This window comes from Talpa occidentalis, unplaced genomic scaffold (genome assembly GCF_014898055.3).
Source record: "Talpa occidentalis isolate TD23 unplaced genomic scaffold, MPIMG_talOcc4v2.1 talOcc4.7, whole genome shotgun sequence".
Lineage (NCBI taxonomy): Eukaryota > Metazoa > Chordata > Mammalia > Eulipotyphla > Talpidae > Talpa > Talpa occidentalis.
In genome coordinates this window covers 85955775-86060824 of record NW_023605083.1, presented here as the reverse complement: position 1 = coordinate 86060824, position 105050 = coordinate 85955775, and the positions used below count along the sequence as shown (strand labels likewise).

The window sequence follows — 105050 nt, the reverse complement described above, 5'->3', positions numbered from 1 at the left end:
ACCTCTTCCCCCCCAATGCAAAGCTCCAGTGGCTCCTCAGTCCCCACAGTTTATGCTGCAGACCTGCCTCTCCATTGCTGACATGCACATGCATGCCTTTTGCCTCCAGCTTTAGCTTTTGCTCTGCTCCTCCCAGCCCCTGTATATCTAAGTTTGGAACCTCTTCTTCCCGGATGCCTTCTCTGACTACACACCTTCCAGTGAGAGCCCATCAAACCTGTAATTTCACCCCTCAGAGCCCTTTTCATTCTATTGGCCTAGTTCGACCCCCTCCACCCTCCCACCCATCCACCCAATGGTCCCAGAGTTCCTTAATGGCTAGACCTTACCTGTTCATCCTCTCAACAAAGCACTGGTTTAGGGACACAGCAGCCACTTAGCAAATAGTTATTAAATGACTGAGTTTATGCTGAGTGCAGGGTGAAAATACGGGCACTACCACAGGCTAGTTTGGGACTTGAACAAGACTCAACCTCTGCCTCCTTCCCTCCCTGTGAACGGGACAATAATAGCACCTTTCTGAGAGAGCTGTCACGAGGAGTCAAGCACTTAGAAGAGCATTTGCACGTACATTTGGCTATTATTAATATTTTTTTAGACACAATCTTATTCTAGATGCTAAGAGAATCAGTACATCTGGGGAGGCCCAAGAGTGTCAGTACATCTGTTCCGGGGCACAAAAGAAGTCCCGAGGGCCCTTGACGATCGACAGCTGGACGACGTGGGCTCCAATTCCAGCCACAGCGCTCGGCGCGCGGGGGGGGCCCACCTTGACGCCGACGCCCGGGTCGCGGCCCATTTAAGAAGAGGAGGGGGCGGGCCCGAAAAGACTCCTCCCCCGCGCTGAGGTCAGCGCGCATCGCTGCGTGTGACGCTCTGGTTGCCGCAGAGACGCCCCGCCCCCGCGCGGCGCTGCGGAACCGGAGCTCCGGGCGGCGTCGGCAGCGGGAGGGAGGCGGCGAGGCCGGGCGGCTGGAGCCGGTGGGGCGACCGCAGCGAGAGCGGCGGGGACGGAGCAGATCACGACGAAGGCGCACAGGCCGCCGGGCCGGGCCGGGCCACGGGAAGAGCGGCCGCCGGGAAGCGGGCGGGAGGCCGGGCGGGCAGCGGGCAGCCGCCGAGCCGCGAAGCGACATGGTGCTGCTCAAGGAGTAGTGAGTGCCCACCGTGCGTGCGGAAGCGAGGAGGAAGGGAGAGTCGGGGATGACGACCTCGGAGGCTGACGGCCTGGCGGAGGGGCTGCAGCGGCAGGACGGGACCCGAGGGGACGGGGAGCCCTGGACGAGCTGTTGGCGGCCCAGTAGAGGCTGAGGGGACAGTGAGGCCGGACAGGGCCTGAGGAGGGTGGGCAAAGTGGATGGAGAGCCAGACAGCAGCCGCGGTGGGGCCCAAGGACCGAATGTTCCGGAAGAGAGGCCGAGGGGACAATGAGGGCCGAACAGGGCCTGAGGTGGGGTCAAGGGGACAGTGAGAGCGGACAGGGTATGAAGAGGGACTGAGGGGCCCGAGGGCACTGGATGAGACGTGGGGTGGTCCTCCAGGGTGGCTGAGAGTCGAGGGAGCCAGCCAGAACTGCAGGAGCCGCCGACAGCACCGGCGGGAGAGGGAGGAGTTGTCGGAGGGGCTGAAGAGCAGTTAGACAAGGGCATGCAGGGCCCGCGGAGCTGTCAGTGATGCTGGGAGGGGTTTGGGGGCTGAACTGTACTAAGGAGATCAGATAAAAACGACTTCAAAAAAGGAGTTGAGGTGATGGGGAGGAGTGCTGAAGGGAACCTGGGGTGTGAGGAGTGGCTGTCTTGAGCATCAGGGGAATCCTAATCAATGGACACAGGGAAAGGCCTAGGCAGTCACTGCCAGGTTTGGGTGACAGAGGTCTAAGGAGATAGTAGAGGGGACTGGTGGTATGACTTGGTGCCCAAATGATAGGTGTAGGGGAGGAGGTATTTGAAAAAGCTTAGGATGTTTGCTTTGGACTTCAACGAGGGGTCCAGAAAATTTTGGGTAGGGGTCTAGTGATACAAGGGAGTTTTGGTGAAGGAGAGAATTAGTTTGTTACCAGAGTAGAGGACAGATTGAAAAGAGTATGTTTGTGAATGAACATACTTATTATTGTAGTGGAAGTGGGGGGCAGGAACAACCTCTTTCTAGGGGATTCTCAGTGTTGGTGAAAAGAGATAGGGAAATTGCTTTAAGGAGGGTTCCATAAAGCTATTAATTGAGGGGTGTTATTTAGTAGTGAGTGGGGGCTGGGAAACTAGTGACTTCTGGCAGGAGTGACAGGGAGATGGGCTTGCTGCTGAAATCCAGGGGGCAGGGTGACAGGTGGGAATGTTTACCTTGCTAAAATTTCAAATATGAGATGACCCATCTCTGAAACTTTTGGTACCAAGTCAACATCTCGTGACTTTTTTTTTTTTTTTCTTCAAACTGGGTTGAGTGGATGGGTGTGTAAAATTTACAGTGAATCTGTGCTTCCTTTGAGAAGGCAGGTGGTCAGTAGTGGGCCAGGAGCCCAGGAAGTCCAGAAGAGGGAGGCATCTAAGTAGAAAGCAACTGGTAGAATTCACTTGATTGGTAGACAAGAGCTGGCTGTGGAGGGCTGTCTCCATTTTTCAGTGACTCCTCTTCATCTTGCTCCCTGGAGGGGTCTAGGACATTTAGGACATAGTGTGGCGCTTTGGCTGGCAAAGGGAGCAGAGTATCATCTCAGCTTGACACCTCATCTGAAAAGCGAGATTCTAAGACCCTTCCACCTTTCTTTCTGGACATCCAGTCTGGTGATCCAATCAGAATCAGAACTTTTTGTGGTGGGGAGGAAGGTTTCTTGGGATGCCTGCAGGAAGAGAGCCTGATGCACTTGGCTTTTAATCTTGAATGTCCAGACAACAGACTTTCCCCATTCTGCTGATTCTTTTTTCTTTTGATTTTATTCTCTTTCATTGGAACTTAAATATACTTAATTGCAAATTTCAGATGTTATACTTATATGCTCCTGATAAATTTTTCGATTCCCACATAGGTCTGTAGATACCTGTAGTTTTATGAGAAGGTCAGGTAGGGAAGGAAAGCGACTTTGAGAAAAAATCTGAGTGAGTTTTGAAGAAAGCTCCTCTCCTCCTATTCCTTTTTCTCCCCTTAAAGCCTGCCAGGGAAAGGTCTAAGGTGCTAGGGATGCAGAACCTGCCTGGCATCTGTTTCCTTCCTTCCTAGTGCCCTGTGTGTGATGGGGCACATGTGTCTATCCCTGGATGGGGAGTGAAGAAGGGGCATCTGAGGCCCTTGGCTGTGGCTGCAGCGCTGCAGCTCTGGGAAGGGTGCAAGTGAAGGTCACACTGAAGTGAGCATAGCTCCAGTCTCAGCCCAGCACTGCCTCTGTGGCCCTAGCCTTTGGAATTGCACCTTATTGCTGTTGAAGTGATGTTGCTCCCAAGGAGCCAGAGAGAAAGGACCCGGTATATGGCTATAATGCAAGTAGTTTCAGAGCATCCTGTCAGGAACTGACTGATGCCAGTCTCTTCTGGAGGGAGACTTGGTGCCCACCCAGGATCTGAAGGTTGTCTCTGTTGATTTTTCTAACGCTTCCTCTAACAGGATTCCCCTTGATTGGATTTCTGAAAATTCTTGGATGTAATTGTTACTGCTGCTATTGAAGATAAAAGGCTTATTGTTTTCTAGGAAGTTTCCTCTGAGGGTGCAGAAATTCTGGCCTCCAAGTTGGAAGTATTTTTCTGCACCGTCGGCTTTCTCTAATGGAAGGAGAGCGTTAGTGGCGGCGTCCAGTAACCTGCAGGATTTACGTTATTTGAGTCCTTCTGGAGGAGGGGAGTTAGCAGGCTGTAAAGACTTGGAGCCCATTTTGTTTTCTCTGCTACTTTCTTCCTTGAATCCGTGTCTTTAGTGTGATGTTTGTCTCAGACCCCTCTCTGTGCTGCTTGCTACCTAGGGGACTTTTGTGGAACTAAGAAAATACTGAGCAGACTATTTACCAGCCTGGAGCTAGGATAACAATTGGTGGACGTGATGCATAGGAAGGAGAGTGTAGCAGCTCATGCTCTCCCAAGCACACAAGATGCTGGAGGTTCCCGCGGGGTCCCGCCTGGAGTCTGGGAATGGAGACTCTAAACCTGGAAGCTGCCTTGATTTGTATGAATATAAGCAAGCCTTTTTGTCTCAGCTCTCTGACCTCACATCCTTGAACTGGGGTTGCCGTTGCTCTTTGTGACACATGAAAGCCACCAGCCCGATACCTCCATGGAGTTCTGGCCAGTGTGCTGACCAGGGCCTCTCTGTCAGGTTATTGGTGGTATCTCCCACAATCACTGGTCATTGAAATGGAGGAGGAAAGGAAATTGATCAGTTGTGCCTTCGGACAGCTTCTGGGTGTCAGGACCCAAACTGGGTGTTCTTTCATTGTGACTTTGTGGTAGTAGCTAGCATTGCAATGTCCTATACCTCCGCATATATGGTCGGTGTGTAATCAGGGTGATTAAGCCTTCAAGTCTTTTACCTTGAAGGTTATTGTTGGGAGATTGGGAGATACTCCAGGGCCTGATGGTTTGGATTTGAATTCTCATCTTGGTTTTGGAGTAGGTAGGGGTGGGTTTTACTAGACTCATTGATAAGTTTTGTTGAGGATATTAGTGGGGGAGAAGAAAATGGCTCCAGTGTGAAGCCCGGGAAATAGCTGGTGGTGGGGCAGGTTTGCACAGAATCACCCAATTCTAAATGGGTTTCCAGAAGGGCACAGGGGGTCCTAGCCTCAAAGCACTCAAGGGCCCTTCTCTGCTGGTTTTGACAGTGAGTGTAATGTCATATGCAACAAAATGTTTACCACCTTTCTGAGATGATGCTTTCAGAGTGTTGGGCAGATTTCAGAACCTGAAGTTGAAACTGTTTTCCTTTTCTCCTAGTCGAGTTATCCTGCCTGTGTCTGTAGATGAGGTAAGTGCTTTTTCTTCCTTTTTATCCATAGTTGTATATAGTTTGTGATCATTAGCTAAATGGGGCTCTGAGAACCCACTACTCTTTCTATAGTTTTCATATTTGCTCTGGCGTAGATAATTAGCACTCCAGGTGAATTTTCCCAGTGCCACTTTCTGCTGATGAAAGGCATTTATTTTGTAGATCTGGGCATCTGTGTGCAATTTGCCTCAAGCTGTTGGCATGCTCCATGGCCGAATAGGGAATTAACCAGCCACTTTTACCTGTTGGGACTGTGCCTGTTTTGGGACATGCTATTGGAGAATCAAGTGTGTGCATTTCTGGAACCTCTATGACTTGGCTGGGAAGTGTGTGTACTTCTCTCTGATTGTGCAACAAACCAGCAGGGCAGGAAATCTCTAAGGCCCTCCCTAGCCACACTCTGGGAAGACCAAGACCCAGAACCTCCTTTTACGGAGGGCAGGGAATAACAAATGGGCTTGACTTGCCCTTTGTCCTTTTATGGTTCCTGAGCCTGGTGTCCCTATGTATGGGGATCTGGCAGGATTTGCCACAAGGTTCATAGGCCACGCTGACTCAGAATTGGTCTCTTGGACAGCAGAAAACTTTCCTTGTTGCAGAGCTTCCCTTGTCCCACCCTTTCTCTGAACTTCCTTCACTCTCCTCTCCTGGCACAGCCTTGTTCTTTGCTTCCTTCTGAATCCACAGGGCTCCCAGCTTCCAGTTAAGCTCAAGGTGGTATGATGTTTGTCAGCCAGCATAGTGCCCTCAGTCACTCTTTCCTGCAGTGTCAGCATGAAGCTCCTGTGATAACTTCTACTCTGTTCCAAATATGAAATGGACCTTCGAAAAATGAAATCAGGCCAACAGAGCCTGCAGCACACTTCAGATGAGACAAATATCCAGGCTTTTTTGCCCCCAGAAGGGGTAGGCTGGCATTAGCCCCAGAGGATTGTCTCCCATAGGTTGCACATTTGATAAGTGGAGACCTGGGGGAAGGAGCCAGAGGTCGGCCTCAAACATGATGTTGGAGTTCTGAGAAAAAAGGTTGAGGAAGCTGAAGAGAGAGGGATGACTGGATTGATGCTCTGATCCCTGGATGCACCTGAGATATACCTTAGGCCCAGAAACCATGTGCTGGGGCTGGTACTTGTCACGCTGGCTTGGAGCACCCTGTTAACCCCTAGGGGCCTTGCTTTCTGTTTTTTTTTTTTTTAAGATTTATTTATTTATGCATACAAGAACTGGGGTACAGGCTAGAGGTGCCGGGGGTGAGAGGATTCACTGGAGACAGAGTGGGGAACAGAACAGGCAGACTGACTGAAATACACTGCTGAGGGGAGCAGCGGGTGAGACAGGAGAGGTCCGCTGCGCCACATGGGCAGCTTCCCGGCTGCAGAGGTCCCAGACAGCCTCACAATGCTGTGCTCAACCCCTTGCACCACCAGGGAGGCCCTGAAATTCAGCTCTTGCAGGTCTGATGATGCTCTGTACAGCACACTCTGCTATACATGATGATCCCACCTGTCCAGTTAGGAAGATTAGGAAGATGTGCCCCAGGAACAAGCGGTCCCTCCCTGTGGTGTTTAGGGATGAAATGAATCTTTTTTTTTTTTTAAAGATTTATTTATACAAGCACTGGGTATAGTCAGAAGCACGGGAGGGCAAGAGAATTCACCAGAGCAGCCAGAGCCGGAACAGAACAGGCAGACTGATGAAATACACTGCTGAGGGGAGCAGTGGGCACGGCAGGAGAGGTCTGCATGCCATGTGGGACCCTCATCGGTGGCTGGCCGGCGATCGAACTGGTGCTGCAGAGGCTGCGGGCAGCTTCGCATCCCAGCGCTCAAACACTGAGCCACCAGGGGAGGCCCTGAAATGAATCATTTTACAGGGAGTTTCTTTATGCACTGAAGGCTGTCTTCAAAAAAAAGTGCTACAGACCAAGGAGGGCCAGTACTGTCTGGGAGCAACTCTTGGCTGCTTTGCAGTAAGGCTGGAGGGGCCCAAACACTGACTGCTTATGGCGTGGCCCCAGAATGGAGAAAGGGAAACTTAACCTTGAGAGTATCTGCAACTGGTACTTTTTAATTTGTGACCTCTTTTTTTTTTTTTTTTTTTAAGCATTGAGGAAGTGGTGGGGCAGGGTCAACAGAGCCTAAAGTCTAAGCAAAAACTTGGGAAATAAGCACTGGTTAGGATTCTTCTGTCTTCCTGTCTCCCTGGTGGTGGTTAACCTATTCTCAACAGAAACCACTGATGAGAAAGCAGTACTTGACCTGGTTGGGGTTGAAATAGGATCTGCTCTTTCGATGACTTGGTCTTAGTTCTAGAAGATCAGAAAATCTTGAATGGGGAGCCCAGAAGAAGCAAGTGATGGTCAACCTCTGTAGAGATTTTATCTATAACCCCATCCTGACTCTTCCCGTGGGAACAGCCTAGCATCGTATGACTATGGGATTCACTTCCTAATTGGAGGCCATGATATCAGACCCTCAGAATTTTCTGATTTGTAGGGAAGGGAGAAGGAATAGAAAAAGAGAAGTCCGTGTCTTATAACACTCCTGAAGGCCTGAATCAGTGTTTTGGCGTCAGAATTCACTTCTGTCTGACCAGCCTCCACAGGATTTCTGGGGATTCTGCAGCACAGCAAGAAAACCCTGGCTGCTTGACGTGGGTGTGTCCATCATTGGTTCCTGGGGCAGGTCAGCCCACCCTTTTCCCGCATCCTCTCCTGTCAGCAGGTCTGTGTTACTTGTCATTTGCAGGGATGATATCCCTGTTCCCTGAAGGTACCCAACCTGGCAAGGCCTTGTATGTAGGACTAACAGCTGTGCTGCTTTTCGTAATCTGTTTTCATGTCAGTGTTTCAGGCTATGTCTTCCTGGATTATGTCTTCCTGGACTCCCACTCCCAGTTTGCCAAAATGTTGGGCTCTCTGTTTTTCATAGCTGAGTGTTTTAGTTCTTCGGGACAAGAGGACAGATCTCAAAAGCAGGGAACATTGTCCTGGCCTAAGGCGGCTGGAACCCCGACCTGCTTGGAGCTCTTTGCCTGATGACATGTTCTAGCTCCCACCCCAGCCATCCCGTCTGAGTCTGGCTGCTTTTTACTTTCCTAGGTGCAGAGCCTCTAAGCCAAAGGGAACCCTCTGACAGGAAGTGTCCCTCACTTGTAGCTCATGGAGACAGTCGTATTTACCCCTTTGGATTAACAAAATTGCCTTCACTTGTCTCATTGGGATTAAAGGATCAGAATATCAAGCAAGATTAGAGGGAAGATGCCAGCCCAACAGCCTGATCCTCTTAGAGCCTGCCCTCTGATTCCTGTAGCTGAGAAGGAAGCAAATGAAGGGAATTAGTCTCTGCCTGGGGGCCCCTCCCCAAGCAGTACCACCAGCCAGCAGCCCAGTCCCTCCACCAGGCTCTTTTCTCTGCCTGCCCTTTAGGATTGCTGAGTCAGTGGTTAGATGTTCCTGTGACTCTTCTCTGAAACAGATTACTGCTCCTCCTTAGGAACCCCCCGTTCAGCCAAATCCTGACCCACTTGAGAGAGGTTTTCATGTGTGCTTTAGTTAGGGGATGTACAGGGACAGCTTGGGGTTCTGTGGGGGCAGTGGGGTAGCATTGATGTTCCTCAGGATTAGCTAGGTCAAGGTGCCTGGCTCTCACCCAGATGTTCCTCTTTATGAGATTAACTCAATCCTTTTCTTGGCATTTTGTGTTGGGATTTTGCTTTGAGTGTTAGGGCTCTTTCTGATTTGTGGTAAACATTGACTTGTCCTGGTCTGCTACTTCACTTTCCAGACTTCGCCCAGAAATATCCCAGTAGTGCTTAGGAACCTGCCCAGTAGAGCAGACTCCCAGATTTGAGGTGAAGCAGCCGTAGAAGCTGCTTCTCTCCTTCCTCTTACAGGTGGTGGTTTAAGTGGCAGCTACCCAGAAACATAGCCTTTGTATTTTAATCTCAAAGGGAGAAAAACCCGTATCTTACATTCTTGGTAAGTATCAGGAGTTTGAGGAGGGGTCATAGAAGTTGAGGAAAACCTGTATTTACATCCCCCTGCCCCCAACATGTAACTTGGGCAATCAAGTACCTTTCTCTCATATGCCCTAAATTATGCCTGGTTAGCAGTGATAGGGAAGATAACATCCTTTTGTTTAGATGTAACTTCCTGCACTAACTGTTGCTTCTTATTCTTTTTTCATCTTATCTTTCTTCCTTTGGACAGCTTCCCTCAGAGAGAAGAAGGCAAAAGAGCCAGACCTGAGCACTGCCCCGGTCATTGGCCCTTATACTGAGTTGTCCTGAGGGGGTCAGAGAAGGCCAGTGATCTTGACTGGTGACTTGATAGGGTGGCATGTGACCCAAATAAAGGAAAACCAGACTTTTGCCATCTAGTCATTGCCAAAACAGAGGGTGCTCCCAGCCAGCCCAGACTGTAGGGTAGGAATCTGTGCTCTCTAACACAGGAAACAGGGCACTTGCTTCAGTCCCACCAGAATTCTGGAAAGCATGGGGAGGTTTGTTTGCCCGCAGGACTGTTCTCTGAGCTGCTGGCAAGGTGAGGAGGGGCCCAACACTGGAGAAAAAAGCTAGAACATGAGCCAGTTTTACAGCAGAGGTCGTGGATTTCATCGAGCACTGGGAATGTCATGTCCTACAATCGGTTTAAATGAATGAAATAAGATATCTAGCAACCAACCCAGACCTTGTTTTGGGGTCTTAATACCAGAGGCAGATCCAGGGCAAAAGCTACTGTGGACTCTAGAATCCATTTTCTGGATATTGACGAGAGGCTCGGTATGTTCGCCGGCCTCGTGTGCCTTGATCGATGATGTGAAAGTGAGAAGGACGAAATTAAACGCGCTGGTGACTAAAGAGGGGCTGTGGAGCAGCATACTCATTTGCTTTGGGTGAATTTGGCTGAGGCCCCATGGGAGACTTCAGAATGAACTCCCAGATGAGGGCATCCCAAAGGGTTGTAATTGGACAATTATTGACATGTGTAACTGTTAAAAAGAGTCTGCATTGACAATAACTTCCTCTTCTCTGTTCCTTTAGTATCAGGTAGGACAGTTGTATTCTGTGGCTGAGGCCAGCAAAAATGAAACGGGTGGTGGTGAAGGCGTGGAGGTCCTGGTGAACGAACCTTACGAGAAGGACGGTGAGAAAGGCCAGTACACTCACAAGATCTACCACTTACAGAGGTACGTGACTGCACGGTAGAGCTGGGAGGCGGCCTGGTTTTGAAGTGGAGATAATGGATAATTGGGGGTGTTTCCAGGTTGCTAGCTGGTTGTTCAGGTTGCTTCACTGTGAGAGTGGGTGTGGTACTTCTTTACTCATTTAAAGGTCTATTATATATATTTATATAAATGGAAGTAATACTTGCCATACCAGGCTCCTAGTCCCCAGAGGTAATAGTGTTTAGTTTCTTGTGGGCCCTTTCATTGTCTGTGAGTATGGAAGTACAGAGTGTGTGTAAATGGGTGTTTATTTCCTTTACTGTTATCTTACATAGATGGGATCATTCTTCCATACTTTTCTCATCTTTGTTCTTTTGTTACTTATCGTATCATAGCTGTCTTTCATTGTCAGCATATTTGGCCTCATTCTTTTCAAGTACAACATAATATTATGTTGTATAGATGTCCTGTAAGTTGTTTTACCAGTCCTCTCTTGATGTATGTGTACTGTCATTTCCAGATGTTTCCATACTGTACTCCAGTAAAATGCCTTCTGTCCAAATATTTTGAAATACCTCTGTAAATCTATAATATTTGTTCATGTTCATAAATGTGGAATTGCTGAGTCAGTTAGCATTTTAAATTCTAATATTGTAAAGTCAGCCACCCAAGAAATTTTGGGACATTTCTTTGAGTCAAATGCAAAAATATTTTAAAAAGAAGTTTGAACTTATTTGTGTACCAAAATCCACAATAAGCCACACAAATTGGCTGAATTCTTAACCGAAACAATAATATTTTTGTAAGCTATGAGTGGACCCAAAGGCATTAAAAGCTGTAGTAGGGGCCTCCCTGGTGGCGCAAGGGGTTAAGCACCGCACTATGAAGCAATCCACAGCCTCTGCAGCAGGAGTTCAATCCCTGGCTGGCCAGGGAGCAACCCACATGGCGCAGCAGACCTCTTCTGTCTTGCCTGCTGCTCCCTTTAGCAGTGTACTTCGGTCAATCTGCCTGTTCTGTTCCCCACTCTGTCTCTGGTGAATCCTCTCACCCCCCTGTATCTCTGGCCTGTACCCCAGCACTTTTATGCAGAAATAAATAAAATCTTTAAAAAAAAAAAAAGCTGTAGTAAACATACCATAGCTTGGATGGAAGTTGAACCCAGGTAGTTTAGAAACCAAGATAGTTATTGAATCTATCCAGAACTAGAAAAAAATCAGTGTATTTTTTAAATCATGGTAAAATATACATTACACAAAATACACCATTTTTACCATTCAGTATTAAGTTCATCCACATTGCTATGAAAATTGAACCTGAATTTTTATTTTCAAAGTTTTATTTATTTATGCATAGAAGAACTGGGGTGTAGGCCAGAGGTGCAGGCCAGGGAGGTGAGAGGATAAAGAGAGAGATAAAGTGGGTAGCAGAACAGGATGATCTGCTGAAATACACTGCTAAGGGGAGCAGCAGGCAAGACAGGAGAGGTCTGCTGTTCCATATGTGGATTAACTCACTGGCCAAAGATCAAACTCAGGCCATAGTGGTAATAAGACTGAGACTTAACTCTGATGCCACTAGGGAGGCCCTTGAACGTGAATCATAATTTCTAGTCACTGAAAATGAAGTGAGACCAGTTTCATTTTCATTTGGTAAAATCCCACTGTTGAGATGTTAAAGTGCTACCCCAGAGGGGTCCAGGATTTTGTGAGGGCTGGGGCCAGGAGGAAACAGCACTGGGTGTCAGGGGGAAGTCTCACCATTGTCCCATCTCCTTGCCAGTGTGCTCTTTTTTCTCTATCCTTCCCCTTTGGCCGCCTCCATCTCTACTATGAGTTGAATGGCTCACTAACTTAGCCATTCACAGTTGATCTAGGGCTCAAGATATACCTTCCTCATGGTATGTTTGTATTTTTTTTTTAAAGATTTATTTATTTATGCATACAAGAGCTGGGGTACAGGCCAGAGGTGGGGGGCAGTGAGAGGATTCACCAGAGACAGAGTGAGGAACAGAACAGACAGACTGACTGAAAAACACCACTGAGGGGAGCAGTGGGCAAGTCAGAAGAGGTCTGCTGCACCACGTGGGTTGCTCTCTGGCTGGCCGGGGATCGAACTCATGCTGCAGTGGCTGCAGACAGCTTCACAGGTTGCGTCTTAACCCCTTGCACCACCAGGGAGGCCTCTGTTTGTATATTTAGAAAGGACTTTGAAAAGAGATAGTGAGGTTAGTAGAAGCGGCCAGTTGTTTCCTCAAGACTCAGCTGGTCCAACCAAAGTGGCAGGGAGACCTGTGTAGATGGAAGGTGGGACCTGTCTTACCCTTTTCCTCACAAGAGAGGGTGTCAACTTTGAGCTACTGTCACCCCTACTCTTCCTTTATTTTTTTTTAAAGATTTATTTATTTATGCATACAGGAGCTGGGGTACAGGCCAGAGATGCGGGGGGTGAGAGGATTCACCAGAGACAGAGTGGGAAACAGAACAGGTAGACTGACTGAAATACACTGCTGAGGGGAGCTGCGGGTTGAGTCAGGAGAGGTCTGCTTTGCCATGTGGGTTGCTCTCTGGCTGATCGGGGATCAAACTCGTGCTGCAGAGGCTGTGGATTGCTTCATAGTGTGGCGCTTAACCCCTTGCACCACCAGGGAGGCCCCCCTATTCTTCCTTTAATACTAAAAGACCCAACTACAAAAAAGCCCAAAAACAAAACACCACAGAGCTGAATGCCACCACCATCTCTCCTCAGGAAGACCAGAGCCTTCCTGTTAGTCATCTAGTTGTTCCAGTTGGAAACATGGGGTCCCCACCATCCTCTTCCTCGTTCTTCATATCAAATCAGGTTTTCTTTTGACTCCATTTCCTCAGTATCTCCTTTTCCATTTACTTCTGTCATCTCTTGCCTGGGTCACTGCTGCATTTCAGTTCTCTGCACAACTTCAGAATGTTTTATCCTGAAGGCAGATCTGTTGCTCCCTGCTTAAAAGCTATGGGCAACTTCTCTATGGCTTCAGGATAATGTCCTTACTCTTTTTTTTTTTTTTTTTTTTAAGATTTATTTATTTATACAAGCACTGGGTACAGTCAGAAGCGCGGGAGGGTGAGAGAATTCACCAGAGCCAGAGCGGGGAGCAGAGCAGGCAGAAGGACCAAAGGACACTGCTGAGGGGAGCAGCGGGCAGCAGGAGAGGTCTGCGCGCCATGCGGGACCCTCCTCCAGTGGCCGGGGAGCAGCCGGGGATCAAACCGGCGCTGCAGAGGGTGCGGGCAGCTTCGCAACCCAGCGCTCAACCGCTGCGCCACCAGGGGAGGCCCTAATGTCCTTACTCTTTACCACTCCCTTAGTTTTCTTGTATTTTCTACCTTATACCTATACCAGTTACTTTGCACTTCTCTCTCCGTCCCCTGCCCCTCATCTTTTCCCACCTCTCTCCCATCTTTTTGTCCAGTTCACAATCTGCTCTGTTTGTTTAGTTCTCACTTTCCCCGAGGAGCCTCTCCTAGGCACTGTGCTTTCTGCACTGTGTACCCAGGGTGCTCTGCCCTCCCTCACAGAGACCTGTGCTCACTCATATGAAATATGCTGACAGTGTCATCTTCTGCCTAGTTAAATTCCTCTTATTAGAATGTGAACTCCTTGCCTGCAGGAGCCACATCTGTGTGGTTTCTACTGTATTCCTGTGCCTAGCATATGGAAGTACTTAAACTTGACTGTGGCAATGACTGAGTTACAGATAATTTCTCTGAGTACTCTTGCTTTTTATTTTTAGGCCTCAGGCACTAAAGCTGATGAGATTATTGGAGCCAGCTAGTGTGCATCGATTATTAGCTTAAAAACTAAGGAAGAGGGCCTCCCCGGTGGCGCAGCGGTTGAGCGCTGGGTTGCGAAGCTGCCCGCGGCCTCTGCGGCGCCGGTTCGATCCCCGGCTGCTCCCCGGCCACTGGAGGAGGGTCCCACATGGCGTGCAGACTTCTCCTGCCGCCCGCTGCTCCCCTCAGCAGTGTACTTCGGTCCTTCTGCCTGCTCTGCTCCCCGCTCTGGCTCTGGTGAATTCTCTCACCCTCCCGCGCTTCTGACTGTACCCAGTGCATGTATAAACAAAACAAACAAACCAGCAAACAAATAAATAAAGCATGCCTCTATTAAAAAAAAAAAAAAAAAAAACTAAGGAAGAGGGTTATATACACCTTTTTTAAAAAAAAAGATTTATTTTATTTATGCATACAAGACCTGGGGTAGAGGCCAGAGGTGCAGGGGATGAGAGGGTTCACCAGAGACAGAGTGGGGAGCAGAACAGGCGGATCTTCTGAAATACACTGCTGAGGGGAGCAGCGGGCGAGACAGGAGAGATCTGCTGTGCCATGTGCGTCAGCTCCCTGGTGGGGGCTGAACTCATGCTGCAATGGTTGCCGATAGCTTGATAGCACTGAAACTTTAACTCCTGCACCACCAGGATGGCCCTATATGTACCTTTAAAAAAAAAAAACAAAACAGAATGGGCACATACTGTACATGCTGTTCCATAATCTGAGATAAGAATTAAAGTATTTTGTTTTGGAAGGTGGATACCCTGAGGGCCTCCTGGGCCCTCAGAACCAATCATCTTGGAGCCCAAACTCCAAATTAGTCAGCCCACACTGGTTCGCAAACCCAGGTTGTACCCCCTTGGAGGTATTTCATCTCTGTAGTGTGTAGTATCATACCCTGGCCCAGTGAGCTCTGGAAAGATGTGTAATTACAATGTAATGATTGACCTGCTGACCTGTACCTGGTGGGAAGTGGGGGTCAGTTGTGGGGGTGGATGTTATCAGCCAGCCAAGCTGCCTTGTCAGGCTCTGATGGGTGACTTCTCATACATAGAAGTAACCTGCTTATCTCATGGAAATTTGCTTGTCACCTCCTCACTGAAGAAGCTGTAAAATGCATTGTCCTCTAACTTTTCCCTTTCTCTTCATTAGCAAAGTACCCACATTTGTTCGAATGCTGGCCCCAGAGGGAGCCCTGAATATCCATGAAAAAGCATGGAATGCCTATCCTTATTGCAGAACTGGTGAGTACACACCCACTAGAAACTGGAGTTTGGTCCCCACCCCACCTCCCATTGATGAGTAAGCCCAGGGGTGTTGCTGAATAGGGGTTTTATGATCACCTTCAGTTTCCAAATTAGCCGCTAGAAGGATAAGCCTGGGGACTCCCTGGGCCGGTATATCAGTCTTGTCTAGTACCATCTGACAGCACTTGGGAGGCAGCCCCCAAGTAGTCATGGCCCAGCACAGCATAGAACCAACTGCTCTCTCTTGGGGATGGTATGATCATTTTGATTGTTTTTACTAATTACAAAAGTAATGTTTTCTGTGTAAACGTGAGGAAATACATACTGACAAAGGATAGATTCTTCCATCCCTTGATGGTCACTGTTAACATCTGAGTGTCTTTTCTTCTAGTCCTTTATTAAAAAGCATACATCTACACATATATTTAAAGTTTCCAGACATATTTTCTAGACAAATTTTGGATCATATCATACTAATTGTTCAGTAAATGGAGAACCTTTTCCCTGTTACTATGTGATTGACTTTTTTTTTTTTTTTTTGACCATTTTTAAAAAATTTGTGGGCCTCCCCAGGGGCGCAGCGGTTGAGCGCCACGCTGCGAAGCTGTCTGCAGCCTCTGCAGCGCCAGTTTGATTCACCGCCTGCTGGGGAGAACCCCACATGGCGCAGCAGACCTCTCCTGCCTCGCCTGCTACTCCCCTCAGCAGTGTTTTCGGTCCTTCTGCCTGTTCTGCTCCCCGCTCTGGCTCTGGTGAATTCTCTCACCCTCCTGCACTTCTGACCTGTACCCTAGTTCTTGTATAAATAACTAAATAAATCTTCAGGGGGAAAAAAATTTGTAATGACTGCTTAATATCCTACTGTATGAATGTACTGTGATCTTTTAAAGTAACTTCCTTATTGTTAAATACTGAAATTTTTTCTTTTCTTTTCTTTTTTTTTTTTGCATAGAATAACTTGGGTGCAGGCCAGGGGTGAGGGGTGGGTAAGAGGATTCACCAGAGACAAAGTGGGGGGCAGAACAGGCGGATCTACTAAAATACACTGCTGAGGGGAGCAGCGGACAAGACAGGAGAGGTCTGCTGCACTATATATGGGTTAGCTCCCTGGCTGGGGATCGAACTCAGGCCCTAGCAGTGTCAGCACTGAGACCTAACCCCTAGGCCACAAGGGAGGCCTACCTTTTTTTTTTAAATTTCTTTAGTTTTAATGCGATATATTTATGTTTGGCTTGAAAACTATAGTTGCGACCTAGGGACTCTTGAGAAACTCAGTTGTGGGAAGGGCCCAGAGGGTGACCTTCCTGCCCTGGGGAAGGGCCAGACCAAGCACCAAAAGAAGGTAGCAAAGGAAACATGGGTATTATTGGAGGAAAGTAAAAATAAGCCCAAGTTTTGATGATAAAGGATTTGGAAACAGCTGTCCCCTTGAATTTTGATAGCTTATGGAAGTGTGAGTGCATGCCAGATTCAGGGGGTGAGGATAAGATGGCAGAACTAATAAGAGCTCCAGATTAATTTATGGCTTATGCTAAAACTCCATGTTCCAAACGTGGGAGTCAGGTAGAGTTATTTTCTTGATCTTGGCCAACCTTTTATTCAGAGTTTCTAGAAGGTCTCCCTGGTGGCTCAGGGGTTAAAGTCTCACCGCTATCAGGCTATCACCAGCCACTGAAGCATGAGTTCAATCCATGGCCAGGGAGCTAAACCACATGGCACAACAGACCTCTCCTGTCTCACTCGCTGCTCCCCTCAGCAGTGTATTTCAGTAGATCTGCCTTTTCTGCTCCCCACTCTGTCTCTGGTGAATCCTCTCATACCCCGCACCTCTGGCCTACACCCCAGTTCTTATATGCATAAATAAATAAAATACATCTTTAAAAAGGAAAAAATAATTTTTTAAAAAAAGATTTATTTATTTATGCATACAAGAGCTGGGGTACAGGCCAGAGGTGTTGGGGGGTGAGAGGATTCACCAGAGACTAGACTGGAGAGCAGAACAGGCAAATTGACTGAAGTACACTGCTGAGGGGAGCAGTGGGCGAGTCAGGAGAGGTCTGCTGCACCATGTGGGTAGCTCCCTGGCCAGGGATCGAACTTGCGCTGCAGTGGCTGTGGACAGCTTCATAGGTTGCATCTTAACCCCTGTGCCACCAGGGAGGCCCCCCAAAAGAAATGAATCTCCACAGAGGATTTTCTATTCTAGATATTCTGGGATACCCTTTGAGTAGTTCAGACTCTTAGTTTTCTAGAATTCCTAGGTCTTGAGGGCCATATAAGAATAGACTTCTTGGGGCCCTCCCTGGTGGCGCAAGGGGTTAAGGCAGAACCTATGAAGCTATCTGCAGCTGCTACAGCATGAGTTCAATCCCCAGCCAGGGAGCAACCCACATGGCACAGCAGACCTCTCCTGACTTGCCTGCTGCTCTCCTCAGCAGTGTATTTCAGTGTATCTGCCTGTCCTGTTCCCCACTCTCTCTGGTGAATCCTCTCACCCCCACCCTTCTGGCCTGTACCCCAGTTCTTGTATACATAAAAAAATAAATCTTTAAAAAAAAAAAAAAGAATAGACTTCTTGAAGGGCCCATGCTAGTACTGGACATATCCTAGGGGGTCCCTAGAGGCCTCCTGGCTCTTGTCTGTGAGGTGAGGGGCCATTTCCCCAGCCATCCTATATCTGTTCACACAGACTATCTGGTGACAGGCTCCTTCTGCCAGCCTCTGCTTGCGTGGACTGCTCCAGTCGCCTTATTTATTGGGTCCTGGTGCTCCCTGCATTGTATCTGATGAAGATGCTCCACCCATGTGGTCCTTATCCTGTGGACTTTGGGAATGATTAAAGTCTAGAGCACAGAGTTATTGCTCTTCCATCCTCCACAGCCTACTTGAGTTCAAGAACCTTGTATCAGGATGTGAGCAGTCATTGGTGGGACTTGGGATGTGCAACACTTAAAAATTTTATTGCTATAACTGAAAATACAAACATCACTACTCTCTAAGAATCAGGCAGGAAGCTGTTGACTTCTTGAAAAGGAGGCACGCTCACATTTTCTTAAAAGAACATGTCACTGTGGCAGGGTGAATCTGGTCTTGGGCCAAAGGTGAATTTTCTTGATGTCTGAGAGAGTTGCACTAAATGTGCATCATGAGAACCTTAGCCAACTTGGCATAAAGGAGGCAGGCAGATAGTGTGGACTTCCCAATACCTGGGGCAGGGTTCTGGGCACACAGTTTGTGCCCACTGAGAGTTGTCTCTGTCCTCTGTGTAATTCTGAGGAGAATGTGCTGCCAATGACAGGAGCATTTATCTGGACACCAAATATTAGTTCACATGTTGTCCTGATGTCCTGATCCTTGGCCAAAAGAAAAATGTTATTTCTGAAAACTCCATGAAGAAGAGAGGTGGGAAATAGGCTGACAGCAGATCGATTTCTTTAGTGGGTGCTGACCTCACAGTCGGAATCCACCCTTGTACAGAATGTAGATAGTGAGCCTTAGGTTTGTTTAGCTAGACATTTGCTCCTTTAAAACAAGATCTAAACAAGGAAGACTACTTTCTAGTTCCCTCTGGGATTAATGGGAGAGAGGATTATTAGTTCAAACTTTTTAGCTTGGCATAAGCAGATCAAAGTTTGAGGTGAGATGGATGTAGGAGTGTAGAATAAAACTCCCCATGCCCTTTGGAAGGCTCTAACCTTTTTCTGAGTGGAATAAAAAATGGATTTGGAATACTTAACGAATTTTTTACTCTTTCTGTCCTCTTACCTTATTTCTCTTTGTCTCCTTCCCTGATGCTGATGGGTTGAGACATTAAGGGGTAAGTCTGTGAAATGAAAGGTGGAAGAAGAAAATAAATATTTCTCCATCTAACCTTACCTCTTGACTGAATGCAATCTGGCTAAGCCACAGCTTTAAAGTATGTTATTGGTCTTATTTGGAGACCCTATTTTATAACCTCAAAGGATTTCCTGAGATTTTTCCAGTGTACCTGTGGTTATAGTTTGAAGGAAAGGGAATGTTGTGAATACAAAGTTGTTGAGAGGATCAGGACTGAGAATGATTGTTTGCCATCAAAGTTGGTATTAAAGGCCAGTGAAGGTCATCAGTTTGTTGGAACTCACTGGATCCATTTCTCAGGGTCTCCCAAAGAATATTGTATAAAAACCCAAATGCCAATGTACCAAGTCATGTTGAAATACAGCATTACTAATGCAACCAGCTATTCCTGTTTGCTGATCAGAGCTTTCTTTCCTTGTGAACTCTTCTGCATGGAAAATCAAATTATAATCAGAAAGCAAACATGTAGCGAAAGGTGTCCATTTCCTTAAGAGATCAGACTCCAGATTAGCACTTTCTGCTCTTTAGAGGCCATACTAGCAGGATAAGATTGCTTGGACGACATGGATTCAGAATCATTGTGAACCCTTTTTTTTTTTTAAAGATTTATTTATTTATACATACAAGAACTGGGGTATAAGTCAGGGGTGTGGGGGATGAGAGGATTCACCAGAGACGGAGTGGGAAACAGAACAAGCAGAATGACCGAAATACTGCTGAAGGAAGCAGTGGGAAAGGCAGGAGAGGTTCCTGGCTTGCTGGGGAATTGAACTCGTGCTACAGGGGCTGGCTATAGCTTGATAGTGCTGTCTTTAACCCCTGCGCCACCAGGGAGGTCCCTTGTTGCGAACCTGAACACCTGGTGTCCTCAACCAGATCAGCCCGACGCGGCCATCTCCACTCTAGGCTGGGGCTGCTCGATGTGCCACGTGGGCCGTCCGGGGCTGCTGCTCTCAGGATAGTGCTTAGGGATTTCTTCCCAGCTGGCCTCCCAGGACTTGCCCTTGATGAATATTATACCCATCATTTCCTATTTTATTAACATGATTTTCTTCAGGCTGGTAACAGGGCAGTTATTTCATTATGGACCTTTCAGTTATAACCTTAAATCTGGTGCTTTCTTCCAAGTACATTTCATTAGATTCCGAGAAATTACTAATAACCTCTTGCATTGTTTCTGTACCTGGTGGATTTAGTCCTTATATTTCAACCTTTCTCATCTCCACCCCACAGGTAACCTTAGTTTCAGTTGTAGAGTTACAGAGTTTGACTACTGGCCCCATGACTGTCTGAACATGGCAGTGTGGCATCTATCAGAAATTGAGATAACTGGGCCTCCCTCGTGGTGCAAGGGGTTAAGACGCAACCTATGAAGCTATCCGCAGCCACTACAGCACAAGTTCGATCCCTGGCCAGGGAGCTACACACATGGCTCAGCAGACCTCTCCTGACTCTCCCGCTGCTCCCCTCAGCAGTGTATTTCAGTCAGTCTGCCTGTTCTGTTCCCCACTCTGTCTCTGGTGAATCCTCTCACCCCTCGCACCTCTGGCTTGTACCCCAGCTCTTGTATACATAAATAAATCTTAAAAAAAAAAAAAAAGGAAATTGAGATAACTCCTAAATTCAAAGGGTGCAGCATGAACTGGGCTGTTGTCAGGATGAGAGCTAGTCTGGTCTGTTGTGCAGTAACATTAGAGCCACAGACATTTTCTCTGATAAATAATTGATCTGTGCTTTCCGAGGGGGTCTCATTACAATGAGCAGGAGTATAGAGGTGAGAGGTTTGGTTACAGTGAGACGAAAGATGCAGAATGTAGATAGACAGGACCTGGCCTGAAGTGTTCCTGCTTTGTGCCCCAAGAAGTGGGGGGCCACCAAGTGATGGTCTGATGTAGAGCGATGGGTCTCAATGCCTTAGCTCCTCATAGCCAGTCCCTTTCCTTGCTGAGCTGGAAAGAATCCCAAGGGGCTGATAGTCATATCGCTTTAATTAAATACCAGATTTGGTCTTTTGGGACTTTTATATGAGTGAAACTGGAGGGTTGGCAAATCTGAAGAACCAAATGCACTCACTGGGGCTTAGAGGGCGACTGTGAAATAAGCTTAAGAGAGTGGAGGACTCTGCTACCGTGGTCCCAGCGGGGGAGAGGCAGGTATTGATTTCTCTTCATTAATCTTTTTCTCTCTTCTTTCCATGTCCTTGCCTTGGAGCAGTTATTACAGTAAGTATTTTCAGGGTGGGAGTCGGGGTTGGAAACTGTGGATGACTTATAAGAAGAAATTAAAATGCAACTGCACTTGAGGTTCCTGGTTGTTCCTCTTTTCTCTTGAGTGATTTTGGGAGCTATTGAGGTTTAATCCTTCAGTCCTAATGAGGAACTTGTTAATTGGCCAAGTCTCCTCTTACTGAAGCTGCATTGGCATGGGACTTTGTCAGGTACAGCAGTCATGACTGGGGCATCCTGGCGCTGGTTCTCACATGCACAGAATTACCCAAGGCTCTCCCCTACTCTCTCCAGGTCACCCCTTCTGGGGTTGTACAGAAACCTCAGTTCAGCTGCCCTGGTTGTGCCGTTCCCACTAACTTTTGGCAAAACTGTGAAATCAATTAAGGTTTCTTTTCCTGCTGCCATTGCCCCTTCTCTCTGCCCTTCAGCATCCTTCAGTAGGCAATTTCTGGGAATCCAGTTTCTGGTGAGAGTTCATCCTTTCAGTACTTACAATTTTTAAAAAGTAAGGGAGGAAAACAATAATAACATGCAGGGTTAAATTGCTGAGAAGAGACCATCAGGGGCCTCCCCGGTGGCGCAGCGGTTGAGCGCTGGGTTGCAAAGCTGCCAGCGACCTCTGCGGCACCGGTTCGATCCCCGGCTGCTCCCCGGCCACCAGAGGAGGGTCCCACATGGTGCGCAGACCTCTCCTGCCTCCCGCTGCTCCCCTCAGCAGTGTACTTCGGTCCTTCTGCCTGCTCTACTCCCTGCTCTGGCTCTGGTGAATTCTCTCACCCTCCCGCGCTTCTGACTGTACCCAGTGCATGTATAAACATGCCTCTATAAAAAAAAAAAAAAAGAGACCATCAGGCCTCCTAAAGGCTGGTTGGAGGCAAGGGGTGGTGATGAATATTGGCGGTCAGTTAGGCAGCTTTCCTATGCACTCCTCACACAACTAATGAACCACTAGTGGTTAGCATAAGGTCGTGTAGTAAAGTGGTTATGTACATGGATTCTGAATCAGACAAGCTCTTTCTGAGGCTTATTTCTATGGTCTTAGACAAGTCACCTCGCCCCTTTGAACTTTACTTTCCTCTTTTTTAAAGCATGGCTGGAGTGAGGACTAAATGAGGTGATATGTGCCTAGCATATCATGGGCTCCCAGTAAAAGTATCTGTTATTGTAAGGTAGAGGCTGAAATCTCTCAGCTGCCCATGATCTAGTAATGGGGCATGGTACTCTTCACCTTTGAGCCTGGTGACTGTAAGGTATTTTGTTTTCTCCTTTCAGAATGAGTACATGAAAGAAGATTTTCTGATTAAAATTGAAACCTGGCACAAACCAGATCTTGGCACCCAGGAGAATGTAAGTACCACTTCCCAAGATCCCTCAGAGCTTTCAGGCCCCCAAGTCCCAAGTCACAGGGTAGGATGTTGAGGCTCTGATTTTCCTTTCCTAGCTTCTCCATTCCTAGTATGGGGGCTTCTCCAGGGCCCCCTTTTTCCTAGCTAGGAAGGCAACAGCCTATGCTGGAGCTGTCCTACAAACATGGGATTGCTATCTTTAATTTACCAAATATGATCTCTAAAACTCCTTCTAGGATATTCTTGTCATGCTGGGATTGGTCTGAAGTGCAACTCTAAGCACAACGACCTGTATGTTTAAGACATCAAAATTGCAGTCTCTGTACACAATTTGCCAAGAATTCCTCAAATTAAAAATACAACTATGCTGTACCCCAGCAGTTCTACACTTAAGAAAATATCACACAGTTATGTTTTCACATGTATGAAATAACTTGTATACAAGGAGATTCACTACAGCATTCTTTGTGTAGCTAAAGGTTAAAAATAACATGAGAATCCATCATTAGGACACTATTGAATAAATTGTGGTAGAGCCATATAGTGGTATATTATACAGCCATTAAAATGAACCAGTAGGAAACAACCTTAAAGATGTTGTTCACTGAAAAAAAATCAAACCATTGCATATGTGTATGAGATTTACATGAAAAGAAGACTCTCTGTACGTGGATGTTTGTGCAGAGAATCTGGTAGCAGTTGTATTACTCTGGATGGGACTGGAGGCCAAGTTAAAAAAAGAATACATAGTCTTTGTATATTTTGAATTTATATCATAACTTCATACCATGTACATGTACAACCTCTTTGAGTTAAGTAACTTTTAAAATGCTTCAAAATAAACAGGATATGACTAAACAGGCAATATTTCATGAATAATGAGTCTTTCAGTCTTTACAAAGGGGGAACACAGGGAAAGAATATAGGTACTCTAGATAGCCCTAAGCGTATTTTGACCTGCCAGCATGGTACATCCTCCCTTTCCTTTGGATAATTTTATATGTAATTCTTTACCAATAGGAATCTCACAGATGTGGCTATGGGAATAACCGTTCCTGGGTGTCCATTTTGGGTAAAGGACGCTTTGCAGATGACAAAAACTACCAGTGACCTCCCTCCTTCTTGTAGGTGCATAAGCTGGAGCCTGAGACATGGAAACATGTGGAAGCCATATATATAGACATTGCAGATCGAAGCCAAGTACTTAGCAAGGTAGGAACTGTTTAGAGACTTGTGTGGCCTTTGAAATGCAGAAATGATTTTTTAGTGTCAAAGAAACAAGGAAACCTTACTCATCTTGGCTCAAAAGGAAGTTCTCTTTTGAGTATTGTTTGTTATAGTTTTAAAATTAATATTTAGAACAATAGTTCTTAAATTTATTTTTCCAAATCCGTAATTGCAAAACATTTGTTGCATGCCTGTGTTAGGGCTACTCTAGGTCCGAAGATTCCAGGTGAGGGGTGCAGACAGGTCTCCTGACCTCAAGAAGTTGGTGATAGTTTCTCAGAGTAACAGACATTGCAGCAGGCTCCTGGGTGAACAATCCCCTGCTGTGTCATAACCTTGAAGAATGTAGGGGCCAGATCTGTCCTGCTTACTGCTGTGTTGCCAGGAACTATTTCTTTAGGGAAAGAAAGGGGCAGGTTCCTCCTGAGCAGTGTTCTTCCTATCAGGCAGAGGCCTTTGGGATCAGGGCACAGGAGTTTGGCTTTCTGCCCCTTGATAGGGAATGAGTGTTAGCTCTTCAAATCCCAGAGCTGTGATACCTCTTTTCTGGAGTCACTGTAGTGACGGAGATATTTTGATTTGTGGATTTTAAAAAAAAAACATTAGAATCAGCTCATGTTTCCTTACCTAATAACCCCACCCGCACTCTCAAACGGTTGGATTTTTCAAATACTTTTTTTTTTTTTAAAAAAGATCTATTTATTTATGCATATAAGAACCAGGGATATAGGCCAGAGGTATAGGGGTGGGGGGTTTGAGAGGATTCACCAGATTGGGGAATAGAACAGGCAGATTGACTGAAATATACTGCTGAGGGGAGCAGCAGGCGAGACAGGAGAGGTCTGCTGTGCCATGTGGGTCACCTCCCTGGCTAGATTGAACTCCTGCTGCAGTGGCCTTGGATAGCTTCATAGTGCTGTGATTTAACTCCTTGCACCACCAGGGAGGCCCAGTTTTGGGAAATGTGTGTGTGTATATATATATATATATATATATATATATATATATATGTGATTTGTTATTTTTTGTTAAGTAGATGGTGAGATGACTTTGCTTTTCCTGAACCCACATTATTCAATGTATAGAAACTGCCAAAGATTAAACTTCTATTACAGTCAAATAACACACAGCCTTGACTACATTATAAGTCAGTGAAGCGAGACTGACAGTAGTACACAAGAGGGAGGAGTCTATATGTTAAACATTTTCAATAATGATTTTATTAAAACAAGCCAGTTCTTAAAAAAAAAAAATAAGCCAGAGGGAGCTGAGGATAGAAGATTTTAGGAAAGATGGCAACTCTGATTGCATTTGAGAGCCATTGGCAGAGGTTTCAAAAAGTATCTATGCTGCCCTCACTGCAGACATTGTTTTTCACTGGATTTTAGGTAGGAATGACCCAGAAATCTAGTTTGAAAAAACCTCCCCTGGTGATTTGGAAGCTCACCCCAGCTTGAAAATCCCTGTCTTAAAATAGTGGACATATGTGCCTGCCCAGACAGCCTGGTGATACTTTCATACTTGTAATATTGAAAACAAACCCCAGCAGAGAAAATCACAGAGCTCTCCTCTGAGGCCAATGTAAATGGCTCTATATCTTGTTTATAACATTTTCCTGTAATTTCTGTGTGCCAGCAGCTTGTGTGCCAGTAGCTTTAAGAACTGGTATAAGGGCCTCCCCGGTGGCGCAGCGGTTGAGCGCTGGGTTGCGAAGCTGCCCGCAGCCTCTGCAGCGCCGGTTCGATTCCCGGCTGCTCCCCGGCCACCAGAGGAGGGTCCCACATGGCGCGCAGACCTCTCCTGCCGCCCGCTGCTCCCCTCAGCAGTGTACTTCGGTCCTTCTGCCTGCTCTGCTCCCTGCTCTGGCTCTGGTGAATTCTCTCACCCTCCCGCGCTTCTGACTGTACCCAGTGCATGTATAAACGAAACAAACGAACAAATAAATAAATAAAAACATGCCTCTATAAAAAAAAAAAAAAGAAAGTTTAAAAAAAAAAGAACTGGTATAAAGTAAGCTCTGATGGAAAATCTGATCTCTCTCTCCCCTCCCCGCCTCATTCTCTCTTCCCCTTTCCCTCCCTCCTCCAACTCAAATTCTCCAACTTCTTTTAGGATTACAAGGCAGAGGAAGACCCAGCAAAATTTAAATCTATCAAAACAGGCCGAGGACCCTTGGGCCCCAATTGGAAGGTGCAGTTCACACCCTCACCGCCAGGGGGGTGGGCTCTGAGGGTGGGCCCCTGAGGGTGATGGCTGGGGCTGGGCTAACAGAGCCAGGGCGGCCTCTTAGTTACCTGTCTGTGGATGTTTTTCTAATACAGCAAGAACTTGTAAACCAGAAAGACTGCCCATACATGTGTGCATACAAACTGGTTACTGTCAAGTTCAAGTGGTGGGGTCTGCAGAACAAAGTGGAAAACTTTATACATAAGGTAAGTGACCAGGGTAAGGCCTATACAAAAGGTAAATGACCAGGATAAGGCTCTCCCCATGTCTGTGTAGGGTGGTGGGAGGTCCTTGCCCAACAAAAATAGTTTTGCAACCCATGTGACTTCTATCCTAGGGAGACCAAATCAGAATATTTTAGTTTGGCTTTCCAGACCTTTCCTTACCCTTGCACCTGTCTTAGAGTGCAGCCAATGGCACCATGTGACAGGGACAGAGTCTGGGCAAAAGAAGGAAACAGAAAGGAGCTTGCTATGATTGAGTGGCAAATAAAACTCAGTCTTTCTTCTTTCTTGAAGCCAAAAGGCAAGAGGCACTGTGAGCCAAAATCTCCGGCATGCTGAATTACCTAACAAGGCAGACCTATGGAGTTTTTTATATTTTATAGCCTTTTCTCTAGTGTGTGAGAGCCTCACTCTTAGGGCCCATGTCATAGCTGCTGGCCAGTTGTTTTTTTTTTTTTTAATATTTTATTTATGCATTCAAGAACTGGGGTATAGGTGAGAGGTGTGGGGGGTGAGAGGATTCTCCAGAGACACAGTGGGGAGCAGAGCAGGCAGATCTACTGAAATACACTGCTGAGGGGAACAGTGGGCAAGACAAGAGAGGTCTGCTGCGCCATGTGGATTAGCTCCATGGCCAGGATTGAACTCATGTTGTAGTGGCTGGCAATAGCTTGATAGCGCTGAGACTTTAACCCCTGCACCACTGGGGAGGCACCTGCTCACCAGTTTTAACCTGGATTTATGCTCCAGACATAAGGCAAGGTAAACTTGATATAGTTGTTTTGGAACCTTGGCTTACCTGTGCACTCATGGGTTATCTGTCTTGGTAGCATTTTGAGCACAGGACCTACCTGTGTACCATCCTCCTACGGAAGCCATACCTGTTAGGTATGTGAAGGCAAAAGTCACTGTGGGATTTAAGGGCTGAACCACATAAGCCAGGCATCACTCCTCCCCCACTGCCCCAGTAAAGTACGGGTATTGGTGTGGGGATCCTGGGAAGCTGCAGCTGCAGTGGTGACTTCACCTTCTGGGTTCTAACTTGGGTCTATCCTTTTTATAGCAAGAGAGGCGTCTGTTTACAAACTTCCACAGGCAGCTGTTCTGTTGGCTCGATAAGTGGGTTGACCTGACTATGGACGACATTCGAAGGATGGAAGAGGAGACGAAGAGACAGCTGGATGAGGTAAGTGGGACCTCAGATGAGACTCTAGTGCTCTCAACTAAATAAATACATGGACAACAGGGAGACAGTCACATTGGGGCAGTTCATCTTCTAGGAATATGTCGGTATCTACTGTGGGTATGGTATAATGCCAGGCAGTTTGGGAACTATAGGAAGAAAACAGTCTGTGCTTTTGGATTTGCTAACTAGTTGAGATCTTGGCATACCTGTGAGACAACAGTGCTAATGTGTACTGAATGCCAAGTGAGTGAGATCGTTGCTGCAGCTGTTCTTCAGTGCCCAGTAGAGGAACTGTGCTGGACTGAAGAGTTGGAGGTAACCCTGGGAAGAGGCAGACCAGCAGACCCCTGAATCTCTCAAACATTAGCCACAGGGGACAGCGACAGCACATATAGAATACTACTCTGGGTGGTTGTCTGGAGCCACTTTTTTTGAGTTTGGGGCTTTTGAGGGTAGGATGAGATTAGTTGGCATGGATCCCAGAAGGAAAGCTGTTTACTCCATGGGATCCTGAAGAACCAGCACTCGTGATTCATTTGGGGGTGCCTTCCTGCAATGCTAATTCTGAGGAGATTGTCAGTAAATAATATTCAAGCACTCACTATGCACCAGGCCTTTCCACACTCTCCTGTGATCCTGATAAGACTTGTGAGGCCCACACTCAGAGGAAGTGAAGGTGCTGAGAGTTCAGAGCCATGCCTGGGGGCATACTTCCTGCAGGTGACATAGGGTAGGAGCCAAAGCTCCTCATCACTTGGCCTCTTCTCTCCTTAGGGCTGAAAAATAAGAGAGGAAGCTCTGTTTCTAAGAACTGTTCCCCCCCTCCCTGAGTGTCCAGCAGGCATTGCTTTGCACGGCCTTGCCCCATTCTCCTGTAGGACCTTGGGTGAGACGCAGGCCTGGGTGTCCCTGGTGCCTCATGTCATAAAGTTGCTCCCCACTTCTCTGTGTTCCTGTTGCTTGGAAATGTGTTCCAGGAGCTCTTCCCTCATCTGGAACCACATGGGGAATAGATTTTAACATACACACGTGTGCATGCGGGCACACACACACACACACACACACACCCCACCCCCAATATACTTCCTGAGCTGACTCACTGGTTAAGTAGTGTGCTGACTTATTTCCTGTGGAAGGCAGATGTTTGGTTATTCATTCAGCAACATTTGGCAGGGAAGTGGCAGGATTTTGGACACAATTCCTGATTCTTCTGCTAAGGATCCTCAGGAAGCAGTAGAAAGAAAAAAAAAAGTTACCACACAGAGTAGCCTTGAAGATTTAGGCTGGAGCTTCAACCACCTACTACCTGACAGAGACCAACCTAAAGCACATGGGTTCATGGAAACATTTGCTGACAACCTTTTGTTCTTTGGGTAGAATTTGAATTCTTGGAGCTGGGAAAACTCTGGAGGATCTACTAGGTCTGCCTCCCTCAAACCCAAAGTTTGAGAGCCCTCATCATTAGGGGATTCTTTTTTAATTCCCCACCCCTTGCTTTTGCATGTTTCTTCATTCTCTGGAGAATTGTGCCAAAAGCTCCTCCAGTATGACTACAAATACAGGAATCTTCTTTGAAATTGGAATTTGTAAATAGTTTGCAGAAGAGAAAACTCATCAAATCCATATTATCGTGGGACTTGTTTGAAACCCTTTAGCAGCTGTACTAGACCTTTGTGTGCTATCTATACCTCAGGCTTAGATGTTTTTTTCTCCTCGTTTTAAAAATATTTTTACCAGAGTTTTGTTTTCGTGGTTTTATTGTTTTTTTTTTTTTGGTTTTTTTTTTTCCGTCTTTCTGCCTCTAGTCTTTTGATTTCGATTTATTAAACCGAGTCACTTTTCTGGATTTCGGTGTAGGCCGCTCTGTCCTGCTTAGTACTGTCTATCGCTCAAAATTAATGATGATGAGCCCTAATGCTTTGGGACATTATTAGTAAGTTACCTATGAGAGCATGGACCCCCATCAGTGGTTCTTAAACTTCAGTGTACATAAAAACTGCCTAGGAAGTTTTTTTTTTTTTTTTTTTTAATAATAAATTTTATTGTTATATTCCCCATACAATTGCAGCCCCCCCATTCTGACCCCAATCCCTCCCCTCCCGCCCCCGCCCCCAAAAAAGTGTCTCTGGTTCATAGATTTTTGTTGATTTTGATTTTCACTTTCTTATAGTTATTCATTTTCCTGGTCCCTTATTTAAGTTTTCTAGATTCCTGCTATGAGTGAGACCATCCGGTATTTTTCTTTTTCTTTTTGGCTTATTTCGCTGAGCATGATCCCTTCCAGCGCCATCCATGTTGCTGCAAATTGCATGTGTTTATCTTTTTTGAATGCTGAGTAATATTCCATGGTATATATGTACCACATCTTCTTGATCCAGTCATCTATTTTTGGGCATTTGGGTTGTTTCCAAAGCTTAGCTATTGTAAACAGTGCTGCTATAAACATAGGGGTGCAGGTGTTCTTTGGAATTGATGTTTCTGTGTCCTTTGGGTAAATACCTAGGAGTGGAATTGCTGGATCATATGGAAGCTCTATGTTTAGTAGGTCCAGAAATCTCCACACAGCTCTCCACAGTGGTTGGACCAGTTTGCACTCCCACCAACAGTGCAGAAGAGTTCCTTTTTCTCCACACCCTCGCCAGCATTTGTTGTTGCTAGTTTTTTTAATATGTGCCATTCTCACTGGTATAAGATGGTATCTCATGGTAGTTTTGATTTGCATTTCCCTGATGGCAAGTGATGTTGAACATTTTTTCATATGCCTGTTGGCCATTTGCATTTCCTCTTCAGAGAAGTTTCTTTTTAGCTCTTCTGCCCATTTTTTGACTGGATTATTTTCTTTGTTGTTGTTGAGTCTCATCAGCTCTTTGCAGATTTTTGTGATCAGTCCTTTATCATTAGTGTTGGGTGCAAAATGTTCTCCCAGTTGGTGGGGTTTCTCTTTGTTTTTGTTATTGTCTCTTTGCTGTGCAGAAGCTCTTTAATTTGATGTAGTCCCAGCTGTTTATCTTTGCCTTCACTATCACTGCTTTGGGTGATGTGTCTGTAAAGATGTCTTTGATGTGCAAATCACGTAGTGTTTCGCCTATATTTCCTTCTATATATTTTATGGTTTCAGGTCTTATGTCTAGTTCTTTAATCCATTTTGAGTTGATTTTTGTGTATGGTGTGAGGTAGTGGTCAAGCTTCATTCTTTTGCATGTAGCGACCCAGTTTTCCCAGCACCATTTATTGAACAAACTTTCTTTGCTCCAATGCATAGTCTTTGCTCCTTTGTCAAAGATTAGTTGACCATAAATCTGTGGGTTTATTTCTGGATTTTCTATTCGATTCCATTGGTCTGTATGTCTGTTCTTGTTCCAATACCATGCAGTTTTGATGATTATGGCTTTGTAGTATAGTTTGAAGTCTGGGAGTGTAATGCCTCCATTCCTTCTTTTTTTTTCAGGAGAGCTTTGGCTATTCGGGGTTTTTTGTGATTCCATATGAATTTCATCAATAATTGTTCTATTTCTTTGAAGAATGACATTGAAATTTTGATTGGAATAGCATTGAATCTGTATATTGCTTTTGGAAGAATGGCCATTTTAATAATGTTTATTCTTCCAATCCACGAGCAGGGGATGTCTCTCCATTTCTTTGTGTCTTCTTCTATTTCTTTTAACAGTGTTTTATAGTTTTCTTTGTATAGGTCCTTTACCTCTTTTGTTAGATTTATTCCCAAATATTTGATTTTTTTTGTTTCAATAACAAAAGGGATGGTTTTTTTGATTTCTTCTTCTTCAGATTTATTGTTTGTGTATAGGAAGGCTACTGACTTTTGCGTGTTGATTTTGTATCCTGCCACTTTACTGAACTGATTGATGAGTTGAATTAGCTTTTCTGTGGAGTTTTTGGGGTTCTCTATGTATAATATCATATCGTCTGCAAATAGTGATAGTTTGACTTCTTCTTTTCCTATTTGGATTCCTTGGATGTCTTTCTCTTGTCTTATTGCCCTGGCTAGGACTTCCAGTATTATATTGAAAAGCAGTGGTGAGAGTGGACATCCTTGTCTTGTTCCAGATCTTAATGGAATTGCTTTCAGCTTTTCACCATTGAGAATGATACTGGCTGTTGGCTTGTCATAGATGGCCTTTATGATGTTGAGGTATGTTCCTTGTATCCCAAGAATTTCAAGGGCTTTTATCATGAATGGGTGTTGCACTTTGTCGAAAGCTTTCTCAGCATCTATTGATATTATCATATGGTTTTTATATTTCTTTTTGTTGATGTGTTGGATAACGTTGATTGATTTTCGGATGTTAAACCATCCTTGTGCCCCTGGAATGAATCCTACTTGGTCGTGGTGAATTATCTTATGGATACATTGTTGGATTCTGATGGCTAAAATTTTATTGAGGATTTTTGCATCAGTGTTCATTAGGGAGATTGGCCTGTAGTTTTCCTTTTTTGTGTTGTCCTTGTTCGGTTTTGGTATTAGTGTAATGTTGGCTTCATAGAACGTGTTTGGTATTGTCCCTTCCTTCTCAATTTTTTGGAAGAGTTTGTGAAGGATAGGCACTAATTCGTCTCTGAATGTTTGGTAGAATTCATTTGTAAATCCATCAGGTCCTGGGCTTTTGTTTTTGGGGAGGTTTTTGATTACCATTTCAATTTCGCTAATTGTAATTGGTCTGTTTAGGTGTTCTATTTCTTCTTTATCTAGCTTTGGGTGATTGTAGAGTTGTAGGAATTTGTCCATCTCCTCTAGATTGTTAAACTTGTTTCCATATAACTGTTCATAGTAGTTACTGATTATTCTTTTGATTTCTGCTGTGTCCGTTGTGATTTCTCCTCTTTCATTGATGATCCTGTTTATTTGTGCTTTCTCCCTTTTTTCCTTTGTGAGCCTGGCTAGGGGTTTGTCTATTTTATTGATTTTTTTCAAAGAACCAGCTTTTGGTTTCATTGATCTTTTGGATTGTTTTTTTAGTTTCAATTTCATTTATTTCTGCTTTGGTTTTTATTATTTCTTTTCTTCTACTGGTTTTGGGTTTTTTTGTTGTTCTTTTTCTAGATCTTTGAGCTTCGAGATTAGGTTGTTTCTTTGAGTTCTTTCTTGTTTCTTGATGTGAGCTTCTATTGCTATATATTTTCCTCTTATTACTGCTTTTGCTGCATCCCATACATTTAGGATATTGGTGTCCTCCTTGTCGTTCAATTCAAAAAATTTTTTAATTTCTTCTTTGATCTCCTCATTAGTCCAGTGGTCTTCCAGTAGTGTGGTTTTTAATCTCCATGAGGTAGGAAAGTTCCTTGCCTTCTTTTTATGGTTTATTTCTAGTTTGATGCCTTCATGGTCAGAAAAGATGGTTGGTATGATTTCAATCTTGGTGTATCTGTTGATGTTGTCTTGTGCCCCAGTATGTGATCGATCCTGGAGAATGATCCGTGTGCGCTTGAGAAAAATGTGTACTCCGTTTTTTTGGGGTTTAGTGTTCTATAGATGTCTGTTAAGCCCAATTGCTCTAGGTCCTTATTTAGAGCTTTGATTTCTTTACTTATTTTTGTCTTGTTGATCTATCCATTGTTGATAGTGGTGTGTTGAAGTCTCCCACTACGTATGTGTTTTCTCTGATGTCTGTTTTCAGAGAGGACAACAGTTGTCTGATATATTTTGGTGCTCCTTCGTTTGGTGAGTATATGTTAATGAGTGTTATTTCTTCTTGAAGTATTGTCCCCTTGATCATAATGTAGTGACCATTGGGGTCTCTTTTTATCTTTTTGAGTTTGAAATCTGTTTTATCTGATATAAGTATAGCTGTTCCTGCTTTCTTTTTTGGTCCATTTGCTTGTAGGATTGTTTTCCATCCTTTAACTTTGAGCCTATTTTTATCTTTTGTAGCTAAATGTGTTTCCTGGAGACAGCAAAAGGTTGGGTTTTGTTTCTTAATCCAGGCTGCAACTCTGTGTCTTTTTATTGAAGAGTTTAGTCCATTTACATTTAGAGTTAATATTGATATGTTAACATCTGTATTTGCCATTGTGTTTGTCTTTCCTTTGATTTTATTTATTTATTCTTTTAATAATTTTTTTTTTTTTTTGGCCTTCTTTCATTGTTATTCGTCCCTCTGAGGTTCTGGCTTTAGGACTCCTTGTAGTATTTTTTGGAGTGGGGGTTTAGTTGCAATGAAATTCCGGAGTTTCTGTTTGTCTGGGAAGGTCCGTATTCTTTCTTCAAAGAGGAAGGAGAGCTTTGCGGGATAGAGTATTCTTGGTTGGCATCTGTTTTCTTGGAGTCTGTTGACTATGTCCCTCCACTCTCTCCTTGCCCGTAGTGTTTCTTCGGAGAAGTCTGATGTCAGCCTGATTGGCTTTCCTTTGAATGTTATCTGTTTTTTCCCTCTTGCCAGCTTCATTATTTTTTCCTTGTCCTGGATTCTAGGGAGCTTTACTATTATGTGTCTTGCTGTATTTTTCCTTTCGTCGTGGAAGTTTGGTGTTCTTCTTGCTTCTTGTATATCAATTTTCAGCTCCTTCTTCACATTTGGGAAGTTCTCTTCAATTATCTCTTTGAATATTTTCTCTGTTCCTACTTCTCTCTCCTCTCCTTCTGGTATTCCTATAACTCTTATATTTCCTTTCCTCATGGAGTCAGATAGTTCCCGAAGTCTTTCTTCATTCTTTTTCCTTCGTACTTCTCTTTCCTTTTCTGTTTTGGTTCTTTTTATTTCTGTGTCTTCAAGAGCACTTATTCGTTCTTCCATTTCATCAATTCTGCTTTCATTGCTTTTCCCAGAATTCTTTAGTTCTTCCACTAATTCTTTGATCTCCTGCATTTCTTTTACTTCCCTCTTTAGGGACTCAATTTCATTCTTCTGATTGTTGATTATTTTTCCCTTATCATTGTTTTCCTTTATGACTTCTGTCAGTTTTTTAATCACAGCAATTTTAAATTCTCTTTCTGGAAGGCTCAGAAGTTCTTCCAAGTTACTGTCGTTGCAATCTGGGGGCTGGTTTTCTTTTTGTGGTGTGCTTTTTCTCTGGAGAGTTGCTAGGTTGCGTGTGGTTCTTCTCCTCCCTACTGTCTGTTTTCTAATTTGCCGTATGCGTTGGGACACTGTGTTGATGGGACTGGCCGGCATCTTGGGTGGGCTTCTCTGCTCCCCTCTGGTTCCTCCAGGAGTCATCTGTCAGTTTCAAGCAGTCTTTATTGGAGAAAGGTCCCTGTCCTAAAATGCCGATGTGGGGACACACTCCCCTGTGCGCCTGGTCTGTCCCAGCGGTGGGTTCCTGTTCCCCCTCTGGGCTTGGACTGCAGGCCAGAGGGGGTCTGGTGTGGGCGAACTTCCCCTGCTCACCTCTGGCTCCTGAGGAAGCCTTGTGCAGGTAGTCTTTACTGAAGAAATGTCCCTGTTCTAAAATGGTGATGTGGGACACACTCCCTGTGCGTCCAGTCTCAGGCACACTCTTCTGCGCGCCTGGTCTGCCCCGGCTGTGGGTGCTTGCTCTCCCTATGGGCTCAGACTACTTGTTCGGAAGGGGCCCGGTGTGGGCTAACTCCCCAGCTGGCCACTAGCTCCTTCAGGAGCCTGTGCTGGCTTCAAGTCGCTAGGTGGCGCCAGAGATCTCTCCTAGAGCCCTTGGGGAGCTGATTTTCCACCCCGTGGGACAGGGAGCAGAGCGGGGATGGTAGGGTACACCTCAACGGCTTTGGGGTGCTGTGTCTGCCTTGTGCCCCACCGTCGTGGGGAACCCATGCCCCTAATTTCGTGCCCCGGGTCTCAGTTCCAAAGCCCTCAGTTCCAGGACGCGGGCTGTAGCCCAGTTCAGTGGCGCGGGAATGGCGCCTTTTGCACCGCTCCCGTGCCTGGACGCCTGGTTCCTGCTCACTCAGGGAGGGACCTTCACCTCAGTGAGGACCTCCGCGCGTCTCCCCGCAAGCCTAGGTCGTCTCCCAAGCCTAGGTCGCAGGCGCGGGGACCTGGGCAGCCGTGATCCCGGTCTGCACTTGCTTTTCAAGAGCGCCAAGCGCGCCACTTTCCCGCGCCAGCTTACCGGCAGCCCGGGCTGTGTGCGTGTCTCCCGGGGTCTTTGTTCTTCTCTAATGGTGCCCGGAGCTGGTCGCTCACCGCCGCGGTGAATCCTGCAGGGTTCGCCTCAGCTCCCGTTCACGGGGTGTGGTGGCTGCAATAGTTCCTTTCCGCTCACAGTCCCGCTTGCTGCGTCGTTTGTTCTTGTGGGCCGTTTTGGTTTGTTGTTTTCCTCCTCTCTGCCGGGTCGGAGAGTGCCGCCTCTGTGGGCGGGGGAGGGGAGCAGGGTTCTGCGCTTCCCTCCCTTCTAGTCCTCTTTTATGGCCACTTTCTTCTTCGGGCAGTTTGCTGGCGTCACCCGTTTATCTTCCGTGTCCCACTTCTCACTGGGACCTGCCGCTTTTCCTCCCTATTAACTTTTTTTAATGGGAGATCTTACTCGCAGTGTCTCCTCGCCACCATGTTGCTCCGCCCCTCGTTTCCTGCCTAGGAAGTTCGGTTTTATTGTTTTAATTAAAAAACACTTTATTGAGGTATGATTCAGATAGAAAAGCTGCACTTACTGAATGTATGTACCTTGATAAATTTGCAGATAGCTAGACACCTGTGCAATCATCATCACAATCAGTGCCACAAATACCCATCACTTCCAAAAGTATTTGTATAGTTTTTAAACTCATGCAGTACCCCAGACTTTTAAGGAAGAAGCTTCTAAGATTCTTCCTTTGCCCAGCCCCTGTGAACTGCACCCAGAGGCAGCCCCTTACAATTCTTTTTTTTTTTTAAACTACTTTTTTTCCCCCAAAGATTTATTTCTTTATGCATACAAGAACTGGGGTACAGGCCAGAGAGAGGTATAGGGGGTGAGAGGACTCACCAGAGACAGAGTGGGGAGCAGAACAGGCAGATCTATCGAAACACACTGCTGAGGGGAGCAGCGGGCGAGACAGGAGAGGTCCACTGCGCCATGTGGGCGGCTCCCTAGCTGGCCGGGGATCAAACTCATGCTGCAGAGGCTGTGGACAGCTTCACAGTGCTGTGCTTATTAACCCCTTGCGCCACCAGGGAGGCCCCAGCCTCTTAGAATTCTTACGGTAGTTCTTACTCTGGACACTCCATGTTTCCTGATAATGTACTTGTGCTTCTCCACTCTGAATATTAAGAGTTGACTTTTTCCTGTGCACTTTGGCTCCATCCACCGCGCACATTCTCCTCCTGCCCCCTCCTTCAGTGTCATAATCTTGGGTTCATTCATTTTTTGGTGCATATATTATTGCAACTTTGTCTTTCTTTTTACCCAAATGAACCCTGTCTTTTTAAAAAAGAATTTGGTGGCTTCTTTTTGTGAGCTTAGTTTTATATGTTTATGTCATTAAATTTTGGTTTTGAGTCATTCACAGACAGTTTGTTGGTTGGTATGTATATGCATTGTAGGATGTGGCTGATAGCATTGCATTGTCACACATTTTGTTCCCACTCAGTAAACACTTTGATCTAAAGATCTTTTTGGTTCTGGAAAATGTTTTTGTATATCTATTTCATAATTTTCTCCCCTCTATTTTCTTTCTTTTTTTTTTTTTTTAAAGAGGCACGTATTTTATTTATTTGTTTGTTTGTTTGTTTGTTTGTTTATACATGCACTGGGTACAGTCAGAAACACGGGAGGGTGAGAGAATTCACCAGAGCCAGAGCGGGGAGCAGAGCAGGCAGAAGGACCGAAGTACACTGCTGAGGGGAGCAGCGGGCGGCAGGAGAGGTCTGCGCGCCATGTGGGACCCTCCTCCGGTGGCTGGGGAGCAGCCGGGGATCGAACCGGCGCCTCAGAGGCCGCGGGCAGCTTCGCAACCCAGAGCTCAACCGCTGCGCCATGTGGGACCCTCCTCCGGTGGCCGGGGAGCAGCCGGGGATCGAACCGGTGCTGCAGAGGCTGCGGGCAGCTTCACAACCCAGCGCTCAACCGCTGCGCCACCGGGAAGGCCCTATTTGGACTTTTAAACAAGTAGCCTATTATCAGCTCTACCTGAACTCCCACCTTCAGATCAGACCTGGTGCTTCTAATTTCAGAGTGTTTTAGAGCCCGCAGTGTAGACTGGTCTGCTCCTTGCCTCCCCCTTTCCCAGGCACTTACATGTCAGCTCATATTGCTCTGCACAGTAGTCCTCTTTCCAGCTTTCAAAATGTTATTCTTATCTGCTATTGTCTGCTCTGTATCTTTCTGGTTTTAACTATTTTTATTCCCTCGCTGTCATCATAGAAGGGATTAGGGGAGTAATAGCAATAAATGCATGTCATGACTTATCTGCAAGTTTGCGATAGGAGGTGTGACTTATTTTTTAAACACTGCCTAGTAGTCTAGTGTGGGTGGATTTTTTGGTGAGTTATGAGGGGTCACTATAAGGCCATGGCTATTGCTGCTAGTCCCTATGGGGGTGGATCCACCATTCTTGAATGAGGCTCAAGGATTTGAGAAACAAGGGATCAAGAGATTAGTCCTAGGGCCTAAAAAAGAAGTGTCAGAAAAATAGGTGCCTGTAGGAGACCAGTCTTTCTTGACCTCTCTCCTCTCCCCATCCTCCACCTCTTTCTTTCTCTCCCTTCCCCTTTTTTTAAAAGATTTATTTATTTATGCATATAAGAACTGGGATACAGGCCAGAGGTGTAGGGGGGCAGAGGGAGGGGAGATGAGAGGATTCACTAGAGACAGAGCAGGGAGCAGAACAGGCAGACTGACTGAAATACACTGCTGAGGGGAGCAGCAGGCAAGACAGGAGAGGTCTACTGTGCCACGTGGGTAGCTCCCTGGCCCGTCGGCCACATGGCTGCAGAGGCTGTGGACAGCTTCACAGTGCTGTGCTTAACCCCTTGCGCCATCAGGGAGGCCCTCCCTCCCTTTTTTCTTCCTGTCCCTCATTCTCTTGACAGAGTCATAATCTCAAAAGTGAAAGTAAGCATCTTAAAGGTCATTTAGAATGATTGTATGTCTCTGCAGCTTCCCCACCAGCATATGCTTAATCACTTCCTATAATGGGGAGCTCACTATTTTACAAACATGGTGATAATGCAAATATTTTTCTTATTAGTAGACACAATATTTATTGAGGTCTTAATGTGAGCCTGTCATGTGTGATAAAGCATTTTATATGTATTATGTCATCAGATCCTTATAGTAACTTGCAACAAAGTTATTATTGTAATTTTGTGGGTAGAGAACTGAGGCTCAGTGAAGCTGAGGATACCTTCTGCCTCACTTAACAAGTGCCTTCTAGGGCCTCCCCGGTGGCGCAGCGGTTGAGCGCTGGGTTGCGAAGCTGCCAGCGCCGGTTCGATCCCCCGGCTGCTCCCCGGCCACTGGAGGAGGGTCCCACATGGCGCGCAGACCTCTCCTGCCGCCCGCTGCTCCCCTCAGCAGTGTACTTCGGTCCTTCTGCCTGCTCTGCTCCCCGCTCTGGCTCTGGTGAATTCTCTCACCCTCCTGTGCTTCTGACTGTACCCAGTGCTTGTATAAATAATAAATAAATAAATCTTTTTAAAAAAAAAAAAAAAAAAAAAAAAAAAACAAGTGCCTTCTAGTCCTTCGGCTTTTTTTTTTTTTTAAAGATTTATTTATTTATTTATACAAGCACTGGGTACAGTCAGAAGCACAGGAAGGTGAGAGAATTCGCCAGAGCGGGGAACAGAACAGACAGACCGATGAACTACACTGCTGAGGGGAGCAGCGGGCACGGCAGGAGAGGTCTGCGCGCCATGTGGGACCCTTGCCGGTGGCCGGGGATCAAACCGGCGCTGCAGAGGCTGTGGCAGTCTCGCAGCCCAGCGCTCAACCGCTGCGCCACCAGGAGAGGCCCTAGTCCTTTGGCTTTTTACTATAGATAATGAGAAGAGAAGAAATTCATTTGACAAGTTTCAAGAAAACCTGTCTCCCTATTAACTGGACTATATAGCACATTTGCTGGAAATAGGAAAGATCCGTGGGTGTTAAAAGCATGTAATTAAGACTCTACAGCGTTTTCTTTCCCTGCCTTCCCTTGTGGGTCTTCATGGTTCCTCTGACCCCATGCTAGCCCATCCCTTTTAGACTTGGTTTCAGATCAGAGAGGCTATGTGGCTCTCTTGCTCAGCGGCCCACCTTGGGAACTATCTCTCGGCCACCTTGCCTGTAAAAGTGCCTATCCCTTTCTCATCAACTGAGTCTTGATGTAGAGGGCCCTTGTTCTATCCTGTGGCCTTTGGTTGATGGATCACTGTCAGTTTTAGATTTTAAGTCTTAAACTCTAGACTGGTTTCCCAAAGACTGTGCAAGTGCCCCTGTGCAATGAAGTGCCTGACAGGAAACTAATCCCCAAGTTTCCAGTTTGGAATTATGGTAGCTGTAAGTTCTGGTGGTTAGACTGATAAAGGGAAGCAAATCACTTTCTACATACTTTTGCTTAGTTATGATGTATTGTATGTGCAAGAGCCTGCTTGGTCTTAAAATACCATTGCTGAATTTGGATAAAAGGGAATATCTTGGGGCCTCCCTGGTGGCGCAGCGGGTTGAGCGCCGCCCTATGAAGCTGTCCGCAGCCTCTGCAGCGCGCAGGTTCAATTTTTAGCCAGCCAGGGAGAAACCCACATGGCACAGCAGACCTCTCCTGCCTTGCCTGCTGCTCCCCTCAGCAGTGTCTTTGGTCTGTCTGCCTGTTCTGCTCCCTGTTCTGTCTCTGGTGAATTCTCTCACCCTCCCACATATCTGACCTGTACCCCAGATCTTATATAAATAAATGAATCTTTTTTAAAAAAAATGAATAATGATGTAAAAAAAAATTAAAAAAAAAAAAAGGAAATATCTTGGCCTCCTCAGTGGTGCAGCGGTTGAGCGCCGCGCTGCAAAGCTGTGCACAGCCTCTGCAGTGCCTGTTTGATTCCCCGCTGGCCAGGGAGAACCCCTTATGGCACAGCAGACCTCTCCTGCCTCGCCTGCTGCTCCCCTCAGCAGTGTCTTCGGTCTGTCTGCCTGTTCTGCACCGGGTCTGGTGAATTCTCTCACCCTCCCGCGCTTCTGACCTGTACCCCAGTTCTTGTATATAAAAAAAAAAGGGAATATGTTACTTTTTCCCTGAACGTCATAACAAAGCATTTTCCCCCTAAAAAAGTTTCTTTACATTCTTTTTTTTAAAGATTTGTTTATTTATGCATACAAGAACTGGGGGTAGGCCAGAGATGTAGGGGGTGGGAGGATTCACCAAAGACAGAGTGGGAAGCAGAACAGGCAGATCTACTGAAATACACTGCTGAGAGGAGAGGCGGGCAAGACAGGAGAGGTTTGCTGTTCCATGTGGGTCAACTCCCTGGCCAGGGATCAAACTCATGTTGCAGTGGCTAGTTATAGCTTGATAGCGCTGTGTCTTTAACCCCTGCGCCACTTGGGAGGCCCTTTTCACATTCTTGTTTCTCACTGCAACATACAGGTTGCAGTGTGTGCTGTTATTATCCCATGTTGGAATTTTCATCAAATTTCTGGCTCTCACTGTTACACATAATGCTGTGATGAAGATTTGTGTGTACGCAGTCTTTTGGGTCATGAGGAGTATTTCCTTATAAATTCCTTATAAATTTCCTTATAAATTCCTACAACTGGAATTTAAGAATTTAGACTCTTGCTATTTATTGCCAAAATTTGTTCCCAAAGGACTAAATCTATTTATAAAGAGAGTGGCTTTTTAAAGAGTTTTTTTTTTTTGTGTGTGTGTGTGTTTTTTTAAAGATTTAGTTATACAAGCACTGGGCACAGTCAGAAGCACGGGAGGGTGAGAGAATTCATCAGAGCCAGAGCGGGGAACAGAACGGCAGACTGATGAAATACACTGCTGAGAGGAGCAGCGGGCGTTGCAGGAGAGGTCTGTCATGCCATGTGGGACCCTCACCTGCTGCCGGGGATCAAACTGGCACTGCAGAGGCTGCAGGCAGTGTCACAGCCCAGCTCTCAACCGCTATGCCACCAGGGGAAGCCCTTAAAGAGGTTCTATAAACAACCCTGCATATGACTCAAACCTGTGTTCCTTTAGGAAGGCTAATTGATTTGTGGTTACTTTTCAGTGTATTAAACTAATTTTGTTTAACTACTTTTGGTTTATAGTCAACTTTTTATTTTGAGGTAATTGTAAGTGTCACACACAATTGTAAGAAGTAGGGGCCTCCCTGGTGGCGCAGGGGTTAAAGTCCGATCTCTGGCAAGGGAGATAACCGACATGGCGCAGCAGACCTCTCCTGTCTCATCCACTCCCCTCAGCAGTGCATTTTAGTAGATCTGCCTCTTATGCTCCCCACTCTATCTCTGGTGACTCCTTCCTGTCCCACCTTTGGCCTACAAGCCAGTTCTTGTATGCATCAATAATAAAAAAAAAATTATAAGAAGTAATTCAGAGAGGCCCATGTCTCCTTGCAGTGTCACAACCAGGTCTTGACATTAATGATTTTGCTTAAAGGAGTATTTCATATTAATGGTAAAAAAAAATTACCATTTCAAATTAATGGTAAATTTCAAAAGATGTAGAAAAATATTGAAAAAATAGACATCCATATAAATAAAGAAATGAATAAATAACTTTTCCTCCACCCCCTGACCTTATTTCCAAGGGAAATCACTGTTTTTGAAAAACAAAAAACAGGATTGATTGGAGTTTCTATTTTCATGTTCTTTGACTATATGTGTATATATAGCCTTTAGGGACTTGATTTGAGGAACACTACAAACAGCAGATAAAATCTCTCATGTTATTTAAGCCCCAGGAAACAGGAAATAAGCATTCTTAGAGCATTTCATTATAAGAATGAAATAACGCATTTTTATTTCAGTAGTCCCCCCCTGGGGAGGGCCCCATGTCTCTGGGAGTAAAGGAAACAGTCATGTTGCATGGTAGGAAGTTGCATCTTACATCAGAAGTATGAAAACAAGATCTGGCTTTGCATTAGTAAATTAAAGCAAGACAGTAAACCCTCAAGGTATACAAGGGTCTTTAAGCCCAAGGAGCTTTGCTCCCATGATAGTAAATGCTTAGCCTCTTTGATTATTTAAAATATATGTGGACAGTCATTAGTAAGCAGACATTTAAATGAGCAGGTTGTTATCTTTAAAAACTTTTTACTTTGAAAAATATTTTAAAGAAAATTGCAAGAAGAATACAAAGGATCTGTATACCCCTTTTCCCAGAAAACCCATTTCTGTGGAACAAAGGGTACAACCCAGTGTCACACAGTACACCCTTCTAAGTCTGTTAATATGGTACAGTTCGTCAGTTTTTTTGTTTTTGTTTTGTTTTGTTTTTGTGGGACCCTCGCTGGTGGCCGGGGATCGAGCTGGCGCTGCAGAGGTTGCGGGCAGCCTCGCAACCCAGCGCTCAACCACTGCACCACCAGGGGAGGCCCTAGTTCATCAGTTTTTGCTGGATTGTCATGCCCTTGACATTTGTTTTAAGGCATAGGATAGTCATTTTGTAGAATATCTCTCAATTTGGGTCTGCCCAGTGATTCTGCATGATTACATTCAGGTTATGTATTTTAGGCCAGAATGTCATAGATTCCATGTTGTTTTCATTGTATTCTGCCTTTCCAGTGAAGTTACTGTTGTTCATCTGAAGTACAACAAGGGTTTCCAGTCTCTTTTTATTCTTTCCATGACCCAGCCCCGGGTGGTGTCTGAGTGCTAGGTGTGTTCGGTACTGTTGGGATATTGCTGCTCCCAGGCCTATTCATGGGATGAAACCAGGCAAGTTTTACACCTATAGTTTTTTTTTTTTTTAAAGATTTATTTATTTATGCATACAAGAACTGGGGTGTAGGCCAGAGGTGCAGGGGAGTAAGAGGATTCACCAGAGACAGAGTGGGAAGCAGAACAGGTAGATGTAGTGAAATACACTGCTGAGGGGAGCGGCAGGCAAGACAGAAGAGGTCTGCTGCACCATGTGGGCTAGCTCCCTGGCCGAGGATCAAACTTGTGTTGTAGTGGCTGGCAATAGCTTAATAGTGCTGTGTCTTTAACCCTTGTGCCACCAGGGAGGCCCTATAGTTATTTTTATATGTATCTTACATATCATGTTCATCATATACTTCTAGTCCCAAAGTAGCACTACAGTAGTTTTTTAAAAAATATGACAGCAGGGTCTCCCTTGTGGCGCAGGGGTTATCAAGCTATCGCCAGCCACTGTGGCATAAGTTTGATCCCTGGCCAGGGAGCTAACCCTCATGGCACAGCAGACCTCTCCTGTCGTGCCTGCTGCTCCCCTCAGCAGTGTATTTCAGTAGATCCACCTGTTTTGCTCCTCATTCTGTCTCTGGTGAATCCTCTCACCCCATACCTCTGGCCTGGACCCCAGTTCTTTTTTTTCTTTTTTTTTTTTTAAGATTTATTTATTTATTTTATACAAGCACTGGATACAGTCAGAAGCACGGGAGGGTGAGAGAATTCACCAGAGCCAGAGCAGGGAGCGGAACAGGCAGAAGGACCGAAGTACACTGCTGAGGGTAGCAGCGGGCAGCAGGAGAGGTCTGCGCGCCATGTGGGACCCTCCTCCAGTGGCCGGGGAGCAGCCGGGGATCGAACCGGCACTGCAGAGGCTGACGGGCAGCTTTGCAACGCAGCGCTCAACTGCTGTGCCACCGGGGAGGACCAACCCCAGTTCTTGTATGCATAAATAAATAAAAATAAATCTTTAAAAAATATATGACAGTACCTTTATCCTTCACAGATTTCTGTCATGATAGAAAATCTTTAATTTGTTGAACTCGTAATATATTAACAGGTTAATACTAATATAGATAACTGAGGTTACAGGATCAATAAAAATAGAAAGATATCATTCAGGAAAGTGAGTTTTGGGCAAAGTCTACAAGGAACAGGCATTCCAGGTGGAGCTCAGAACCTTCCAAGTGACAGGGAGCATTTGGTGCTTCCAGAGAAGACCCCATCCTATTTTCCAGTAGCTCTGCACTTGTGTTAAGCTGAGATCTACCCCATTTTTCTCTTGTGCCAAACTCACACTACTTACCTGATTGACTGGGCAAAGCCTCTATGAAAATGCACATACTGGGTTGCTGTCAAACACAGACTTTCCCACTTGGAACAGAGGCTCTTAGCTGGAGGCAATAAAGTGAGGCTTATAAGATTTATTGATTTTATGACTCATTTATGATACATCTCCTGTAGGTTCTGATTCATCAGGTCTGGGACCAAGAATCTACAAGTACCCCAAACAGTTATTTGATCAAATATGAGGAATCTCTGACCTAAAAGACCAAGCTAAGAAATTTGGCATAACTGCAATAATAGTTGTCAATGGGGAGTCAATATCAGAGACTCTCAGGAGGACCAGGAGAGTCTTTTTTACCATGGCCAGGTTCTATGCATACTTAATTATAATGGGAGGAGGAGGGAATAACATCCATAGATTTTTTTTTTTTTTTGTGGGACCCTCGCCGGTGGCTGGGGATCAAACTGGCGCTGCAGAAGCTGTGGGCAGTCTCACAACCCAGCACTCAACCACTGCGCCACCAGGGGAGGCCCTCACATCCATAGATTTGAAAGTGGCAGGGCTGTATTTTGAAAATGTTTCCTAGAGAAAAACTTCTGCTGAGGTAGAATCACTGCAAACTGTGCCACTATTATTGTTTTAGCGTATAGGTCATAACTCTGAGGAAGGCTGTAGCTTAAAAGTTTCAGAGCTTGTGTATACTCACATCCCTTTGCTAAAGGACTGTATTTGGAACCAAGAAATAACAACATAGGTAATATGTGCTGCATGCGTACTCCATGTTAAGGGCTCTACCATGCTATTTTTAACATTCACTGCATGGCATATGTTCTGTTATTATCTCTAATATTACAGAAATTGAAACTTAGGGAGCAGTGAAGTAACTTGCTTAAGATCATGATTAATGAGGAGCCAAGAATACAATCCAGTCTGATTCCAGAGGACATGCTCTTATGTGCTCAAAGTCTGTTGAATGAATAAGGAATGAAAGTTGAGCAGAAAACTAATGAATAGTGAAGAAATATTTAATGAAAAGTGAAAATACATCTATGTTATAGAGTCTCTGCAAGTAGAATTTTCAACTTGGAAAGGATTTGAGAGAGAGCACCTCCACTGTATTCCCAAGAAGTTCCTTTGCAGCCTTCTAAGTGACAGGGAGCGTTTGGTGCTTCCAGAGAAGATCCTGTCCTGTTTTCCAACAGCTCTGCACTTCTGTTAAGCTGAGATCTGCCCCCTTTTTTTCTTGTGCTGAGCTCTGGTGCCACACTACTTGTCTGATTGCTGGGCAAAGCCTCTAAGCAGAGTTCAGGAGAGGGAAATTCTGTGTTCTCTGCCTGGAACAGTATAGCACTCCTCTCCCAGTCCCCAAGAAGCACAGGATTTCTCCCCCTTCATTCCCTTCAAGTCTCTATTCAAACATCACTTATCGGAGAGGTGAGGCCTCCATAATCAGCTTCCCCAAAGCCATTAACCATCCATCTGGAATATGGTTTGTTCTCCCCACCTTGCCCCAGAATATAATCTCTTTGAGAGACTTGATCTTTTTTTGGTTCAGTGCTGAATCCCCAGCCCTGGAGCAGTGCCTTGCATAAAAGAGATGTTTCATAAATATTTGCTGAGTGAATGAGAGAGAGGAGAACTTAATAACTAAACATCCAATCCAGGGAGGCAGGGAGAAGTAGAAATCATGGATGGGGGGAACCAGTGACAGAGACATAAATGGTATTACTTTGGCTATATGTGCAGAATTCTATATTTCTGATTTGCTTTGTGCATAAAAAATGCTCTACCCTATCTTTTGGCAGGGTTGATAAAGCAGGACATGTTTGTGCTGGAGTTCCATGGTAGCAAGAGCCTTCAAATTTTCCTGTGTTTTCTCTTCCAGATGAGACAAAAGGACCCAGTGAAAGGAATGACAGCAGATGACTAAAGCCACCCCTCCCCCTCTGCACTGTATGTACTGAATTGCTTACATATCATACATACACAAGTCTGTAGGTCCTCAGGGCCTCAGCAGTTCACTGTGGAGTCAGAAAACCTGCTTCTTTCCTCATCCTGCCCTCTAGTAATAGTGATGACTATCACTAATAGGCTTGCTGTACTCTCAGGCTTCCATTTGAAAGAGATTATGATGTAGACTATTTCAGGAAGATGTGATTTTTATAAAGAACTACCTAGATAGAGACCGACAGGATGGTAAGACAGGGTTGGGGGCGTAGGTGGGGGTGGATGCAGAATCAAAACTTACCTGCTCTCTTCCTCTTATAACTTAAATCATCTCAAGTTGAAATAGGCATTTTGGGGTGCTCCCTATACCTCCCATGCCAGAGCCAGTTCCTAACTCCTGTTTGCATTCCCTGCCCCTCCCCTGGAAAATTTGCTGACCAGACTGCTCTTCTAGCATTCATCCTTGTGTCTGGGCTTATTTTCCTTCTTCATATCCCTTGATCCCATACTAAGTAGCTGTCGTCAGCAGAGCCAGCTTCCTTCAGATGCTTGGAGAGTATTTCTGTCCAGGCCATAGGACCTGTATGTCCTTGTTTCATGTTGTCGCTTTTCCCCAAGCTCCTTCCTTCTATTAGTTCCTAGCGCTGGTCCCCCAGTGCTCTGCACACCTCCAGACTTGCTCTCTTCCCAGCATCTTAGAGTGGGCTTGATCATGGAATGAAAAACCTCACTCTGCTCCCACCGGACTCTGAGAAAGGATTGCTTTATTGAATAAATACTGGCTGTCCTATAGCACCAAGGAGCTGAGGAGACCTGGGTGTCACCAGCAGTGATGTAGACCTCTCTCTCTCCCTGCCCGATGTGCTTGAGGAGAACTTCTGGGAGATAGGAGGGTAGCATGAAGGGATTGTTGCAATGTCAGCTTCTCCGTCACGGTTTGGACCTTAGTTTCCTCTCTCCTTCCACCCCCTACCACACCAACTGGCATCCTTCCTCCTTTTGAAATTCTTCCATCAGTAATGATTTACAATGTGTTTCTATTTTCCCCTGTTGCTTCCTTAATAATTGTATTTCTCTTCTAGTTTTGCAAGACAGTGGTCAACAGGAAGGCCCAGCAGCTCCACCCTCCCGAGTGACAGGCCATCTTCGGACGCAGCCTTTCTGTGCCCATTCTTCAGGCAACTTTCCATCCCTTACTGTAGCTGATTCTAGATGCCCTTTAATATTGTGAACAAATAGACCGTCTGGTATTATGAAGCCCGTGTGTACGGGAGCCTGCTCCTCTGAGATATGTGGCGTGTAGGTTGCTGTCTTTACAGCTCCTCTCTCTCATGTTGTGTTTTCACCCATTTCTGTGTGTCCCCCCCCACCCTTTATTTCCAAGTGACATTTTTAGTCTTTCAAAATAGCTGACTTTTGCGATGTGGTGATTTAAATGATATAAATTTTGTTTGTTTTCAACCTTGGGATAAATAAGGTATTTTGCTTCCTGGGCAGATCTTTGCTGTTTTGAATGCTCACCTGGGGACAGGGGGATGAGTTAAAAATTAGAGTCCCCCCCCCCCAATTCCATAGAATAACAGTGTGGCTTCATTACTCTGACCTCTGCCCCCAGTGTCCCATTGTTAGAGTGCTGTAGGCACCAGGGAAGTACCCAAGGCCCAGCCAGTCTGTTTGTGAAATCTTTACAAATACAAATAACCCCTGCCCAGACATTGCATCTCTGGCCACTATTCTTAGAAACACCCATGGCTTCTCAGCCCTCCTGTTGCCCACTCTGTCTGAATCTCTCTGCTGAGCCGTAATTTGCCCAGGTCAACTCTACCTGGAGGGACCTGTCCAGTGTGGCCCTTAGAATTGAGTCTGCCCCATATATACTAGTTAGTCTGCCACCCTGGGGAGCTCTGTATGTCCATGCTCCTCTTCCCTTTTGGGCTGGTGCTGCCACTCAGCAATAATCCTCTTTTCTCTGTGCTTTCTTAGATTCCCGTCCTCTGTCTTTGAGGCTGGTCAGGATACAAGAGTCCTAATCTTTCATGCTGCAAAAAACGCATGCAAAAAGCTTTTTCCCAGTACAATATGTGTCCTCTTGTTTCCAGTTGCTGGAAAGGAATGTGGGGGATCAAGAACTCAGCTCCTGTGCCCCTGTGCTGAGTTCTGCCCTAGACAATCAAAATCAGGTAATGATTATAGTACAGAACTCTACCAAAGTAGGCTGGTGAGAGTCCAGGCTAAGGGAATAGAAGCTAAGTACTTTGTTTTCTGTGACCTGGCAAAACCTGAGTATGCCTTCTGCTGGGAGAGTCTGAGATAGCTGTGGTACCACCTGACATTTCCCAAACCTAGTGAAGTACGTTGGCCAAGTGTGCAGTGACCCAAGCTCATGCAAGCCTGGATGCAACTGCTATGAGAGACCAAATCTCTCTGGGGAGCAAAAAGTAGGATGGGGTGATTTACCCTTTATGTTTTTGTCAATTTGTCTTGCCTTACTCATTTCTAAGTGCAATAAGGTAGTGTCTCAGGATTGTACCTGTGACATCCTAATGGATGCTTCCCTGTGACCCTCTTGGGACAAGGATGGAGAGATCAGACTCCTATTGTGGTTAACTCTGACCTACATTGAGGCCCCTTTGGAACCAAGAGCTGTCCCCTTTCACCTTCCTTTTAGTCTCCTCACCTTATGGGGTCTCTAGTAACAAATCTGCAGCAATTCAGTTGGTTATTAGCATCACAACTGCTGGTAGCATTTGACTGGGAAAGCTGAAGAGGCATGCCAACTGGAGAAAAATGTAAATGTTTTCCTATAAGCTCTGTATTAGCTATAATTATATTTGTGCTTACAGCTATCCCTTTTTCATTCATCAACTAGGTGAAATCCAGAGGTAGATTATCCTGGGAGAAACAAATGAAGATAATTCTAAGCAGACAGTTGTTCATGTGGTTTGAGGGTCAGCAGAGGACTCCTTCCTTCAGCTCTCATTTGAGATCCATAGCATATCACTTTAGCTCTAGTGGGGGCTCGCTCTTTATCTACCTTTTCTCTGGCTCCACCCACCTCCACCCTGTTGCCCCAGTTTGAAAGCATCCACACAAGCTGAGCTAGAATTTCCTGAAGTCAGCCTAGATCTGGGGCTCTGCTCACATAAATATAAAGGAGGAATGTCCCTGGTCTATTTCATCCCCATGGATAGTGTTGCTGCTGGGCAACAGTGTTGGCCTCTTTTAAGTAACCCCCTTTCCTTCTAACCAACCCCCCCAAAACTGACTACCAGAGGGGCTTATGATGAAAGCCTCAGCTCCAAGGGTAGTACCTGATGATGTGCCACGCCCCTTCAGACCAGCGGCTTCCATTAGATTTGCAGGGTCATAGTCCCAGTTGGAAGCAGCAGTGCCTCTGTAGGAGGGGTGCTGGACTCTGACTCTCACCCAGAGGTCAGGGACAGGGTCAGTATTGTGGGCACATGTATATCTTCCCAGTTTCTCTTACAGTCCCTGCTGGGACTCCCTGAATTATTTTGGTTTGTTCCTAGTGCTACTTTTACAAAATTCACTTTGTAGACTTGATTAGATTACATGTTTATTTAATGTGAGTTTGTGCCTTTTTGTCTCAATCTTCCAATACAGGTATATTGGGGTAGGGGGGAAGCAGTCTAATAAAATCCTAGACAGAGCTTTCTGGAGTCCAGCTTATTGGTGATGTCCTTATGGCCATTTTACAACTTAGAACTCCTCAAACTCTGGTTGATGTCCCTCATACCAGGGAAGAATTAGGAAAAGGTAAAAGATAGCTCTGAAAATTTTTGCAGGTAAATTATACCCTTGTTATTTACAGAAACATTGCTTATCTGAAAATAATTTGACCATTTTCTATTTCATGCTGTTGCTTTCCCTCCTCACATCTTTTTCCCATCCTGCCAAGCAAAACGTTTCAAGTATGAGTTCTTGGTTTCGAGTCTGTGAGCCTCATGAAATTTGTAAAACTATGTGTGCATATTCTGGGGGAAATCATGGCTCTCATTCGATCTTCAAAGTAATCCCCTGCACCATCCTTCCCTCCCCCATTCCCACTTCTAAAAAATATTTAAGAACCAGTGATTAAAAGGAAATCATAGTGAATCTTTGGCAAAGTAAATAATCTTCATTTCATATTTGGCCGTAAAATAAAGGCAGTGGCTGATTTTTCATTCATTGATGTCTAAGAGTCCAGTAACCCCCTAATGTTCAATTTGAAAAGCAAAAAAAAAAAAAAAAATCACTTAGTGGGAGTGGAAACCTATGAACGGAGTTCAATGACCAACGTGAGGACTACCTGCAGCGGGGGCGGGGCTGGACAGTAGCTGTAGTAACCCAGCTCACCCCACCCCCGCCCTTTGGGTTTCCGGGCTTTGGGAAGCTGGAGGGAGGGCAGCGCCGAGGTCAGAGCCCAAGTCCGTCACCGTTGACAGGCGACGAGGAGGAGCGTGCTGGCGCGGGTGCGGCGCGCGCTTCCGCCGGAAGACACTCCTCCCGGCCGGCCTCGCGCGGGGCTCCCTGGGAGCCGCGGGTGGGCGGAGGCGCCGCGGCGTCGGCGTCTGGGCGGGCGCGCCCTCGCACGCCGGGCGGGGCAGTGTTACGTAGAGTGCTGATGACCCGAAGGCCCGCCTCTCTGACGTCCCCGATTCCCGAAGGGCCTTCGCTCTCAGCCTTTCACCTTTTCGCGCTCGCCGGACAGCCCCGCCCCTTCTCCCGAGTCGCACCACCCAGAGCCCTCCCGGCGCTCAGGCCCCGCCTCTTAAGAGCCGAGGCGGAGGGTCAGAATCCGGAAGAAAAACATTCCGGCGGCGAGCGGGAGCTGGCCTGGATCTGCGGCCGGGAGGGGGCTGTCAGGCCAGGACCGCCTGGGGCGGGGACTCGCGAGCCGGCTGGGCCGCCGCGTGGGGACGATGGCGACCGTGAACCCACGGACGCCGACAGAACCGAAAGGCAGGAAGCTCAGGTGAGGAAGGCTGCGGCGGACTCGCCGGCCTGCCGGGGGCGAGATCATTGCCTCAGATCCAGTTGGGACTACGGGTCTGGGGCAAGCGGCTGCTTCTGGCTCAGAGGCCCCCAAATTCTCCCAGGCCAATGTGAACCGGGCATTGTGAGACCTGACGCGCGCGCCGCCTCCAAGCTCACTCCGCCGAGGTCGGGACCACCCCAAGAAGGTGTCCCACTTGGCATTTGGAGGTAGTAATCGTGTTGGGCTACTTGAGGTTCAAAACATAACAGCATTCTCCCCTCAGCTCAGTGGAATTCTTGTTCCTTCTTGTGATCAGTATATACATTATGGAGTCTGTCTGATCACCTTGTGACCTCCTGCAATCTGACCTAGATAAGGTTCCTAGTGAAGTGATAGTGTCTGATCTCATGCTTACTCTTTGAAGAGGAACAACTCTAATCACCTACTTAGTGCAAGTCACGATGCAAGAATTTGCTGCTAATTGTGGGGCCTGAAAGTGGGGACAAGAATGCCTGCTTTTGCTCTAGATTCACTTAGAATGAGTACCTGGAAAAACCAGGGGCCTTGGAATAAAAGGACTGCCTTCCTTAATCTTCAGTTGGACAGCAGGGGGAGACCGTAAACAAATGAATTGCTGAATCTCTGGCTGAGTGCCTAGGAAGGTGATTTTTGTATTGTTTTGTTGCTGTTCTTAGGGAGAGGCAGGAAGTTACTCTAAGTGGTCTAGAGTTCCTTTCAGCTGTGCTTTTTTAGAATGTGAATTTCTAAGAACAAGGGTTGGTGGAAAAGAGATGTTTTGGGGACATCCTGCCCTTTTCTTCCATCCCCCTGTACCCTCTCCTGTTCTAGATTTTCATCTGCTGCAGGTCCTTCTCATGCTGTACCTAGGATTGCTGTTCTTGGTCTTTGCAGGGTCTGGGGCTTCCTCCAAGTGTTGCTTGACTATTCAGTTGAAGAGATCTGCAGGTCTCTCCTTTTCCTGAGCTTCTTGACATGATCCAGTTTTCTTGGAAGCTGCTGATCTAGTGCTGTTGCTTCCCTAGGCCTTAAATAAAGTAGAAGTGGGGATGACTTTCCCCAAGAGAGGGAAGACTCTTGAGAGAGATTTTGAGAAACCTGTTTACAATCTTCCTCCTTAGGCTCCCAGAATTGGTTGTGTTCCAGTGATCTTCTGGGATGGAGTAAAGAATGTGATGCTGTATTTTTTTTTTTTTTAATTCCCCTCGTATAGTGCTGAGGCATCTCACAAGGTGAAAATTGAAGCTCCAGAATTTCTGCTAGTTTTAGGAACCTGTGGATTGAAGAGTGGGGCCTGTGAAGGTGCTGACTGAGCCGTATATAATTGCTGAGATGTAAATTGCTGGTGAAATTAATAAATGCCTGGGTATCTACTCTTCCCCTCCTCCCCACTTCCTTTGATTGATGCTGAATCCTTTGGGCCCATTTTGGCAGCTATCCCATTGTCAGCAGCACCAGTCCTGCCAGGTATGGGCAGCTGTGGGCCTGCCTGGAGAAGCCAATGCCTGGTGGGAATTTTCTGCTTCAAAGTCATAAAGGGGAAGATGACAAAAAATTTATAGTTCAATGCCCTGTTCTCATCAGCAGATGCAGAAACTCTCATTTCCTATTATGATTACAGTGGTACAGTCATTAGTACCCCTGTCTATTACTTGGACACAAAGATTCTTTTTTCTCCACTTCTTCCCTTTGCATTCCTTCCATAGCCTGCACGTTGTGACATGGAATGTGGCCTCTGCAGCACCCCCTCTAGACCTGAATGATCTGCTGCAGCTGAACAATCAGAACCTGAATCTGGACATGTATGTCATTGGGTAGGTGCATGCAGCGTCCTTTAACCCATCCCTTTATCGGAGATACCAGCTAAACCTGACCAGTCCCAAGCTATCCCATAGGAAACCCCTATAAACTCTGGAGTCTGAACACTAAGACCTTTCAGCCTGCATCAAGGCCAGTCAGTATCTCTTGTCTTGGGTCTGCAATGGCAGAGGGTTGGCAGTCAGCATCTAGGGGAGGGAGAGCAGAACCCAAGGCTTGAAATTCTGGTGAGGGCAGTACTAAATATCTCTGGCAGAGGCAGTACCCTCCAGATCAGGGGGGCACCTTCTGACTTGGGATGGACAGTTTGCAGGAAAAGAACTATGGGATCATGAGCCTCCTTTCTGACACTGCCTTTGAAGACTCATGGAGCAATTTCTTCATGGATGTGCTTTCCCCTCTATGCTTCGTCAAGGTAACTTACAAGTTCATGGGCAGTTGGAAAATGTGTCTCACCTGGTGTCACTAATCACAGTCCTTTGGCCTCCCTATAAGTTTTTTTTTTTTTTAAGATTTATTTATTTATGCATACAAGAACTGGGGTACAGGCCAGAGGTGCGGGGGGTAAGAGGATTCACCAGAGATAGAGCAGGAAACAGTACAGGCAGATTGACTGAAATACACTGCTGAGGGGAGCAGCAGGTGAGATAGGTGAGGTCTGCCTCGCTATGTGGGTTCCTCCCTGGCCGGGGATCGAACTCGTGTTGCAGTAGCTGTGAACAGCTTCATGGGTTGCGTCTTAACTCCTTGTGCCACCAGAGAGGCCCTCCCTATAAGGTTTTTATGCTATTTCTCATTTATATAAAGCCTTACTTCAGCTGCACCTGGCTCCCTGGAGCTCCTGCCTACCTGTGCCTTTCTAAAGTAGCTGGAGCTGAAAATTGTGACCCAGGTGTTAGTTTAACACCTTGATATTTTTCAGGTTGAGAAAATTCCTAAGGGACGCATAACAGGCATAGACCTCAGTGCCTATCCTACCCCAGCCTTCAGTTTCTACCAGACTGAAATCTCTGAGTATGATAATTGCTACCACTTATCCAGTGTTTGCTTAGTGTTTTGTGTCAACTAAGCTCTTACATACATTCTTTTTTTTTTTTAACAAGGTAAGGGGTGGGGAAAGTTACTATTTTATTTATTTATTTTTAAAGATTTATTTATTTATACAAGCACTGGGTACAGTCAGAAGCGCGGGAGGGTAAGAGAATTCACCAGAGCAGGGAGCAGAGCAGGCAGAAGGACCAAAGTACACTGCTGAGGGGAGCAGCGGGTGGCAGGAGAGGTCTGCACGCCATGCGGGACCCTCCTCTGGTGGCCGGGGAGGAGCCGGGGATCGAACCGTTGCTGCAGAGGCTGCGGGCAGCTTCGCAACCCAGCGCTCAACCGCTGCGCCACCAGGGAGGCCCTCTTACATACATTCTTTTAATGTCTGAACTCTCTTGAAATATAGGTATCTTAACTATTATACTGTATTGCTATAGTAGGAAATCTAAAACTGATTCGTATCCCATAGCTAGCCTGCTGATACCAGGCTGATATCAGAGGGTGTCCTCTGGGCATGGAGTATATGCACCTCAAATTCTTAGGGCCCCAGAGGCTAATATAAAAGGCTAGTATAAAAGGGAAGGCTAGTATAAAGGAAAGGGGTTCTCAGTCTGAAGAACCCATATTCTTTGCAAAGTCTCTAGACATTAGGAGAATCCACAGGAAGTGTGTAGATTGCAGCATTCATAACTTCTCTGCCCTGCATAGCTAAGGGATGAAACACACACTCTTTAAAGCATCTGGTGCAGTGCTTCTTGAAAATACCAGAAGACCTTGATTCTTTACCCTGGGTGACGATTTCTTCAGAATTAATTGTTTACCCTAGTTTGGCTGTGGGTGCCGAGGCAGGAACTATGAATCTTCCTGAGGAGGGCAAAGCTGGGAAGAGGGAATAAGAGATATGGCCCTACTGCCGAGGGCTAGAAAATGCCAGCCCCACAGCACTTGGATCACTCCAAATCACCTCCCACAAATTTGGAGCTTGATCCTTTTACAGGGCAGAACCACTTCTCTCATCACCCTACTTCCTTCCCAGTACTGCAGGCTCACTGGCAGGGAATTGGTAGAATGGAATTGAGCCAAGGAAATTAGCTCAGCTTGTAGCAGGGACACAACCCCTTCTACCTAGGCAGCCTCCTGGGGTTGGAAGACCAGCCTGAGGACCTGACACCCAAAGCAGATGACCCTCCTTCCCCCAGCCATGAATTGAGGGGAAGGGTTGAGTCCTGCTTGCCGCCTATTCCTTAAACAGGAATTTGCCAACCACAGGTTGAGCCACCTCCCCTCTAGACCCTTCCTTAGCTCCTCCTACTTCATTTCCTTCAACTAGAACTTCCCCTCCTAGTCTCCTGCCTTTCCCTGCAGCCACACCCTTTCTCCCAATCTGAGACTTTGCAGTCCCACTCCACCCTCCTTCTCACCAAGCCTCCTTGCCCCCTCCCTGTTTCCAAAGTGAACTGGTGCCTTTGTGGTAGAGCTCAGTCACCCTAACCTGCTCTGAGATTAGGATTAAGTTGAATCTTTTTCAGTTCCCTGGGAATCTGTTCCTCATAGTCCAGCCTTTTCCCCCATTTTCATTATCCCATATACATGGGAAGAGGAGAAATCAGGACTAGAGGTAGAGAGTGGGGTCAGACACATTTGTAGCAACATCTACCCAACCCTGGGCTCTCATGCTTCCCTTACTTAAGTCTTGGCTTTGGGGTTCCCCCTGCTTTGATTCCTTCACTGTGCCAGAGTGCCTGGCCTGCGGGATCAAGTTTCATAATTCCTGGAAGGCCCCAGTCAGGCTCCCCACCCGGGGATTTCCTCCTTGGCCTCTGCACCTCTTGCTCCGGAAACAGCTACTCGGGTGGTAGGTGTAGGCAGCCTGAAGCTGAGAGAGGAGAGGGTCACTGGCTGTGACCATTCCCACTCCTACTCCATGAGCACAGAGAACAAAGAATTGGGCAGGCCTACTCCTTGGATGTCGTGCACAGGTAGTCCTACTGATGCCGTGGTCTCCTTTGGCCTTAGTCCTTCATCTGTTAAACAGAACAGTGGTTCCTTATAGGGTTCGTGTGAAGATTGAATTCAATATGAAATGTACCAATTGATGGTAGCTATTCCCCACAACCTGTAAACACTCATACTTACGCCCTCCCTCTGCGTTGCCTTCATGGACAGTCAGCTGCCCACAATCTACAGTTATTTGGGGGAGGGAAAGGGGGGAAGATATTGTCTTCATTGTTTTTCACTGAGCTGTAAGGTCTGCAGAAATTAAGTATATAGTTTGATGGGGTTTTATATGTATATCCACCCATGTTACTAGTCAGATCAAGATACAGAATATTTCCAGCACCCCAGAAGGCTCTCTGATATCCTTTCCCTGCATTGGCTTTTAAGGATACTTAAATTCGGGGCCTCACTGGTGGTGCAGCGGTTGAGCGCTGGGTTGCAAAGCTGCCCGCAGCCTCTGCAGTGCAGGTTCGATCCCCAGCCGCCGGGCGAGGGTCCCACATGGTGCGCAGACCTTACCTGCCGCCCGCTGCTCCCCTCAGCAGTATATTTCGTCACTCTGCCTGTTCTGTTCCCCCTTCTGGCTCTAGTGAATTCTCTCACCCTCCCACGTTTCTGACTGTACCCAGTGCTTGTATAAATAAATAAATCTTTAAAAAAAAAAAAAAGAATCCTTAAATTCGGGGCTGGGGGGAGGAAGGAGTAGGATCAAAACAAGGGGGGTGGGAATTGTATGGGGACTATAACCAAGATGAAAATGCATACATTGTGCAAAAATGAAAAATGATATAAAAAAATACATAAAATTTTAAAAATGGGGGGAAAAAATCCTTAAACTGGGGCCTCCCTGGTGGCACAAGGGGTTAAGCGTCAGCACTATAAAGCTATCTGCAGCTGCTGCAGCACGAATTCAATCCCTGGCCAGGGAGGTGGCCCACATGGCGCTTGCCCACTGCTCCCCTCAGCATTGTATGTCCTCACTCTGTCTCTGGTGAATCCTCTCACACCTCTGGCCTGTACTTCCGTTCTTGTATGCACAAATAAATAAATCTTTAAAAAAAAAATCTTTAAACCAAAAAATCATAGCCGCCAGTTAATCCTTCTAGTATCTATGAGATAGATTCCTGCTTTATCAATCAGAAAATAGGCTGAGATACTTGTTCCATATAAAATGCTGAGTCCAAGCCAGGATTTGAGCTCAGATCTCACTAACTAACCACTATTCTATATAGCTATGTTCTTCATGAAGGCCCTTGCCCTCAGGTTGCCAACCCAAGAGTATCTAGAGGACCTCCCAAGGGCATCTGTGAAAGGAGCACCTAGCATGAATGGGACTACCTCTGAAGATGCCCTCCTGTTGCCAGGGTTTCCCAGAGGCCTTGTGTTCTCTCACCTCTACCCTAAGGCCCAAGGACAGAAACCAAAACTTTCCCACCTCCCAGAATGCATCATTTGGTAGCTAAGGGGAGTGAAACTCTGAGACTCACTCTGAGATACCATAGACCCTGGGGCATGGATTGTATGTGGCTCAGAGCCCTCTAGAACCCCTAGTGTAGGGCCTGGCAGGGATACATTCAGCCTGTGCAGAGAAATGCATGACCATTGCCCTCCCTGTCCTGCAGGTCTCCTGTGTCCGCATGCAGGGACTCCTCTTACTGGTCTTTGCCAAGTATCAGCATTTGCCCTTTATCCAGATCCTCTCTACTAAATCTACCCCCACCGGCCTTTTTGGGTACTGGGTAAGAACCAAACTGTTCTGTATATCATGGACGGGGGGGCCTCCCTTCACTGGGAAGGACCGGGAACAAGGGGTAAAATCAGCGTTGCACTCTGTCTGGGCCAGTGCCCTGCCTACCTGCTTTCTTACCTCAGAGGGCACATCCCTGAGACCTTGGGCTGGGTGAGCTGGGCTCTGGGGACAGAGAGGTCACTCTGAGGAGCTGAGTGTCTGGCTCTGAGAGATCCTGCAGGAGGTGAGACCATCATCTCCCCTCAGGCCTAGGATGGGAAAAGAGAGGTGTTTCCCACCCTTCTGCCCACCTGTCCTACCAGGGGAACAAAGGGGGCGTCAATACCTGCCTGAAGCTTTACGGCTACTATGTCAGCATCATCAACTGCCACCTGCCCCCACACCTGGGCAACAACGACCAGCGCTTAGAACACTTTGACCGAATCCTGGAGATGCAGAATTTTGACGGTCAAGAAATCCCCAACATCCTGGACCATGAGTGAGCATGCAATTGCGAACTGCCGCCCTTGCCCTCACCCCCATACCAACCCAGGCGAGCTTCCCAACCAGTTAGTCTGTGTTTCATGTCCCAGTCTCTCCCAGACTCCTCCCAGATGAATCATATGCTCTCCTGTTAAGTTTTTGCCAGCTTGGGTCCAGGTCCCCTCCCCTTACCATGCACTGTCCTTCTAGAAACCCTGGACACTTCTAAACATCCCAGGTCAAGGAACCTTGTGATTCCTGAGATCACCTGAAGGGCTGTTTCTCAGCCTTGCTTGGTGCCAGTTGAGCAGGAGGAAGGGTGGGCTAGAGGATGCTCCATATTTGCCATCTGCCCTCTAGGATGAACGCTTTCGCTTAAATGGTAGGGTAAAAGTCATTAGTACAGTCCTGTTGGGTCCATGCCCTGTCCATTATAGACCCTTAGGCTGACTTCCTTCCTTTCTGAAGCCTCATTCTCTGGTTTGGAGACATGAACTTTCGGATTGAGGACCTTGGGATGCAGTTTGTTCGGGAAGCCATAAAAAATGAGTGTTACAGTGACCTGTGGGAGAAGGATCAGGTAGGTATCTAATCGGGGGAGGATGCGGAGGGGTGATCTGAGCCCTGGAAGAGGTCCAACATGAAATGTGTGGTGCATTGCTCAGGTTCCCTAGCACCTGTTCTTTCCCAGGGTTCCCAAATCCCTGTTCCTGGACAGGGAGGAGTCTAAGGGCTGTAGCTGCCAGGTATGGGAGCCAGAAAGGCTTTGGCCTGCACTGCACCAACCCTCTTATATGCCTATTGTCATTCCCATCCCCAGGCTTGCTTGCCTCCTGGCAGATGAGATACCACCCTTTGGGGGGACTTTGGGTGCCCCAGCTTTCCTTCTGACACATCTCTTCCAGAGAGATGAAATTCAAAGCCTGATCTGTATGGTCCAAGGAATGGGAAATGGCAGGCTGTAGGGTATTGTTTATGGAAGAATTCAGCTTTTCTCTTAGGGGGTGGGGTACTGAGGCACCCAGTGAGGAAGTGGCGTTGCTTGAATCTTGCCCCACTCATTCATGAAGGCATGTGCTAGCTCTTGAATGGATCTGGTATGGTAAGCCAGTGGGTCAGGATTCTTGGGAGATGGGACTGTGCCTTTCTCTACAGCTCAGCATTGCCAAGAAATGTGACCCACTGCTCCGGGAGTTCCAGGAGGGCCCCCTGCTCTTCCCACCCACCTACAAGTTTGATAGGAACACCAACAACTATGACACCAGGTGAGGGGGCTTCCCGGGAGAGGATCAGCCTGTAGCAGGTCTGGAATTAGCCTGTGAGGTGGAAATGGGAGGCCAGAAGGCCTGGGAAGGCAGACTGTGATGGCCCTAATAGCAGCAAGAGCTGCCTCAGAATAGAAGTGTTAAGAAAGCAGGAATAGATCCAGTCATCACCTCTCAGGACTGGTGCCTCCTTCAGGAGGTGCCAACTGTCAGAGCTGTCCCAGTTTGCCTGCAGAGACAGCAGGAAGAGCCAGTGCTAGTGAGGGTGGGGAGGGGTCAAACAGCCAGGGTGGGAGGGGGGGCAACTGATTCCTGACTTTCAAGGGCCTGTACTTGTGTATTCTAGTAACCCCTGATCCCAATTCCTAGGACCTTCTGGTCCTCCCCAGACATTGAGGGTGGAGGGGCAGAAAGCTTGACTCAACCATGTATTGCTATTAAGCCCCCCTACCCCAGCCCATGAGCAGTCCAGGTCCCATTTTGGAAAATGAAGGAGTAGCGGTACTCTGGAGAGTTGTATGGGTGTCAGCCACAGAGATGGTGTGGCTCGTAGGTAGAAACACAGCTCTGCCTCTCAGCTGTATGGCCTTGGGTAAGATACCAAAGCCTCAGTTTTGATATCTATAAAATGGTGATGATAGCAGTCCCCATCTTATGAGGTTGAGACTGTGATAACTGCTGTTGTTATGTTTAGATTCATGTATTCAGGTGGTAGTTTTACTGAAAACCTTTCAACAAAGCCGAGAAGAGGCCAGGTAACCACCAACGCACAGGGCTTAGACAGAGAGAGGGGCAAAAGCAGCTCTGGAAAGAGGTCCCCAGCCTAATTTAGGGCAAATATCCTCAACTGTTTGAAGAAAAAGAATCCCTTACGTGTTAGGAGGCTTTGTGTTTCACCTGGAACAGCTCCTTCATTCATTCCTCCTTGCAGGACTGTGTTGCGGGAGGTAGAAGGTGCCTCTAGGGCAGCTCAGGCCTCTGGGACTTAGGTTGTGAGTAGGTCTCTCCACATCCAGGTCAGGGAAGAGGTAGAATGGCTGGCCCAAAGCTGCAATTAGTATGGCAGAGGCACAGTGTTCCTGCCAAAGAAAGAGGAGAGGGTGAACTGTTTCAGGAGTGTGGAGCAAGAAGTGTGGGGTGATGGCCAGGGCAGTACACGTAAAAACAGGGCCCAGTCTGGGCAACAGAGCAGGCCAGAAGGAGGTAAGAGGGCAGGCTCCAGCTGGTTGGCTGGCCCTACTCCACAGCTGCAGGAGACTGCCAGTTTCCCTAGCCATCTATCAGAAATGAAAGCCATTATGGAAGCTGTAAGGCCTCAGCCGACTGGTGGGACCCTCCACCTGTTCCTCATTTGCTGGCAGGAAAAGAGTTACCGAGGGGCCGTGTGGCCAAGTGGCCCTTTGCCCATGGCTATAGTGGTGGGACCACCAGGAGAGTGGGAGTCCTTGCACACCTGCAACTTGGCTGGAGTTGACAGGGACTGACATTGGTTAGAGAGACTCAGAAATGTTAAAGAACTTCCCTAGCTGGCGATGGTAGAGCGTGGGCTCAAACAACCTGATTTCCTGGACCATGTGGCCCTCAGTGCTTCCCTCTGACCCACAGTGCCATGGAATTCTCAGCCAGTTTTGGCCAATAGCAGCAAAAAGGACAGATAGAGACAGCAAAGGCTATCTTTGGAGGGGCAAATATTTATTTCCACCTAGTAGATACATACAGTCCACATGTGACAGATGTTACTGAGCACTTACATGTGCAAGCATTTACAAAGGGCTTTATCTGATGACTTCACTTCATTTGCGCCATATCCTCATCAGATAGACTCTATAAATAAGGAAACTGAATCTCAGAATATCTAAGTAAGCTAGTAACAGTAAGTAATGACCATTCTCTTCCCCCAGAGCCCAGGAAAAACAGGAATGTCTGGACAGGAATGGGGGACTTAATAAAGGGACATCATAACTGAAATAGTCCCAGCTGGGGCTATGGTCTAGAGGCAGCTAGGAGGTCCTGCAGTGGACAGGGCCTGAGCCACATATGGAGAACAGAAACATTTGGTCTAATCAGACTTAATCATCCTTGAAAACCCAGTTCAGGGAGCTCCCTGGTGGTGCAAGGGGTTAAGCACAGCACTGTGAAACTCTCTGCAGCCACTGCAGCACGAGTTCAATCCCCAGTCAGGGAGCTAACACACATGGTGCAGCAGACCTCGCCTGTCTCGCCCACTGCTCCCCTCAGCAGTGTATTTCAGTAGATCTGCCTATTCTGTTCCCCACTCTGTCTCTAGTGAATCCTCTCACCTCCCGCACCTCTGTTCTACACCCCAGTTCTTGTATGCATAAATAAATCAATCTCTTTTTAAAAAAAAAACAACCCAGTTCAGACATTATCTCTGCTAGGAAGCCTTCCCTGACCCTCCCCCATCTCACTAAGATTTCTCTGTTACCCTAATGCTGTCTCCACACCTTGCATACACAGTGTGTTGCTTTTAAGATAGTGTGCCTTTCTTGCTATACTGCCTTCAGCACAGAAACTGAATCTGATTTCTGGCCCTCCTTAGGGTGTAGCATGGTGCCTGGTATATGTTTGAATTGGGTGCCTCAGAGGACAAAAGGAAAAGATACAGTATTTAAGGAGTAGTCAGTCTAGTAGAGGGACCCACCCATGGCAAAGAGACTCAAACACTGTTAAGTCCAGGAATTGGCCAATAGAGGATTCCAGAACTCTGTGTGGAAGTGCCAAAGGAAGTTGAAGCCGGTGGTAATGCAGGCAGCTGAATCCAGGAGGGGTCAATCAGTGGTTGTCAAGAAGGCAGCAGTTTGGCAGAAGGAAAGGCAGGCATTCCAGTCAGTCAGCAGCACTGATGAGAGGCACCCTGAGCAGATCCTGACCCAGCTGTGCAAGTGACTGAGTTGTTGCTGGGCATGGTACACAGCTCTGCCCAGCCATGGCAGCATCCCTGAGCCAAGATGTAATGAGAAACGAGGTCAGTTCTATTACAAAGGAGAGTGAAAGGGCTGAGGGCGGAAAATCCTGTAAAAGTCAGGGATTGCAATAGGGTTTTGTTACATTCCACATGAATGCAACCAATCTCTGTTAGGCAGTGAGCAGAGGATATTAGAATCAATCTCATCAAGAACCTCCCCGGTGGTGCATTGGGTTAAGCGCCAAGCTGTGAAGCTTTCTGCAGCCTCTGCAGCGCGGGTTCAATTCCTGGCCGGCCAGGGAGAAACCCAAATGGCAAGGCAGACCTCTCCTGTTCTTGCCTGCTGCTCCCCTCAGCAGTGTCTTTGGTCTTTCTGCCTGTTCTGCTCCCCGCTCTGTCTCTGGTGAATTCTCTTACCCTCCCATGCCTCTGACCTGTACCGCAGTTCTTGTATAAATAAATCAATCTTTTTTTAAAAAAAAGAATCTTTAGGGCCTCCCCGGTGGCGCAGCGGTTGAGTGCTGGGTTGCGAAGCTGCCCGCAGCCTCAGCGGCACCGGTTCAATCCCCGGCTGCTCCCCGGCCACCGGAGGAGGGTCCCACATGGTGCGCAGACCTCTCCTGCCACCCGCTGCTCCCCTCAGCAGTGTACTTCGGTCCTTCTGCCTGCTCTGCTCCCCGCTCTGGCTCTGGTGAATTCTCTCACCCTCCCGGCTTCTGACTGTACCCAGTGCTTGTATAATTAAATAAATGAATGGATAAATAAATAAATAAATCTTTAAAAAAAAAAAAAGAATCAATCTCATCAAGACCTGTGTCTAGTTATATGAGACTGTAGAAGCTATCTACAGAATGCCAAAGGTATGACTGCTTACAGACCCAAAAATGGGACACAGCACTATTTTTGGGTCAATTAAATTGGCTATTTTCTAGGCTCTTAAGCCAAGAGAAACTTGCAGAGCTGTTTGGTTTAAGTAAAGGCATTCTAATCTCCAGAAATAATTCTTATACTAGGACACAACTGTTTAGCAAAAAAAATTAGTAAATCCCTCTCCCAAAATACATACTGTAAGACAGTTCTGTCTGCTGGGAATTGACCACACAGAATAGAAGGGACAGTGGACTGCAGTGGAAGACCTCAGACTTAAGTCAGCAGACCTGGGCAGGCATCCAGCTTCCACCTGGACAGGGTGACTTCTCGGAGTTTCAGCTTTCCATAGGAGAAAAATGTGACTTGTAACAGGATTATTGGAAAGATTAGAACAGTCTGTGAGACACCTATCACAGTGCACAGAAGGACTCTATTTTAGCTATTATTTTTAGAAATGGGAACTGGGGGGATTTACGTAATGTTTAATTTGTACATATTTATTTTGCTGATTTGTTTTCTTGTTTGTCAAACAAGCTCTTTGAGGACCTTATCAATCCCATCTGCTGTATCCCCAGTTACCTGGCATATAATAAGGGCTCAGTAAATGCTTAGATTGGTAGGTTGAAAGAATGAACAACATTTGTACCTAGTGATGAGCTGGTGGCAAGGAGGAAATGGAGATGATCTGAGGTACTGAGGAGGAAGGAGACCCAGGCTGTGGTCAGGAATTGAGTATCCTGCCGTGACAGCAAGTATGGACCCTTAACCTTGATAGGGAAGTTAAGGATAGAAAATGCTTTGAAAGGGAGAGTGGTATGTTCATGTGGTCTATTACCAAATCTAAGCATTGCTAGGCACTGAATATCCAAAGTGGGCCTCCCTGGTGGTGCAACAGGTTAAGCACAGCACTGTGAAGCTGTCCACAGCCACTGCAGCACAAGTTAGAGCCCCAGGCAAGTTTGAACCCCCGCCGGCCATGTGAGAGCTACCCACATAGCACAACAGACCTCTCCTGTCTTCCCCACTGCTCCCCTCAGCTGTGTATTTCAGTCTGCCTTTTCTGCTCCCTACTCTATCGCTGGTGAACCCTCTCACCCCCACACCTCTGGCCTGTAACCCAATTCTTGTATGCATAAATAAATACATCTTTAAAAAAAAAATCCAAAGTGGATTCAGTAGTCTCTGGGACGGGAATACCCCCACATCCTAATGTCCTCTGAACATTCCTCAAAAGAGGAAAAGGTCTAAACAATCTAGGAAGCCCGAAAGCAAAAGTGGTTTAGCCATTTAGCACTTCTTGACCACTCCCTTGATGCACCTTAGTTTATTTAATTCTCACATTGGCTCTTTGAAGTAAGTGCTGTTATCACTCCATCTTAGAGTTGAAGAAAACTGAGGCTTGGAGTGAAGTCACTTGCCCAAGGGTATATAGCTTTTTTTTTTTTTCTTTAACTAAAAGATCACTGATTTATCATAAAAGAACATAACTCAAGGGGGCTCCCTGCTGGTGCAGGGATTAAAGTCTCAGTGCTATCAAGCTATCACCAGCCACTGCTGCCTGAGTTCAATCCCCAGCTAGGGAGTTAACCCACATTGCGCAAAAGACCTCTCCTGTCCCACCAGCTGCTCCCCTTAGCAGTATATTTCAGTGGATCCGCCTGTTCTGCTCCCTACTCTACTCTGGTAAATCCTGTCACCCCTTCCCACCTCTGGCCTATACCCTAGTTCTCTTTTTTTTTCACCCTAGTTCTTCTATGCATAAAAAATTAAAAAGTAGGGCCTCCCTGGTGGCACAGGCAGTTGAGCGCGGTGCTGTAAAGCTGTCCGCAGCCTCTGCAATGCTGGTTCGATCCCCACCAGCCTCGGAGCAACCCACATGGCGAGCAAACCTCTTCAGTCTCGCCTACTGCTCCCCTCGGCAGTGTATTTCGTCAGTCTGCCTGTTCTGTTCCCCATACTGTTTCTGGTGAATCCCCTCACCCTCCCACGCATCTGGCCTGTACCCTGGTTCTTGTATAAATAAAATAAATCTTAAAAAAAAAATTAAAAAAGTAAATCTTTAAAAAAAAGTATAACCTTGGGCCTCCCTAGTGGTGCAAAGGGTTGAGCACTGTACTGTGAAGCAGTCCGCAGCCTCTGCAGCACGAGTTTGATCCCCAGACTGCCAGAGAGAAACTCACATGGCAAAGAAGACCTCTCCTGTCTCACCCGCTGCTCCCCTCAGCAGTGTATTTCAGTCAGTCTGTCTTTTTTTTTTTAATAGAGGCATTTTTTTTTAATTTATTTATTTGTCTGTTTTTGTTTATACAAGCACTGGGTACAGTCAGAAGCACGGGAGGGTGAGAGAATTCACCAGAGCCAGAGCGGGGAGCAGAGCAGGCAGAAGGACCGAAGTACACTGCTGAGGGGAGCAGCGGGCGGCAGGAGAGGTCTGCGCGCCATGTGGGACCCTCCTCCGGTGGGCGGGGAGCAGCCAGGGATCGAACTGGTGCCGCAAAGGCTGCGGGCAGCTTCGCAACCCAGCACTCAACCGCTGCGCCAACGGGGAGGCCCCAGTCTGTCTGTTCTGTTCCCCGCTCTCTCTCTGGTGGATCCTCTCACCCCCCGCATCTCTGACCTGTACCCCAGCTCTTGTATGCACAAATAAATAAATGTTTAATAAAAAAAAGAATATAACTCAGAAATAGGCAGATGAAAAAGATGTGCAGTATATTGAGGAAGGGCGAAGAACTTCCATGCCCTCTCAGGGTGTGCCAGTCTCCCCCAATCTTGTGCTCAGCAACCCAGGACCACAGAGCTCTTAATTAACAGGGCCACACCATCTCCTAACTGATTTCTGATTCTAGACTCTGAGTTCAACAGTGATACCATTCTGTCTATACTGTTAGAAAACTTGTGGTGATATGTACACTAGGAGTTTATTTAAAATAGTAATCATTGCCTCCCTGGTGGTGCAGGGCTTAAAGTCTCAGCATTATCAAAGCTATTGCCAGCCACTTCGGGGTGAGTTTGATCCCCAGCCAGGGAACTAACCCACATGGCGCAGCAGACCTCTCCTGTCCTAGCAGTGTATTTCAGTCGATCTATCTGTTCTGCTCCCCACTCTGTCTCTAGTGAATCCTCTCAACTCCCCCCACCTCTAGCCTGTACCACAGTTCTTTTATGCATAAATAAAAATAAATCTTTTTTAAAAAATAGTAAATTAAAAAGAAAAACAGTAGGGCCTCCCCAGTGGCGCAGCGGTTGAGCGCTGGTTTGCGAAGCTGCCCGCAGCCTCTAGCGTCGGTTCAATCCCCGGCTGCTCCCGGCCACCGGAGGAGGGTCCCACATGGCGCGCAGACCTCTCCTGCCGCCTGCTGCTCCCCTCAGCGGTTTACCTTGGTCCTTCTGCCTGCTCTGCTCCCCCCTCTGGCTCTGGTGAATTCTCTCACCCTCCCGCGCTTCTGACTGTATCCAGTGCTTGTATAAATAAATAAATAAATCTTAAAAAAAAAAAGAAAGAAAGAAAGAAAAACAGTAATCAAGCAGAAAACAAAAATAGCATTTCAAACTGATTCCATTAGGATTTGAAGGACATTTTGAGAAGGGAGATCCAGGTTGGAGGTTTTTGTTTAGTTGGGTTTCACAGGCATTTGTTGAGGACCTATTGTGTGCTAGACTCTGTGATAATGTGGAGGATACACAGGAAACTCCAGGCCTTGTCCTCAGAACTCACAACTGATGCACCTACTGGGAAACAGAAGACACTATGACATAATTGTAGAAGTACAGGTGTAAATGCCTTACAAGCAGAAAGGGGAGGTTAGGGTGGCTTTATGACAAAAACAGTGTTGGAATTGGGCCCTCCAAAGTGAAGAAGGGGTTCCAGGCAGCAAAAAGTGCAAAACTAAAGGCCCAAATTCTTGAGAGTTGCCAGGGTGTGGTGGGTCTGGCAGTGGTGGGAAGTAAGGCAGATGGGGCATTGACTCCTGAGCACCTTGAAAGAAAGCCATATCTGGGAACTGGAACAATACTCTGAAGGGAAGGGAGACTTCCTAAAGGTTTTAAAGTAGGGAACCACCTTACTAGGCTTTACTTGTCTTCATTCAAAACCAAGGTGGGGGGACCTCCCCAGTGGCGCAGTGGTTGAGTGTTAGGTTGCAAAGCTGCCCGCAGCCTCTGCAGCGCCGGTTCAATCCCCGGCTGCTCCCCGGCCACCGGAGGCGGTTCCACATGGCGCACAGACCTCTCCTGCCGCCCGCTGCTCCCCTCAGCAGTGTACTTTGGTCCTTCTGCCTGTTCTGCTCCCTGCTCTGGCTCTGGTGAATTCTCTCACCCTCCAGCGCTTCTGACTGTACCCAGTGCTTGTATAAATAAATAAATCTTTAAAAAAAAAAAAAAAACAAAACCAAGGGGGAGGAACCCAGATACAGCAACCGTCCTCCCCATTCCAGAACTCAGGCTCTCCATTTAGCTCTCAGAACTCCACAGTAGCTGCTTGGGCAGGCCTGGGTTAGGAGTCAAAGCCTTACACGGCTTCGGCAACTTCAATTACCTAGAGAAGGAAAGCACTCTGGTCTCCAAGGGCTGTGCGGCCTGTCAGCTCCTTAGGGAAGCTGGTGATGTGAAGAACAGGTGGAAGCCCTCTCATTTGACTCTTTTTTTTTTTTTAAGTTAAGTGGCTGTCTTTATTTATTTATTTATTTATACATACATACATACATACATACAAACAAGAACTGGGGTACAGACCAGATGCGTGGGACAGTGAGAGGATTCACCAGAGACAGAGTGGGGAACAGAACAGGCAGACTGACGAAATACACTGCTGAGGGGAGCAGCGGGTGAGACAGGAGAGGTCTGCCCTGCCATGTGGGACCCTCACCGGCTGGCCGGGATCAAACCGGTGCTGCAAAGGCTGCGGACAGCTTCACAGGGCTGCGCTCAACCGCCTGCGCCACCGGGGGAAGAAGGCCCTTAGTTGACTCTCGAGAACAAAAAATCATGAATAGTCAGTGTCTGCAGAGAGATTTTTTTTTTTTTCCTGGGACCCTCGCTGGTGGCCGGGGAACAAACTGACGCTGCAGAGGCTGCTGGCAACCTCGCTGGTGGCGCTCAACCGCTGCACCACCAGGGGAGGCCCTGCAGAGAGATTATTTTGTACCAAGTTTTATGCTAAATACTTCTGTGATTTCTCACAAATGATGTTTATCTCATACAGCTGTCTCAGCAACCTGATGAGGTAACTGTTGTTATCTCCATTTTACAGATGAAGCTGCGACCTAAGATGGGTTGGCCTGGTGATTTAGAACACATGCTCTGCGGTCATGCCACCTTGAATCCTGGCTCTGCCACTTAGTGGCTTTGTGACTTTGGGAACATTCCCCTCTAAGTCTCAGTTTCTCTGCCTGTAAAGAAAAACTTTGAAATGGAATGTTTCTGAGTCACAGTTTGAGCCTTAAAAATGTAGACTAGACTGAGGGGCCTGGGCCAAGTCTGATAAAAGCCAGCTCACTTTTGATTCTATTGGGCACCTTCCACCTGGCTCAGGGACTACATGGCCACTGACAGATCCTGGTGTCAGTGGCTCCAGAAGGCTCAGGGGAGTACCTTCCTGCTCTTGTGCCAACCCTTTCTTTTCTCCCCATTCTTCCTCCTCCCTACCCCCAGTGAGAAAAAACGCAAGCCTGCATGGACCGACCGCATTCTGTGGAGGTTGAAGCGGCAGCCCCAAGCTGATCCCCACACTCACAGGCAGCTGGCTCCCCACTTCCTGCTGTCTCTGAGGAGCTACATCAGCCACATGATGTACAGCATCAGTGACCATAAACCTGTGACCGGCACCTTTGACTTGGAGGTGAACTTCTAGGCTGCCTGGCACTGGGCGGAGGAGAACCATGCTGGGCCACAGCCCCAAACCCCCCAGCCCTGGACTCTAATATCACTAGATCCCCAGGGAACACCTGGAGGAGGACATGATTGCCTTTCCTCTCAGGTCAGGTATCCCAGCTCTTCTTAGGAGCTGTTGATGGCTGTCTGTCAAAAATGTGTTCAAACCCTTAGTGAATAGGTTTCCATTTCCTCTTACTGTCCCTTGGGGCTAATGATTTCCATTACACTTATTACTTACTATATGAAGTAGGCCTTACTTTTATTTGTCCTAAACGTATCTGGATCAGGTTGCAAGGGGAGCTCCCTCCATCCTGTATCTTGCCATCTAGTGAACAAGGTGGCATTAACCTCCTTCAAGCTGCTGGCTGCCCTAAGTCTACACCTTTTCCTACTGATTTTTCTGTCTTATCCTATTGAGTGTTTCCACATGCCTATAGCTATTCTTGCTGGAGCACAACTCCATCCCCCTCTGCAAAATTAGATTTGGGCCTTTGAGTCAGGAACCCTGGAGGCCAGCTAACTGGCAGCTTTCTTAAACTTCTGCAACTCCCCTGTTCTCCTCCCACTCTTACCCCTCAGCACTTGGCTCTCAGCACCCACCTGCTGCTCAGCTCCACCTGCCCTGGCAAGGCCAGCTGTACTCTGACAAGCCTTTGGTCCTTTCTCTTTCTAGTTGACTATCCAAGGTCTGACACTTGTCAGGGCAGTCTAGCTGAGTCCTATGCCCATGCCCCAGGTACCCTTCCTCCCCCTATGGACCCTGCCATGTTCGAAGGGCACAGTATAAACATTCATTGCAAAGAAAAGAAGGATGCTATGAGATTTCAACCCCCTTCCCATCCCTGTGTGTAGCTGAAGCCATTGGTGTCTGCCCCGATGATCACCCTGATACCTGAGGGCCTGTGGACTATGGATAACGACATGTTGATCAGCTACTTCTTGACTGCAGACTTCCTCAGCAGCCCCTGGGACTGGATTGGGCTGTACAAGGTAATGTGGTAGTGGGGAGTCTATCAACCATACTCCTCTAGTTTATCTACCCTGAGCATTTGTGGGAACTGGACACAAAAACTGAAGAGCTCACCATCATTCACCGTACCTACTAGGGGTGGCAACTAAGGGGTGGAGCATACAGTATGAGGGCCAGCCCTAGGAATGACAGCATCTCCTTAGGACTTGCTATAGGTCCCTTGTCCTCCCAGACCACTAACTACCCAATCCTCCTCCCACAGGTGGGACTGCGCCACATTAATGACTATGTGTCCTATGTCTGGGTCAAGGACAATCAGGTCTTCTCCAGCGACAGGCTGAACCAGGTATCTGCCCTCCTTCCTAAGGTGATAGTCTACATCTCCAGCAGACAGGCTCTTCTGGGCATTCCTGTCTTCTGGAAGGAACAGAGGATTGGATAACTTGCCACTGAGAGCTGGGTGGGGCCAAGGCCTGAGGACTCCATTCCTGTCCATCCCCCCCTCCAGGTATACATCAACATCAGCAATGTCCCTGAGACTGAGGATAAGTTTCTCCTTTGTTACTATAGCAATAGTCTACATTCTGTGGTGGGAATAAGCAAACCCTTCAAGGTAAGGAGTGCCATGAGGGGAGGGTTGAAGGGGAAGGGTACTCAAGTCCATCATAAGTCTCTGAAAGCCACAGGCCTAGGTGCCAAACCAGACCGTGGAGCTACATACATTGGGTAATGGGAGTGATGGAGAGGCATTGGAAAGAGGCATTGCTCTTTCCCCTTCCCTTCACCATCTGTTCTATCCCTGCAGATCCAACCTCATACCTTCTTGGGGGAGGACCTACCAGGTGAAGCCCAACCACAGAACTGAGCCGGGATGAGAGTGAATCCAGGACGGAGGCCAGAGCTGGCAGCTAGCTCTGCCTACCACTGCCAGGAGCTCTGGGGGCCCAGCCCGCCCCCTGATGAGGTAGCAAGTAACCTCCACCTCCCGGGGGAGCTCTAGCCACACTCCTTTGCTCTCTCTAGTCTACACCTCTAGAGTTGACCACTTAAATACAGGTTTTTGTTGCTGAGGTGTGAGTGAAACCAGCTAGTTTGTCAACAGTGAAGACTTGGGGACAGCCCACCAGACGTGGGCTATATCTCCGTTCCTGACTTTCCTCCCCACACACTTCCAGTCCCAACCAAGCAGGCCTACCAGGCACATGCCCCATCTGGCACAGACCTGCATTCTTGTCATGCCATCCTGGGCCTGCTGGGGAAGGGAGATGCTCACATTTGTACAGACTCCATAGACCGATTGGCGTAAGCAGCACTGGATTCCAGGAGTTTTGGAATGAACATGACCTGTTCCCCAGAGGGATTGTGGAGGGTCTGGGATCATTCCTCCTCTCAGCAGAAGCAGTATGACTAAGATGGCAGGGTAGAGGGGCCCTCTACCCAGGCTTTTATGTAGGGCTTATGGGCAGGTTGCTGAATATCCTTCTGCCAGCACAAATGCCTCCCCATCTCCCAAGGAATCTTACCTAGGAAGTTCCAGGGCCTGAGCACATACTTGGACCCAGATTTATTTCTGCTTGGTCAGGCCCCCAAATTGCCTTCTTGTGAAGGTTTGGCAGGTGGTAGAGGAGTTGTGGCCAGAGATTTTCCCAGAGTGGTCCTTGCTAAATAGAGCTTCTTTGCCCCTACCCTTACCAGCAGTCACTGGCAAGAAACTGCCCCTCTCAACTCTTCAGGGACCCAGAAGTGGGAGTGGGAGAACCAAAATATTTAGAATCTGGCCCTGGAGGTCTTCAGAGAGCATTCTCCAGCTGCTGCGTGGACATGACTTGTCCTTACTCCCACCACTTGCCTCCATCCACTTCTGATTCAGTGGCCCTTCTTGGAGAGAACACCTCAGGGAGCCTGCACTGTGACTCTCATGTCCATCCTGAGACTGAAGGATGCTCTAGTTGCTTGTAATTTCTACAGAAGTACACATCATGGAATCTGTGTGTACTATCAAGAACTTCTCCCCTGGCTTCTTGAGGGCCGTGACTGACTGTACTCTGTTGGTTATATTGGAGAATAATTAGAAACATGGCTTTTACACTTGTGTGTGACTCTTTGATGATGCTGGTGGGAAGAGGCACACGGTGTGTTTCTAGACTCCAGAACAAGGGCTCTGTAGATCCAGACTAGACTTTGTAACTCAAAGTGACAGATGGGAATGTGGTGAGATTCTGGAGTGACAGCCCTCTGGGTGCCTCACCCAGTTGAGGCACGCCATCTATGCTGTTGGACACTTCATTTACTCTGCTGTTAAGCAGAATGGGTTTTTTGGAAGTGACAACTTGGAGAAGGTGCTTACTCTGTTCCTACTGGTTCACTGTCCTCACACGCCACTTCCTTAGTCTTGAGCCCTGGTCCTGGCTTAAATGATCAAAAATGTCACCTTCTTTCTCTCTGCCCTGCCTCTCCCCGAGAGATTCCCCCTCTATACTGCCTCCACTATACACACACCTGAGGAAACATGAACCCTCATACTTGCCCACCTTGCCCCTTGTGGGGGGAAAAGAGGATTTAAGCACATCATTAGTTCAGGGAAACCAAGCTCAGAGAGAGAACATGGGCTCATTGGAAATTAACATGGGCTGCAAAAACAGGAATAGCATCAAGACCTGGGTTTGAATTAGTTCCATGTCACCCACATAGGAGTCTCAGTGGTCTGTAAAGTACAAGTAATGTACCTATTCACAATATTGTGAGAGGACAATTAAAGCAACACTATACCTACCACCTTGTTTTGTTTTATGCAGCCCTGGGGCTGATCTTGGGGCTTCTGAATCCAAGGTTCCCCCTGTTTCTGGTGCTCAGGGAGCATGCTGTGCTCCACATGCCCACCTCCCTTCCCAGTAATTCTTCAGAGGCCCCTACCCATCTCCTGTTGCAGGCCCCTCCTAGCCCTGAAGGACTGAGTCCTGCAGTGAGTGAGAGGGGGAGCAGGAAGGGGGAGTGTTTTCCCTCCTTTTGGCCCTGGCCAGGATATGGCCGCTCTGGGCCCAGCCCTGACCCGCTGGGTGGAAACAGGAAATATGTGAGACTTGGTGTGCAAGTCTCTGCGCCTGGCTCCACGGCTGATAAGGGCTATTGTGTGGCCGCCTGGGATGAGCCTGCCCTGGATAGATGTGCTTCCCGGAGGAAGGAAGGAAGCTTTGCTAGCCTTTCCTGGGCGGGGGAAACTGGGGAGGGAGGGGATGGGTGCCTGGGGAAAGATGCCTGCCCTGGGGTTGTCAAGGCCAGCCCAGGCCTGCTGTGTTCCAGCCCCTCCCATGCCAGCCTCTCCCTCTGGAAAGGTCCGTTTCCCCATCTCACTTCCTATAAGGAATGACTGGCGACTGGAGGGCTTAGTCCCAGGCCAGGAAAGTGTCAGCTATGATTTAGCAACAATAAAGATAGAAAAACAGGAACATTCAGGGTGGGGGGCACCTGAGGGTAAGAAGCGAACAGGGTTAAGTGTCCACAGCCGGGGAGCACAAGGACCAACCTCTCAAGCAATTGAGATTCTGGAGGAGGGTGAGACAGGGCCCTCTGACAGTGCCCTCTTGCCTCTCACCAACCTTCTGTGCCCAACATGGCCAGCTTCCAGCTATCCTGGCCTCTCAAACTCCAGGGGCTCACCTGCTGCAGTGGGACACAGGCAAGCTGGGGGGACATGCTGAGGGCATGCTTATTAATGGTTACTCTTGATTTACAGCAGGATGTGCATTCTGGTTTGGGGAGTGGTAACTGTACGCTCTGGCTGACATCAATGACTTGGTGGCAGGAGAGGCCTGGCAATGGAGCTGCTGGGGGGAAAGACCTCCTACCCTTTGACCTGGAGTCGTGGGTCCCCCATGGGTGTCTGTATCAGCCTCTCTGGTTACCTGGGACAACAGGCATTTCCTCCATCCCTCAGCCCCTCCTCTTCCTGCCCCAACCCGCTGGGCCAAGAGGCCTTCCAATCAGACCTGGGCTGCTCCAGCTGTGTCCTGAGACGCTGGACCAGACACATCCCCTGGGGCTGGAGTTGAAGCTGAACCAAGTGGCCATCCCAGCGTGTGACCAGATTCCTGGCTCTGGGAGCAGTGAGAGTCAGTGGGCAGGCAGGCTCTGCTCAGAGGCCCCGGGTGCTCCGCACGCTGGCTGTCCACAGGGTAGAATGGCGCTGCAAGTGGAGCTGATACCCACCGGGGAGATCATCCGTGTGGTTCATCCCCACAAGTCCTGCAAACCTGTAAGTTGGGATGCTCTGGGCTTGGAGGAAGGGTGGCAGTATCTCCCCAGGGCCCAGAATCTGTCCCCCTCCCCACCTCAAGCAATCCCCTCTGGAAAAGGTGAGCGGTGGTGAGGGGTTCTGGGGTAAGGCAGAAATAGCCTGGATAAGAAGAGGTAAATGGATGGAAGGGATAAAGGTTTAGGGGCCACCAAAAGCAGGGTTTTTCGAAGTAGGGATCTGGGTTTGAATCCCTTCTTCAGTTCCCTGAACCTCCGTGGGCTGAGCTAAGAACCGGCAGGCCCTAGGTAACAGGGCTGCGGTGAGGTTAAGACTAGCGGTGCTTAGGCTCTGTTGATGCCTCTCCCTACCCCCTCTTGTCTGAAGAACTGGAACTGGCCAGCTCAGAGCAGTAGAGCAGACCAGCAAGGAGGGTAAAGGGAAAGAGGTAGGCACAACCAGGCGCAATAGGGGTAGCACTGACCTGACCTGGCACATGGGGGGTGGGGGGCGGGGCCGGGGTTCGGGCTTACTCTGGGTTGCAAAGTCCCCAGGAGGAGGAGGGATAACCCCATCAGAGGCACCCACCCATCCGGCACTGCAGCGAGTGGGTAGGGTCTTTGGCTGTGTGTGTGGGTGTGTGTGTGTGGGTGTGTGAGAGAGAGAGAGAGAGAGAGAGAGGGAGGGAGGGAGGGAGGGAGAGACCGGTGTGCCTTGTCCTGGAAGCTAGTTGCACAGTGCACAGCACTAAGTCTCTAAGTCTCCGCCAACGCCAAGGACCCGGGCAAGGGCCAGCTCCAGGACCAGCCAGGGCGGGGCGGGGCCGAGGGCGCGCGCACGCCGGGTCTGAGCCCTGCCCGGGATGACGACAGGCGGCGGCCCGGCCCCGGGCGGGCCCTGGGCGGGGAGAACGTGCCGGCACCACGGACTCCAGAGCCGGCCACGCTGCCCAGACTGGCCCCCGCCCGCCTGCGCACCCGAAGAGTCGAGTCGGTGGGTACGCGAGGCGGACAGCAGCCGCGTGGCCCTGAGAGGCCTCTGGCGGGCGGGATGGGGGAAAGGGCAAGCGGCGGGAGCCGAGCCAGGCCCGGAGCTACCGTGCGGGAAGCGGGGTCGCCTGCCCGGGGATCGCGGGCCCAGAGTCGGTTCGGCCCCTCCGACCCTTGCGGGGGTCCCAGAAGCCGGTGGCGCCAGGACTTGGGCTGGTGGCGACTTATATTACTAGTGGGTCACGGGAGGGCAGGGAGGAGCGGCTTGGGTCTCCGGACCCAAACACCCTGCCCGCCCTTGGGGCCCCTTTGGCTGCCTGGCTCAGCCTGTGGGTTCCGGAGCTGCAGCCGGAGCCCCGCCCCTTCCCGTTCTCCGCCCCCCGGGGCCCGGTTCCTCCTGCGCCCCGCGCGCCGCGGCGCCTGTGTGGAGGGTGTGGGGGTTCAGAGATGAATGAGAATGAATGGCTGACCCGCACGTCCCGGCCTCCTGCTCACACTCCTGAGCTCTGTGATTCATTTCATTCATTCAGAGGATTACTGAGCCCCCAATTATTATGTGCTGGCCTTGGTTGCACTCTTCTGCCTGAGCAGGCGGGAGTAGTCTCCTGGGAGAGACTGACTAGGAAGCAGGCAGTTAGAACGCAGTGCGATAAGGAGGGAGCTGTGTATTGAGGGGAGTCAGGCATGGGTTTGGAGGAAGTGATACCTGAGCTGAGTCTTCAAGGATGACTAAGAGTCAGTCAGGTGGGGATGGGGGAGTGTAGGGACCTCTGGGCCCAGCAAGCTGCAGGTGCAAAAGCAAAAAGCTTAGAGAGCCACCTGCGGTTGATGGCAGGGGTTCCTGCAGCACCTCCAGCGAGTGTGTGGTGGTGAGGGAGGCCGGGGGTGAGGAGCGACTGGAGAGGGCCACTCCTGCACAACAGGAAGCAGGAGCAGTGGGATAAATGAGCACTGTGGGGTCCTGTTGGAGTTCTACACAGGAGCCTGACAGAAAACAGTGGGTCTGAGGTAGGGGCTTGGTACTTGTAGGGTCCTCTATAAATCTTCGTTCTCTTAACAGATGTTGGTTGATCTGATTTGCATTTGTAAATACCACAGACTGGAGAAAAGTTGGGAGGCCCAATTAGGAGGCTGCCACCTGATGGGGAAGCCAAGTTGTGATGGAGGAACAGAGGAGAGATTTTAGTAGGTGGTGAATCCTTGGTGTTAAGAGTGGAAGGAGGAGAACAGGCCTTTTATGCCAGCCCACGATGACTAGCTGGAAGTGCCTCCCTCCTCTCTATTTGTAAGGGGTGTCAGACAGGAGGATCGGTTAGGGGGAAGATACTCCATTTACTTTTGTTGGACTCCCAAGCAGAACTGTCTGGAAGGTCAAAGGATCATTGATCTGCAGCCCTGTGTGCAATCAGGTAGTGTCTCAGAGTCCACACCTTTCTTTCCCACATTTCCCCTCAAAACAGTTCTCTTGAGCTGAAACAATCCCTGGTGGAGGCAGCCTCCTGACCCCAGTCCTAAGAGTCAATTGAGTACCTGTTCTGTGTGAGAGGTGTAGGTTGTGGTTCTTTCACTGTCTCAAGAGACCATGAAGCTGCCACAGTGGAAACCAGCTTATGGCAGTCTTCTGGTGTTCCTCTGAATATCCTCTCCAGACCTGCCAGGTCCTGGCATGGGGGAATATTTGAGGCTGTTCACCATCCTCCCCGTTGCTCCAGAGATTAGGCTTGGGACAGTATTGGGAAACAAGCCCTGGGTTACTCTGTACTTTGGCTGGACTCCAGCCTGCTGCCAGTGCCTAAACTCAGGACCATGCTGGAGGGGCCCAAAGGTGTGGTTGCCCCCTAGCTGCTATTCCTCAAGCCTACGTGTGGTCACCACTGACTGGGCACTGCGGTCGCGGGGTCACTGAAGAAGGTCACAGTCTGGCTGGGAGCATGTTAGCCTTTACAGAGAAGCTTGGGAATAGGCCCACCCCACCCCCTCAGAGCAGCCCTGCAAGAATAGTGAGTGCTGTCCCTCCCTCCTTTACAGTCCTGAGATCTTGAACAAGGCATTCGTCTGCTCAGCCTTAGTTTTCCCGTCTGTAGAATGGGAGTAATAACACCCCTCGTGTCCTGGCTGGGGAGCACTGAGCGGTGTAACAGAAGAAAGCGCTTAGACGGTTGAAGCGCCTGGCGCTGCAGCTTTGGTCGCGACGTCTTTCACATCCTCAACTCCCCACATCCTCGGCGGGCGCGGTCCAGGGAGGCGGGGCGGGCCGGGCAGATTGGGCTTGCCGGGGGCTGGTGCCCTCACTCAGGTCCGCCCTGCGGCGGAGACGCCCCCTCCTTCCGCCTCTGGGCGGCGGCTGTGGGGGCGCCATCGGGCATCCCGGGAATGCGGCGGCGCAGAGCGAGATTGGGGGATGACTGGCCGGACCCCTCCGCACGCGGATTCCCCTCATTCCTGCCGCTTGACGCGGCAGCAGGCGGGGTGGGCGCGGCGGCCTCGAGGCTCCGCCTTGCTCCCGGGCTCCTTCCTCCCCCTCAGGTCCCCGACCCGCCGCTGCGCTAGGGGGGTACCCCCATTACCACCCGAGCCGTGCTTCGGTCGATCTCCTTCCCACGGCCTTCTGAGGCCCTCCCCATTCCCGGGTGGGCTGGGGGCTGAGTCCTCTCCCGCTCCCGCCTAGATTTAAAAACGGGGCACCGCGGAGGGCGCCCCTTCCCACCCTGAGCTCGTCTCAGCCTGTGGCTTTTAATATTCCTCCCCCTCCACTCCCATCTCTCGCCCCCTCGCCCATTCCAGAGGGCCCCATCTTCCTACTGGCGCCCCACCCCACCCCCAGCGGGGTCCCTTGGGCCGCGGCTCGCCCGGCTGTTGCTCTGGGGGTAATAAGCCTTCCCCGGACGCTGCAGTCAGCACCTGCTTGGCTCCGCCGAGGGCGCCCCGGCTCGGCCTTTTGCCGCCTAAGACAAGTTCAGGGTCAGCCTTTACCGCTCCTCGGGCTCCTTATCTATCAGGTGGAGACTGGTAACACTCTCTCGAAAGCTTTCTCTAACAGGCAGACATGCCTGAGGGGCTTTCCCCGTTAGATAAGAAGTGTGAGCGGGCGGGCCCAGGACCTTAGTAGGTCTGCCCCTAGCACGTCTGGAATGAATGTCTGGCCCAGAGAGGGACAGGATCTTTATAGCATATCTGGGAAGTGCCCCAGGCTTTAACTTAGCCTTCTCAACAACCCTTTTAGGCAGGTATTAGCCTCATTTTAAGGATGAAGAAGAGGCTCTTGAGAAGTGCCCTGCGCTCAGTCACAATTTATAACAGCTAAGCCTGGCAAGCCTTAGCAATCACCACCCTCACCAGGGGTAGGTTCCGAGCTGGTTCGCCCCTCAGGCCGGTGCCTCCCAAGAGCCCAGCCAGAGTGGGGCTGCTGGGGCTGGTTCAGTTTGAGCAGAACTTGAGATCCAGAGTGGCAGGAGAGGGCAGCCTCTCCAAAGGAGAGAGAAATGAAGACCTCCTGGTGTCCTCGATGGGTTTTGGTCCCAAATGCTGGAAATCGAATGTGGATTTCCCAGCTGGGAAACAGACCTCCACAGGGGACAACACGCACTGCGATCTGCAAAGGCGCTCTGCGGCCCCAGGGCGCGCGATCTGTGTTCGTGCGGGAACCTAAACAGATTTTCTTGGGGCCTAAAAACACGGGGTCCACCCCCGTGTGGGTGGGCAGTGAGCGTGTGTGGGTGGGCAGTGCCCCGCACCCAGGCTCCGCCCGCCTAGGCGCGCCGGCCGTATTTGGACATTTCGTTCTATTTTTAACTTTCCCGGGGCTCTAGGATGGGTAAGAGGGGGAGGGAAATCCTGCTTCCTGCGGGACCCGCGGGCTTCAGGCCTTGTTCCGCGCCTGGCGGGGCGCGCCGTGTAGACAGCCGGAAGTGAGTTCCGGGTCCGTGTAGACGCCGCGGCCGCACGGGTTCCGGGCCCCACCCTGGAACCAAAGACGTGCCTCCTGGAAAACCTGACTCAGGCGGAGCCCCCGCCGGGCGGGGAGCCCCGCCCCCACCCCCGCCCCCACCCCGCCCGCCCTGCCCCTGCCCCCTCCCCCGCGCGGAGATCCCCCTTCGCCCCTATCCCGCCCACACCTGCAGGAGAGGAACCCCGGAGTCCGAGTCCCGGGCAGGGGCGGTGGCAGCCAGGGAGTCCCGCATTTCTGAGGCTTTCGGAGGGGGCGGCGCGGGGGGCGGGCCCGCCCCTCCCTCCCTGACGCCGCGGCGGCCGCCGAGCCCCGGGCCGCGAGCACCGGCTGCGAAGCAGGGCGCGGAGCCGGCCGGGCAGGATGCGCTACCGGGCGTCGGTGAGCGGGGGTGGAGGAGAGGGCTGGGGTCCCGGGCGGCCCTCCCCGCCTCGTGGCGCCGCCTCGGCTCTGCCAGGAAGCGGGCGCGGCCCAGGAATTTCGGGTGGAAAAATGTCCCGGAAAGTTACAGGGGAAGGAGGCTGAGGTAGGGAGGGCCGCGGCACTCTCGCTCCGGGGCGGGGCGAGGAGCTCCCCAGACTGCTGTGAGCGCTGAGACCCCTCACCCAGAGGACTAGGGGGCGGGGGCTTCAGCCAGATTTGGCAGCAGCTTGGGGCAGGATCGGGGGTGGGGGTGGGGGGTGAGGGACCGGCCTAAGAGAGGCAGGCCCCTGAATCCAGACTTGGAGGGGTACTATGCCCCGGAGATCTGGGTGGTTTGGGACTGGAGGAGTCCTGGTGGCCCCTTTGGGATGTACACACACACCCCTCCGGCCACCTTGCTCTTCCCTGACCCTTGACACTATTGGTGTCAATTTCCTAGCACCTCAGACCCTCTTTGGAGAGCGTGGTGTGGGGTGAGGGCCTTCTTGAGCCCTATGGCTCACCCTCTGTTGGGCCCCTGAGGCATCTGGACTTTCCCTGGTAAAACCCCCACCCTCTGAGGCTTCTCAGGGCTCTCTGACGGAGGAGGGTGAGCCTGGCAGCTGGAGGAGAGGGTGTGGTCCAGCTATGGGAGGGAGGGCCCCCTTTCTGGGGTGGATGTTGAGCCCAGCTGGGATGGGAGGCCCTCTGGGGTAGTTCCTCTCCTGTGGCCTCAGGATGGTCTCTTGCTTGGTCCCTGGACATTTTAGTGGGTAGGGGTTAGTGAGATCGCCTACCCTGCATGCCATTCGGAATTCACTTGAAGCCATTTGTCCTCCAAAGCAACTGTCACATATGGCTCAGAGCTCAGGGACCTGAGGTCACCTGCTCTTATTCAACTCCTCATTGAGAAGAAATCAACTCAGAGAGAGGAAGGGATTTATCCAAGGTCAACAGAGCATTCTTTCTGTTATTCCAAGGAATTCCTTCTGGTGATTCTGTCTCCTCTATACAAAACCAGCACCTCCCTGCATTCAGTGGCCTTATTCCCATGTCCTCTGGGTCCTCTGGGTTCTAGTGTCCTGTGTCTGAGTCCCCTGTGGCCTCTGTTCTGTGTGACCCATGTCCTCAGTATTCCATGTACTGGCTGCTTGTGACCCAGCATGTCAAAGAATGCATATAGACCCAGCATGGTCTGTCTCCTGGATGTTCTCTGTTCTTGTGTCCCTGGTTACCCTCTCAGTTCAGCAGGAGGGGGAAAGTAGACTTACCTTACCCTGCTAGATCTGACGCTCTCCCATGGTCCATTCTCTGCAGGCCCTGGGCAGTGACGGGATACGGGTAACCATGGAGAGCGCACTGACTGCCCGTGACCGGGTAGGGGTGCAAGATTTTGTGCTGCTGGAGAACTTTACCAGTGAGGCAGCCTTCATCGAGAACCTGCGGCGACGGTTCCGGGAGAACCTCATTTATGTGAGGCCCTAGTGGGAAGACTATGGGATGTTGGGGGGTACAGATGCAGGGCTGAGGAAGAAAGGGGCATCAGGGGCCTCTGGGAAAAACTTCTCACCCTCCACCCCCAGACATACATTGGCCCTGTCCTGGTCTCTGTCAACCCCTACCGGGACCTACAGATCTACACCCGGCAACATATGGAGCGTTACCGTGGCGTCAGCTTCTATGAGGTGCCACCTCACCTGTGAGTGACCCCCATTTCCTCTCCATCAGAGATGACCCCACCTGACCCTCACTCAGATGATACCTGACCCCCACTTGAGATGAATCACTGCTCCATCTGTGAGGAATACCACAATCCCTCAACCCCTCACCCTAGAGTGACCTCACATTCCACCAAGATCAATCTCTCAACTCCCTCTGGGCAAGATCTCCCCAGCCCCCACCCAATTCACACCCATGACTTTTTCCCTCAACTCCTCCTGGGCAAGTCCCCCAACCTCAGTGACCTTCTGACTCCCACCTCTGAGGGACCTTCCAGCTTTAGGTATGAGTCACCCCAATCTCCAATTGAATGACCTCTAACTCCCCCATCCTGTAAGTGACCTTCATCCTCAATTGTGAAGGTGCTCCCTTGATCCTTAGTCTTGAGGGTTCCCCAGACTCTATCCTCCAGAACCCTACACAGCATCCAGTCACAAATGAACTCCAACTAGCTGTGGGAGTGGCCCCACCTGTGAGACTGCCACCTCTGAGCTCCTGATGTGCCTCTGCCCCAGGTTTGCAGTGGCCGACACTGTTTACCGGGCACTGCGCACGGAGCGCCGGGACCAGGCGGTGATGATCTCTGGGGAGAGCGGGGCAGGCAAGACAGAGGCCACCAAGCGGTTGCTGCAGTTCTATGCTGAGACCTGCCCAGCCCCTGAGCGGGGTGGTGCCGTGCGTGACAGGCTGCTGCAAAGCAACCCCGTGCTGGAGGTGAGGGGACTATAGCAACTGAGGGGAGGGAGGGGCTGGGAAAAAATGCCGGGCATCCCTCACACCCCTGTCCACTCCTAGGCCTTTGGAAATGCCAAGACCCTCCGAAACGATAACTCCAGCAGGTTTGGGAAGTACATGGATGTGCAGTTTGACTTCAAGGTACCTGTGGGTGTGTAAGGGCAGGGGGATTTGGATTCCATTCAGTAGGCACCCAGGTCTTTGGCATCAGTAAATTAAATATTTACTGAGTACCTACTGTGTGGTCCAGGGCTGGTGGTACAGAAGGGAAACAAAACAGAGGAAAATCCTGCCTCTGGGGGACATAGACAATAAACAGAAAGGTGTAACTTAGGTAACAGATGCCATAGCAAAAAATAAACAAAGTAACAAGGTAAGGGGTGGGGAAAGTTACTATTTTATTTTATTATTATTATTTTTTAAAGACAGTCCCAGCAGAGGGAATCGCCAGTGCAGAGACCCTGAGGTGGAAGGGTATTTGGTGTGCTCAAGGAGAGCAAGGATGTCAGAGGGGCTAGAGAGGAGAGTGAGGGGCCAAAGAACAGGGGACGAAGTCAAATGGTACACTTCCTTCCTTCTGGGTCTTTGTAAGAGCATTTTTTTTTTAACTCTGAGTGGAAGGTGGGGGGTCATTGGAGGGTTTGGAAGAGAAAGATGTCATGATGACGTTCCTTTTAAAAAACTTCTGGTCTATGCTTGCTTTTATTTATTTATTTATTTATTTAAGATTTATTTATTTATGCATACAAGAACTGGAGTATAGGCCAGAGGTGTGGGGGGTTAGCGGATTCACCAGAGACAGAGTGGGGAACAGAACAGGCAGAATGACTGAAATACACTGCTGAGGGGAGCAGCGGGCGAGACAGAAGAGGTCTGCTGCACCACGTGGATCACTCCCTGGCCAGGGATTGCACTGGCTGCGAATAGCTTCATCAGTTGCGTCTTAACCCCTTGCGCCACAAGGGAGGCCCTGGTTTATGCTTTTAAAAGGTGGTAAGAGAACCAGTTAGGGCCTCCCTGATGGCGCAGGGAGTCTCAGCACTATCAAATTATTACCAGCCACTGCGGCAATTTAATCCCTGGCCAGGGAGATACCCACATGGAGCAGCAGACCTCTCCTGTCTCACCCGCTGCTCCCCTCAGCGGTATATTTCAGTAGATCAGCCTGTTCTGCTCCCCACTCTGTCTTTGGTGAATCCTCTCACCCTCTGCTCCTCCGGGTTAGACCCCAGTTTTTGTAAGCATAAATAAATAAAAGTAAATCTTTTTAAAAAGAGGGAGAGAACCAGCTAGGAAGCTAATGCTTATTAAATCTAGGTGACAGATTGGATCAGTGTGGTGGCAGTGGGGAGCAGTGGTTGACTTCTGGGTGTTTTGAAGGGTAAGGCTGTAGGATTGGCTGTCTGATTGGATGTGAGGTACTTGAGAAAAGAGGGTGGCAGGAGGACTGCTAAATGTCTTGGCTGAACACCCAGAGGATGGAGTAACCATTGACCAAGATGGGGACACACTCAGAGGAATTAGTTTGAGGAAGGGGAATGATTAGTAGTTTATTTCCAGACCTGTTGACATCCAGGTGGAGCTGCCAAGTAGATAGGGCTGAATATCCTCACTTCTTAGATGAAGAAACCAAGGCCAGAAGGGGTCACGTGCCTGAGCCCATGCAGCTAGCAGCAGAGCTGGCATCAGAGCCCAGGAGCCTGTGGGAGGGAGAAGAAGGTGCATTCTATCCTTCAGGCCCCCTGAGCTGTTGAACCTCCTGCCTGCCCAGGGTGCTCCTGTGGGTGGCCACATCCTCAGTTACCTCCTGGAGAAGTCCCGAGTAGTGCACCAGAATCACGGGGAGAGAAACTTCCATGTCTTCTACCAGCTGCTGGAGGGGGGTGAGGAGGAGACCCTACGCAGGCTGGGCTTGGAACGGAACCCCCAGAGCTACCTGTACCTGGTGAAGGTATGCAGCTGCTGGGCAGGGCAAGTGCTACCCAGGGAGCACAGTGCCAGGGCTAGTAACCCAGCTTCGACCTTCCCCTAGGGCCAGTGTGCCAAAGTGTCCTCCATCAATGACAAGAGCGACTGGAAGGTCGTCAGGAAGGCTCTGGCAGTCATTGACTTCACTGAGGAGGAGGTGGAGGTGAGGCCTCTGCTGAGTATTACAACCTGAAAATCTCAGGCCACTTTTACAACCCATTTCCACATATAGCCCCCTGTTCCTCTTATTCACTTCCCCATCTGTTCCCTGCTGTCTGACCATCCACTGGCTGCCATCATGGTGCTCTCTGCCCCTCCTGTAACCCTCATCTGCCCCCTGACCCTCCCCCTAGGACCTGCTGAGCATTGTGGCCAGTGTCCTGCATTTGGGCAACATCCACTTTGCTGCCGATGAGGAGAGCAACGCCCAGGTCACCACAGAGAACCAGCTCAAGTATCTGACCAGGGTGAGGGGGGTGAGCAGAGGGCTAGGGAGAGAAGATGGGGTGAAGGGGAATACACCTTCACCATGGCCACCCTATCTCTTGGCAGCTCCTTGGTGTGGAAGGTTCAATGTTACGGGAAGCCCTGACACACAGGAAGATCATTGCCAAGGGAGAAGAGGTGAGGCCAAATCTTTGCCTCAGGAAGGGGAAGGGCAGGCAGGTGTCCCAAGACAGCCCCCATGCCCATCATTTCCCCATCCCCTAGTGTGCTCTGCTGGTCTACTCCTGCCATGATGAGATGACATGAGGCGGGTGGCTCAGGAAGGCCCACATCACATGGGAAGAGGGTGACAGTCAGGCTGGAACCCGAGACACTTACCTCAGGAATGAGGCCTCTTGTCCCTAAACCACCCTCCCTCTGCTGTGACCATTATGTCCTCGCTTGTTGCCTGCTCCCCCCACAATCACCCCTAACTCTCAGACTCACTGGGAGCAGTGAGGACAGAGTGGTCCTGGTTTCCTGGTGTTCTGCCTGAGAGGGTGCAGGATGGGAAGAAGTCTGTGGTATTTACCTCCTGTCTTGCACTGGCAGCTCCTGAGCCCACTGAACCTGGAACAGGCTGCTTATGCACGAGATGCTCTTGCCAAGGCCGTGTACAGTCGCACTTTCACCTGGTTGGTCGGGAAGATCAACAAGTCGCTGGCCTCCAAGGTGAGGGCTCAGCCCTCGCTGCTTCCAAGACAGCAGAAAGGGCAGGCCAGCCTGGGGCTGGAGGTTACAGGTTGGCAACATGGGGACCCATGCTCTGGGTTGAATCTCTGCCTTAGGATGCTGAGAGCCCCAGCTGGCGAAGCACCACGGTCCTTGGGCTCCTGGACATTTATGGCTTTGAAGTGTTTCAGCACAACAGGTCAGTGTCCCTCTGCCCAGCGCGCCCCTCTGTCTATTGCCCGCCTCTCTCCTTTCTCCCCCATCCGGGTCCTTCTCCTCCTCCCCCTACCTCTTTCCTTCCTGCAGATGACTCCTTCAGCCAACAGGGGCCCTGCTCTGTGATTCTTACCTTAGCTGCTCAGGGGCCTTGTCATGTTTTTCCCCCTGCTCCTTCTCCTGTGTCCCTCTTGAGATATTGGGTTGCGTTTGTTTCCCTCACAGCTTTGAACAGTTCTGCATCAATTATTGCAATGAAAAACTGCAACAGCTCTTCATTGAGCTCACCCTGAAGTCAGAACAGGAGGAATATGAGGCAGAGGGCATCGCGGTGAGTGCAAGCCTATAGGTGTGCCCCTATGGACACCCCAAAGGAAAACCCAGGCATCGGTCATCCCTGGAGAGAGTGCCAGGCCCCCCATGATGATGCCTTCCTTCCCTTTACCCTTCAGTGGGAACCTGTCCAGTATTTCAACAACAAGATCATCTGTGACTTGGTGGAGGAGAAGTTCAAGGGCATCATCTCCATTTTGGTGAGCCCTCTGCTCCTCCCAGGCCTTGTATTGAGAGCCGGGTGGGAGAACAACACCCCTTTCCCTTCTTTCCAGGTCTTTTCACAGAGTTTGGGTCTGAACAGGGGCAGGGCAGGGCTGTGTTAGAGGGTGAGCTGAGGTGCTGGCCCCATATATGGGAGGCCCTGGTGTATGTCTATGGGAGGCCCCATGATCTGCCCCTTTCCCCTGTGTCTGTGCCTCCTAGCACTGTGTCCCTGAATCCTCTGTGCTACCTGCCTCTTCCCCCATACACCCCTCACCCTATGCCACATCCCCCAGGATGAGGAGTGTCTGCGTCCTGGGGAAGCCACTGATCTGACCTTCCTGGAGAAGTTGGAGGACACAGTCAAGCACCATCCACACTTTTTGACGTGAGTGGGGTGCAGGGCTGCCTGGGGCAGTCAGTGGAAGCTTGGGATTCTCCCACAGTCAGAAACATCAGCCACCAGGAGATGCTAAGTTAAGGACAGGTGCACAGAGCAGCTTGCAGTACATCCACAAGCAAGCAGCGTGGCTTCCTCAGTCTTTTTTAAGAATGAAACTTGTGAAGATTTTTTTGGCTTCCTTATTTGGAAATTGCTTTTTATTTAAGGAATTCCCCTAAAGTGGGGAAAGGAAGAGACAAAGACAAGGACCTGGGTCACGCCTTTGTCCTGTGTCTTTTGTGCACATTCGTCCCTCTAGCCCACAGCAGCTCTGTAAGGAGGCATTCGAGGGGCTTTCTCCAGCTCATTGAGGCTCAAAGTGGTGAAGCCATTTGCCCCAGGTTGTCACACATCTAGTAAGTTACAGAGCTGGGACAGTCCCCAGGGCTGTCAAACACCAAAGCCCTAAGCATTTTTTGCTTAAGAGTAGATTAAAAATCTTTTTTAACTGTAAAAATAATACTGTTTGTTCAAGAAAAGTTGGAATGTATGCAATAAGCCACTAGAAATCCTGTCACCCAGAGGTCATCACTGTTAACAATTCAAGGCATTTCCTTCCTGCCTTTTTCTATACATTTTTCCCCTAGTGGAGAACATATTGTGTATAAGTTTCAGAATAATATTATATCCTGGGCATTTTCCTGAATCATCAAACAAAAAACTAAAATACTTTCTCCAGAGGCTCTAACCCACAGATATGCCTACTCTCACTGCCCCTGGGCAGCCTCCAGGCTTTGCTAGAGTAACAAGACTGCCACAAACATCTTTGTGTCTTAAATCTATGTCTGTATCTCTGGTTAGTTGCTTGAAATAGTTCTTAAAAGACGAAAGTGGGCTAAAGGGTATAAACACACATAAGACTTGAGTCATCTCCTGGGACAAATTCCATTCTTAAAATGTAGTGGGCAGCGCTCAACCCGCAGTCATTGTGCAGTAAGCCTGCCGCGGACCAGCACAGCAGTGAACAATGAGCCCTTGCCCAGCGTGCCCCGGCAGTGCCAAGACCTGGGGTCCCAGTAGCCCTGGCACTGTGGGACCCCGGCCAAGGCCTCCTGAAGCCTCAGTGGCCACCTCTGTGCAGGGAGGCTAATGGCTCTCCTTCTCTACCACCTGGCACAGGGAGTTGTGGGATGGCCCTGGAACATCCTGCCCCTTACTAGATGCCTACTTCTTTGCTTGAAGTCTCTTCAGCAGCAAAGGGCACAGTTCAGGTCACCATTCTGTGGTTTCCTTTCCCTGTCATCCCCAGGCACAAGCTGGCTGATCAGCGCACCAGGAAATCTCTGGACCGTGGGGAGTTTCGCCTTCTGCACTACGCGGGGGAGGTGACCTACAGTGTGACAGGTGAGGACCCTGGGGCTAGATCTTCACAGTGGCAGGAGAAAGGGGATTTCCTCATCTCACATCTGCTCTCTCCTCCAGGTTTTCTGGATAAAAACAATGACCTTCTCTTCAGAAACCTGAAGGAAGTAAGGCAGATGGGAGTGGAGGGCGGGCTTGGGACGGGCTCAGGCTCTGCAGGACCTCTGCCCTAGGGAATCTGTACTGCCTGCCCCTGTGCTTCCACCCTGACCCCCTGTTCTAACCTCTCAGGTCATGTGCAGCTCTGAGAATCCCATTATGAACCAGTGCTTCGAGCGGAGCGAGCTCAGTGACAAGAAGCGGCCAGAGACGGTACGGAGGCTAGGGGACCCAGGGGCATGGGTCTGAGGGTGTGCATGGACTCGTACCTGCATGAACTGGGTATTGGCAGTGCGCATGTGAGCTTGGGTGTCTGTTGTGCCTGTGTGTGTATCCATGTGTGTATGTGGGAGGCTGCCTGTGCATCCTATGTCTGCTTCTGGGTGTGTGTGCCTATGTGTGCACCTGTCTCTAAGAGTGGACCCATGTGTGTACACCTGTGTCTGTGTGGGTGCGTGAATGCATTTACTCACCCAGAAGACATTTGTGGCAAACATTGCTACACACTTAGGATACAAAAATGAAGAGGTGATTTCACAGAAATGTGCACAAGCTACTTTAGAAACTTAGAAGCGGGAGCAGCAAATTGCCTGAAGGAGTGAAGGGGGTCAGAAGGCCACAGAGGTTTCCTGAAGGAGAAGTATTTTGAGATAACTTGGGAATAAGTAGGTGCTTGTCAGGTGGACCTATGGAAAAGAACTGTAGGCAGCAAAAGAGCCCAACACACAGTCAAAAAAAAAAAAAACCAGGAGGTCAACCGAAGAGATCATCAAGGAGATAGGCTGGGAAAAGCAGGTGTGGCCAGATGTGGGAAGAATGCCAGTGAACTGTGTGCAAAGGTGTGACTATTGAATTTGGCAAGAGGAGTGCCTGGGCGGTCCCAGGAAGTGAGGTCAGCAGGTAGAAGCCAGGATGCTGCAGGCTGAGACGTGTTTGGCAGGAAGGACATGGAGACAGTGTGTTGTATGGCGCTGATGCCTGGGGACCCTGCCCTCTGTCCCTTATCCCCTTTTGTACCTTAGTGTGACCTTGGTGCCTACCTCTCCTCCCCCACCACAAGGATCCATCCACTCCTGCTCAGGTCTCTCCCGCAGGCTGCAGATCCACACATCCTTCAACTAGCCCACACTACCCCACCTCCAGTGGTCTGTGATGGTCCTTGATTGTCCTGTCCCCAAGGTCTGCTCCTTCTGTATTCCTAACTCATGGCAAGGATCACCCTGCACCCAGTCCCAAAACCTGTGCAGCATCCCTGATTCTTTGCTCTCCCCTCTCTCCCTCATCCAAAAAGCCACTGCATCTTGCCCATTTCTGCTGCCTGATAACTCAACTTTCCCTCAGCCCCATCCCCATATCCTCCCTGGTCTCCTGGCTTCCTAGTCGCCCATACCAACTGTCATTCACATAACTGCTATAGACATTCCAAAATACAGATCTGTTCCTTTCATTCCCTCTCTGCAAGTTCCTCTTTGTCTCCCTCTTTCCCTCAGGATAAAATTCAGTCTTCCTATTGTGACTCACGGCACTGTCTCTAAGAATGTTTTTCCTACTCCCAACATGGATCCCTGCGTGCTTATAGCTCCATGTTCTGGATTGGTTGTTCCTTCTTGCTCCTAGAACATCCCAGCATACATCCTTGTCACAAATGGAACTGGGCTGGGTTACAGGTGTTTGCTGAGGAGTCTGCTTCTCCCACAGGCCTGAAAGCCTTGGCAGTCTTGCAAAACGGTGTACGGTGATAATGACTGAGCACATAGGTGTTCAGGACTGTGACCCTGAAATTATAGAAAGAGTAGTTGCCAAAGAGAGATGTAGGATTGAGGTTGTAAGGATTCCTGCGCAGGATTTTTAGACTGGAGTGAGGTTCCTAAGCTAAGGTCTCTAGCCCTGACAGAGGGATGCCGGTAGGCATAGGCAGTCTGGCCCCTTCTTTTATTGTAAGGGAGGGGTGGTGGAAGGAAGTTGAAGCCCAAGCAAGTGTGGGGGTGGGAATCAGTAAGTATTTCCCCCAGAGACAGGCCTCTGCAGGATCTGCAGCTTTGCCCCAGGGAGGGTACAGGCCAACCTCCCATTCACCCTTGGCTCCCTAGGTTGCCACCCAGTTCAAGATGAGTCTGCTGCAGCTGGTGGAGATCCTGAGGTCTAAGGAGCCCGCCTACATCCGCTGCATCAAGCCCAATGACGCCAAACAGCCCAGTAGGCCCCTCCCAGTCCTTGGGGTTGTGGGGCTGGGCATTCCCTCCAGTCACCAGCACGCTAACCCGCCCGTTACCCCTCCCGCAGGCCGCTTTGACGAGGTGCTGATCAGGCACCAGGTGAAGTACCTAGGGCTGATGGAGAACCTGCGCGTGCGCAGAGCCGGCTTTGCCTACCGCCGCAAATACGAGGCTTTCCTGCAGAGGTGGGGGCGGGGCCTGGCTCAGCGCCTGGGGAAGGGGGTGAAAGGGTAGAAACCCAGATCCCGGGAGGGAGGGAGAGAGGACAAGGATTCTGGCTCCATTTTAGAGAAAGGATGCTGAGCCTCCAAGCTGCAGTGCCTCCCACGCGGCAGCACCCCAACGTCAAGCTTAGTAGAAAAAACACCCCTGCCTCTCTGCCCAGGCCCTGTCCTCAGAGACCTGGTTAGGGGCCTTGAGAGGCATACATCCACATGCTTGCCGCCAGAGGAGATAGTAGAAGTCTATGAGGAGAGTTTCCAGTTGACTTAGCTAGGATATAGCAGTTTTGTGGTTATCCTGGTTTAGGGTCTGGAGTTCCCTCTCTGCCACTTTCTAGCCCCGTGGCCTTAGGCAGATGAGGATACCTCACTTTCCTCATCTTTTTTTAAGATTTATTTTTATTTATGTATGCATACAAGAATTGGGATGTAGGCCAGAGGTGCGGGGGAGGGGAATGTGAGAGGATTCACCAGAGACGGAGTGGGGAACAGAACAAGCAGATCTACTGAAATATACTGCTGAGGGGAGCAGCAGGCAAGACAGGAGAGGTCTGCCGCACCATGTGGGTAGCTTCCTGGCCAGGGCTCAATCCCATGCCACAGTGGCTGGTGGTAGCTTGAAAGTGCTGAGACTTTAACCCCTGTGCCACCAGGGAGGCCTGCTTTCCTCATCTTTACAGTAATAATGACTTTCTGTGAACAAGTGGGAGTTCCCAGCAGGTGCCCGGGAAAGCTGGTTTGTACCCCCAGAGAAGGGACTAGGTGCATTTCTGCTTCTCTGTCCCCAGGTACAAGTCACTGTGCCCAGAGACATGGCCCATATGGGCAGGACGGCCCCAAGAAGGGGTGGCTGTGCTGGTCAGGCACCTTGGCTACAAGCCAGAAGAGTACAAGATGGGCAGGTGAGTGGTGCATATGCCTGGTGCTGAGGGCCACAGGGGTGGCCACCAGGGGCTGATCACCGCTGCCCTCCCAGGACGAAGATCTTCATCCGCTTCCCCAAAACCCTGTTTGCCACAGAGGATGCCCTGGAGGTTCGGCGGCAAAGCCTGGGTGAGAGGCCCCACCCTTCCTGTCCCAGTGGTGTCCCTTCTGGGGAGCAGGAAAGAAATCACTGCATTTGGGCTCTTTCTCCAGGAAGCCTGCCACACCCACGTTCAGCTGCCTCCTCCTTCCTAGTCCAAGCCCCCACCATCTGTCCTGCCCCATACAAACTCCCAGCGTGTTCCCACATTCCTTTGCTTCCTCCTACTCTCTGTCATTTATTTGCCCTTAACTTATTTATCCTCACTCAATAGCTTGTTCAACCACTCCCTCATTCATGCCACTAGTGAGTTCTGACAGTGCCAACTTCCCCCCATCCCTCCACCCCAGCTGCTTCCTCAGAGCTCTGGCCAATTGACTTTCTTAACTACAGCTACGAAGATCCAGGCCACCTGGAGGGGTTTCCACTGGCGGCAGAAGTTCCTCCGGGTGAAGCGATCAGGTTTGGGTGCCCTGGGGTATTCAAGAGGGAGGGGCTGGGGCAGGCCACTGGGGTGAGGAGACATAGATCAGTGATCTGTGGTCTTCATAGCCATCTGCATCCAGTCTTGGTGGCGTGGAACGCTGGGCCGGAGGAAGGCCGCCAAGAGGAAGTGGGCAGCACAGACAATCCGGAGGTTAGTACTAGGGCACAGCAAGGGGTTGTAGAGCAGTAGTTGTGTGGGGGCCTGTTGCCATATTTCTCACCTGCACCCCTGTTGGATCCACCAGGCTCATCCGTGGCTTTATCCTGCGCCACGCACCACGTTGCCCCGAGAATGCCTTCTTCCTGGACCACGTGCGCACCTCATTTTTGCTCAACCTAAGGCGGCAGCTGCCAAGGAATGTCCTAGACACTTCCTGGCCCACACCCCCCCCTGCTCTGCGTGAGGTGAGGTCTATGGGCCCTCCCTGCTCACTTTGGAACCACTAGGATTAGCCAGGAGGGCTGGACTGGGCCATGGAGGAGGCATTTACCTTTTGCCTTTAGACAGAAGGGAGCCTGGCTGTCTGGGTAGGCGCGCTACCTCACTCCTCCCCATAGGCCTCAGAACTTCTACGGGAGCTGTGCATGAAGAACATGGTGTGGAAGTACTGCCGGAACATCAGGCCCGAGTGGAAGCAGCAGGTATGGAGAGCCAGGAGACATGCGTGAACAAGCCAGTGGGGTAGGGGGAACAGCGGGCAGCAGAAGAGTGATGGCCTGAGGTGGTACTTTGCCCCTCACCATGCCACCTCAAATGGATCCCCACCCCTGTTTGGCCTCATGGATGAAGCGGAGGCTAGAGTAGATTCCGGGTGGCAAATAGAGCTCGTCTTCTGGGGCAGCTCCACTGCTTTGAGAGAGGTGCCCAGAGCCCTGTGTGGAAAAGGCTGCTGTTTCACTCTGATTGATTGGAATGTCTGCATTGTTCTAGAGACAGACATTGGTGGTCATTGTCCCAACTCAGTATTGGGTGATACTGAAGGACCAGCCCAGCTCAGATAACCTGTAGTAACCTGTAGTGATAGGTGCCTTGGCAACCTCAGGATCTCAGGTTAGAGCTGAATCTCTGGGACTTCAAGGCTTGATGGGGAATTATCCCCAAAGTCAGACCTGGACCCTCACAATGCTGTCACCGCCCTTTTGGAGAGAGCACTGTCTGGTCGGGGGTGGGGATAAGGCAGAGCAGGCCTCCCACAGGGGCTTATGGGAGTTTTGGCGCAGGATTCAGCCTCCTGCTGCTGGGACCAGAGTATGATGGAGACTGTCTTGGTTCTAGAAACTGGCCCCCCACCTCATGATGTTCCCCACCCCTTTCCCACCTGTGTCTTCTTAGCTGCAGCAAAAAGCGGTAGCTAGTGAGATCTTCAAAGGCAAGAAGGACAATTACCCTCAGAGTGTCCCTAGGCTCTTCATCAACACACGGCTTGGTGAGCTCCTGCCTTTCCAGTGCTGACACCCGCCATCGCCATCTGAGTCCCCTCTCTCCTCCAACGTCCCTGTCCCCCATCTGGGTTGCAGGTGCAGATGAGATCAGCCCCAAAGTGCTGCAGGCCCTAGGCTCTGAGCCCATTCAGGTGAGAACTGGACGGTTCTGCTGCCCAAGGGCTGGGGGTGGTGGGGGTGGGGTGGAAGGAGTTAGGGCATGGGCAGAGGGTGAGGGAGTTACCCCTGGAATCCCTTCAGCCTGCCCCTTGCCCTGCCCTCTGTCCACAGTATGCAGTGCCTGTAGTAAAATATGACCGAAAGGGCTACAAGCCCCGGTCCCGGCAGCTGCTGCTGACACCCAACGCCGTGGTCATTGTAGAGGACGCCAAAGTCAAGCAGAGGATCGATTATGCCAACCTAACCGGTAAGCCAGACTAGGGGCTGAATAGGGAGGACCTTGCTCTGACCCTTGACCTCTGACCTCTGACCTTCCCCCTCAGGAATCTCTGTCAGCAGTCTGAGTGACAGCCTCTTTGTGCTGCACGTACAGCGTGAAGACAATAAACAGAAGGTTGGGAACTGGGAGGCGGGGTGGGGGTGGGTTCTCTAGCTCTGAATAGGGCCTCACCCCTCCTGGATCTGGGCCCCCCAGGGCGATGTGGTTCTGCAGAGTGACCATGTGATTGAAACACTGACCAAGACGGCCCTCAGTGCTGACCGGGTGAACAACATCAACATCAACCAGGGCAGGTGAGGGGTTAGGGGTTGTAGGAGGCACATATTCATAGGGGCATAACTCACCCATACTCACCCACTCCCTTCCCTCCAGCATCACCTTTGCAGGGGGCCCTGGCAGAGATGGCATTATCGACTTCACGCCTGGCTCAGAACTGCTCATCACCAAGGCCAAGAATGGGCACCTGGCTGTGGTGAGTGGGGCCTGGCAGATACCACCTGCTTCCTTGCTGACAGCCTTAGGGCTAGAGTGGAGCCTCTGGCACCAAGGCTTCCTCTGCTGTGTTTGGGCACTATACTGCCCCCTTCACCCCACTGCCCATTGAGGGCTGGAGAGAAGGCCACATGTGTCTCCACAATGTAGAGAGTCGTAAAGATGGCAGCATGGGGAAGCAAGGACAACCTAGGGGGACTACAGTTGTGCTGGGTGGGAGAAGTGGCCCACTCTGGCTGGGAAGGGATTCCTATTATTTTGGGATCTGGGTATCCAGGATGGAGGCCAGGGTGTTCCCCAGACTGCTGCTACATGTATCTAACCAGGGAAAAGAAATGCCTGAACCACCTTCTGTCTGCTTCCCGCTCGCCACTTGGCCTTCTCCACCCCCACAGGTGGCACCACGGCTGAACTCTCGGTGATGAAGGCACCCCCTGGACTCCTCCCACCTCCCAATGCTTTGCTTATCCCCTCTGCCCCTTCCCAGTTACCAAAGACTCAAGCTTCCAGACAGGGACCCAGGGATACTTCAAAGCCCACTGACAAACTCCCACCTCTACTCACTGCTCTGTTGAGGGAGCTGTGGGGCCCAGGAAGCTGCCCCAGGAGTGGGCCAGGCCGGGCCATAGCAATAGGAAAGCCGGGGCCAGAGCCAGCCATGCCAGCCCCACTGCCAATGCCAAATATTTGAAAGAAGGGAACTTTTGCTGAGGTTTTCTCTGAGATTTTTTGATGCTTTATAGGAAACTATTTTTTAAAAAAGCCATTTTCCCACCCAAGACACACTGGATGTGTTTTCCCTGACTCCAGCAGGGCAGGGAATATAGCTGAGAGGTCAGGTGGTCTGGGCCCTAGTGCCCTCTTCCCTTCCCAGGCCACCCTGTCCTCATTCCCTTGGCACCTTGTCTGTCCACCTGCCTGCCTGCACACCTGTACCTTTGCAGTCCACTCCAACATCCCCGTGGGGGCTGAGACCACCTCAGCAGCCCCCTCTTCCTGCCTTAAAAATGCCTTCTCAATATCATCATCCAGCATGAGGGCATCCTGGAGTGGGGGAAAAAGTCTTAGACATAGAATTTGGAACACTGAGACATCATCTAGTCTAGTTTCTTGGTGTTACAGAGCAGGAGACAGGGACCCAAATAGGGAAGGGACTTGCCCAAGGTCAACCAGCAGGTTGGGTCAAAGCCAGGACTGCAGCCCTATCTATAGCACACCTCACTGCCTCTCCCAGGGACAGGGACCCCATGAAATAGGCTCAAGTTTAAAGGTGCATGTGGCTCCTGACCAGCAATCACCTTTGGGGGCCACCAGGTATGAAGAGTACTTCTTTCCAAGTTCATGCCTTAGGATGGCACACACCTTGCCTACACATGTTGTCCCCAATTCAAAGATCTGGGGCCCATACTGCTCCCGACCTACCCCTCCCTGTCCCGGGAGCCTAGGGAAGGGGCTGGCCTTGGGAGAAGCGGCAGGGGCATCACCTTTTTCTGCTGCTTCCCCCACTTCCTCAGAGGTTCTGGGGCTGCCCAGCTGCCTCTGGGTCCACCTTGGGGTCTTGGCCCACTGCTGACACTTCTGTAATCCAGAGAAACACTAAATAAAGCAATATGTTTGCCAACACTGGTGTCCTTGTCAATGCTAGGAAAGGGAGATGATCCCTAGAAGGCAACCAGGGTTCCTGTATTATAATTTTGCCTTGTCCCCAAAAGAAAGGAGGCCAGGTTTCTCTGAGGGAAAAAAGCAAGGGTGATCATTAGCTGCACTTGGACTCACCCCTTCATGATTATCTACCGATGGGCTGTTCAGCCTGGTGGTGTGAGTTGCAGAGAAGCATCACATGGTCCCTACCAGTGTGTCCTTGGTCAGGCAGGCAGAAACGAAGCCCAGTATGGAAAGTGTAGGCACCGAAGTGCACCCTGACAGAAACTGACTCAGCTGGGGATGAGGGGTGGCAAGCATTTCACAAGGAAGTGACATTTGAGGTGAGTCTCAAAGGATCATCTCCAAATTCTGTTGCAAGTGACAAATCCAATCCAAAATGATTTGAACAGAAAAGGGAATTAGCATTAGCATCCTAAGTAGAGCTGACTGAAAGAGCCAAAAGAAGGGGGCAGATGACTCCCCAAAAGAAAAGTGGAGTTGTATCCAGAACTAAGAGAATGAGTGTTGTAAGCTGTAATCACTAAGTTTATCAGCAGATGGCTAACAGTTTTCCCAAAAGGAAAGAGTTGTAGAAGGAATGGTAGGTACCAGGTTAAAGAAAAGTTTTAGTTTGAAGTCATGCCACCTACTGAGGAGTTTGTGCAGAAGTTCTCAGTGAATGAGATGGCAAAGTACGATTCTTGGACTTGTCAGTCCTATAAGCACACCTAGATTCTGACATTTACACTCAATTGACAGCAAAATGCAAACACCACAGTAATTTGCCCACTATCAGTAGTAAAAGTGGCTCCAAGAAGCTGACAGATAAGAAGCATTGCATCAGGTGCAATTACCAGCTTTCTAACCAACAGATAAAACACCTTTCTCTAGAGATTTGGAATGCACAGGAGAGTGATGTCACAAATAACCCAAATGCCAGCCAAGGACTCTGTTCTTTTGAGAGAGAACCAAGAATGCTTTTAGCCCCCAGCTCACATCCTGCAGGAAGTTCAGTGACCTCTAGGAGATAGCTGTCTGTTACAGGAAGCTAATTTCTGCTCTGAATTAAGAGCCTCAACTGACTCTCATTTCATTCTTTCGTTCAACTGATATTTACATAATGCCTATATGTGCTAGGCTCTCTGCCAGGCACTTGGGATATGACACAGACAAAAAAGACCAAAGCCAGGGGGACCACCCTGGTGGCGCAAGGGGTTGGGTTGCAGCACTGTGAAGCTGTCCGAAGCCTCTGCAGCATGAATTCAGTTTGATCCCGACCAGCCAGGGAGCAACCCACATGGCACAGCAGACCTCTCCTGTCTCGCCCGCTGCTCCCCTCAGCAGTGTATTTCAGTGGATCTGCTTGTTCTGCTCCCTGCTCTGTCTCTAGTGAATCCTCTCAGCCACCCCACCTCTGGCTCGTACCCCAGTTGTTGTATGTGTCAATAAATAATTCTTTTTTTTTTAAAAAAAAAAGAAAGTATAAATCCTGGGGGCTTGTCAGAGGTAGAGAAAGGTCAGTAGGACCAGAGAAAAGAGAGCAGAAGAGAAGATAAATGTACTTGCCCCTCACCGCCTTCAGATATCCCTGATTTCTCAACTCTGTGAGGACAGAGACAAGGAAGTTGGCACCTTCTCCTGGATTTTTCCCTGCAAAAGGCATCAGTGTGAGCATCTTTCCTACAGATGGGGGCCATGAGGAGAGAGGTTTAAATGGCAGCAAAACAACTCGTTCTCAACAGTCCTGTAACTGGGAACGTCTCACAGACCTTTTCAGGAAGGTCCAGCCTCCTGGTTTCATTCTCAACACACTTTCCTCCCCAAAGTTCTCCTTGGGGGTCTCCCTGGTGGCATAGTGGTTACCTCTCAGTGCTATCACCTCTGTGGCCTGAGTTTGATCCCCAGCCAGGGAGCTAACCCACATATGGTGCAGTAGACCTCTCCTGTCTTGCCCGCTGCTCCCCTCAGCAATGTATTTCTTTTCTTTTTTTTTATAATTTATATATATATGTATAAATATACATACACACATATTACATCATTGTTCATTTCTATACAATATTTGCTTTCTTTTTTTTAAAATATCTTTTTTTTTTATAGAGGCATGTTTTTATTTATTTATTTGTTTGTTTGTTTGTTTATACATGCACTGGGTACAGTCAGAAGTACGGGAGGGTGAGAGAATTCACCAGAGCCAGAGCCGGGAGCAGAGCAGGCAGAAGGACCGAAGTACACTGCTGAGGGGAGCAGCAGGTGGCAGGAGAGGTCTGCGCGCCATGTGGGACCCTCCTCCGGTGGCCGGGGAGCAGCCGGGGATTGAACCGGCGCTGCAGAGGCTGCGGGCAGCTTCGCAACCCAGCGCTCAACCGCTGCACCACCGGGGAGGCCCTGCTTTCTTTTTTTTTTAAAGATTTATTTTGGGGCCTCTCTTGTGGCACAAGGGGTTAAGACACAGCACTATGAAGCAACCTGCAGCCACTGCAGCATGAGTTCGATCCCCGGCCAGGGAGGTGACCCACATGGCACAGCAGACCTCTCCTGTCTTGCCCGCTGCTCCCCTCAGTGCTGTATGTCATTACCTCTGTCTGTTCTGTTCCCCACTCTGTCTCTGGTGAATCCTCTCACACCCCCCAGCACCTCTGGCCTATACCCCGGTTCTTGTATGCATAAATAAATAAATCTTAAAAAATAAAAAAAGAACCTGACTGTAGCTATCATTTTGCAGGAAATATGAGGAGTATTGGAACAGGTTAAATAACACCTCAAGGAAGCAAATAAACAAATTTGAGATATGAGGCATTTTACAAAACATAGGCTACTGGTGGGGAGGTGGGGGTTGTTGAGAGGATTCACCAGAGACAGAGTGGGAAGCAGAACAGGCAGACTGACTGAAATACACTGCTGAGGGGAGCAGCGGGTGAGACAGGAGAAGTCTGCAGTGCCATGTGGGTCACCTCTCTGGCTGGGGATCTAACTCATGCTACAGTGGCTGGGGATAGTTTCATAGGCTGCATCTTAACCCCTTGCGTCACTAGGGAGGCCCTATGTTCAATTCTTTTATTCATTTCGAGTTGGGTTTTTTTTTTTTTCCGTGCATGGTGTGAGGTAGTAGCCTAGCTTCATTCTTTTGCAAGTAGCGGTCCAGTTTTCCCAGCACTATTTACTGAACAAACTGTCCTTGTTCCATTGCATATTATTTGCTCCTTTCCTTTGTCAAAGATTAGCTTTCCATAAATATGTGGGTTTATTTCTGGGTTTTCTATTCAATTCCATTGGTCTCTATATTTTTGTTTCAGTAGTATAGTTTGAAGTCTGCAAGTGTGATAGCTCCATTCTCTTTCTTTTTTGTCAGAGAGCTTCGGCTATTTGAGGTTTTTTGTGGCTCCATAAGAATTTCATCAATATTTGTTTTTATTTCTTTGAAGAATGTCATTGACATTTTTATCAGAATAGCATTGAATCTATAAATTGCTCTTGGTAGGATGGCCATTTTGATAATGTTAATTGTTCCAATCCAAGAGCAAAAGATATCTTTCCATTTCTTTGCGTCGTCTTCTATTTTTTTTTTAAGATTTATTTTTATTTATTTATGCATACAAGAACTGGGGTGTTGGCCAAAGGTGCGGGAGATGAGAGGATTCACCAGAGACAAAGTGGGGAGCAGAGCAGGCAGATCTACTGAAACACACTGCTGAGGGGAGTAGCCGGCTAGACAGGAGAGGTCTGCTGCGCCATATGTGGGTCAGCTCCCTGGCAGGGGGTGAGGGGTTGAACTCTGGCTGGTGATAGCTTGATAGTGCTGAGATTTTAACTGCTGTGCCACCAAGGAGGCACTCTTTTTCTATTTCTTTTAACAGTGTTTTATAGTATCTTTTGTATAGGCCCTTCACCTCTTTTGTTAGGCTTATTCCTAAGTATTTGATTTTTTTGTTTCAATTATAAAAGGGATGTTTTTCTTAATTTCTTCTACAGATTGATTGTTTGCGTATAGGAAGGCTACTGATTTTCGTGTGTTGATTTTGTGCCCTGCTACTTTACTTACTTTGATTAGTTTTTCTGTGGAGTTTTTTGGATTCTCTATGTATATTATTATATTGTCTGCAAATAATGATAGTTTTACTTCTTTTTTCCCTATTTGGATTCCATGTATGTCTGTCTGCTCTGGCTAGGACTTTCAGTGTTATATTGAAAAGCAGTGGTGAGAATGGACATACTTGTCTTGATCCAGATCGTAATGTTACAGGGCAGGGAGAGGGGCACCCCAGACCCCCAAACCTGCCTGCTCTAAATAGGTTCTGCCATCTGCCGCATCAACACAAAACATATGAGACTTTAATGAAAAGGAAGTTTAATACAATTAGGAAACAATACAGGAAAGGCAAAGAATATAGTTTCTAAATCAAGCACCCAAAAGTTACCCATCCCCTCATGGGTAAAAGTCCACCCAAGCAGAATTGGCCCAGAGCAAGTCCCCAAAGCTTGCTACAAGTCCTAAGCACCTTTCAGTGGGGATCCACAGAAAAGGATCAGAAACAACCAGACAAGTCGGGAAGGAAAAGAGCAAAATCAAAATCAAGATAAAAGCTGCCATTGTTATCCTTTCTATGGGCCTCTCACCCACATCTGTGTCACCCAGTCCACAACCAAAAGGCAAGCGCAGTTTCTTCACGTGTCTCTCGGCTCCATGTGCCTCCTCCAGGTCTCCTTCTGGCTCTCCATCCTGCTTCCTTCCTTCCTCCATCCCTTCTGCAGCTTCTTCTCCCTGTTCAGCTCCACCCTTCCTTGGGTGGGGCAGGAAACCTGGAACCTCCCCTTTTCCTGGGGACCATCCTGTTAGAGTAAGGAAAAGGCTTTCAGCTTTTCACTGTTGAGAATAATAGTGGCTGTGGGTTTGTTGTATATGGCTTTTACTATGGTAAGGTATGTTCCTTCTATCCCGAGAATTTTAAGGGCCTTCATCATAAAGGATGTTAAACTTTGTCAAATGCTTTCTCAGTATCTATTGATATGATGATATGGTTTTTATTTTTCTTTTTGTTGATTTGTTGGATTACATTAATTGATATTCAGATGTTGAACCATCCTTGTATCTCTGGAATAAATACCACTTGGTCATGGTGTCTTATCTTTTTGATGCATTGTTGGATTTGTTGGCTAGGATTTTATTGAGGATTTTTGCATCAGTGTTTATAAGAGATTGGCCTTTAGTTTTCCTTTTTTGTGTTTTCCTTGTTTGGTTTTGGTATTAGTGTAATATTGGCTTCACAAAACGTATGTGGGGGTGTAAGGGCAGGGATGGCCACAGTGCAGGTTTTCTGATCCAGCAGACCAGGTGAAGGAGGAGTCAGAGTCCTCAGTGGCTTTTGCAGGTCTTTTATTGGGATTTACCCAGTACACGGCAGGCAGGGGTGCTGGGGGGCCGGGAGGCTGGCAGTCCTCCCAGTCCCCAGCAAGTCTTCACTCTATCTGGGCTCTCTGGTGTTCTCTCTGCTTCTCTGCTCTTTTGTTCGTTCTGCCGCTTCTTGACTTCTCTTTCGGCTTCTTCTTGCGTCCCTGTGACGCCGCCCTTAAAAAGCACAGTCTCAGCCCAGGTGAACCCTATCTACATCTGCCTACACCCTATTCCAGGTGTCCGCCATCAGGGTTGCATTCAGGATCGCAAGGATCCATCATCTATCCTGATGGCGGGAGGGCAGAAAAGCCTGACATTTTTCCTTACCCTACAGGGGGCCTTCCTGGTGGCACAAGGGGTTAAGTCTCAGTACTATGAAGTTATCTATTGGCAGCCAATGGACCATGAGTTCGATCCTCGGCCAGAGAGCTGACCCACATGGCTCAGCAGACCTCTCCTGTCTCACTCTGCTCCCCTCGGCAGTGTATTTCAGTAGATCCATCTGTTCTGCTCCCCACTCTGTCTGAAATGAATTCTCTCATCCATTGCACCTATGGACTATACCCCGGCTCTTGTATACATAAATAAATAAATCTTTAAAATAAATAAACAAATATTTTCCCCCCTCATGTCCATGTACCCTAGTAAGGAGGCTTAGAGGCATGACCTCAGAACCCCATGGGCAGTTTCTGGGTGAAATATTCTGTCTCAAAGCTTGGAGAAATAAAGATCAGACACTCCTTCCCAAAGGGCCAACATTCACATTGAAATGGCTTCTGCTGCTGGCTTATGGTGACATACTGTGACTAAGCCAGGGTCACAATGAGTCACCCAACAGCAGGGAAGGCGCCTTTTCTCCCATCCCCCTTCCCCAGAGCAGGCCCATGTGTATAAAGTGGGTCTAGAAGAGGTATGTGATTTTTGTGAGACCATAACTCGGAGCCAACTGATTATTCTTTATTGTCTGCTTCCACCATTCTTGCCACCTCCCTCCCCCCATTCCTATTCCAGAGGTCTGAGGATACAACACAGTGACCATAGTTCTCTCCTAGGATTTCAATCCTGAATCCTCACAAGCTGCTGTGTGCTTCCAGATAAGGCACTTAACTTCTTTAAGATTCATCTGTAAAATGGAGGTAGCTGTAAAATACTGAACCATAAGGTTGTTGAGAGGATTAGGAGAGATAATCCATATAAAGGCAGTTAGCACTATGCCTGTGTAGGGTAAGGTAAAAAGTATCGGGCTTTTCTGCCCTCCCGCCGTTAGGATAGATGACGGAACCCTGTGGTCCCGAATGCATGCCTGATGGCGGGCACCTGGGGTGGGGTGTGGGCATATGTAGGTGGGATTCACCTGGGCTAAGACTGGGCTTTATAAGGGCAGCACCACGGGGACGCCAGAAGAATCAGAGAAGCAGAAGCAGAAGCACGAGAGAGCCCAGACAGAGTGAAGACTTGCTGGGGGCTGGGAGGCCTGCCAGCCTCCCGGCCCCCAGTACCCCTTGCCTGCTGTGTACCTGGTAAATCCCAATAAAAGCCTGCAAAAGCCACTGAGGGCTCCAGGACTCTCTCCTCCTTTACCCCGTCTGCTCGGGTTATAGAGATCTTGCTCCTTGCCATTCCTGCCCTTATATTTGGTGTAAGACGGCAAGATGATCCATGCAGATGGGTATGGAGCCCTCTGAAGACATGGAGGGACTGAGGAGTAGCAGACTGTGTTTGTCTGTGACAACGCTGGGCGTGTCATGGCGACACAGGAGATGGACAAGGTCTGGGAGCTGCAGGACGACACCTCGCCTGGAGGAGGTGACACCCTAGAGTACCAGCCAACAACCCTTGAGGCAGCAAGAATCATCGGGGAAGAGAGGGCCTCGATTCGGAGCTCGCCAGTGTGGACAAAGGGAAAAGCGAATGAACTTGGACTAATGGACTAATAATCCTGCCAGAAGGTGGAGGAACCTTGGCAGGTGACATTTTGGGAACCCTGAGGGTGTATGGTATCGTTTAAAATTAAGGCATGGCCAGTGAGCCTTGGTATAAGAGCCCACAGTTGGCTGAGGAAGGAAGCTCTCGGCAAGTTCTTTGCAGCCAGGCAGAGGAAAAAGCCAATTTAGAAAGGCAAAAGCTGATGCGGAGATTTGGAAGCTATGAGCGGCTGTTAAGCAGCCTAAGTAAGCTCAAGAAGGCCAGTGAGTCTCTTAAAATCACCTGTGGGTGATGCCCTGCTCATGGTTGAGTGAGGGTGAGGAGCTGAGGAACCCGTCCTTGAGGGATTGGTGAGGAACGTGGCTGGTGGTGGAGCCCAAGCCGAAGAGGGGACCCAAGAGAGGCCGCATGTGGAGCTTGTATCCACAGATCCCTGACCCGTGTGCGTGTGCAATGGGTTGGCCTGAGTGCAGGGGTCTGTGTGTCGCATTGGTGGCTATGAAAGCCGAGTGTTGGAGTAACTGCAGACAGAAACCCTGAGGGTTGGGCAATTACCTCCAACGGTATAGAATTGCCAGTCCAAGAGTGAGTGCCTCCTGGGGGTGGATGGGGTATGCGGCCTGTGGCTTACACTACAGCTGGAGAAGGCCAGGAAGCCTGATGGCTCCTGGCGTGTGACAGTAGATGCCGTGAGTGGTTCCTCTCCCTCGTATGAGCAGTGCCTTCGGTAGCAGATTTGGTGGATCATCTGCTGGTGTCAGTAATCGTCTTTTGCCACTAGGTTGGTGCCCTGCCTGGACTAACTTGTGTTCTGTTGTATTTTGTTGTTATATTGTTATGCATACTATTTGCTTTTGTAGGCCATGGCTGCAGTGTTCATATTGCTAAGAGAAACGTATATGACTTGTATAGACTGTTTGGCAGAAAACCCTGAGAGGGTGGATTGTAGGGTAAGGTAAAAAGTATCAGGTTTTGGGCCTCTCCTGGTGGCGCATCGGTTGAGAGCTGGCTGCTGGCAGCCTCTGCAGCGCTATTTCTATCCCCGGCCGCCATAGAGGGTCCCACACACACACAAAGTATCAGGCTTTTCTGCCCTCCTGCCATTAGGATAAATGATGGAAACCTGCGGTCCTGAATGCATGCCTGATGGCCGGCACCTGGAGTGGGGTGTGGGATTCACGTGGGCTAAGACTGGGCTTTTAAGGGCAGCGTCACAGGGACGCCAGCAAAAGCAGAGAAGCAGAAGCAGTACCACCAGAGAATGCCTGAGAGCCCAGACAGAGTAAAGACTTGCTGGGGGCTGGGAGGCCTGTACCTGATAAATCCCAATAAAAGCATGCAAAAGCCACTGAGGGCTCCAGGACTCTCTCCTCCTTTACCCCGTCTGCTCGGGTTATAGAGATCCAGTTCCATGCCATTCCTGCCCCTACAGCCTGGCAGCTAGTATTTCTGGAATAAGAACGTAAGTCATTATAATAAAACATTTATGCCACTTAGACTAGATACTTGACTTTTGAGGTCTAGCTTGGGATGCTTAACATGCTTAACAATGAAAGATCATGATACAGTAGG

The 105050-nt window shown here is 48.9% G+C and overlaps 3 protein-coding genes across 5 annotated transcripts; all 3 read left to right on the top strand.

The window, feature by feature from the left end:
* Positions 1-1072: 1072 nt before the first annotated feature.
* On the top strand, positions 1073-50852 carry PITPNA (phosphatidylinositol transfer protein alpha). Its single transcript, XM_037491862.2, has 12 exons — positions 1073-1154; positions 4911-4941; positions 10006-10151; positions 15089-15180; positions 21235-21242; positions 22521-22595; positions 23723-23806; positions 25934-26011; positions 26143-26253; positions 27335-27457; positions 46363-46430; positions 47507-50852. The coding sequence occupies exons 1-11, from the start codon at positions 1135-1137 to the stop codon at positions 46405-46407; spliced, it is 813 nt and encodes a 270-aa protein (XP_037347759.1). The 5' UTR covers positions 1073-1134; the 3' UTR covers positions 46408-46430; positions 47507-50852.
* Positions 50853-51083: 231 nt separating this feature from the next.
* On the top strand, positions 51084-73188 carry INPP5K (inositol polyphosphate-5-phosphatase K). The gene is made up of 12 exons (XM_037492686.2): positions 51084-51399; positions 53127-53234; positions 53545-53653; positions 57900-58016; positions 58330-58505; positions 58958-59069; positions 59645-59754; positions 69200-69386; positions 70274-70411; positions 70654-70737; positions 70900-71004; positions 71197-73188. The coding sequence occupies exons 1-12, from the start codon at positions 51347-51349 to the stop codon at positions 71254-71256; spliced, it is 1359 nt and encodes a 452-aa protein (XP_037348583.1). The 5' UTR covers positions 51084-51346; the 3' UTR covers positions 71257-73188.
* Positions 73189-73671: 483 nt separating this feature from the next.
* MYO1C (myosin IC) lies at positions 73672-96157 on the top strand. 3 transcript variants are annotated; one of them, XM_037491839.2, is made up of 32 exons: positions 73672-74643; positions 81277-81432; positions 81543-81658; positions 82194-82392; positions 82474-82554; positions 84185-84364; positions 84446-84544; positions 84735-84848; positions 84934-85005; positions 85420-85539; positions 85656-85738; positions 85981-86086; positions 86208-86288; positions 86589-86680; positions 87984-88078; positions 88157-88203; positions 88328-88408; positions 90286-90391; positions 90479-90596; positions 91421-91534; positions 91609-91685; positions 92050-92118; positions 92209-92293; positions 92388-92547; positions 92701-92784; positions 93476-93569; positions 93661-93716; positions 93856-93991; positions 94068-94138; positions 94220-94317; positions 94397-94496; positions 94912-96157. In XM_037491839.2, the coding sequence occupies exons 1-32, from the start codon at positions 74002-74004 to the stop codon at positions 94936-94938; spliced, it is 3759 nt and encodes a 1252-aa protein (XP_037347736.1). In that variant the 5' UTR covers positions 73672-74001; the 3' UTR covers positions 94939-96157. The 3 variants fall into 3 exon arrangements, with proteins under 3 accessions (XP_037347736.1, XP_037347738.1, XP_037347737.1); XM_037491841.1 differs by lacking the exon at positions 73672-74643 and adding an exon at positions 75540-75615; XM_037491840.2 differs by lacking the exon at positions 73672-74643 and adding an exon at positions 79877-79938.
* Positions 96158-105050: the final 8893 nt, after the last annotated feature.

Coding starts and splice junctions, on each gene's coding strand:
- INPP5K (XM_037492686.2), top strand. CDS start 51,347: ATGGCGACCGTGAACCCACGGACGCCGACAGAACCGAAAGGCAGGAAG. Junction 53,654..57,899: donor CCCCTCTATGCTTCGTCAAG/GTAACTTACAAG, acceptor CCTGTCCTGCAG/GTCTCCTGTGTCCGCATGCA. Junction 70,412..70,653: donor ACTGGATTGGGCTGTACAAG/GTAATGTGGTAG, acceptor CTCCTCCCACAG/GTGGGACTGCGCCACATTAA.
- MYO1C (XM_037491839.2), top strand. CDS start 74,002: ATGGCCAGCTTCCAGCTATCCTGGCCTCTCAAACTCCAGGGGCTCACC. Junction 88,079..88,156: donor GGTGACCTACAGTGTGACAG/GTGAGGACCCTG, acceptor TCTCTCCTCCAG/GTTTTCTGGATAAAAACAAT. Junction 91,535..91,608: donor GAAGAGTACAAGATGGGCAG/GTGAGTGGTGCA, acceptor CTGCCCTCCCAG/GACGAAGATCTTCATCCGCT.
- PITPNA (XM_037491862.2), top strand. CDS start 1,135: ATGGTGCTGCTCAAGGAGTA. Junction 23,807..25,933: donor GAAGCCAAGTACTTAGCAAG/GTAGGAACTGTT, acceptor AACTTCTTTTAG/GATTACAAGGCAGAGGAAGA. Junction 27,458..46,362: donor CGAAGAGACAGCTGGATGAG/GTAAGTGGGACC, acceptor TTTCTCTTCCAG/ATGAGACAAAAGGACCCAGT.